Here is a 111,287-nt window from a genome sequence, read left to right as displayed (position 1 = left end):
TCAGAATCCTTCCTGCTTAAAAGAGATCAAGCACTTAAAGCGGCAGACGACATAACTGCACTGTGCTTATAATAACCAGGGGTGCGTTTCCCAAAAGCTTCGCTGACCAACTATAATCACAATTTCCATTGAACTCTATTGGTAACGATGGAACTTGCGACCATAGTTGGCTTTGGGAAACGCACCCCTGAATGATATTGTGCGTTGGATGCTGATATAGTTATTGTTATAGTGATCTTTATAGTTTTTGTTTCTGGTGTGAACGAGCCTTGAAAACTATATTTGTTATTAAATATTAAGATTTGGTGAGTCTCCACCCTTTTAGACCATTGACTGACATGTTCATTATAAACAGTTATTCTACAAAAAGATTCTACAAAAATACTCCACTGAATTCCACTGAAATAAAATTATAGCAAACTGACTTAAAATGATATGAGGATGAGTAAAAAAAATTGTGAACTGTTTCTTTAAGCGACTGCGTTGAAAAACAACAACTGCAAGCCAACAGAATTTCACCACCCGCATTAGTCAAACAGCAACATGCTTTTTCAGAAACATATCTCAGACTGGTAAAAATAGCCCACCAAATCCACTTTACACTGAATGATGACACCACAGGGGCAGTTTGGTGTGCTGGCCATCAAATCCCTCTCTGTGTTGATACTCTGGCATTCAAAACAATAGGTCACACAGTTGTTCAGGCTATATGCCAGAAGAAATGGTAAAGGTAATCCAGTTACTACATATTTCTGTATTACTTTGAAGAATGAATGTTTCTTTGCATGTTGTGTGTGTGTGTGTGTGTGTGTGTGTGTGTGTGTGTGTGTGTGTGAGTATGTGTGTGTGCGCGCGCATGCAGAGGACAAGAATATAATCAGAGTGTAAATCCATATAGGACTGAGCTTAGGCATTAAATTCTATTCTGCTCTGGGATATTTAAAGATCTGATCAACAAAATCCACAAACAGATAAATAATGTAGATCACCAAGCAGATTTTTCTATTTTGAATTCATACATTTTTTTTAGGTTTGCTTTAGCTAGATGATTGCTTCAGGCTTCTCCGAAAGTACACTGCAGTATTTGGTCAGTTACATGATTAAATAACACAAAACATCGGTGTAAACTAAACATCAACTGTCAGGGTTCTGTTTTGTTTTGCCTTTGTGTTTTGGGATTTTTGGATTTTTGTCTTCTGTGTTATGCTGGGGCCACACCACAAGATATTCAAGCTGATTTCTCCCCTTCCAACAATCCTAAGTAAAGTCCCGATTATCTTGATGGACCTACAGATTATTAGATGTGTTAAGAGTGACTGAACCTGCAGAAAGTTGGAGCCGCTCCGGTCATGAATTGTAAATATTCAATCAGAAATCCTGATGTGTGGGGGGAACCCTGAGGACAAATGCGCACATACTCTGTTGATTGTCAGGTGGAACGAAACGATACCCAATCAGAAAGCGAGCTGACACACGACGGAAGCATAACAACTGCAGTCATGGGGCAGCACAGAACGAAATGGATATGGACATCAAAGATGGAGGATCAACTTGTCGATTTTTGGCAACAGCACGAGTGTTTATACTACATGTCCTATAAAACATACCACAAGAGAGTTGACAATTTCATAGCAATTTCTTCCTGCCTATCGTCCGCCATGTTTATTATGAAGTCTCGAGAGATTTTGCAAGATTTTCCATGTTCACAGTCGGGACTCTGGTTGAAAATCTGTTCGTGTGTGGTGTGTTGTCTTCTTCACATAGCGGCAAACCACACACTATTATAGCAAAACTGTTAAATCTAGGATTTTTTGTCCTCATGTTTGTGTTCTCCCACATTTTGAAAATATTTTAAGATTTTAAATATCTTTAGGTGTGGCCCCAGCATTAGTTTCCCTTTGACCCAGTTTTCCCCATGAGTTTCATTCATTCATCCCATTCACCTGTGCCCTGTTAATCACCTCATTAATTATCTTGTTTGCTCCTTTGTTTGCCTGTTTACCTACTGTGACAGAATACAGGACCAAAAAAAAGAAGGAGAGAAAAGTATCTGGCTGGGGCAAGAAAACGGGCAAAAAATCATCCCCTACTCACACTCTGCCAAGACGGTTGGCCACTCGAGCAGTATGTAGAAGAATTTTACCACCTGGTGAGCTGGAGCACACATGCCCTCAAGGCCTGTTTTCAGATGGGACTGGATGATGAATTATATAGATTCCTGTCTCCAGGTAAATGCAGTGTATCCTTGGTTTTTATATCAACTATGACCTCTGGCTAAACGGTTCTGACTTCATTGTTGAAGTGAATGAGGATTTCTCCCAGGATCATCCAGTACCATCCTGAATACGTCTGGGCACTCCAGCAAACCTCGAATCCGCTCCAGCGAGTGAAATCCCAGAATCCGCTCCAGTGAGTATTCTTCCTGAGTCCGTTCCGGTGAGTAATGTTCCTGAGTGCATTCCAGTGAGTAATGTCTCTGAGTCCGTACCAGTGATAGAAATTCCCGCTCCAAGGATTACAGCATTGCCAATTCCAATGGTCACAATGCTTCCAGTTAGTGATCTTCCTGAGTCCGCTCCAGTGAGTAATGTTCCCGAGTCTGTTCCAGTGAAAGAAGTTTCTCCTTGGATTTATTATCAAAGACTGTTTATTTCTCTGAATCTCCTGCATCTGACTGAACCACAAGATAATATTTTTTCGCTGTGTTTATAATAATGGACTTATCAGCAGTCATTCTGCTCTGCTTAGAGCAGGAAGAGCAAACACTTGATGGCTACACAAGGACATTTTTAGACATACCGTGATTCACCCACTACCCAGATCCAAGGCATGTCTGCTGGTCCTCAGGGGAATTTCCCCGCTTTTGTGAAGTGGGTGCTGGTGAACAACGCATCACAGTTCACCATCTACAGTACCCCGCTGAAGAGGACATCACCAGCCCCACTCTGGATCCAGAGCCCAGCCAGCCGCCTCCCACACCCTGCACAGAGCCAATTGCCAGAGCCATAGACAACAGCTGAACTGATCATCGGCCCGGGGCCCAAGCCAGATGAAAAGTCTGACCAGGTATGTAAGCCGACAACACCGTGTCGTGCTCGTGGAGTTCGAGGTAATGTAATGAGCTCCACCCACACTCCCACCGCTGCAGCTGCAGTTGGCCTCTGTAATATATGATGAGGATTTGGAAGAGGATTATCTCCGTAGTCTCCCATGTCCGCTGGTCCTGCCCAGCTCCAAGTCTCCTGCATCTCTGCTGGTCCCGCCTCTGCTGGCTCCCATTCAGTTCTTTGGCTCCTCTGTCTACTTCACTCTGCTGTGCGGATCCATCTCTGGCCTTCCGGTCTCCAGCTCTGCCTTGGTAAGTCGGGCTGCCGAGCCCCTCACTCCACGTCGGCCTGTCAACCAGTTGGCGACACCTTGGCTCCTCGCTCCCTCAGCTCCACATGGGGCCGGGGCTCCCTCGTCCCTCGGCCTACGCCTTAGACAGTTGTCGCTCTGCCTGTGCCACAGACTTCAGGGCCTTCAGCTGCGCTTCGTCCCTCCACCCCTTCGGCTCCGTCGGGCTCTGCCTTGGTCCTCAGTCCCACCGGCTACGCCTTAGTACTCTGCCATTCTGGCTTCACTGTGGCTCCGCCTTGGCCTCCACAATTTTTAGAAAAAAGTATCAAGTGCAGTATGAAGTACATCTCAAAACAAAACAATCATTGGGGCGTCAGATGTACAAAATGTACATATGATATTGTACGAATTAATAAAATTAGCCACCAATTCAGCAAAACGTAAAATAGTTACGAAATGAGATTGACGTTGTTATATCAGAGACTTGAGGTACATAGCACAATGGTAGCACAAAGAAAATGTTTGCAGTAATCATTAGTGAACTCTACAGTGTCCTACAGTAACACAAGTTAAATCAGCTTTTATGGCAAATCCTGTCACCTTGTCCCACCCATCCTGCCTGGGCATCGCTGAGAGAGCGTCTCAAAATCCCTGAAGGGGTTTACAGTTCTGCAAGATCATAGGGTTTGCGATTTTTGCCTCTTTGTCTCTTTGTCCACCAAGCCTATCCTGTTTCCAACTGAGAGCTCTGCCGAGGCTTGCCTGTTCGGAGCAGCTGGGAAAGGCAATCGTCAACTCAGAGAAACTGAATGGTGTGAGACCACTTATTGCTGTAAAGGCCACCTGATCTCAACCCAATGACTCCACTTATGCTGTCAACACTTTGTTAAGCATCTTAGTCCTGAGTAAAATGTGTGAGAATGAAGTAGCCGAAGAGATGCCTTCTTATAATCAGTGTCAGATCAGCAGATTTTACAGCAGATCTGTCACAACAGATTAAATAGACTGTTGGTAAGTATACAATTGTAAAATGGGCTTATCGATTCAGTAACAGGGAAAAAAAGGTTTGTTAAATTTATCACATGTTCTCTAGATGCACTAAGGCCAGAGAATGAATATTAGTCCAACACATTGCAAATGCATTGTTCTGTTGTACATGCAACGGGGTTCACAAGTGTGAGACGTCTGGTGAAATTGCTAAATAAAATAATAAAATAAAATAATAGAAAGCACTGATGCATTAAAAGCTAAAAATGCTTACTTTCAGGTACTTAAATATTTTTCTGGCTGCAGCTAATCATTTGCTAAAAAATATAAGTGAATTGTCACATTACAAACACTAGCAAAATGTTACGTGGTTGAAATTCCAATTACTTCCTTTAAAAGATTCCAGATATTCATATCAAAGTTTAAAGAGATTTTTTCCTTGCCAACATTTTCTACATTTAATCTTTGAAATCACACAATTATGTATAAACATACACACATTTTAATCTGGACTTGTTTGTCTAGTTTCAGACAAACGTGCTGCATGCTCTGGGATGCCTAGCAACCAAAAGTCTGTGCATGTTTGTTTATTCTGAGATGAGCTGCTAACTGCCCAGTTGGAGGTTAATCCAGTGGTCACAACAGCCAGTATCTGAGCTTTAAAACCCCTGGTGACGGATGTTCATCAATTCAAACATCTAGCAGGTCATGTTGACACCTGGTACAGAGAACGAAAAGACAGACATGAACACTTGGGAAAGATAATGAGACCCAAAATACTGCTGTCAAGAGTTACGTAATTGTGGCATGCAGTTCTTCAAACTGTCGTTTTTGGCATCCAGGACACTTTATTTTAAAAGACACTTTTGCAAAGAAGAATCCTATGAACTGAATGTCATAACACTGAATAAATCACCAAGAAATGAAGGCAGTGTTTTCTGTTCATTCACCAGGATTTGAAACGAATGATGTGAGCCAGAAACTGCAGAAAAACTAAGGTAGCATTGATCACTGCTTTCTCGAAAAGACTAACCTCCCAATTTGCATGCATGATGGATTAAGTTCTTTAACCGGTGATCTTCTGAGCTATTTTTGCACCGAGATCATTTCTCTCACTCTCTTGATAAATGATATGACTACAAACTCAGCTAATTAGCTGGATGTAGCTCAAGTGTCAAGTGCAAAATACTGCAAACAAAATGGATCTGTTCATTATGATTCTTTACATGTAATGTATATATCAGATTACAGCAAACTTTCCACAAGCATCACAGCAAAAAAAGAAAGAAAGGACGAAAATAGAAAAAACATCTTTGGATGTTAAAACGGTCTTAAAACCAGGCTTGTCTTAAAGTATAAAATAAGTTATATATAAGCTTAATAAAGTTATATAAGCCTTAAACAGCCTGATGCCATCTGAGAACCTACAAAGAACAAAGAATATTGCAGAAAATAATCTGACGAACAAAAGTTTGATTATGGGTGTAACCATACCCTCATGTCCCGATTCGATACATATCACGATACTCAACTTACAATACGATATTATTGCGATACTCCAAGACATATGATAAAAGGTTAACAAAAAATGCACTGTTTTTAAAATGCTAAATTTGGTATTACATTGGGGGTGGAAATGAATAGGCGCTGGTCACCCAATGCACTGCACAATGGTGACACCAGAATAAAAATATTCATTCTGAAGCTGAAAATACAGAATTATTTTAGACGAATATACTTGTACTCTGTCACTGACTAGATATGTCACTGACACTAAAACTCTGTAAACTTGAATTTTTTCTCACACAGTAATTTTTTTATGTTGGGTGAATACAGATTGTCACTATGCACGACACATATTGTTGCATTTTTGCGACATATTGCGACATGATATATTGTGACACCTCATTTATGATTCTTGCTTTGTTCATCACAATAATTTTCAAAAAATAACTGCAGCTTTTATGAATTTTGAAACTTAATTACAATCGCTTAGGCAATTAACCTTAAAACTACAAACAAACTACACCATAGTTGCATGACTTCAACTTTATTTAAAAAAAAAATCCCTAAGAATTTGAATACTTAAGAGTTAGAATAGTTGGCGTTTTTGTAAACACTATAATGATGTTTAATGTTACAGATGACCTCTGTAGTCCCATTTAGCCACTTGTTAGCAACCACTTTTGTAAAAGCTTAAAAAAATATAGAGGGCATGTATTTTATGTAGAATAAAATGTGCAAATATCGTGTGCTTGTGTTAACCACAGACCATTTAACCAAAAACCTATTTAAAAAACACATTGAGTTTAGAATGATGGAACATATCCATGTATACCCCAACTCAAGAACCAACTCTAGATGAAATTGTACGGCATTTAACAGAAACAGAAACCCCCTGTGTGAAACCTGTTAAGTTGTGGAAATTGCTTCATATTTCTTGTAAACAGAGGCCCAATCAACCCAAAGCAATTTTAGTGGTCGCAGAGAAGCTTGGCAACCACTGCAACATTTACTTTCAACTCTCTTTAAGCCTTCAGCAGTTGCTTGAGGGCTCAGATGTGGATACAGTAAGATATCAAGTATCTGAGGTCAGAGCCATCGCTAATTTCACTGATATGTGAGACACAAAGTATTGTAACTGTGTAAAAGATTAATTTGCCACAAATTCATTTGGCTAAAATGATGATTCGATCTTACAGGATATGTAAAGAAAAGTACTTGTCCAAAGGTCTCAGAGTCCAATCACTGATTTAAGAGTACACAAAGGGAATAGCATTTCACTGGCACCATTCACTTATCATCTTGACCATAAGGCATGTGTTAGGATTGGACTCCCATAAAAGGTGCAGAGATAAGCAACTGGACCAATCTCCCCAGGGATTTCAACTAATAAGAGCAATCGTATTTATAGAGGGTCATTTTAATGCATCCTCTCAATCACTGGCCGTCTCTCCCTGCAGCCCCTCAGAAGCTCATTGAGTAACTGAAGGTGAGTTTTACTCACTATTACAAACGGCAGTCTGCTCTTCTGATATCTTCAGGGTGGTCTAAGAAGGAACCTAGTTTGCAGAGGCCATCATTTTAGCGTGTTGCGTCTATTTTAAGTGGCGTTCGTATTTTGTGGATGACAACTCTCTGATTCCTTTAGCCTGGTATGTTGTAAAAAAATGTATGGTTCTGTTTACTGCTTTTAAGACATAAACAACGATGTCTACAGAACGATTTGACTGCCATTACTGCAAGGACACTTTGCTGGGAAAGAAATACATCCTTAAGGAGGACACACAATATTGCACAAAATGCTATGAGAATCTGTTTTCCAACTGCTGTGAGGTGTGTTCTTTGCCGATTGGGTGCAACTGTAAGGTAGGCATTAGAAAACAATTACCGCCATCACGATTCACACATTTACAGTATTGAAAATTTAATTAATTACATTAAACTAATTATTTTGAATGCAACTGAACCAAAAGTTTGTGAGAGCAATTAATAAAGACTTAAAATGAGTGACAGAAAGTCAGAACAGATTTGCAAGCTTCTAACCAGACTTTCTCTGCATGCATAATGAAGGACCTTTCCTACAAGGACCGGCACTGGCATGAAAACTGCTTCAAGTGCGCCAAATGCAGTCGATCATTGGTGGAAAAACCATTTTCTGCTAAAGATGACCTTATGCTTTGCACCGAGTGCTATTCTCATGAGTATTCTTCCAAGTGCAGCACCTGCAAGAAGACTATCATGCCAGGTAAAACGCTTTGTATCTTTATCTGTTTTGAAAAATAGAATTGTAACTATATTTATTTCATAAAAATATCTCATAAAATGTTAAGGATCTCAGTGTAAAAAGGTGGCCTTCTGCTCATGTGTTAGGATCACGAAAAATGGAGTACAAAGGGAACAGCTGGCATGAGACATGCCTTCTGTGTCAACGCTGTCAGCAGCCAATAGGAACCAAGTCTTTCATCCCTAAAGATAACAATTACTTCTGTGTCCCTTGTTTTGAGAAGCAATTCGCCTACCAATGCTGTGCTTGTAAAAAAGTAAGTCACACATGCTTGCATGCTTGAAAAGCAATATTACAGTTCTTTAAAGTTATAGTTTAGCCAAAAATGACACATCATGCTGTTCTAAACCAGTATGGCTGTATTTCTGGAATACAAAAAGAAAAGAAAAATGCACTGGTAATTTTTAATGCATCTGGGGATTTTGCAAAAGCACCACAAACATAGCCAAATTTTCACACAAAGCTCTCATTTCACACCAAAAGATGTGGCATATAGTGCATGAATTGTATGGACTGTACTTCCATAATACTTTATATAGTGCTTTTGCATTTTTCTTCAACCATGAAAGCTTTGTCCCCATTTATTGCAATTGCATTGAAATGAGCAAGCAGTTCAAATAGGTTCAACATGAGGATGAGTAAAAAATTGCTATGTTTCCATCCACTTATTTTTATCGCATTTACAAAAAAGTCTAGATGGAAATGCTAAAATGTGCATAAATTCTAAAAATGTGCATAAAAACATACACACTCAATTGAATTGTAGAAAGGGGTTTGTTCCTGTGATCTCCTGAGTTTTTGGAGGTTTAATAAAGCCTGTTATTTGAATCGTCTTCGTGAGTGCTACCTGCAAACGTGACACATCAACCCATTTTACTCTATTTTACGTTTTAACGAATTGATGGTTAAAGTTGTGTTTTCTCATGAGATCGGGTTAGAATTTTCATTTTTGAGTGAATTATTCCTTTAAATGTGCAATATTGTCCAACACTTGTGCTATACTGAAATCCACACTTTCAATTCTGTAGTCCATTACAACTGGCGGTGTCACGTATCTCGATAAGCCCTGGCACCGCGAGTGTTTCACTTGCATTGGATGCAAGAGACAACTGGCAGGGCAGCGCTTTACCTCGAGAGAAAACTACCCATACTGCCTGGATTGCTTCAGTAATCTGTATGCCAAGAAGTGCGTGGGCTGCACTAAGCCAATTACTAGTATGTTTTCATTCTTTACATCTGGTGGCTATTTTTATACGCCTCTAAATTAAAATTACAAATTTCATCAGCATCGTACTTGACTGTAAAACAACTGTGTGTGTGTGTGTGTCCAGGCTTGGCAGGTGCTAAGTACATCTCGTTCGAAGAGCGGCAGTGGCATAGTGAGTGTTTCACGTGTATGCAGTGCTCTGTGTCTCTCGTGGGCCGTGGATTCCTCACCCAGCGGGATGACATCCTGTGCACCGACTGTGGAAGGGAGAAGTGAGCTGTGAGCTCCAGGGTCAGACAACCACAACAGCAGCACAGTCGTCCAACTGTTGCAGGAAAGCTATTGAGGGCAAAATAGATTTAGATTTGGATTTCTGCTCACATAAACGGAATGATGAATAAACATGAACAATGAATAGATGAATTATCTGTGTCGCCTGCTGATTAGGATGCTTAATGTTTTGTTTAATAAGTTTACAGTATTGAAAATTTGGAAACAATTGTCCTCATAAAGCATGGAATAATATTGAAAATGTTTGAAAAGTTCAAGTGCACACAAAGTGCGCTTTTAGTCAATAAACGTATGTTTTCTTCTTGTCTACTGCCTGTTTTTTAAAGTCTAAAGATACATAAACACACTTCCCCATTCCACAACTACAATGCATTAATGGCCACTATGAATGAGGTGAAAGGTGGGAATGATTCTCAGCGTCCGCTTGTATAGTGGGGATCTAAGCTTAGCTAAACTTATACATCTCTGGGAACAATATCAGCCATTGATATTTTTGGTTTATTTTCCTTGGATAATAATAATAATAATAATAATTCATTACATTTATATAGCGCTTTTCTCGGCACTCAAAGCGCTTTACATGGAAGGGGGGAATCTCCTCAACCACCACCAATGTGCAGCATCCACTTGGATGATGCGACGGCAGCCATATTGCACCAGAACGCCCACCACACACCAGCTTACTGGTGGAGAGGAGACAGTGATGAAGCCAATCAGTATATGGGGATGATTAGGAGGCCATGATGGACAGAGGCCACTGGGCAAATTTGGCCAGGATGCCGGGGTTACACCCCTACTCTTTCGAAAGACATCCTGGGATTTTTAATGACCACAGAGAGTCAGGACCTCGGTTTAACGTCTCTTCCGAAGGACGACTGTACATTTTACATGCACAATTTTGTTGTGGCATATACAGTGGGTACGGAAAGTATTCATACCCCCGGTAAATATGATCAAAAATGGCTGTAAAAAATAAATCTTTCATTCAAAAAATTTGATCTTTCGTTCAAAAAATTGGCAAAATTCTAACCTTTCATTGAAGTAAAAGAATTCAAATTGGGGGGGAAATCACATTATGAAATAAATGTTTTTCTCCAAAACACGTTGGCCACAATTATTCATACCCTTTAAGTAAATACCTTTTTGCAATCTCCTTTTGCCAAGATAACAGCTCTGAGTTTTCTCCTATAATGCCTGATGAGTTTGGAGAACACCTGACAAGAGATCAGCGATCATTCCTTCATACAGAATCTCTCCAGATCCTTCAGATTCCCAGATCCATGTTGGTGCTTCTTCTCTTCAGTTCACTCCACTCATCAGGTCAGGGGACTGGGACGCTCATGGCAGATGCTTTTTGTGCTCCGAAACACATTTTTGTGTTGATTTTGATGTTTGTTTTGGATCATTGTCCTGATGGAAGATCCAACCACGGCCCATTATAAGATTTCTAGCAGAAGAAGATTGGATTTTTTTATCCATTGATATTTGATAGAATCCACGATGCCATGTATCTGAATAAGAAGTCCAGGACCTCCAGCAGAAAAATAGGCCCACAACATTAAAGATCCAGTGTTATATTAAATTGTACACATGGGGCACTTTTTATCCTTGTGCGCACCAAACCCATCTAGCGTGTTTGCTGCCAAAAAGCTATCTTTTTAGTTTCATCTGACCACAGAACCCTGGCTGTGTTGTTTGAAGTTCCAGTCGTGTCTGACCACTGAATATGCTGGAGTTTGTTTTTGGAGGAGCGAGGAGCATTTTTCTTGAAACCCTCCCAAACAACATGTGGTGATGTAGGGGTTGTTTGATTTTTTTTTTATTGGCTTTCTGACCCCAAGACTCAACTAATCTCTGCAATTCTCCATCTGTGATCCTTGGATAGTCTTTGGCCACTCAAACCATCCTCCTCACCGTGCATTAAGATAATATAGACACACGTCCTCTTCCTGGCAGATTTGTAACATTTTTACTTGATTATAACTTCTTAATTATTGCCCTGATGGTCAAAATGGGTATTTTCAATTATTTAGCTATTTTCTTACAGCCACTTTCTATTTTGTGACGCTCAACAATCTTTTGATGCACATCAGAACTGTATTATTTGGTTTTACTCATTGTGATGGATGATTAAGGGAATTTGGCCTTTGTGTTTCCTCATATTTAAAATCCTGTGAAACAAGAAGTCATGGCTGGACAATTTCATGTTCCTAGTCCCCCTGGTGTGCTAAAAAAAAGGTAAATATTAATGGGAATATACTTCAGAGATATTTTATTCATAAAACATTCTAGGGGTTTGAATAATTGTGGCCAACGTGTTTTGGAGAAAAACATTTATTTCATAATGTGATTTCCCCCCCAATTTGAATTCTTTTACTTCAATGAAAGGTTAGATTTTTGCCAATTTTTTGAATGAAAGATCACATTTTTTGAATGAAAGATTTATTTTTTACAGCCATTTTTGATCATATTTATCGGGGGTATGAATACTTTCCGTACCCACTGTATACTAGCAAAAACGCTAAAGGACACAAAAGGACACAAAATACCCATTCTGCAATGTTTAAATAAGATAAGTCAACTTAAAAGGCATTTGCACACTGACTAATATTGTGGATTTAGTCCAACAGCTCTAAGTAGTAATTATGGTAATCATGACATGGTGTGAACGCACCTCTAATCTCATGTAAGTGTAGAAGACATATTTAAACATATTTTTCAAAAATTAATGATTTATTTATTTATATTGCTGAGTGCACCTTTAACTATAATCCACTTTTAGACTATTCACTCTAGGAAAACTTGTTTCTAGGGTATACAAGGAATTTTTAACCAAAGGGTTTATATCTTTGTGTCACTTTCTTGGATATTTGGCATTGTGCAACCAGCCTATTCAGAGCCATCAGAGTAAAAGCAGTAAAACTGCTGACTCCAACTTCCTTCCAGGATGAGAGTCACATGGTAAGGTCAAAATACACTTGAGCAAAAAAGAAACGTCCCTAACACTGACAGCTTCTACGCTAATGAGGTGAGACCATTCTTAACTCGTTTCATTTAGCATTGTGGCTAACAAACACTTTATATATGGGACATATTATTTGAATTGGTTGTATTTTTATCATGTAACGTAATGTGTTTGCTTTGTTTGCAGCATAGATTTCTGAGCTAATGAAGGCTGTTTTCTTTCTCTACCCAGTGTACTAGGTTTCTCATTTATTTTTAAGTGCCACTGAGAGCTAAATTAAGAGTAAATAACCATGAAAGTCTTTACTCCTGTGCTAGTCTTCCAAAAAATACCCTCAGGGAGAGGCAGAGACAAATCCAGCATTCAATGTTTGGAGTGTTTTGGTAAAAACCTCTATATTGGGTCCAAAGAGGGACTCATCGAGTACATCACTCTAAATAGCGTGAGCGGTGAAGAAAGCCTTTCAGTGCGGGAGGTGGGGAAGAGACAGATGGGCCGGAGCGGAGCAATCGGCCAGCTGACGGCGGTCCCTTTTCTGAACCATCTCTTAGTTCTCTGGGATGGTTCAGTCACGGCGCTTAACATGTTCTCCCTGGAACCCATTCCTGCCCTGAAGAAAATCCAGAACGTGTCACTCTTCTGTGTCACTGAGTCAGTGATTCAGACTGATTCAGTGGAACTCATTGCAGCTTCGGCCAAGAGGAAAATAGTGAGCATTTATAATGTGTGTGTGGACAGATGGGAGTGTGTGAGACAGGTGGCTCTGCCGCAGGAGCCTGTGGTTCTGGCTGCGCATGGGACGTGTCTGTGTGTGGCCACTTGTGACAGATATTTGCTCCATGATTATCAGAGCCAAACCACCTTAGATCTTTTTCAACATAACCTGGGAAAACAAAATATCATTGCCAACAAATCTGGAAAAGGAGAATTCATTTTAAATGGGCCTGGAAGTTTGGGTAAGAATTTTTATACCCTTATCTCATATGAGTCAAACGAGTTATAAGAATTAAAAAAATATGAACTCAAGCATTTATCAATTCAATTTTTAATCTTAACTGACTGTTATGTACCTTAGCAATTATAGCTGTATTTAAATTATTGGCTAATTTATTACTATTTTTATTACTATTTTTAGTTCTCTTTTATTTTCAATGATTTAATTCAAAGGAATTGTAGAATAAATAAATATATATATGATTTAATAAATTAAAAATATTCAACTGAAACTCTTGACACACTGAGAGCTAGTTATTGTGCAAATTAATTATTTGCTTTAAAAAGTAGCAAAGTAAAAGCGGCCTATATGTTATGCAGGCATGTTTGTGATGAAGAATGGTACTTCCCAGCATCCTCCTGTACAGTGGCCTGATGGAGTGGTGGACGCTGCAGTGCATTTCCCATATGTGCTGGCTCTACAAAATCAGACAGTTCATATCTACAGCATTCTGGACCAACAGCTGAAGCAAACTGTCCTTTTACAAAGTGCCAAATCTCTCGTCTCAACAGAAGGTTCGTTTTACAATCCAACATTAATCTTTCAAAAATCATTCATCAGTCAGTTCAGAGGCGCCATAATTGTTCTCCATTGCTCGTATATTTAAGTTCTGCTTGGATCTGGGAAAACGACTAAAAATGCTATATTAATCATGCCAGGCCAGTAGCTGGTGATGTCACATGCGCATTACCTCACTGTTTTCACAAATTCGCATTTTTGTAGTTTACACGATTGCAATATCGTTTTTAAAAAATTGCACACTGTTTTCAAAAGTTTTCAGGCCCCCAAAACTCTGTTGTCGTGTAAATGAACGGCCAAAACGCATAAAGAGTTTTCAGGTTTTAGTTGATAACGGTATTGTGTAAACTACTCAAATGGAAAAAAAACGTCTTCGCGTTTTTCGGGTACAGAGGGCAACGTTGTCAAAATGATCCCCGTTCACACAGATCCGTGAAAACGACTAAATACGCTGTATTATTCTGTCAGGCCAGTAGTTGGCGATGTCACTTAGTAATGAAACTACGCGCTTATAGAATGAACGCGTAATATGCATGTGCATGATGTCACCGTTTTCACACATATGTGCTTTTGTAGTTCACACTGAGACGATAAAGGCATCGTATTCAAAAACTTGCACTCTGAAACCTGTTTTCAAAAGGTTGGGTTTTCAGGACCCCAAAACACCGTTGTCGTGTAAATGAACGACCAAAACACATAAAAAGTTTTCAGTTTTTAGTTGAAAACGGTGTCAACGGCCCCTAATAATAATTTATCTTGTCATACTTTTGATTATACAGTCATTTAATGGGACACTTTTAATTATTTTAATTACTTTACTTCTCTTTCACTTTATAAGAAAGTGTTTTCGTTGTTGCTGACAAAGAGATTCACCGGCTGTCACCAGTTCCGCTGGAGGATCAGATTCAAGAGCTGGTTAAGAGACAGAGAGTTGATGAAGCCCTGACACTGCTGGACAGGGTTCAAGATCTCTTGCCAAGAGATTCGTATAAGGTAAGACTGATGATAAAGTACTAAACAGAGTGGATTTATGTCTTATCTTCCTTTAATACACTAGACAGATGTAATCCATAAGCCAGCGTAAATCAAGGAAGTCTACAATACCCCCCATTCAATGGCACTAAATAATGAGAGACAGACACATAGACAGAAGGACAGATAGATAGATAGATATACATACTGTCAGCATACACTGCTACTTTTGAATGGTCATCAATAAAGAAACAACACAGATTAATGCTGTAGTTACAGCATCTACCAGTAGGGGGTAATGGACCGTGCTCTTTGACCCATTGGTGTCAATAATACCTCATTAATTCATCATAATGCTAACTCATGGATTATGTTTAATGAGTAGGTACATTTTGCTGAAAAGAGTAAATGCTTAAAGCATACAAACCACACATAATACCTTTAATGGTGCCAGGGGGTCAGTGAAAATAAGTAGGTCTGTGACTGAGCTTCTTAGACACACTGAGCAAAGGTAATTCATATGAGCACTTGAACTAGATGCACAGATGTCATTCCATTAGGATTGAAAATCATCTTACAACGGTATTAAGCAAAGGTCAAAAATGCATTAGTTCACAGACTGAATGTATGAGCTCACATCAAATGTACTGCAAGATTTTAGAATTAAATCTGCTCTAAGTTTAATATTTTATATATATACATATTTATTTTAAGATTATTTTAAGATTATTTTACACACACACACACACACACACACACATATATATATTTATATATATGGGAGAGGAAGCTGATATGGTTATGACAAAACAACAGCTCAGCTCAATCCTTCATGTCATTCATCACTTTACTTTTAGGATCTACATAAAAATGTCATCTGTACATCTGGAATGATAAAGTTCTACAGAGAGGCTTTTGTGGAGGCAAAGGAGCTTTTTATGTAAGTAATGCTTTAACATTTAATTGTATTTGGGAAAACAATTTGACAGCTTTTGCTTTAAAAATAAATGAATACTGCAAATGACCACACAGCTGTAGCAAATTGTGACAGATTATTGGAGTACATTCACAAGAAAATACTATTTCAGTCATTCACATTTCACATATAAATCAATGTGTTGCTGTTTCTTTTTCATTATTTGTGAAATTTACTAGCAATTTCTAAGTGAAAACTCTAAGCACTGTAAATCCCAAACCAATTTTTGTTCACTGTGTAATCTTTTATTTTCCAGTAAAGGTGAACTAGACCCAAGGGAAATCATTAGCCTTTATCCAGCTATGCCTGTTGTGAATGAAGACTTTACACCTCAGACAACAGCAGTCAGCAATGCCAAGGACCTGTGGACGTTAAGTCGAGACGACTGGCCGACATTTCAGCAATACCTAAGCTTTTTGGATGACTTCTTGAGAGAAGTCAGGCCAACAGGACAGGGCCAAATATGTCCTCAGGACATTGACTCTGCGCTCTTTAAGCTGTATTTGGAACAAGCAGAATATGAAAAACTGGACCAGCTCGTGTCTTCGCAGAATGACTGTAACCTCCAAATGTGTGTGCCTGACTTGGAGCAACACAAAAGGTTTGCGCTCGTCATTTGAGGCTACTTCAGCGTTTACAGGTTATTTTCTAGTGCGCTTAAGAGCCAAACTAATTTCCTGCCATTTCAGGTTTTTCACACTTGGATTGCTCTATCAAAGCCAAGGCCAGCACTTCAATGCAATTCAGGTATCTTTGAATCATACTGAAAGATCAAGAGCGATGAGTATAGATGAATCAGGAAGGAAAGTAACCTAGTTCTTTTTCTTTTTTTCAGACCTGGGTTAAAATTGTGGAGGACCAGAGCGAAGACCCCTTACACATCAGTGTCTTCCAGCATATAGTTAATACTCTCTCAAATCTGAAACATAAACCCATCATCTGGAAGTTTGTAGATTGGGTTCTTCAGAGAGACCAAGAGGCAAGTATATACTGTGTATCAACAGCAGAGGGCAGAGTAATACAGATTTCATTTAGTTTAGTTTACTCTTTGGCCCCTGGCATGGCAATATAAAAGAAACAACATTATGTTCCTAGAATTTGAACAAACAAGCTGTAGAACAGCAATTTATCTAAAAAAAAAAAAAAAATTGTAACAATGTAAAAGTCTTTACTATCACTTTTGATCAATTGAGTGTGTCCTTGCTTAATGAAAGTATTGATTTTTTCAAAGAAAAAAAAATATTCCTGACCATTTTGAACAGTATTTGATTTACTGCATTGCCAGCAATGTGTTTGAAATGCTTCTAAATCATGCTCTTTATTTTAATATAGGCTGGAATACGGATCTTTACAAAGATGCATGCAAGCAGTCACATTATGTTTGCACCGGAGGAAGTCCTTACCATTCTCAACAACTACGCAGCTGCCATGATTCTTTACTTGGAATTTTTAGTCAATGAATTACACAGCAAGGTACTATTCTGCTTGCAGCCTGATGAGGATTTGTAGGATCATGAGGAATCAGATTTACATTGAATTACAAAAAGCTTATATATATGAAACAGTGTTTCTATATAGTGTTATTTTTTATCTATTAATATCTAAAATTAGATTTTATTACTTAATTATTTTTTCAGTTTTCGTTTTAATTTTAGTTACATTTTTAGTAACTTCGCTTTGCTTTTATTTCAGTTTGTAATTTTAGAACTTTAACTTAGAAATGTTGCAATGGCAACTTACTAAAATAAGTTTTTCATATAATATTTTTATTTTATTTAAGCTTTATTTCACTTAACAGAAATGTGTATAATAGTTTTAGGTTTAGTTAATGAAAAAAATAATTAACATTCATAACAAAACGCTTCCTCCTCAGTCCAAAAAGAGATTTATTGAAATTAAGTTGCAAAAAAACTTATTCTGAACTTCTGCAATTCTGTGGCATCGCATAAACACATGACCGTCCACGTTTTACACATCAGCACTGGGCGATCAGACACATCACCAGGTCGTTCACTTTGACGTAATAAGAAGAAAGCAGGATAAATGCTATTATTTCTCAGTCTCAGGAACGTATTACAGAAAGTTAAGTCTTAAATTAAAGACTAACAAGTTTCAAACAGAAATCACCATGGTTACTAAACAGATGGAACTCTAGAATTTGGATGAACCAACGATAAAGGCCCATTCACACCAGGGACCATAACTACAACAATAAAAATATAGGTTTAAAAGTCCACATCACAACGAACAAAACCGGCACAGAGAAACGACATTGCTTGAATCACTTTCACAACTTTTTTCAAGCTGATGAATAAAAAACATTGACAGCCAATCAGAATGTATCCTACGTTAAAGAGCTTGAGCATTTAAAGCAGTAGACGACAGAACCGAAGAGTGTGCTTATAATAAACAGAGTGATGTCGTGCGTTGGTGTGGACGCTAATACATTTATCATTATAGCTATCTTTATAGTTATTGTTCTTGGTGGATTTAAGAGTTAAATGTCTGAAAAAGTGTAAAACTTCTTCTCATTAAATAACACGTGACGTTTTCTTAAAGGCACAGCAGCAAAATGTAGACGTGTGTAAGGCTAAGGAGATGCGCTTCCCCTTTAAAAACACATTTAAATAGATTTCCTTGAAATAGTTTCAAGTTACGTTTCGCCTATAGCAACAACCTATCCCAGCATAAACTCTCCAGATAAATTGTTATTTGTTCACAAATCACTGTTCATTTTAACAGAAAAGCAAGCAGACTGATCCCTAAAAAGCTGTCACTCATCTTAGTTCATCGCGATCTCACAAAGTTCTGTTATAATCAATGAAGCTGGCTCCACAATGAATCTCTTATTTACATAATTGTTGATTATAAAGAGAGGATTTGTGAGCGTGCAGAACTCAGAATCCACTCACCGCTCAAAACACCAGAGGTCTGGTTTAGTGCTAAACTTAACGTAGCCTATGTCTGATTGGCCATTGCGTTCAAGAAATCGACAGATATGTTTGTGATTGCACAACGCTGCAAAATCTCGTTGTAAATAGAAACCTTTGACGTTCTCCAGAGCGCAAACACAGATACACACTGGATTGTTTGCCAAATATGTTTAGCCAATTTGCTATTATTATGAAGAAAACTGATCCTAGACCAGCAGTTATTGGCAGCTTTTACCTTGAAAAGCATTCAGAAGCAACAGCAGGCAATGTTTTGAGTGAAATAATTCCACTCTAGTCTCAAGTCCAAGGCCAGGGGAATGCTAAGAGTCCACAAAACTATGTCCCATTTTTCATTTTGGGTTTCAGAAGTGTGCTCGTGTGTTTAAGCTCCGCGTATGTCAGTAAGAGAGTGAGAAATAATTGTGAAAAATTATAATGCAAAAGACATAAGTGGATCTCAGTGACAAAATGTATGTAACAATGAATGACATGACTCCTTTAATGTCAGTTTAAATTCCATTTAAGAAGCACATTTTCAATTCGCAGGAGGAAAAGCATCATGCCATGCTCATCTCATCATACATCAAATGGATACTGCAGTCAACCGAGGTTGACTACAGTAATGAAACCGGCAGGGAAGAGATGAGACATAAACTACAGATGTTACTCTGGCAATCTTCTTTATATAATGCTGATACTATATATGGTGAGCACAAAACATGCGGATTAAGACCTTTGATACACTGTCAGGAAAAATGTCGAAAAGCGGTCACTGGGGCAGTACCCTTTAGGAGTAAATAAGGTAAAAAGGTGTAATTTTTGTAAGTGACTGCTTTTGTAACTTTTTTTTCTGAGAGTGCACTTCAAATTATGTTCTCAGTTCCTTATGCAAAGAGTCCATGGATAAAATAAACTGCTGTACCCTTTATTGTCACAGAGCAAATAACATCCTCGTCTCTTCATGTGGAGAAAGCAATTTTGCTTGGGAAATCTGGTAAACACAAAAAGGCCCTGCAGGTTTTGGTCTATGAAGAAAAAGACCAGCAGGCTGCCGTAAGCTACTGTTGGAGGACCTCTGCTGGACGAGACGGGAAGTTCACACAGGGAATGTTCCTCACCCTGCTTCAGATCTACCTCGAGTCCACTCATCATGTGATCGCAGCCGTGGACCTGCTGAACCAAAATGCAGCGTCTTTTGATTTAGTCAGTGTGTTGAGGGTGCTGCCGGGCTCCTGGTCTCTCAAACTGGTCCTGCGGTTCCTGTGTGAATCAATGAGAGGAGCGGTGCATGACAAAAGAATGAGAGGTCTGGAGATGAGCCTAGCCAAGGTGGAAACTCTAAGACACAAGCATGCCCTGGTGAGACGCCCTCTAAATGAAGCCATTTAACATGTAAAAAGAGCATCTCGAATATTCACTATTAACCCAAACAGCAATGCTAATGTTATTCTTTATGCTCCCAGATGGAAGCAACGCATGAAAAAATCAGAGTTGACAAAGGATGCGTTTGCCATTCATGCCAGAAACGTCTAACGGGGCCCGAGTTTCTGCACAGGCCGACAGGAGAGCTGACACACATTTCCTGTCATAGTGGTGAAAGCGGTCACTGAACAACAGACTATTATTCACACCTATTCCCATTTGCACTGCATTTATTCTCCCAGCAGATGCTTCCTTACTAGGTTGCTTACAATAAAGACTGTAATTACTGGACAGCAAGGCAATTACTAGGACAAATTGCTGAGAATATATGGCGCAAGCTAAGCTAGCCACAAACACCAACAGGAAACCACAACAACTGTACATAGGCCTACAATGCACTTCTACTACACCACAATTTACAGTAGCTGGGATGATACTGTAAAATTGAATATATACCTGTAGGACTCAATATATAATGTAACAAATTCAAATCTTTTAAATTTAAAAGTTTTCTATTTCAATATATTTTATAATAAAAAACAAAGAACTCCCGCACACTATCCGTACTTGCAAAAAAAGTATCAAAAATTCTTTATTATTCTTTATTCTTTACTTTTTTCAAGTACGGATAGTGTGCGGGAGTTCTTTGTTTTTTATTTTACTTGACCTATACATGGTCTTTTTTTCCCACGCACCATCACCTGTGCGATGGTGTTTGCGCTCTAATATATTTTATAATGTAATTTATTCCTGTGATGGCAAAGCTGAATTTTCAGCATCATTACTCCAGTCTTCAGTGTCACATGATCCTTCAGAAATCATTCTAATATGATGATTTGCTGCTCAAGAAACATTTCTTAGTATCCTCAATGATAAAAACAGTTGTGCTGCTTAACATTTTTTAGGAAACCATGGTAATTTGATGAATATGAAGTTCAAAAGAACAGCATTTATATATAAAAAAAAAATCTTTTGTAACATTAGGAATGGCTTTGCTCTCACTTTTGATGATTTTAATTGCTGAATCAAAGTCTTAATCATTTTGGCATTAATGTTTTTTTTGTTTGGTTTTTGAAATATGTTGTACTTTTTCAGTACAAGCCAAAGCCTAGGCATGCCAGTATCAATAAAAATAAACTATTCTTTTCAACCATGTTCATTCATGCTTCATATGGATTCATTGAGGCTGTATGTCTTATGACTCGGCTGAAATGAGCTTTGCATACTATAGTCCTCGACATGGGTGCCAGAGAACAAACTATATAATAAACAAGTCGACATGTCTTTTACACCCACTGGACTGGGTTGGCTCAGCTCTGTCTGCTTCTAGCCCAAGCATGGTGTGGAACTGGCAGCCTGACAAACCCAGGCTACACACCACTTCAGGACATGATGGTGCTCTCCAGACAAGCCACCTTATGTGGACAAATTCTTAGACCAGACTGTTTAGTTTGTGGACATGAAAAAATAAATGAGAAAAACACCTCAAATATTATACGTTAATCATAATATATACCGAACAGACTGCGATATGTCAAAGTGAATCACTGTTGCGTGAAGTCTTCTGCTTCCATTCCTTTTGAATAAATGTCTTGCTACTCTCTTCCTAGCTGGCTTTAAGTGGAGTTTAAACAAAGATTAAAAATAGATTAATGTGACAAACTATCTATTTGTATCTAAATATATATCTAGTGTCTATATAGAGAGTGTTCATAAGCATTATTCATAGGCCAAATTAGCCAAAGGCATACCCACACACACACACGCCGCATTTCATATATATATATATATATATATACTGAGTATAACATTATTTCTCAAATTGACATGACCTTTATGAATTCGCACATTTCACATTTGCCTTGTTTTGAGATATAAATAGTGATTCTAATGGTGTTCTTTTAATTCTAATCAGCAAAAATGAAAGGCAATAGAACAAATATATACCACTATGACATAAATATTTCACAATCCAGTAATGAAAATGAGATTTATTTTTGCATGGTAATGAGAATTGTTGCGAAATGTGCTAAATTGTTACTAAAATAATGTCACAATGAAACAAACACAAAAATTCTTAATGGTACCTAATAGGCATCACTTTCATTAAGTAAAATATACAACAATGTAACAAAATGAGGAACTAACCCAGACAGGATGTGTGACATACAATACAAACAGTGTGTGCACATGCTTTAATGTGCAATTGTGCATTAGGGCAAACAAAGTGATTATGCATAAAGTATGTGCATATGTGCGCAACAAAGAGTGTATAATATTCAATATGCACTGTATTTATGTGTTGACCACACTGACTGTGACTCATTCTGCCCCCGGTTAAAGCTGTCCATTTGTGTACAGGGCCGGGCCGATGGTCATTTGGGTGGACTCTGGGTTTACTTTAGGATCCCTCCCTTCTTTGATAGCTGCCTCTTGGGGCATTCAATGTTTTGACATTTCATGGCTAAGCAGACTACAAACCCACAAGCTTGCAGTTTTGCAGGAGTTTTAGGTTTGATTTAAACTAGCTTCATTTGACCTTTCAGATGTTATTTATGCTCACCAATACTCAAATAATAAAGCAATCTGGTGCAGATACTTGCTTATATGGCCGGTCAGCACGTCCCCTGGAGAGGAGCCCGGGATCTTTAAAGGCTTCTGCACAGATGGCCGTTTTACACTTGAGGAAACAGGATGGATGCAAAAATCAACAGTTACAGAACAAATTGTGGTAGAGAACCAGGCATTGGTCCCTCTTTATAAATATCTTCACCACAGACAGAGGAAAGGAGGAAAAAACAAAGACATGTTCCTTTCATGCTTCTAAATATAAAAGCAGACATCTAAAATGCTGGTGTTTACTTCAAAACATTCAGTAGATATTTCGAAATGCATTGGAAACGTGCCCTGCATTTCAAAACAGTTTTATACTTTGTGTTTATTCATGGCTGAATTTAATGGGAAAATACATTAAGTGGTGCCATTTTATGATTTATGACCAAGTGTGTCATGACAGAAAAGAAAACACGTTGGTTAAATGATGATATGTGCTAACTATACATTATGTGTGTGTATATATATATATAGTAAAACTTGTGTCATTAACCTGCACAATAAAAAATACAAAATTATATAATAATATATGTTAATTATAGTATGTTTATTGTCAATGACTTTAATAAAATGCTATTTTTTTTTAAATTTTATTCTAGACATGGACACAAGCTAGACCCAAGTTTTGGAAAGGTAAAAAATAATCCATTTTGAATTTCTAAATGTCAGTATTTGGCTTCAGAAGACAAGTCAGCTACTTGTTTTTCTTTCCTTTTTTGGAGCTTGACAGCTCTTCAACACCATGAACTCTTGTGCTTGCGTTCCTCTGGAAAAAATACCAACATACAGGTTTTGAAATGCATGAGTGTGAGTTAATAATGACAGAATTTTTATTTTGGGTGAACTACCTCTTTAAGACAAACACAGAAATGCTCAGTCAGCTGTTGGTGCCAGCGATGCCAACATGCAATAATCCTGTGACATCTGTTGGGCATCTGAACAAAAACGCATCACACTGTGAGCGCATACTGGTAGCATCAGGTAGCTGCTTAAATACAACCATGGGAAGCGGTACCGTATAAGAGGAAGTGCTTCTCGGACACTTTTAGCAAATACGCCACAAATGATTGCAACATATTCTTTATGACACATTTTTATGGCCTCGGTGGTTGCTGAGACACAAGGGGAATCTTAATTTGCAACCTTTGGATAGCAATAATGGTGAGGTACCAAAAAAAGCATAAAGATAGAACCATCTCTAATTTGCAGTTTCCATGAAGAAACTAACGCTAAAGGGAGTAAATCCGAGAATAAATAGCTCAAAGGATGATCAAAACATATCTATTTTTCAACCTCTATAAGCAACGCTGTCATTTCCATAGCTTTCTTTACCTTTGGTTTTGGAGCCAGGCCACCAGGGGATAGTCACAGCATAGACCACTGGAGACACCGGCGGAGAGGCGAAGACCACAGGCTCCTACCATGCATCCTGGCTCCCAGACATGGCCTGTAGTGTGGCGTGTAGATTAATCCCACAGCAGGGCATATGGGATTTGTTCATTCCCAGCACACTCTGCTTTGTCTAGCCGTCGTGCCCTCACACAATCGACTGAACGCTCATTGTTAGCATGTTTGACGGCCATGCAATTAGCCTAATTAACATGTAACAATGGATGTCAAACTTTAGCTGCCTCCCAATTTGTCATCAGAGTGCTATTTAAAGGCTAAAACTAAATGTGTTTAGTATGCAGAAGAGCTATCCAAGCTGGCAAGGTGAGCTGGCTTTAATCTTGCACTAAATGGGGCCTTTTGAATGCAGATGTTTTTGAGAAGTAAATATAGATTCATGAACACACCATACTCCTGTACTCAAATGGAAACCTGCTTATCTTCTACTTACGGGTTATTAACATAATGAGTGGGACTATAAGGACTAATGACTCCATGAGATTGGTCGCTGTCCATAGAAAACTCTTAGCTCAAGTGTATTAATTAAGGGAAAATTAAGATATTGAGTTTAAATATGATATAATAGGTCAGGAAATGTACAGATCTTGGAATCGTAAAACAATATTGCCATGCTGGCACTAAACCGAGTGTATTCTCAAGGGTGGTTCCCTTGGCTGGCGTTTGAACTTGAGGACCCGAGTGTAATATACATTTAAAGTAGTTTTCCTAACCCTACTGCATCCCAGCTTCTGGGAAGGAAAGCAATTGCTTTTGCTGACTCATGAAAGTCCACATTGTGGCATTGTTATCCTTGGTTATAGTTGGTGTGTTATGATCCTCCACTTCAGTTAAAGGTTTAATTTTTAACCATTCAGGGTGGTTAAAACCACCATCATTTACCCATACATATAATTCCATGCGATTCTCCACTTTATATGTCATTGTTGCAAAAGATGTACATTGCCACAAGTAAATGTCTAGTCAGTATTTGGGTGTCTAATGTCTAATTTGGAATGATCACATTGTCTGTGAATACGAAAAAGTGGGACAGCATATATGCTTTTGCAATTAAGATCCGCACCAGCAAACAAGTGCTTATTCTAAAGAGCAAAATCCGGTGCAAAACAAATTTATGATAGTTCAGACAATAAATTACCATTATGATTATGATAATCAATACGACTTTAAAAAAAAAAAAGTTCTCTTCGTGAGCAAAAACGAGATAAACAATGACCTTGAAAATTTACTCTAAAACACTTTTACAGCAACTCTGCGGATTCATCCGAAATATATCGCTGTTGATTAAAGGCTGAACATTCCTTGACATACACTTTAGAACCTACAAACAGCATCAGCCATGCAGTAATTAGAAATTCAGAAACACACCCAAACAAAACGCAGCGGGGTGGGATAGGAACTACGCACAAGCAATTCCCAGTGGCACATGCAGAGATATTATGAGGCCCCAAACACAGTACCACACAGTGATGTTCACACATGTCATTTTCATAAAGTTCCCATGAACACACATCTAACCCTGGCAAAATGAAAAGTTTGCAACACCCTAGCTGTTAATCGAAATTTTAAAAATGAGCATTTATTTTATGATATGAATACGAGTGAATATCTCTGTTTTACCTAAGATTTGTGGAAACCCTGTGTGTGTGTGTGTGTGTGTGTGTGTGTTTATGCCGAAGCAGTTGTATCAGTATCAGTACAGCTGTTTAACTATTCATATTAACATAATAATAATTTTCAGCCTTATCTCATATACATTAAGATAATTTTAATACTGCACAGTGGGCGAGTGTGTTTTAATTGAACTGCGCTACTGGAGAGTTTGTTGGCTAAGAAAAGATGGGACCTTATAAAAAGCAAGGAACAGTGAGAGTCAGAGACACAATCATTGTTTAGTAGCATAAAAACTGTGCTCCTCTTTATCCAAGTCTATGATTGTTGGATTATGTCTTTTTATTTGCAAGTATGCAAAGGTTTCAACCTAAGTAACCTGTCACAGTTTAGAAATTTCAGAAATAGTTATTGTGTATATTCACAATAACGAGCACTTGGCATGAAGTTGACTGTCAGACGCTTATCTCACATTAAGATAGATGGAGATTGAGTAGGCGCTGATTTAAAAAGCACACGGCTCATAATGTCAGGCTCTGGCGCATTTCTGTCCTTTAATTTAGAAAGGGCGTTTCAGAAATGTCACGGAACTTAGAAAAGATAATGGAGGGTAAATGTATAGATTACAGTGGATTTCCAAGGTCCAACGATATAATTTGGCTAATTTCAATGGAACAAACCCACAGCCGGAAGCCTGTAAATGTAGTTTAACACTGATAAAAATCTTCAATTGACCTTAAATGTTTAAATCGTTTGAAAAAAACAAAGTGCATTTATTTTCTGCCAAAAAAGAAGATAATTTCTGAATTCCACCAAAAGCATCATATTATACAACATTATTCATAGGTAGTTTATGCAATGCTGCCATGTTTAGAAACCAAGCAAAGGAGTTTATTTCCAAGCAAAATTGCATTTTAAGTGGTGATGAAGGATAAAGAAAACCTGTCCAGATGAAAATGTTTGGATCTTGGCCACTTGCTCTGGATTATGGATGAATGAGCGTAACATTTTAAGGAAAAGCAAATCAAACCGAATAAGAAAATCTTCTGAAGGTAATTTGTCTGCAGTTGTCAGTTCTAAGTTGGAACATCTGTAGAAGAGGAAATTTGAAGTTTTATTTCTACCACTAATAGCTGAATTTCGACCAAACACAACTTACCAAAGGCTCTAAACCCACGTTACTGGCAAGTTTAGCCCTGTGGTTTCAGCTGTTCTATTTGTACACCATAAAACCACAAACTGCCCTCTCTGAATTTATTCATATATCACTACAAATAGCTTAGGTGTCCCTTTAAATCAACATAAACACCTTAAAAGTGACTCTTTTAAAAATGCATCACTCCTTATATTTTAAAGCTACCAAAAACAAACTACCTTAAATTTATTTAATTCTCAAGAATGTCTTATCACACAACACAGGGCTACAGCATACGGGAAAAATTTAACAAAAAGGAATTTAGCTCGTTCTGGAACACTAAACTTCATAGTGTTGTTCACTTCTGTTTTGAGGCCAGAATGAAACCTCAGAAGAGATCATTATGTGGGGCAGAGGAGACCATCTTACATGTGGTTCTTAAAAGTCAACAGGTCATCAGTTGTGGTTCCTATAGAGCAAGTTTGGCACATGCTGAAAATACAGAGATCACTGCAGCTCTCACAGTCAAATGCTCTTGAGGTTGTCTTATAGTTTTGTGCCAAGCTCCTATATTAGCCCAGATTTTCCGCTGAGGACCTGTCTACTCAGCCGGACTCCAACTGTTTATGACTGGCATCATTTATAAATGCATTAGCCCACAAATAAATGTTTTTTTTTTTGTCCCGCAATGTAGGTCTTGCTTCAGTATGGTTAATTAAATGGCATCTAACTGTTTATTAAAAGAGGAAACGCAAGTTGTAACACTTACACATTATTAAAGCATATGGACCATTTCAAAAAGAATATTGCACCATATCAAACGTTAGAATAACTACAGCCTCCATTAACCAGTGAATAATAATGATTGATATTTTCATATCTCAATCTTTTTAAAGTGTGTATGTTTGCCTATCTTTAAGGTCTGCAGAGGAAATGTAAAATCAGCACCAAATACCTGCATCTCTCCCTCTTCACATTATCTATCCAGACAAATGCAAGCATTAGTTTAGTCTGTATTACATCCTATTACTTTCAAATGCAAAGTACAACTATGAACATTTAATCATTTAAAGGGGTCATGATGTTTTTATTTATTTTAATGTTCCTTGAGGTTCACTTAAGGGTAACTTAACTTAACTCTCGCCAAAATTGAACCTAGGCTCTTTTTGTTAATCTAACGTTACCCGAGTCAAACCTTCGTGTAAAAGCATTTTTAAGATTGACCGCATTTTCGTTTTAGTTGACCTAAAACGAAAATACGGTCAATCTTAAAAGTGCCGTTTCCATTCTAATTATGCTTTTACACGAAGTTTTGACTCGGGTAACGTTAGATTAACAAAAAGAGCCTAGGTTCAATTTTGGTGAGAGTTACCAGAGCCCGTCTACGGAGAGCCTGCCTACTCCCTATTAAGTCCTATTGTACCGAATTTTGGTTGTAGTTCCACCAGAGTTCCACTGGGGGCGATCGCCCATGAGTGCAGAATGAATGGGTGTCTATGGGGCTAGACGGCTAAATTTGTCTCTTTCACCCGATTGCCGTTGAGAAATCTCAGATTCGATAGTAGGTTTTGCAAGTTCAACATGGGTTATAGGTCGAAAGTTGAATGAACGAGTACTTATGTCCTTTCGATTTCTTACAGGTTGAGTTGTTGTTGCCCATAACACGCTAGCATTCTGCTAATGAACACTGATTGGTCAGTGAAGGACTTATTACGACCAGAGATACCGCTTGATGGCATCGTGGCATCCGAAGCGGGACCAGAAACAAACAAAACAAAAACTCGTCTAGCACGTGTATTTACCTGTGTCAGCTGTGTTGTCGATGCCTCGAGAGAAAAGAAAGTGCAGAGCGCGAAAGCACCAAAGTGACTGAAGGATTGCCGTAAAGCAGTATCTCTGGTCGTACGATGTGTATGACGTCATTGACACTTTAAAAGACTTTTTAAAGCAAATAAGTGACTCTAAAAAATCTAACACCCAGCAATGTGTAATTTCTTTGCATCTCCTTTCGAATACAATATTCAAATTACTAGACAAAAAATTATATCCTGAGAAAAGTGGATTTTGAGGGGTATACTGCCATAGACCTCCATTCATTCTGCACTCGTCCTGTGAGCGCCCTCATATGGAATCAAAGTGGAACTGCAACCATTTCGGAAGCCGGAAGTGTACTGAGAGTGAAACTTCTCGCCTTATTAGACATTCTCTGGAGTTACCCTTTAAGTGAACCTCAAGGAACATTAAAATAAATAAAAACATCATGACCCCTTTAAATGATTAAATGTTCATAGTTGTACTTTGCATTGGAAAGTAGCCTACGCATTCAAAAATGCCTTTTGAATGCGAGTGCTTGAGGCACTTCTATGATAGCATCAAAATCGCTATTTTTAAAACACAAAGAAGGCTCGACACAACATAAACTGTGCTCGAAGTATCACCAGGGGCTCTACACATGAACTTGAGCATTGACTGCATTGTTTGTGTACACAAAGTTTACTAAAAAGAAAGGTTTTGTACGACTCACTTTATCAGTTAGTGTTTCCGGTGGCTGGAATTTTGTCAGTCAAAAGTAGTCGATCTCCGAATGCAACATAACATGAGGAGAGTAAAAATGGAAAGCTCCTAAAGCTTGTTTCCATATAATTTCACGGATAATTTTTTATCCAAGTTATCATGCTTTTCATTGAAATTACAAGTCCTCATATGGAGTCAGTTCATTACATTGCATTCGGAGATCGACTACTTTTGACTGACAATCATGACGGTAGATGTAGAAGCCACAGCTACGTCAATGATATGTGAATAATTTTACTGACACATTCTGGGCACAACATAGATTTATATTACATCTTGTGAAAAGGGGCATAATACGTCACCTTTAAAGTGTCACAAAATTCTGAAAGTATATGGGATTTTTTTCATTATTGATCGTACAGAGGTCATAATTATCATACAAATACGATTATTACCGTACTTCTGGCTCTAGAGAGGCAGTCATAAGCAAATAGTTCTGCATTAGGGCATATGAGTGGTATAATGAAGTCGACGCTGATCTACAGGTGTGTGTAGTGAATCAGTGGCTGTATCCGAAATCGCATACTTTCAAGTTATTATTTTGAGTAAGTATGCTAACACTGAAAAGAATGTTCGATAGGCTATAGTATGAATTTGTGTCTTTCTTGTCCAAAAAACCGAGACACATAAATTCGCATCCCCTTTCATATCCATCACAATCATTTTAATTTAGGTTTAAATTGGTTTGCAGTTGCAGTTTAAATAAACCATAGGCTACATCTCAGATATTTCAACAGGGCATCTTGCTTTATAATTATTTATTATGGATTTCTTAAATAACCAAAATTTAACAACATAAGGGCAGATCCCTTGAGTGCAGCTGATGACAATTTGAAGTGATACTCAAGTGAATATTAAATTATACAAATAAGATTACCTTTGATTAATTTGTCCTCATTTTTTACCTTGCATCCCAAGAGGGGTGGAGCTGAGACGCAAGGAAATGAAATGAGGATGCACAAATAAAAAATGAGAAGCAGTGTGCATCGTACATGCACACTTCAGAATCTTGCCAGAAGTAGTAGATCATTTGGGTAGTTTGCCTACTCTTTTATGAGTACAGTGAATTCGGACATACTTGTCACATACTATATATATTTATCACCTACCCAAATTTGGGCACTGGTAAGGACCCTGGCTCACTACATGATGGGCCTGTCCCAATACCCACACTTGCATCTCCACACGTATTTATGGAGTTTGGCCAAAGTGTTCAAGTGGGCGTGAATACAGCAAGTGTTTTAACAAGTTTACTCAATGGGACACACTTGCGTGATTGCGTGACTTGTGGTGCTTGTAACGTTTTACAAAACACATATAAATGTCTGCAGTCACTGCACCAATAAAATGTGCAACACTTTACGTTTTACTACCAAATTATATGTAACATCTAATTAATTTAACTTACACTGGAAAGTTTTCATGTCATGAAATTTGGGGGAGGGGCACATAAGTTTGTGAGGAATGATGGGATACGCTTAGCCTCAAATAACACTCTGAAGCGTTATTAGATATAGTGTGGATTTAGTGTGCGTTAAGCATACTGCGCTTCAGCATTTTTCAGACCTTCAGTCTTGCGTGCTCTCAAGTGGCCAAGACTGCAAGTTTCCTTAATTGTTACATATCCCTTAAACATTTCAGCTGTAAATTAATTACAAATGGTATTCACCATCTGTCTATCAATGTAGCCTATGTTTATGCTGAAATATAATTAAATAGCGGTTTGTTTTTTAAAACATCTATCACATGATGTGTATTATGTTGGCTCGCACGATATATACTGTATGTTTCATGCTTCAGAATTTGAACATAGTGAGCATCGATTCTCCCTGGTTTACACTATGCATTGTGGGACTTTTTAGGCCTTGTCCTCATCTTTTTCTCTACGTTTTGGCCTTCCATCCACACTGAGACGGCATTTTTATTATTGGAAATTAAGCTTTTTGAAAACGCTCTCCAAATTGCATACATTTGAAAACGGCATTTTCGCGTTGTAGTGTGGACTGTCAAAACGGAGGTATTTAAAAACGATGATGTAAATTTTGTCATGTGACGCATATTGTACCAATAGAAATTCATGGTTAAAGGGATAGTTCACTTTGAAATTAATTTTTGATATGTTTTAGCTTACCTCAAGGGCATCCAAGATGTAGGTGTCTTTGTTTCCGCAGTAGTTTCAATTTTGATATTTTTAGGTCAAACCGTTCTTGTCTGTCAGTCATATAATGCAGGTCTATGGTCACTGGCTCAAAACACAAGCACAGAGTCCAAATTAAAACAATTCCCCATCGTCCAAATGAAACAATTCCCCATCATAAGTACACATTGATGGCCTAAGACACGAAACGAGCGGTTTGTGTGAGAAAACGAACAGTATTTATATAGTTTTTAGCTCTTGAAAGCAGCACACGTCCAAATGGTCTGACGGCGCGGGCGAGTATAGATGTATACATAGATGTCGCCTTTGTACAAATTGTACTCAAGTAAATGTACTCCGTTACTGTCCGGCTCTGTGGCTAACACCCTGATCAGTGCCCTGACTACTGAACTTTGGAGCTGATTGAGACACACCAATAGTAGCCTAATGTTTATTCAAACTCCATATTCTGGTGAAATCTCTCTGATGACGTATGTCGGACTTCTGCAATCATTTATTCGGCTTAAACCCCACCCCTTCACCTTGACTGCAAACTGGCATATATTTTTGAGAGGATCTCAAAATCCACGTCTCAAAATCCAATCAGGAACCAATGTATGAATAAAACCAAGGCCCCATCGCCTATCCTACATTTATTTTTATTTTTTAGTAGTCCGTTAGACCTACACTGTACACTGTACGTCACAATATAGAAGAGAAGATCTGTTGCAACTTTAATGTAGATTGTATTCATTCACATTAATACTTAAGATTACATCTGATTATAACTGTACAGCATAGCACAGCCTCTGTACTTTTTTTTTTTTTTTTTGCTTTCACTATTGCATTGCAGAACACTTCCCTAAACTCCAAAGTGTTCTTTAGGTCTTTTAGATGTTTGTCGTGTTTTATTCTAAAACCTCTTAAATTGTTTCTTGCAGACAGAAAACCTTCAATTATCTTTGGAAGACACTCTTGGATCAGTTATTATCTTTAAATACAGGACTAAACCACCAAAATTGATGTTCTGAAAAACCCATTGGGTAGCTTTATTTAACCAATTCCTTTAATGGATTCTGATTCCCTGAAGCGAGGGATATATTTTTCCTCCCATTCTTTCATAAAAGAGTGAAAGGCGAGACATGTCTGAAAGGTAGAGGATCAGACATACCAACTCCAAAGAAAGAGTCTCTTTGTTGCTGACGCTTTTAGAAGACCCACCTATAGGTGGAGATGAAAAGCAAGTGAAGCCAATAATGCGTTTAACTCAGAGCTCAGCACACCTTTCTCTTTCACGTTTTTGTACCTGTGATCTTTATACTGCCACTTGGGACAAAAAACAATGATGTATCAGCATTCGTTTGACGTTTCATGCTTGATGAAGAACGACCCAGAGACCAGTTTCAGAGTGTCTATTTCCGAGACCCTATAATTTCACCGACAATCTACTAGTTCCCATCCACCCTTCCATTCATAAAACTCAAAGTAGCTTTTAGTGGTACAGTTAGTTTATTGAAATCTTAAATTTGTGTCCCAGTCTAGATGGGGTATCTTTAGCTCTCACTCAAAGGCAGATCCCTGTTGCATGAACCAATAATTATTATATAGCATGTTTTCCTTCTGGGTGAGGAAGTGCTCTGGTCACTGGGAGTATCTTCAAATAACAGATCAGTAAAGCTAATGAAGGTTGGAGGTTCAAACCTGTACTCCCACCATTGTGGCCCTCAGTAAAACACGTGACCCCAGGTTGCTCCGAGGCAATTTTCCAAAGCGTAGGTTGTGATGTTTATGGTCCAGGCAGTGTATTTGTCTTTTAAATGACAAAATGTACTGTAATTTAACAAAATATTTGCAATTTCTTTGTTGCTGGCTATTTGATTTCCATCTGAATAGACAGCTACATTTGAATGGCAAAACATCTATAATGAATTTCATCACATTATAGATGATTTTCTATTCAGAAGTGCATTCAATGAATTTCATTACACATCTACTTTTAATACTTTTTCATAACATCATAGATGTTTTGCCATTTAAAAATAGCTGTTATAAAATTAATTACACCATAGATATTTTGCCATTCAAAAGTAGCTGTGTATTTTGGTGGAATCATTAAATGGATAGTTCACCCAAAAATGAAAATTCTGTCATTATTTACTTGCCCTCATGTCGAACCAAACCTGTCAGACTTTTGTTCATCTTCGTACCATTAATGAAGATCTTTTTTACCCTTTCTGATCCTCTGTGGACAGCTACGCAACTGACACTTTGACGCTTCAAAAAGTTCATAAAGAGATCATAAAACTAATCCATATGATTTGAGCGGTGTAGTCCAAAATTTTCTGAAGAGACACGATCATTTTATATGATGAACAGATTGAATTTAGGCTTTTATTCACATATAAACATTCATCAACTCACACATCAGTTGTGGTGAGCAAAAGCTCAAGCATGTTCGCTTGACGTGTGAGAACCATTGAGGTTCTCATGTTACGCAGCATATTTGAGCTTCAGCAAGAACCAATGAGGTTCATTCTCGTGTTACACAGCACGTTTGAGCTTCTGCAAGAACCAATGAGGTTTATCCTCCTGTGTTACGCAGCACGTTTGAGCTTCAGCAAGAACCAATGAAGTTCATTCTCGTGTTACGCAGCACGTTTGAGCTTCAGCAAGAACCAATGAGGTTCATTCTCATGTTACGCAGCACGTTTGAGCTTCTGCAAGAACCAATGAGGTTCATTCTCGTGTTACGCAGCACGTTTGAGCTTCAGCAAGAACCAATGAGGTTCATTCTCATGTTACGCAGCACGTTTGAGCTTCTGCAAGAACCAATGAGGTTCATTCTCATGTTACGCAGCACGTTTGAGCTTCAGCAAGAACCAATGAAGTTCATTCTCGTGTTACACAGCACGTTTGAGCTTCAGCAAGAACCAATGAGGTTCATTCTCATGTTACGCAGCACGTTTGAGCTTCTGCAAGAACCAATGAGGTTCATTCTCGTGTTACGCAGCACGTTTGAGCTTCAGCAAGAACCAATGAGGTTCATTCTCATGTTACGCAGCACGTTTGAGCTTCTGCAAGAACCAATGAGGTTCATTCTCGTGTTACGCAGCACGTTTGAGCTTCAGCAAGAACCAATGAGGTTCATTCTCATGTTACGCAGCACGTTTGAGCTTCAGCAAGAACCAATGAAGTTCATTCTCGTGTTACACAGCACGTTTGAGCTTCAGCAAGAACCAATGAGGTTCATTCTCGTGTTACGCAGCACGTTTGAGCTTCTGCAAGAACCAATGAGGTTTATCCTCCTGTGTTACGCAGCACGTTTGAGCTTCAGCAAGAACCAATGAAGTTCATTCTCGTGTTACACAGCACGTTTGAGCTTCAGCAAGAACCAATGAAGTTCATTCTCATGTTACGCAGCACGTTTGAGCTTCAGCAAGAACCAATGAGGTTCATTCTCATGTTACGCAGCACATTTGAGCTTCTACAAGAACCAATGAGGTTTATCCTCCTGTGTTACGCAGCACGTTTGAGCTTCAGCAAGAACCAATGAGGTTCATTCTCATGTTATACAGCACTCAAGAGTTTTTTTCTTGCGCGTCAAGCAGGTTCGGTTGAGCTTCTGTTTATATTCGCTGATCAATGTATGTGAATAAAAGCCTAAATTAAATCTGTTCATCATATAAAGCGAACGAGTCTCTTCCGAAAATGGCTCAATTCATATGGATTAGTTTTACGATCTCTTCTTAAACTTTTTTTGAAGCGTCAAAGTGGTAGTTGCGTAGCTGTCAACGGAGGGACAGAAATCTCTTGGGTTACATAAAAAAAGATTTTCATTTGTGTTCTGAAGATGAACGAAAGTCTTACGGGATGAGGGTCATGAGGGTGAGTAATTAATGACAGAATTTAAATTCTTTGGGTGAACTATCCCTTTAATTTAAATATTTGTGATTTATGTATTGGTGTCACAAATATTTTTGAATGACGAAACATCTGCAATGCAATGAAATATTGCAATTTCTATGCTGCTGTCATGATCCCGGTGTTGAAAGTGTTTTAAGTTGAAATGTCCTTTACCATTGTTTCTATGTTCAATTCCTGTATTCAGTTACTGTTTCCCTTGTTTTGTCTGCCTTGTTTGTTACCATAGCCACCATCGTTAATTTCCATGACAACTTATCACCAACACCTGTCCCTAGTCAGTCACCTTAAGCTTGTCTGCCCCATGTGTAAATACATAGCCCTTGTGTTTCACTTGTTCCCTTTCAGTCGTTGAATGCATGTTCTCTGGTTTATCGTGTGTCCACGCGTTTTCATTGTTTACGCCAGTTATCTTGACCTTGTGGATTATTTTAATAAACTTAAACCTGCACGTGGATCCGCATTCCAGCCTCCTCCTTTGCCCACCTGAATGTCTCATCCATAACAGTTGCTGCCATTTTTTTTTTTTTTTCTGTTTTTTTTTTTTTTTTTTTTAATGGTCATTAATACAGAAAAATGCTTTTTTTCTTTTTTCTTTATCCACCAGCATGGATTTAATCAGAGATTTTTTCATACTTCACCCAAAAATAAAATTAAAAAGTCTTCTTTGGAACACAAAATAATTGCTTTTTTTTTTTTTCACCATAATGAAAGCTGACGGCGTCCAATGTTTCTTATGTTCCACAAGAGAAAGAAACCCATACTGGTTTGGAACAACATGAGGGTGATAAAATTGTGACAGAATAAAAATTTTTAGGTGAGCTGCCCCTTTAAGAGCATTAGAATGTTAGTGTCTGCAATGACAATTAATTCACTTTTTTTTAACAATAGTTCTGTAGGTAAACGCTTAATTCAGATGTATAGTATCTTGTTAATTTTATAAATGCCTAATGCAGGCCATAATGGTTATTATTAAAGTAAGATGGTAACCACAACAAGAGTATCAGAGAGGGTAATGAGTTTAACAGAGGCCTACATGGCTGAAAGACAATGTATTTCTTTCATTTGCTATTTTTTTCCTCTGTTACTGCAAAGTGAAGTCACCATAACCTAAGTGCTGTGTCATTTTATGGTCCTATGACACAGCTCATAAAAAGAAAACTAAATCACTTACATGACAGTATAGCCTTTTAATGACCTAGCAAACAGAAGCACGTTTTAATCAGATGGACACATCTTGTGATCTCAGGTTGTGAGTTGAGTGATGAAAAACCCTCTATGCTGCTCGTTTTGACAGTTTTCAAAAGAACTTTTAAATGAACAGAACCTGAAAATGTTACAAAACGACAGACTCCACCCATACTTGCTCTGTCATTAAACTAAATGTCAGTAGCATTTTGAGTCACTCGCCTCCTTAGTGGGTTGTAAACACAAACATAGTTTGCAAAAATGAATGTTTGCTTGAGACTTCACTGCAGGAGGTGCAATGACACATTTAGAAAGAACCGTTGTCAGCAGAGGAAAGTGTTCATGGAGTTAGCACACGCTTAAAGGGATAGCTCACCCAAAAATGTAAAGTTTGTCACTATTTACTCATCCTCATGCCATTCCTAACCCATACGATGTTATTCTTTGTTATCTGCGGAACACAGAAGGAAAAATTCCAGACGTTCTTCACTAATAATCTTGTCTTCTAGAGAGAAACTCAAGAACCAGATCAGTTCAATAATGATGAATTCTTTTACATTTGCATTTGTTCATTTAGCTGATGCTTTTATCCGTGACTTACAAATCTCATAGAGCCAAAAATATTCATATAATGCCAAGTTTGCAATATGTTTTTGGAATGATTCTTTTCAGTGAACCAGTTCATCCAATTAAATTCAGTTAAACTAATTCAATTCAGTTAGTTAATTACATTTTAGTTTGTTCAAAACACAAAGCTATCAAGCTATTTAGCGTGACAAAAGACAGTTCGATTATTTGAAAGAAGTTAATACTTTTATTCAGCAAGGATGCATTAAATTGATCAAAGGTGAAAGTAAAGACTTACATTGTTACACAAATAATGTCAATAAAATGTTCAAATAAATGGTGTTGCTTTATAACTTTATAATCATCAAAGAATCCTAAAAAATGTATTGAGCAGCACAAACTGTTTTCAACATTGATAATGTCAATACATGTTTCTTGAGCCACAAATCAGCATATAAGAATGATTTCTGAAGGATCATGTGACACTGAAGACTGGAGTAATGATGCTGAAAATTCAGCTATATTAAAACAGTTATTTTAAATTGTAATAATAGGCCATATAACAATATTTTACTGTTTTTATTGTATTTTTGATTTGAGCATGAGCCTTGGTTTGGAGCATGAGCCTCAGATTTTAAAAAAAAATCTTTCTGACCCTAAACTTTGAATGGTAGTGTACATGGTCACAAATGTCCTTGTAAAAAACCTTTCACCTTTTGTGTTATACATAAAAATCACAAACAGGTTTAAAGTGACATAAGAGTGACTAAATGATCACACAATCTTCCTTTTAGGTGAACTATCCCTTTAAATACAACACTGTTGATCGCATCAGGAAAGATCCTGTCTTTGGAAAAAATGAAGTGTCTGAGTGTAGGTTGTAATCAAACACGTGCTGCAGACAGCTGATAATGTGATCTTTCTTTTAGATGTCATGCCATGTCTATAAAACAGCATGTCTTCATATTCTCAGCAATGCAGTATTTTACCAAGTCTAAGAAGTTGGTTTTTCAGGAGCAGAACATGTTAAAACAATGCTTGTCAACTGCAATTATTGTTCAAAACTATTTAGTAAGCTATTTTAAGGCACCACTTTGGAAAATTATACTTGATTGAGACTAATTCGGAAAATTGGAGATGTTGAAACAAACTTCATGTTCAGGGAACACTTAATGATACACTACTGTATGTGGCATAAATCTTCCATCATGTGTGCAAAAGGGATCTTCCATTCAGGCCTACATCATATGGAATCGTATGGGCAGAACCATGCAGTATATGTTATTATGTAAAGATTTAGGAGCTGTTGCCTGCCGCACACAGCTGATCATGATCATACCTCGAGACCACTCTTGTGTTGTAGAGGGTATGATTAATTGGGTGTGCACGTTTCCCATGCGCCCAAAAATAAAATCCAGCAGCAGCCTCAGAACGTGAGGCAGAGCTGTGTGAGAAAACCTAATTTAAGGAAAAAAACATGATGAAAGGAGCATAATGGCAAGAAATGCCTAGTGATGAAGATGCTGACAAATCCGAAAACATTCAAAAAGACATGCACTTAAAGAGTACTGTACAAAATGTGCGCCCCCTTCTGGACGCTTTGTTGAATTCTCGTCGTCGCCCCCCTCACAAGAGGGTAAAAGAGTCAAAGTCAGATGTATTTTCCAGAGCGTCTTTTTATATATTCTTTATTAGCTGTTTCTGGGTGAAGCACTTACAAAAATACACACGTAAAGAACCATAAACTTGTTTGGCCCGAAATAGTAAATTTTATGAAAGCCTCACACACTCTCCGAAACAGACTCGCTTAACAAACAAGAGTCAAAGTGGCTCCTGTATGAGCATTTCTCAAGGAAAAGAGTTAAATGTGTTCAGACACATTTGTATCCTTCGTGTTTGTTGTTATGGACAGCGGGAGGTTTTTCAGTTCCCACACCAACCTGCTGAATCTCTCTTCCCCCTTATGTTTTTGTATATGTTTTTCTGGGAGAAATTCAAATGCACCAGACAGTCCCAAAAATAGCGAGGAATTTGTAAAAACAAACAGCCAGACAAGGCTCAACTTTTCAGACAAGTCCATTTTCAATAGCATTTATATTTATTTAATTATTACAGACACTTTTTATCTGTTTAAAAATTGCAAGTGTCTATAATTGGAAATGTCTAAATGCATAGATAGATAGATAGATATTTACAAATGTACATTTGTGTATAATATACTACAATATTATATAATATAATATATGTGTGTATATTTCCAACAAATTACACAAAACACAATTGCAATAAAAAAACTAAAAAAAAACTCCACACTGTTAGAAAGTCACTCAATTCAATGTCAATTATTGTTTACATCATGTTTCTAAAGATAACAGCATTACATATAGGGAAGTACACATCATACAGACCATCCATACCCTAAATTTGACATTTTCAACCCAAATTTAGGACTAAAATGTGTATTTTGCAGCTTTGAGGGGAGCTTAACAAGATCTAATCATGGGTCTAAACACTCAAAGCAAAAGCCATCCTGAAGTGACATGCCAACAGTGGGCAAATCTGCTTGGTAATTACAGCCTTGCGATGAGAGGGGAGGTACTAGTGTGGTAGGTGCTTTTTTAATGATGCAAAGGCCAGATATGGTATAAAAACCCTCATCATTGTGCTAGGCAGCAGCAGATCCTGTCTGGCTCTTACCACAAGGATATTCAGAAGTGGGAGCCGTGGCTGTGTTCAACTTTTTATTTATTTGGAACCCAAGTATGCCGGTAGGTGTCCATTTTATTTCTTCTACTTAGTTTTTTTAGGCCTTGATACTGAGGGACATCTATCAGCAGGTGCAAATGGGAGGGTGTTCTTATACTACTTTGAGTTATGGGTTAAACAAAGTTATTAATAATGGAATGGAAGTTGAAATCATAGTTTACAATTGTCAGCTGTTGTTTACTTTAAAAATGGACTAATGAACTAATTGTTCCATTTGAATGTTTCAGTGTTCTTTACATCATCACATCTAACTCTTTCAATTCCATTGCAGATTTGACCTCAGAGAATGGAACTACGAGTAGCAAGCATTCTTCTTCTCCTGGTGGCCTTGACGGCTGCCCATGGTGAGAGATATGTTGTCAAGAAGGTGATGAAGGCCCCCCAGTACCAGCCTTACTCAGTGAAAAGCCAAGGTACGTGTTTAAAATTGAAAAATGCTTTTCTTTGCTTTCTGCAGTGTACTGTTTCCGAGTAAGATGTTTGATCTAAAGACGTATTAGATTAACACATTCAGTTTAAGTGTAGGCAATACAAAACAATTAGGTATGCGCATGAAAAAGCTCCACGGGTAGTCCGGCACACTGATTGGGTACTGATACACAGTGCTTCCTCCAATAGTATAATGCAACCTGTCTAAGCTTTTGAATATTCAAATTGCAGATTCATGTCATGCCTCTACAGATGCATCATGTCTGTTCTACCGTCTCTGATTACATACCGGAAGTCGTTTCTTTTAGTTTAGGTGGTAAAAATGCATTTTACATCCAACGGATCCTTTAGTGCATCTTTGTATACTTTCTCCACACATCCTTCAACAAATTCCAGTTTGGAGTATTGCACAATAAGTTGAAGGATGTACGAAATATTCAAAATGTTAAATCTTGTAACATTTTCTTATATAATGCTTAACTGCATTGTTTGATAAAATATTCCAAGTTCAAATATAATCATTTAATTGGTGATATTGTACAACAAAATACTGCACAGATTTATACAATTTGTTTGAGCAGAAGTGATTCAGTGTTGTTTTAGATTTCAAAGGATATGCATGTTAAAATCAACAAACTTTTGAAGGTTATGAACAGCTTTTTAGAATTAGTCTCTAGAGACATGTTGAAAAGTGATTTGTCTGGGTGTGTCATGGCAAAATCTAGACACATCTGTTTCATTAAAGCTGTGCCTCCAAGAATGACCTTTGGTGTGATGTAGTTTACAAACCAATAGATTTGACCACATGAAGGCAATTATAAAACTGGAGTCCTAGCTGCATATATATTACATATACATTCTTTTTGTGCATTTTATAATTCCACTGGGGATATTTTCATTTTATTTTGGTTGAGGTCTTCCATCACTGAGTATCTCTACCATATATATATATATATATATATATATATATACTAGATTTGTATATACATATATACTCCACTAGAGATTAGATTCTCTAGTGGAATAATAAAATGCACAAAAATAATATGTATTGTAATTCAATCCTGAAAAATATAATATATTCTTGGAGGCCTTTGTCAAGTCAAGTGTATTTATGAACAATACAGCAAAAACTGTAATTACAGGAATGAAAAGTTTCTGAAGGCTTCAGAGAAAAGAATAATAAAAGATATAAAAATTTAAGTTAAAACCAAAACATTTGAGGCAAGCACTTTTTCACAAAAATTACAAAAAGATAAGAAAAAGCATTTCACTTGACACAAATACATGTATATGTATTGATATGCATCAGTGATAATCAAGGCTTGAAGTTTAAAATGTATTATTTCTGATGTCTGAACTCTGAACTCTGTGTTTTGATAAAAAGTGACTTGAATTTAAAAAAAGACTTAATACATATCAACATTCTCGAAGATACTGACTTCCTGCTGTTTTAGAAGACAGCTCTATTGGAAAAATCCTGTAGTTATATATGTATATGAACTGTTGTTCAATAATAAAAATTTTAACAATGTGGAAATGGTTAAAAAGGCACCATTTGTTCATTGGAACACATTTTAGTCACACATTTTTGTAGTCTGTCTAATTTGTATCTGATATGGTCCTCTAGGTCCTTTTCTCAATTTTTTGTTTAAACTGGTATATTGTACTTATATTATATATTGTAGTATATTATACTTTTTAAATAATTTATATAAACAGTCAATATAATTTACATACACTATAGAATTGCATGAAAAACTTTCAATTACATAGTCAGTTCCAAAATGACAAGTCCACCTATGACTGATTATTGAATGAATACAGTTATTGCCACTGCCATACAAACTGATTATGAGTATTGCCACTGATCAACTTCTTGTTTTATTCCAGTGGTATCAGTAGCAGGAGAACCAGGCATCCCCGGTGAGCCCGGCCAACCTGGACCTCCTGGCCCCCCTGGACCCGCAGGAGAAGATGGTGAAGGACTGCCAGGGCCACAGGGACCTCCTGGACCACCTGGTCCTACTGGTTACTCAGCACCTGGAAAACCTGGTTCTCCAGGTGGACCCGGCAAACCCGGAGCCACAGGTGCACCTGGACTTAAAGGAGACACTGGTGCAACTGGTCCTCAAGGCCCCAGAGGCATGCCTGGTTCTGTTGGTAGCCCTGGACCTGCAGGCATTTCTGCAACAGGCAAATCTGGACCAGCAGGTCTTCCAGGAGCAATGGGACCACGTGGAGAGCCGGGTCTTAAAGGACATCCAGGTATTCCTGGTCTGCCAGGACAAAAAGGAGAAAGAGGCTACGGGGTTCAGGGGCCACCAGGTGAGAGAGGTCCAGCAGGAGTAGTGGGTCCTTCAGGGAAGCCTGGTGAGCCTGGTGTTGGAAGACCTGGCAAAGCTGGACATCCTGGTGAACCTGGTAAATCAGGCTCACCTGGCCGTGATGGAGAATCTGGACCAATGGGTGCAACAGGTCCAAAAGGTCAAACGGGTGCTCCTGGAATTGGAATGCCTGGCAAGCCAGGTGAAAATGGTGCTCCAGGTATTCCTGGATCTACTGGCCCCAAAGGTTCACAAGGTGCAGCTGGTGCTCCTGGTGCTCCTGGTGTCCCAGGTTATGGTAAACCAGGTGAACCTGGTGTAAAAGGTGAGAGAGGAGTAGCTGGTAGCCCAGGTACAACAGGTCAGAAAGGTGAGCCAGGTGCTAAAGGGCACACTGGATATCCAGGTGCTACTGGTCCTGTGGGTCCAGCTGGTTCTCAAGGTTCAAGAGGTTTCCCGGGTGAGAGGGGGGCAACAGGTGATAAGGGTGATCAAGGTCCAGTGGGACCTCCAGGGCTGAAGGGGCACAAGGGAGAACAGGGAGCCCAAGGTGTTGAAGGCAAGCAGGGATATACAGGGGCAACAGGACAACCTGGTCCAAGAGGAGCTACAGGTGCTCCTGGTAACAAAGGAGATACTGGTCACACAGGTGCTCCTGGTACCCCAGGAACACCAGGACCTGTTGGACCAAAGGGTCTTTCAGGATATCCTGGAGCAGCAGGTGAAAAAGGAGAGGAAGGAGCCCCTGGAGCTAGAGGCCCCGTTGGCCCAGCAGGTCCTGCAGGCCTACCTGGGCTTAAAGGCCACCCGGGTCTTCCTGGATCACCTGGCCCAGCCGGTTTGGCTGCCAAGGGAATTCCTGGACCTCAGGGTCCACCTGGACTTCCTGGATCTGATGGGTCTCCTGGACTTCCAGGTCCTGCTGGACCTCCCGGCCCTCCTGGACCTCCTGGAGAGGTCATGTTTGAGAAGGCCCAAGGTGAGACTACATACCCAGTTCTTGTCAAAAGTCCTGTGTCTGCATTCACTGTTGCAACTGTGACACCTTATCCCCCATCTGGTACCCCAATTAAGTTTGATCAGATTGTGTATAATGCAGAGCAGCATTATGATCCTGAGACAGGTCTGTTCACCTGCCAGATTCCAGGAATTTATTACTTCTCCTATAGCGTGCATGTGAACGGAGCTAATGCTTTAGTGGCACTTTATAAAAATAGTGATCCAGTCATGTTTACCTATGATGAGTACAACAAGGGATTTGTGGACCAGATGTCTGGTAGTTCTGTCCTTCAGCTCAATGAGCAGGACACTGTTTATATTCAGATCCCTGATGATGAGGCCAATGGTGTTTTTGCTGCCGATAATGTCCATTGCTCTTTCTCTGGGTTCCTGATTGCCTCCACGTGATAAGGTGATCAAACCACATCATTTCTAAAACATCACTATTTCTCAAACATAATATCCTGTTCTGCAAACCTCAATGCACAACAGACTGTGCAATTGTTCTGAGAAATACAAGCATCTCAACTTGAAAATTCCAAGCAGTGGTGCCAATAAGAAGGAAGTAATTTATGTAATATGTTATCAGGGATAGCAAGACGGTTAAAACCTTAACAATTTCATTTTATGTGTGGAGAGAGCATGTGAAGAAGTGTTCTGATCATTTCTCGCCTTTTCCTCAAATTTTTTTTTTTTTTTGTCTTTTTTGTTACTGATCACAGTGGCTAGTTCAATCTGTGTGTCTTATTTTTATTGTTACTGTTGTTCTTATACCCTTACTGATTAAACCGAGAGAATGCTCTTCCTGACATCCTTATTTCTGACTTGAATATTGTGAGATGGTGAAAATGATGAAAAACATTTTGAAAAACATCTACAAATGTTATCCCAAATTATAAATTTTTCTCTGTAAACCATAATAGCTGAAATAAAATATTTCCTAAAGAGTTTTTTTGTCTGTGTTTGTGTTTTAGTGTGCTGAATAAGTTCATTTGAGTCACGAGTCACTTTTTTTCCTTTCAAACAAGGGCAACTACAAAGTGGAGACAGAATTACAGAATTGGAGACAAACAGAATTACAACAGTACACATATTTAAAATGCTATATTTCTATTTTGTTTTGGTGGTTGAAAAAAATTATAATAAATCAAAAACCCGTACTTGCCAAGAGTAGTGTGTTTAAAAACAGGATTGGGAAGTAAAGGAGTATGCTTTGATAACTGTGTTAAGTTACCAGTCAACCAAATAGATGTGGGTTAGGTGGAGAGACAAGTCAAACAGAAGCCGCTGGGCGGAGGCAATCAGAAGCTAGGAACCACAAGCCACAGGCAGGCACTGCATTTGGAGGAGTTGAGGGATGTGGTTGAATAAAAAAAAGAAGACGACAAGAGCACCTGGAGGGTAAAGTTGTTACCATCTGTGAGTGCAGAGGTAGGAGCCACAAGTTTAACATTGGCGTATAAGATGCATATCCAGCATCTAAACTAGGAACAGGAATATTGGGTGAAAACACACCCATCTTGTGGTTCCTAGATTAGTGGTGGGGTTCATCTTGGAGTGCAGAAAATGCATGGTTCTAAATTATATTTAGCTTCTGTGGTAGGCTAAAAACATCTGAGTAGTGTCTGTTAACATTTATTTTATACTTGTAAAGTATTTGGCTTTTCTTCAGATTTAGAAGAACGGCATTTACAAGTGCTGAGGGTAAATACAAAAAACATAATGAAAAGTTCCTCATACCTCAAGGTCTATGTGATATGAGAAAGCGGTGGTGTAAAACCTACAAACCCTTATATAATTGCTTAATTAGGTGTTTTACCATGGCACTGTTCAGTATGAGCTGGCAAATGGATTTGAGGGTAGAGATACTCAGTGATGGAAGACCTCCACCAAAATAACATGAAAATAAAGTTAGAAATGTTTTCTAAAAATGTCTTCTCTTGTAAAAATGTGTATCACAAATTATTCAAGGCAAAGACATTCATATTATAAAGAATGTTGCACAATCAATACTCAAACAAAACCACTCATATATTGTCTGTCTAAATCCTTTATTTGTTTTGAGTGCCCCTAAAATGGAAGGGGTAAAAGAAGCATTGTGAACGATTTGCACGCAGTTACATTCCATTTAAAAATCAAGTAGAGATGGTGTTGAAGTATTTACAGGAAAGAAAAAAAAGAAAAAAAAAAGAAAAAAAAAAGAAAAAAAAAATCTACTTGACGATTGCACCGGCAATTTTTCAAACATTTGTGGAACTCTGCTGGAATAAAAAAAAAAAAACACTGACTGCATTACACATGACAGGCCAAATGTTTTGATCTTAAACATTTCAGAACATTATTCTCAATGAAACAGGGTTTTTTTCCAGAAAGAGAAAAAAAAAAAACTTCAATTGATACCACTGATATAAAGAAGAAAAAAAACAACAAGATAAAGCCAACATCATAAAATCCAGCAATGACAAAAGCCAATACCAATACATAATGCTGCAGTTTTGCACAATGCAGCTGCTGAGGTTTTAAGCACCTGTTTTGATGATTGATGTAACGGCAGTAAAAAAAAAACAAAAACAAAAAAAACAAGAAAGTGACCAATAACATCTGTAAATTGTTCAATGATGTTGTTTCTAATAGCTCCTTTTTCCACACGCTTGATTTACCCAAATAGAATGGCACCAGTACCTTCAACTAACATTTCAACTCAATGTCCTTACAACAACTAATGTAAGTTCATCTACAAAAGAAAACAAAAACAAAGAAAAAAACCAAACAATTGAAACAAGCAATGCTCTATTAATCTCACTCATGCACGCACACACACCCACCCACACAACTTACACAACTGCTACAAAAAATTATGAAAAACATGGGAAAAATGTGCCTTTCACTTCCAATCATTCCATCCAACTTCCTTCCTTCAAAATGCCATATACAATGTAGTGGATGGAACAGGAATGGATGAAAGTATGGGAGAAAACAGAAGGTTTGAAATGTCATTGGTTTTGTACAAATTTTCCATGTTTGTGCTCCTCGGACTTCATCTAAAATGGGCTTTTCACCTCCATCTTACTCTGTGGCAGCGGCTGGGGCATCTGAGCTCTCTGCGGCTGCCGGTTCCTGAGGAGCAGCTTCTGCTGGCTTCTCCTCAGCGGGCTTTTCTTCGGCTACCTCATTGGATGGTTTTTCCTCATTGCTTTCGGCTGGTTCGTCAGCTTTGGGTTCCTCAGTTGGAGCCTCCGTCTTGGCCTCTTCGCTGGAGGCCTCAGGCTTGGCCTCCTCAGCCTCAGGTTCAGCATCCTTCTTCTGCTCTCCATTCTCCACAGCTGCCGCCGCCGCCTCTCCACCTTCAGCATCTTTTTTGGCGCTCTTCTTAAAAGAGAAGCCGCTGAGTTTGAATGGTTTCTTAAAGGAGAAGCGCTTTTTGGTTTTGGCAGGCTCAGCGCTCGCAGGGGCAGAACCGTTTTCTTCTGTCTTGGCCGAGTCTTCACCATTTGCAACGGCGGAACTTTCTGCATCCCCCTCTGGAGCGGCCTTCTCTGCGCCTTCTTCCTCTGCCTTTCCTTCCTCTGCTTTTACCTCTCCATCAGCAGAGTGCTTTCCATTGGCCTGCACGTCCTCCGTGGCTGCTTCTGCAGTTGGAGAGGCATTCCCATTGGTTTTGGCATGTCCATTCTCCTGAGGGAATAAGAAAATGCTTCATATTAGCTGTTTTTGCACTGCGTAATTTTTTTTTTTTAAATACAACTGTTTGCATTTATTTCGCAAATTTGCAATCTATAAAAAAGCAAAGGCTATATGAAAACACTGTTTGGAGTCTATAGGTTCGCCACGTGGGTGAAGTCTCATGCACTTTGTCTGGCAGATGCTGTTGCCATTTAAGTGAAAGCGTTGCAAGATGGACGAGTAGATCCACCAGCGCTGATCAAACCGAGGAGATCATCGTGTTGAGTACATAAGCAGCATTGCAAGGCTACTTCTAATATCAAAACCATTTCTCATATTAAATCTATGGGTTTTGTCTCGTGGCTTATTTGTACATCCATTTTATCAACAAGATGCAATAAAGGCGTGGTGATTTTACCGAAATGGCTTTGCACGAAGGAAAAGCTTGATAAAGATACGAAGATAATCCCATTTGAATAATACACACACACAAAAAAAAATTCGGAATGGAATCACCGAATTTCAACGTAATCGTAATTTTATGATTTAAAAAGAAAAAAATAACTCGGTTTAAACGCACTTATTACATTGGGGGTCTATAAGAATCAACGTGCAAATGAGGAAAATGCAATTTACACCAAATATAACCCATTTGTGCTGATCTTTTCAACATTTAAACAATAAAATCATCGATATTTAATACAAAGTGTTGATTTTCAGAGAAAAGTGGAGAGTCCCTTTGTTGATCGGCTCATTGTTCATTTGAACCGACTTGATTTTTGGTACTGCACACCCCCTCAAAACACCACACGCCTGTACAAAGATAATAATTAAAGTTATTACCTGTCCATTTGATTTATTCGCAGTCTCGACTGGTTTTTCGGCAGCAGTCTCCTCTTTTGCTCCGTTTTTGGAGATTTGCGCTCCCATGCTTTCACACGCAACAAAGAATCGCAGATCAAATGAATGAACAAAGAGCGCGAGCTTCTCCCTCAGACGCGTCGCGTGCTCGCTCTCAAGAGCGTCTGTTTTCAAATAAAACCGCGGAAAGGAGATAACGAGAGGTAAAGCTGTGATCAACTGATCAGAGAAAATTTATAAATATAGCACCCTCTCAAATAAAATATATTATTTTGGGATACGAGGTGGGGATAATGAAATTGTTCTCTTTTGATAATGAGATGCGAGATACAACGCCCAAATACCCCTGACGTCACAGAAGAGCTATGTGAGCCAATCAGGCGCCTCCGTGAAGCCGGGGGGAGGGGTTACACTCACACACTGGAGGGGGAGGAAGCGCGCGCAACCAGCAACTGGTGATTCGGTACAAGCGAATCCAGTCACAAAGGGGTTTTTTTCATGCTATTTTTATTTCTTTTTTTGGGCATTCCTTTTATTTTTCTCCCCCGTAAACCTGTCTTTAAAAAAATCTTTATTTTGGTTTCTCAAAACTGAAGGGAGATAGCAAACATCATAGATTTAAATGGCTGAGTAGGCTATTCATTTGGTATTCGCTTATCTAAATAGACACTTGGCCAACACATAGATTTGTGATCATTCCCAACGCTCCAACCATGGATTCCAGTTTTCCAATATAAACATCCAGTCACACATTGCATGCATGATGAATTCATTCTGAGGAATCCTGGTGACCTAGATTCAGTCACAGTTTATTGTCAGCCCAGACGGAGCTGTTTTGAATGCACTGAAATAGTCTAAAGCGCACTTTCACATCACCATACTAACTCACGTCACCATGGCAACTGCTCGACATCACAGCAGATTGCTCATAAACAATAATAATATTGTCACTGTTCAATGTTGATATATATTTGTTTACGTCTGAACGAGTGAATGATATGTCTGAGCAATCCAGGAGAGAGTAAAGAGAGATTAAGATTGCAAACCAAGCCCTAAACATTCAAATCTATTAACTAACTCGACATTTATCTTTAAAAAACTATAATGTATAATACAATTAATGTAACAGGACATAATGAACAGTAGCCTAGGCTATAAAACAAATTATGTACTTTAGGGCCCTATAATGCTAATTATGGAATTTGATCAACAACAATCTTTCAGATGTAAAAAAACATGACCATATTTATTATCATTTATAATTTAACCAGTGAAGCATCACGAAAACATTTTGAAAAGTCAGCTCTCTGCATGAAGTGACTCAACAAAATCTTGATGATTATAAAATGTAGGCTATTCAAATATTTCAAAATCTCACTACGGCTGGCCGACGCTGTAGCAACAGATGTTGATTTAGGGCGAGAGTCCTCTGGCAGAGTTTCATTTTCTAAGATTAAAACTAATAATATTGAAAATCAGCCCAAACCTTGATCTGTTTTTGCTGATTACTGATATTGAATACCTCTGTAACACTGCAAGTCATATGCACACATTGCCATTTTTTGGGACATGGTATAGAGCTTTTTTGAGGCATGGCAGTATAGGCCTGCGCCTGCCATTGTTTTTTTTACATGTACCAAATATATGCTCATTCAGTACGATGTGAGACCGGGACTAGAAGTCAAGTCAGTCCATTTTAGAACAATCACATACCATAAAATAATATGTTCCAATGTTCAAAATTAAAAAATTTGAATTCAAATTCAAACACAAAAGATGATGTTGGGGAGAAATCTAAGAGAATTTAGAACGACAGAGGCTGTCATTCAGTCAAACATCTCCTTTTGTTTTCCATGGAAGAAAGAACGCCATACAGGTTTCAAAACAACATGTAAATGTGCACATCATTTAAATTTACAGGCAAACAATCCTTTTTAAGTGATCTGAACATTTCCAACATTATTGCCCAAGAAAAAAAGAAAAAGATAGCATTGAAAGAACACACATTTATGATGGTGTGTAAACATAATGGAATGTGATATGTAAAAAAAAAAAAAAATCCTGTTGTTTTTATAAAAACATCCTGTGGTTGCCAGAATAATTCTGTAAAAAATACAGTAAAAATGTAAACATATTTACAGAACAACCTGTACATTTTACAGTATAAAACTGTAATTTAGAAACAAGAAAATTGCAATTTAAACCGGTAAATCCAACAACGCACACTGCTACTAAATCTGTTTTGTACCTTTAACATATACTGACAACCACCATAAAAGTGCCTTTCCACATGCTGAATTATATATAGTATACAGAATGTGCACAGAGTCATTCATGCAAACGCAAAACACTCATGACACTAAAATAATGCAATAAAAATTCATTACACAACAGAAGATGTAACCTAAAACCCAAATGTGCATAACTGATAAAAACTATTAAGAAACATAATTATTTAAACGAAATGCTAGTCACACCGGGAATTGAATGTCAGTTTACAGTTTTCACTGTAAATAATAATTTAATGTCTTTTTTACTTCTAAAAACTGTACACTTAAAAGCATTTTACTGTTTAAATAGATCTTTTACAGTTTTATTACGGGAACATAGCCTACTGTTAACCTATTAACAATTTTTTTCCATAGCGGTTTTACAATATTTTACGGTTAAAATTACGCAAATTGGTTTACAGTTCATTTTTAATATGCCAATTTTGGGCTTTTCAGTTAAACAATTCATGAAACAACAAAAAGGTAAAACGTCAAACCAACACAGATAATTATAACTCATAAAGTGTGATGACTTGCCCCAACCTGACATTTATGAAAATGGCATTTAGGCTACTAGGATAATCACTTTTGGCAGGCGATAAACTGAAAAGTTTCACACCTATACCATTTCTAATTTAAAGATGAAAATTTTGTCATTACTATATATCTCACCCTCAACTTGTTCCAAACCTGTAGCCTGTGAGTTTCTTTCTTCTGCTGAACACAAAAGAAGATATTTTGAAGAATGTTGGTAGCTAACCAGAAAGTTGACGGCACCCACTGACTTCCATGTTTTTTTTGTTTTTTTTTTGTTTTTTGTTTTTTTGAGGGGGGTAAACTAACCCTGTAACGAAGAGTGTCTAGAAAAGCAGGTGTAGCTCACATACATGCATGGATTAGAAAAAAAAGGTTTTTTTGAGTTAAATTATTGGTGTCTCACAGGTTGTCGACGATTACAGAGAGATTTGTGGAGCATTACCAGACAGCTCTTGTTTTCCTATAGTTACCACCACAGCTGTGCCCACGCTGCATAGTAGGAGCAAGAAAGGACCATCGAGGAGGCAAAATATGCGCGCGCACGCACGCAGGCGTCTTCTGCGCCAACGGATTGGCTGAAGGTCCTGTCAATCACACCCTCGGTTCCCCAGAGAATCCGCCTCAGCAACGCCATCATCTGTTACACTCGGCGACAGGAGCAGCCTGAGCCGTCAGGGCCAATGTTGTTATTTTCATAATTCACCGAGATTTAATTAATAGAAAAAGCTGTCTGCAAATGACCTATTTCCGATTCTCTCTTTGCGGTGAAATACAAAACACTTCAGGCGACCCCTCTCTTGGTAAGCATTTTTGATGGTCTTGCGTTTTTGATACACGATTTGTATCCAATGGATATTGTGGTTAATGGAAATGATGGGAGATGGAGGCATTGTAACGCCAGTGCGAGCGGACTAACCATAATGCGTTCGCTTTATCGGCCGCATGGTATTTAGGGATGGTTAAGATCGAGCGTGAACCGTTTTGTGTAGGGATGGTGTGATGCTTTTGCTCCGAAGCGCTCGTCTCTGGCAGTGGGATTGATGCGCAGCAGAAAAAGCCTTACGTGCACAATTGAATGGAAGAATAAGGCCTCTGTCACTAGACAGTAGTCATCTTATGTTAGAATGAAATCATACAGTAACCCTTATCAGGGTTTACAATCTCCACACACACATATTTGTGTGACTTAACGGATTTTATTTTTTAGTACAATCTGTCTATTGATGTTTTGATGGTTTTATGTCTATTTGAATGTATATGCAGTGGATCTCAGGCACAAAAAGACATTTTCCCCTCTTACTGCTTGGCTTATGCATCCAGAATTATAAATACAGGGTTATCATGGTCATGGAAAACCTGGAAAAATCTGGGTATTTTAAAATAGTCTGGAAAAGTAATAAACAGTCAAAAGTCATGGAATTGTTTCTAGTGTACATTTGTTTCTCAGGTTTTGCTATGAGTGCCAGAAAGCCAAATCCTTCATTTAGCCGCATTCAAATATTTTTGAGACTTATACAACTATAGTTTGAATTTCTTAATTTAAAGGATTGGTACCTGAAATCCTCACAGCAACCTCTGTAAAAAAATATTTGCGCAAGATAAATTCATACAGGTTTGGAACAACTTGAGGGTGAGTAAATAATGATAGAATTGTTATTTTTGGGTGAACTATCCCTTTAAGATATGTTCTACGGTTTCATGAAATGTTTATGTTGTGATGAAAGTATGTAACTTTATGTTTTTTAAGGGATGTAGATAAAACAATAGCCTAGTTCTTTGAATATATTTGCTGTAAGGTCTGTGGTTGAGACTTGTTCAACAAAAGCATAAATGGCTCTTACTCCCGATTTCTGTTTTCTCGAGATTAAAGGGTGTTAAAGGATAAAATGTGCAATTTATACAAAAATAAGTCCTTAAAGGGATAGTTCACCCAAAAATCATAATTTACTCACCCTCAGATTATTCCAAACTTGTATGAGTTTCTTTCTTCTGTTGAACTAAAAATATATAGGCCTATATATATATTGAAGAATGTCTGTTTTGGTAACCAGACAGTTGACGGCACCCATTGACTATTTTATAGTATTTTATTTCCATATACTATGGAAATCAATGGCTACCATAAACTGACTGGTTACCAAAACCAACATTCTTCAAAATATATATATTTTTAGTTCAACAGAAGAAAGAAACTCATACAGGTTTGGAACAACATAAGTGTAAGTAAATTATGACAAACTTTTCATTGTTGGGTGAACTATCCCTTTAAGTATTCTGTGTAGTTCCTCGGAAGTTGTTTGCAAATAAACCGATGTCTCTGGCTTTTGTTTTGCCCACTCAGGCACGGGAGCAAATCGTAGATGTTTTCACCCCATCTTTAATTGAATGGAATGCGAATACTCCACTGTGGTAGCCCAGTGCTCGCCTTGGTATGTTTCTTGAATGTATGTTTTCATTTACTTTCTGCATGTGTTACATTTCAAATCTTCGGTCAAAACAAGCTACTCATATTAACATTTGTTAATCATAACAATAGCTTTGGTAGCATACTAGAAGTTAATAGTAAATGTGAATGTGACAAATTATTATGCTATTTGATGCAAATAAGATGAAATTAATCTCAAATTCAGTGAATGGCTCATTTATTTGTTTTCACTGTAATTATACAGATTTTTTTGTTTTGTTGCTAAATCCCAAGATGCTTGTCGAATGCATTATTTTTTTTATATTCCTTTCAAGTAATTACTTAGGAGTATTTGTTTACTTCCAGTCAGTTGTTCTGAATATGAACCTGAACCTCGTCTTTAATATGGCTCACTTGATTAGATTCAGACCAATAAAATGTCAAACAGAGGTGAATATGCCATTGTGTCTGTTAATGAATGTTCATTTATGCTCTTTCTTCAACACAAAGAATATAGATAATGGGCTGTGTGCAATGTAAGGACAAAGAGGCAACCAAACTCACGGACGACAGAGAAACTAGTGTCTCACAGCATGCTGGATATCGATATGGGGCTGATCCGACACCTCAGCATTACCCTAGCTTTGGAGTCACCACAATACCCAACTACAACAACTTCCATGCGCCTGTCAGTCAAGGAGTGACTGTGTTTGGTGGAGTGAACTCTTCCTCACACTCAGGAACGTTGCGATCCCGGGGTGGAACAGGTAAAATGAGGCGCTTTACTGTTCTGGCACTCGGCACAGAAAGTGAAATATCTTCAGCATGACATAAAAATCATCTTATTTATTACACATTCTTAGTTTTGTTGTGCCCGTTAGATTGGTCCATATCATTCCAAAAAAATAATAAAGTTAGTCTTCCTGGTTAAGTTTCTGAAACAACTTTTCTTTTTGGCTGACATCACCAAGGCCTCTTAATAAAATATTCTGGTATCAAGCATGCACATTTTTTGTGATCCAATCAAATTTGATGGATAAAAGTCCATCAAGTCCTGGCCCTCTGTTTTATTTGGAAATATCTAACAGAAGTAAAATGAGTTTTGAATACCGCATAATGTTTACTGTTTAAATTTTTTTCCTCAATCTTTTAAAAAATATCCCAACTATTTCTACTTTGGAGCACATTGTTGAGACATTGTAATATTTCTATAAAACTATGTATTGTTTTAGTCTTTGTCAGTATGCTGATATTATTTGTCACTTACTTTGCAGGAGTAACACTCTTTGTAGCACTTTATGATTATGAGGCAAGGTCAGAGGATGACCTCAGCTTCAGGAAAGGGGAAAAGTTCCAGATTCTAAATAGCACGTGAGTTTATAGAACATTTTATTTATAAAAAAATAAAAACTTTTCATTAGGAATACTACGGAACCCCGCAGATGACAAGCGGTGAAAACAAAAATGTATATCGTGGCCACGAATGAACAATTCATTCCCATGACTTACTGATAACGTCAGGACGTTTTACTAATAAATTGTGCGCACAATATAATAATTTGTTAATTTGGTTTAGTTAAATCAAAACGAGGGAACGAATAAGTACAACGTGGCCACGATTTACTAAAATGAGAAAACAAATCTTAATTTGACAAAAAAGCAGTAAAACTCAAATTTTGAAATCATTAAAAGCAGTCAAACTGTTTTCTACTTTAATTTATTCTAAAATGTCATTTATTCCTGTGATGAGAATTATGCTGATTTGATGCTCAAGAAATATTTCTTATTAGCATCAAACAGTTTTTTGCTGCTTAATATTTTTGTTGAAACCGTGATGGATTCTTTGATCAATAGAAAGTTAAAAAGAACAGCATTTATGTGAAATATAAATATTTTGTTACGTTATAAATGTCTGTCAAAAACAGTAGTGTTTCTGCACATTACCTCTTGGGAACACAAAAATGGGATTTTATATGTGCATTATAGAACAGCCAGTTTCCTTCTAAATAATTGAAACTTTACCCAGTGGAAATGTATTCATTGTTTATTTGTTCTCTTGCACCTGTTGCCATATATCAGGGAAGGAGACTGGTGGGAGGCCCGCTCTCTCACTACAGGTGGAACAGGATACATACCCAGTAATTATGTGGCTCCAGTGGACTCCATACAGGCAGAAGAGTAAGTTCCATTTTAGTACCAAAATAGGCAAAATGAAATATAAATAGGAGGACTGTCTAGAAGAACAAAGTCTGTTTTTTGCATTACTCTAAGAAGTATTTTCATTGGGGCAAGCACAATAACATAACTTTGTCATGTGGTCATACTGTTAACTAAACTAAACACTATGTATCCCTTTGTAGTTGGTATTTTGGAAAACTAGGCCGTAAAGATGCAGAAAGGCAACTGTTGTCGAATGGAAATCCCAGAGGCACATTCCTTATAAGGGAGAGTGAGACCACGAAAGGTAATTTGCCTTTGCCCAAACCCATTCACAGATACACTACCATTACAAAGTTTATGTGAAAAGAAGTCTCTTATGTTCACCAAGGCTGCATTTATTTAATTAAAAAACACAGTAAAAACAGTAATATTGTAAAATATTGTTACAATTTCAAATAACTGTTATATTTTAATATATTTTAAAATGTTGAAAACAGTTGTGCTACTTAATTCTTTGAAGAATAACAAATTCAAAAGATCAGATCTTTTATAACTTTATAAATGTCTTTGCAGTGACACTTTTGATCAATTTTATGCATCCTTGCTGAACAAAAGCATTCATTTCTTTCAGAAAAAAACTTTCTGACTCCAAATATTTGAACAGAAGTGTACTTTAGTTTTGCAAACTTTACATGTTCTTCTCTGAGTTATTAACTGATATTTGAGACTCCTGTACTATCCTAATTTCCTGTTCACTCATGTTTATTCCAGGAGCGTATTCCTTGTCCATACAGGATTGGGATGAAACTAAGGGCGATCACGTGAAGCATTACAAGATACGCAAGTTAGACAATGGAGGATATTACATCACCACTAGAGCTCAATTTGAAACTCTGCAGCAGCTTGTGCATCATTATTCTGGTAAGTCTGTATTAAATTCTGAATCTGAAAATGAGTTGATCATAAATGATAACAAGACTGCACAAATACATGCTATTAATATCTCTGCGTTCAGCCCGGGCCGCAGGACTCTGTTGCCGTTTAATAGTCCCGTGCCATAAAGGCATGCCCCGCCTCGCCGACCTGTCCGTCAAAACCAAAGATGTATGGGAGATCCCACGGGAGTCACTTCAGCTCATCAAACGATTGGGGAATGGACAGTTCGGAGAGGTCTGGATGGGTAAGAGATTAGCTTAACCTCATGCCCAATAAAAGAGTTTGATATTCATGCATTACTTATAATTCCAGGGGTATAAATCTAGGCCTGTCAGGGAGGCAGAGAACATTTCATCTTGTCAAAAGAAAGCCAGCTGTCTTGGAAGGATTTATGTGTGGTTCCTTTCAAGGGCTGTGTGACTCACTATGAAATCTCGTCTCTGAATGGCAGGCACTTGGAATGGCAATACTAAAGTGGCAGTGAAGACCTTGAAACCAGGCACAATGTCCCCAGAATCGTTCCTGGAGGAGGCTCAGATAATGAAGAAACTGAGGCATGACAAGCTAGTGCAGCTGTATGCGGTCGTCTCTGAAGAACCCATCTACATTGTGACAGAATATATGAGCAAAGGTAGGATCTTGCAAACAGAAGTGCCAAATAAAGGAAGTTCTTTTGAACTTTCTATTCTTCAAAGAATCCTTAAAAATCATCACAGTTTCCACAAATATATTAAGCGGCAACTGTTTTAAACATTGACCATAGTGAGATATGTTTCTTGAGAACCAAATCAGCATGATTTCTGAAGTGACACTGAAGACTGAAGTAATGGTTACATTACATTTTAAAATATATTCAAATAGAAATTATATATATTATATATATATATATGAAGACTTCAGGTGCAAAAGCCGATATTAAGCGAATGCTCTCCACACATAGTATACATTCATTAAATACTTTCACTCCAAACCCACAAAAAATTTAGAAATTAGAAATTCTGGTTCGTTAGCAGAAACCTCTAAACGCCACTTCCCTTTGCCAGCAAAATCCTCTAAGTTTTCAGAACTCAGAAGACGCGAATCAAATCATATGATTTCAAAATGAATGATGACAGCGCGTCGCGACTTTTTTAGTAAAAAATTAACTAATAGATATGAGCATGAAACTTCCCCAGTTGATTACTGATATTAAGACAAATATCTTTTGTATTACAAGTTTTTAGAATATTTATGTTTAAATATGCAAATGAGGTATTATCTCATTAAATATGCGCTAATTTGCATATATTTCTAGAAGAGAAATCTGAACATTGGATAAAGCCAGATTCAAAATTCTTGTTTCATTTTGTTGACATATTAGAGTCAAAGGATTTTTAATACTTTTTGGATATCTCTTTTTACCACTCCATTAATCAGAAAAAAACTGTCAACAGCCATGAAAAATCAAATTTCGCCCCGTTTTTAGGAATAAAATGTTGTATAAATCAGAATCTGAATGATATATGAACAAACCCCTCTGTAAAAACCTTAGGAATATAGATTCCTATATAGATGATCCTATATAGAATATAGATGGAGATTTCTGGCTCAGAGTATGAGAAAAAAAACATTTTGAGAAAACGGCCTTTAAAGATTTGTATTGTAAAAATTCATATTTTTTTGTGGAAAAAACTATTTACAGAAACAATATCTTATCAAATCATTAGCAACACCAATACAAACCATCTAAAACACTAAAACTTATAACACAGCATTTATGGCCTTCAACTGAACAGAACCCTAGTCAAAAACACACACAAACGGAATCACGTTGTCAGAAATTTACATCAGCCAATGAGATTTAGCTCTTAGAGTTAAATGCCCCATTGTACTTTCACGATTGGTTGCTGATAAAAAAGGAAATGACCATATTTGGATCTGACTGACAACATTGTACAAGAGAGAGAGAGAGCTTTCCAACTTTATATGTGATGACAGGGTGCAGACAGCGATCGTGGAGCGGCATGTTGATTTAGAACGCCAACTTTTGTTGAATTTAGGAGAAATCTACAGACGTAAATAGACAAATTGTAGTAAAATAAAGACCGAAATGTGTATTTTGGACTTTTTTTCACCACAAGTCTGAAAGAAGACATGTTATTGAAGACAAAAAGCCCAAAATCTCAAAATTGACCAGTGAAAAAAAAACAACGATGTTTTCAATCGTGTCTCCCCTTAAAGGACAAGTTCGGTATTTTACACTTAAAGCCCTGTTTACAGATCGTTTCTGATGAAATAGAACGGTTAAGATTAAAATTTGGACACATGCTGCTGTCCCGAGAATTTTAGGTTTATTTCGCTTTCCCCCCCACCTACAGAATGGGTGTATAGGTGCACTCGAACATATCCTTCCTAAAACGCATTAAACTTTCGTTTACAAAGAGATGAAACTCACCGAGTGGTCAGGGGTGTTCACTGATATGCTCATACAAAAATCGCTGCAAAATATGCTTTCCAACAGGTGTTTTACCATTCGTTGTAAAACTGTGGATCTATTTTTCCAAACGTCTCACACCCGTAGATTCTTATGTTGAGAGCTTGAATAATAGACACTCCAGCGCAGTTGGTGGCGATAATGCACCTTTGCCAATTGCAAGCAAACCACTGGCATTTCATTGAATACACAGAAGAAGCAGAAGAAGAAGCGGCGGAGTAATACCGTACCTCACACAGCTCTTTCAATACAAGTCAATGGAGTTGGACAAAAACTACGATAAAACCTGTTGGAAAGCATATTTTGCAGCGATTTTTGTATGAGCATATCAGTGAACACCCCTGACCACTCGGTGAGTTTCATCTCTTTGTAAACGAAAGTTTAATGCGTTTTAGGAAGGATTGTTCCAGTGCACCTATACACCCATTCTGGAGGTTTTGGGGAAAGCGAAATAAACCTAAAATTCTCGGGACAGCAGCATGTGTCAACATTTTAATCTTAACCGTTCTATTTCATCAGAAACGATCTGTAAACAGGGCTTTAAGTGTAAAATACCGAACTTGTCCTTTAACAGTATAATTTTTTATAGTTATTAATTTATTCTTTTTTATTTATTTTAATGCATCATCATTTTATATTTATTTTTTCATATAGATTATTATATTTTAAATATAATATTAGATATTTTTTATTTTTAGCATAGTGTATGTGGTGTAGTTATTGTATAAAGTCTTCTGTTTGTCTTCTGTTTTTTTTTTTTTTTTTTGTCATTATGGTTATACTGTGTGAATTATTATTTTTTTGACTATATTTTTTAGCCTTTTACCTTTATTCAGAAAGGACAGTGAAGAGGGACTGGAGAGAGATAGGGTGGGATCGGGAAACGACCGCGGGTCACATTCGAACCTGGGTCCCCTGTGAGCACTTGGACCTGAATAGGATACGGACGTGGCAGTAGTGATTTTGCAACTCTTTACTATGTCTCGTCCAAAGAGGTGGACTTAGAGGTTTTTGCAACAAAAGCACACATGGACTTGCTGGTTTGCAGCAAAAGACAATCAAATTTGTTAAATATCAATGAATAAGTGTTTTTTTAAATAAGGCATTTTAGTAGCGGACTAATAACCTTTCATTGCCATTAAAGTGAAATTACTGAATAAAAAGCCTGATAAAAATGCTCATTTAAAAGAAAAATGTCAGATGGACTTAGAGGTTTTTGCATCTGAAGTCTTCATATATATATATATATATATATATATATATATATATATATATATATATATATATATAAGAAGTTTTGTTTTGTTTGAAGTTGGAGGTTTGTTCACACATATTTTGATGGACTTTCAGGAAGCCTGCTGGATTTCTTGAAGGATGGTGAAGGACGTGGGCTTAAATTGCCAAATTTAGTTGACATGGCTGCTCAGGTTTGTAAAATGTTTTGATACCCATAATCATTAAAGGTATCTGGTATCAGAAAGCACTTACCTAACCCCAGGACATTTAAATATTCCATTGCTTGCACACTCCTCTTTTAGGTTGCTGCAGGCATGGCTTACATTGAAAGGATGAACTACATCCACAGAGATCTGCGGTCTGCCAATATACTTGTTGGTGATAGCTTAGTGTGCAAGATTGCAGATTTTGGACTGGCCAGACTAATAGAGGACAATGAATACACAGCACGACAAGGTGAGGTATACGATTCCAAATCAGGCTTAGCTACTCTGTCTTTGTAGACTTAGTTAACCCTCTATGGTTTCCTTCACTTTACACTTCACACTGACCGTTCAGAAAAAAGTACAACAAACTGCATTTTTGGACTTAAAAGATCAGAGTTTATAAAAAACATTAATATGCTGTTTTTAAGTCATACGGTACTCAGTTTTCTCTGCAAGATGCAAGTTTTTCCTTCTTCACTTGGATTTTTTGGTTCACAGATCACAGTCTAACATAGTTTTACAACATAGTTTTACAGTAAACTGAAAAAATATTAATGTTACCATATGGCAAATTTTTAAATAATCCAATTACTCACTGGGCGTTTTAATATATATATATTTTTTATAAATATTGGCGTCACTTGTATTACTGTGGTTGTTATTTATTTATTCATTGAAAGTGTTTATTACAATACAATAGTTTTTATGCATAGAAACACAAGTATTCATTAAATGTGTTTATTAAAAAATATAATTTGTTTGTAGGCAGTTCCAAATTAATAATTATATTAATTCATAAGAGTTTAATTTTTTTACCATGGTTTGTTCCCATGTGGGAACATTTTCAGCATGGCAACATCTCAAAAGTAATTGAGATGACGTGGCCATTTAAGTCATATAATATATGACTGAGCAGTGTTTTATCTACTAATGTTTGTTTCCTTATGCACATATTCAACAGAGTTAAATCTGCAATTTCCCTGGGAACATTGCCCAGTTCACAAGTAGGCCACATTTCGAGATCAGATCCGTAAATCCAGTGTTCCGTTTTAGGTGCCAAGTTCCCAATCAAGTGGACGGCTCCAGAGGCAGCGCTCTATGGAAGGTTTACTATCAAGTCAGATGTGTGGTCGTTTGGAATACTACTCACAGAGCTGGTCACCAAAGGACGCGTACCCTATCCAGGTGAGATCTGATGGTGGAAGGAACATTCTTAAATCATTAACACTGACAGCAACTGACAAAAATGACCGGAATTCATTCATTTTAATTGAAAGTTTGTAATTTGATGCAAGACAAATTCTTAAAGGGATAATTTACTAAAAAGTTTGAATTCTGTCGTCATTTACTATTTTTAAAATGTTACTATATTTTTAAAAATGTCTCAATGTCTCCTTAGTTATTACTAGGGGTGTCCCCGACTATGGATTTTCATAGTCCAATCAGAATCGTCAAGTCTTGCCTATAGTCGACTAATAGTCGAATCATGTGTATGGGGGCGGGGCTTTAACATTTCAAAGCCGTGATGTACAGAAAATCACACAAAGATATAGAAGAAAATGTATAAAAACATTTTGGATCAATAAAGCTATGAAATAACATAAATAACTCCAGAAAGGCCACACTGCAGACAGGATTTATATTTCACATGCAAATCAAATTAAATCGGCTAAATTACCTGTGCGAGCAGGCTCTAAGTACAGCAATAAATCAGAATCAAGTCACAAGATGAGGAGCAAATGTGTGCAAAATGCCTAAAGTGCAGGGGAAAATATATTCAAAACACAAGCCACAAATAGTTAGATTAGATAACCCTGACAGATCAATAAATAAAATTAAAATAAAGAAATTATTAAAATAACGATAGTAGCCAGAATTTTCAACTTTGTCTTTTTAATAACAAAAAAACGAATTAGAACCGGCTGAAAAGTTTTGAAATCACTTGTACCCTACCTGATCGAGAGAACAAATCCAGTCTTTCACTCTGTCTGTGTCCGTTGGAGTCTTTTCAAATTGTGCGCGCGGATAAAATACATTCTAAAACACTTAACGTGAAAAACGTTTAACGACTTAATCTCCTAAAATAGTTAAATTAAAATATGAAAACGCTTCACTATGAACGCATTGCGTTCATATTCTGGGTTCATCTGCTTATCTGCACATAGTATGGTTTCTTAATAAAGTGTGTACTGTGTACATACATTAAGCCACGTTAAAGTGCCTTTTAAGCGTTTTAAAAGCTTTTTTCACGTTAAGCATTTTAGAATGTCCCGTGGAAAACCAACTTGTTAACGTTGGCCGGCATAAGTGCGATCATGGTTTTCCTGATGCTAAATCCAGTCTTGGAGAATATCCTTTCTGATGGTGTACATCCACACTTTAGATTTTCTTATCCCAGACATTGTTAAAGATTTAAATTCTTGCCGCCAAGACGCTCCTCTGTCGGTCACGGATTGAAAGTGAAACTTAAATCTGTCACGGGGTGTTTGGATTTATTCACGCACGTTTAAAAATATTATATACAGCATTATCATAATAGGCTGAATATTAACGTATTGACAGAAAACCGGTAGTTCTATGTGAAATCAGACATTGAGCACCCTCAAATAGCCAAAGTGGCATGATCCTCGTTTCACGACCGTGAGATCGGTAGTCGAATAAGGCTCCTCCTATCGAAGCATCGAATCTTCGACTATTCGGGGTCACCCCTAGTTATTACCTAACTTTTCTCAATCCAAATGAATCCAATCTGATTCTGAATGAAATATATGAACCCTAAATTCTGCAGTCGTATTCATATGTTCGTTTGCATGTATTCTGAATAAAACTTCAGCGCATGCGCACTGCCCATCGCTGCGTTCAGAACGATAAACCCGCAGCGATAATGTCACTAATCTACCATGAGTATGTATTTTTGTGTCATTTTTGCCTTGATGACATATCTAAAAAGAATGCTGACATATATATCAGAAGAGGATGTTTTTAATCAAATATTTAGTCTCCTCCACTGACCAGTTCACAAGACCTAAATAAACGTTCATGCACGTTCATAAGATGTAAAAACGTTTGTAAACCTCAGAGATCTTATTATAAAAGGGCTATGGTAAACATACGCAGCACTGCGCAAAGTATTTTTGAATCTGATTGAGAGAATATTTTAATTCAAGCGTTTACGTGCTTATTTTTGAGCAAATTATTTAAGGTCTACACCACTCTTTTACACCCGATTGAAATTTTATTCAGATAAAGCTCATTCGGATCGATGGAGGTGTTTACCGAAGCCAAAATATCCCAATAACGGTAGTTGAGGTGGAGCCGCGGTATAAAGGTCCCTCTCCAGCAGACTCAATCGCAAAATCATGACGTGACATCCCGTTTTTATAGCGTGATAAGAACTACCTAAAAGGACAGAAACCAACTTTGGAAACAAAATGATTTGAAGTGTAATTGAATTTTTTTCTGCATCCCATTCAATTACATGGAGAGGGCGGGTTTATGACCTATACTGCAGCCAGCCACCAGGGGGCGATTGAAATGCTTTGGCTTCACTTTTCAGGACGTGTGCGGCACACTTGTTTTACATGAAGCCTTTTTAATCTGATCATTCTGATTACTAAAGGATTATTTGGGTGCATGCAAACGTTGGACCCCATAGGCTTGCATTGTATGGACAAAAACAGTTATCTTCTTTTGTGTTCCACATAAGTTAGAACGTTTTTGGGTGAACTATCTATCTTTAAAAGAATGAATAAATGAATGAAGTACAACACAGCATCATACAGGAATTTAAGGGCCCCACAACTTCTTTTCCCACTTAAAGAGCACATGCTTTGAATTTGTCCCTCAGGCATGAACAACCGGGAAGTCTTGGAGCAAGTAGAGCGTGGTTACAGGATGCCCTGCCCCCAGGACTGTCCCAGCTCCCTGCATGAGCTCATGCTCCAATGCTGGAAGAGGGACCCCGAGGAGCGGCCCACCTTTGAGTATCTGCAAGCCTTCCTGGAGGATTACTTCACTGCCACTGAACCACAGTACCAACCCGGGGACAACCTCTAAACGCATTGCTCCAGAGTACAGAGAGTGCCACAAAAGACTGCCCTTCAAAAGACTGATCGAAAGAGCGTTTGAAAAGAAAAGCTTCCAGGTTTTGTGCCATCTCAATGACCCAATGTCTGACACAATCCATCTTCCATCGAACAAAGGACATGCAATCGCATTATATCTGTCAGTAAAGCCAAAAATAGTGTTCTGTGGAGAGACATCAGTCATGAATAATGATAAGAACGGCTTGTTTGTATGTAGTGTAAATAGTGTGTTTAGTTTTCCCTTGTATTTGGCTTGTTTTATTACTTTTTATAATGCTGTTTTGCGTTCGTATCCAGGCCGAGAAAGAATCGACGCTGTGAGGAAAAGCATGAACAACAGAGGCGGCATCAAACATTTGAAAATGTACAATGATTCTGGAAATCATTCTTAGACACTTCCAGTGGGATGTTGAACAGCCTCTTTTAAATATTAAAGGAAATCTGTCAATTGTATATTAAATTAACTGTACGTGTCAAAACACTCCCGTTTTGCATAGGTAGCATTTCTGACACGGAGCGACTTTCACAGAGGGTAATGATGTCCGCACTGGTTTTAGTGAGTTTGCTGGGCCTAATTATTTTGCACCTGCTTTTAGCAAGCGCTCAGTGTCTCTCTTTTGTTTTCTGCTTCTTAGAATGAGTGCATTTTCTATTTAGTCACTTTGGATTAACAATAGAGCAATGTATGTATCAGAATAGTATGAGACCAAGTGGGCATTATGCTTGACCATACTGGCATCTTTCCTGCAAATAAGATAAAATGACTGCTAACATCCTTACTGTTGTGAGAGAAAATAAAAGGAGTCCATTAAATGTATCTCACAATATCATGCATTATAAAATAACACGACTAAATACGTAGAGAAATATTATAAAATGGTAGAATTCCACTCGAGATAACTCATTGCTGGTCTGCCTTGTTTTTGCCCCTCATTTTGTCCTTCATGATAAAATGATACGTGTGTCTGAATATTCATTATTGGGTCATTCTTTCATTTTTTGTCACATTTAAGAAGGGACCGACCTCTCAGTAAACATACTTACTGTAAGTCAACGGTACTTTCACATATTCTCATTGCGGCAATATCGGCATGAGCCATTTTCCAAGGGCAGTTATTCACCTACTGTTGATTTCAGACAAAATTTTGGAAAGAATAATGTGTTCAAATGAGGGCTGCTTTTATCTGGGCCTATGATTAAAATTATGTACTGCATTTGTGTTCAAATCCAACCTTATAATTTTCACATTTATTTTTGTACCATCTATATTTGGATTAATTCATAAATATTGTGTTTATTTAATTTCTTTGTTTCATTTATGCACAAACATTCTTAGAATAAAGTGTCAATCAAATCCATTTCTCCTTTCCTTTTTTTTTTTTTTTTTCACCTGACATCCAATTTTATTTGAATATCTTTTTTGTTAAGATTGGGAGGTACTCCAAGATTCTCTAGATTTAAAACATTTTATCACATAAAAATGGTCATATTGATATTCTTAATTCATATTTATGCATTAACACATTTTAGATGATAAAACAGTAAATACAATGTTAATGTATATGGACTGTCAAACGTGTGGCCACTTTGCTTGACATTTTATTATTTAATATTATAAGTTTGTGTTAATTACATAAACTCTTGTCATTCAAAAGTTGAGGGTTGCTAAGATTTTGTATTGTTTTTGAAAGAATTATCATATGCTCAACAACGCTGCATTTACTTGATCAAAAACGCAGTAAAAACAGTAATACTGTAAAATATTATGATGCCTTTACACGTACTGCATGTCGGAATTATCGTCAATACTAGTTTCCTAGTTACAAATTTGGACATGAACACCCTCTCAAGTCAAAAATGGAATGCGATGATCTCGTAATCACGACATCAGAAGTGGGAAGTAGGAAATTTCCAATAATTTTCAACACGTGAAGGCAGCATTAGTCTTTAGTGTCACATGATCCTTCAGAAACCATTTAGCTGATTAAGTGCTCAAGAAACATTAATTATAAGTGTTGGAAACAGTTGTACTTCTCAATATTTTTGTGGAAACTGTTATTAAGCTCAAAAGAATCACATTTACTTTTATTTTTGTCATTTGTTTTGAAAAGTCACTTTTGATCAATTAGGCCTAAATGCATCCTTGCTGAATATAATTTTAGTTTTTTATAAAACTTACCCCAAACTGTCAAACAGTAAAGTACATTTTAAAATGTGTGTATCATTTTAATCAACTAAACAATTGTATGTTTGCAAGCAGGCAGCAACATGTCCGTGCTCATCTCTATTGCTGCCACCTTCAGCAATTGCAATTCTGTAATTCCCTTCATGTCCAGCGGAGGGCCACTGCATTCCAGCCAAAACATGTCGATCCGTGCCACAGATCCACACCTCAGCTAGTTTGTTGTTCCCTAGTTAAAAATAGGAGTAATGCCTCTATATTTCAGATCTGTTCTACGAAATCACCAGTGAAACCATATGTAGTGAGATTTAAATAAAGAGTGCTAATTGGAACCATTAATAATTTTAAATATAATGTAATAGATCCCAATACCATTTAGTCTAAATTAAATAAACACTTCAGTTTGGAAACAAATTATTGGGTAAATTACTGTAGAGATGCAATATTACATACTATGCAGCAATGTCATTGATGGCACATGCATTAAATGAATGACATGATGTGAAATACCAAAAAGCAATGACTTTACAGTCTGTGAACATGCAACTGTCAACTTTTCTTTTGCTCCCAGTAGTTCACACCCCCTACCGCCTAAAAAGGCAAGAGAGAGTGCAGCTGGTAAACCCTACACTGCCTAAGAATAAACCAGGCTTGCAATGGATAAGGTTACCCTGAAGCACCCCAGCACTTTTCCCGTCCCACAGCCATGTGAGGCACCAATAACATGGGCTAAATTACCAGCACCTATTTGCTGCGCCCCCTGCCTGAGCCTGAACTCCCCTGTTTACGTCCCTGACCTAATATCCCATTCTCCCACAGCCATGATCCCAAATCCGGCACTTTGAAAACCCTCATCCCACTTTTCTCACAAGATTGTGAGGTTTCACCCCTGGATTGGATGGGACAACAAAGAGGAACATCATTTAATGAGTTGGATTTAACATCAACTGGGTGAAACCCGCAAAATAAGATTACACAAGCAAAATCAAAGGACATTCAGCCGAAGAACCACCAGAACTACACCATGGCTCAGGCAACTAAAGGTACTGCAGGTTTTGTACTCATGATCTCTTGCATTAGTACGACAGACAGAGTTTAACAAATAAAAATACACAAAAATACATATTATAATATTTCAGAAATCAGAATAATAAAACATGGAATAATAAAACACTGAACCACAATAAATGCTGTTTCGATGCTGTATAAAACTGAACAACAGCTCAGTTGTGATCTTAATGTTTTGATTTTAATCTGTTGAAGCAAATATGCTGTACTCATGGCATTTATGTAGCTCAGAACATTTTCAAGACTAATACAGAGAAGTCTATAATTAACTCAGATTTATTCATATAATTTGAAGTGTGTAGATTTATTTAGATTTATGAACTTTATTGGTCATTTAAAAAATAGGTTTTGTGCAGAGCAATGCTTAAATGAACACACATTCACCAACGTTCAAAGGTTTTATATTTATAGATATCTTTTTTTAAAGAAAATAATAAAATTTATTCAACAAGGATGCTTTAAATTGATCAAAAGTGACAGTAAGGATATATTTAATACCATAATATATATATATATATATATATATATACATATATATATATTTCAAATAAATGCTGTTCTTTCAAACTTTCTATTTATCAAATAAATCCAAAAAAAAAAAAAAAAAACATTCAAAACATGATTCCTCAAAAATATTAAGCAGCACAACTGTTTGCAACATTGATAATAATAAGAAATGTTTCTTGAGTAGAAAATCAGCATATTAGTATGATTTCTGAAGGATCATGTGACACTGAGGTCTGGATCATGATGCTGAAAAAACAGTAATTTAATAATATTTCACAATATTACTGATTTTATTGTATTTTTGATCAAATTAATACAGCCTTGGTGAGCGTCAAGACTTCTTTCAAAAATCATACTGACCCCAAACGTTTGAACTTAGTGTGTCATATTTTGATGAATCTAGCAAACATGGTTGATATTTGCAATGACAATTACAATATTAAGACTTTTGGTTAGATAGTTTCTTTGTTTAGTTCATGATGTCATTAAACTCAAGCAGCAGGGAGAAAATAACACAAGATGGAGAAGTGTCTAGACTGCACTTAACGTAAGAGAACAGCTGCAACAAATATGAGTTCGACATTATGGTTCTTTATAGAAATGAAAAAATATGTAGACATGTCAGTAGAATAGATTAATACCATAGGCATTTAGCAAGCAACCAATGGGTAGCCTAACATTTTCTCCTGTGTGACATTCAGGAGCAAGTATTTCCAACGTTTGCTATAGACCATGGTATATGTGTAAAATTCATGCATGTGACTCCAGGTCCAGTGAAGTCCATCCCTCCCACTGCTGTAGATGCTCCGGCTAGGGCAGTGCATCCAGCCTCTCTTACGGCCCGGAGCCATGGAGTTTTACGAATCATGAATCGCCCGGCACAATGGGTTGTCATCCTCACACTTCTGATCTCTTGGTCAATAGCAGGTGTTGTCATGTTCGACTTTGTCAGTGACGATCAGATTGCAAGTGAGTTTTAAATCATTTTCACAGTTCCTATTTTATTTACTTGTGCTGGTATTTGATTTGTTGGCTTCACTCTAAACTGTTTTCCTCTAGGCATCCAGGATTTTGGTTCTGACCCAGTGTTAGCAGTGAACAAGGCCATTGAAGGCATTGAAAACAAGATTAACCACATGAATGATGTGTTTAATGATGCTCATGGTATGATTTCATAGTACACAACTAGTTTCTTTTAGTAGCCTAGCTATAATTTTCAGATTTTTAAATTCGGTAATTTGTTACTGAGCCTATTCCTTTCAGTGCAATTACAATGGCTAAAGCTTTCAGTCCTCAAAAAAGAGTGCAAAACAATTAAAGCTCATCATACAAGTAGTCTAAAGGACTAGCGTGCTATATTTAAAGTCTTCTAAAGGTATACAGTTGCTTTGTGTGGAAAACAGACCGTTATTATTCGCACATAGTTTAATCTTAAACACGAGCATCAGATCAATCTGATTCGCGAACGATTCAGACCGTTTCAACCGATTCGCTAAAAAATATTCAACTCAAAAGAATGATTCATTCATGAAGCGGCCTTGGGCCTTGTCACGTGAACGCGCCAATGAATGAGAGCGAAATGAGGCGGAAGCCAGAGAATAATGACTTTGATTTTGATCTCTTCCTCACACAAAAATATAATTTGGCTTGAAATATAGCGCGGGAGTCATATTCACTACTTTTTTGATGCTTGTTTGAAAGCCAATTTCATTGTAATTGCATGCAAACGAGTAAACTTGTTTTGTGGAAGAATAAAATCTGGTTTTGAAGACATGAGGTGAGTAAATAATGACAGGAAATAATTTTCCTTTTTGACTAAGCCAATCCTTTGATAAATATTATATATATATATATATATATATATATAGTTGTTGATGTTTTTAAAAATGTATTTTTTTTATCCCATTATCTCCTCTTTTATTTGGAATACAGAGTCCATCACAGAAATAATATTCAATCCGAAGAAAGCTATTAATTTAGCTGCTGATTCATCTGTTTCTTATCTGACAGGAATATTTAGTGCCGATGGTATGTAAATATATTCATTTATGGCCTTTAAAAATGATTCATAAGCAGTTTAAAACAATATTTAGCATAGGCTTATGTTATATTTAATATGTTGTTTTCCTTACAGGAGATACAGTAATCACTGAAACAGTGAAATATAGTGGCACTGTATTGGATGAGCTTACAGAATGGATCAAATCGCCAGTGGGCTACTTATTCCACTTATTTGAAGGTACTTGCATTACTGATCGTGCTGAAATATGTGGCCGTTGTTGTTTTTGAAGCTGACATGCAATCAGAGACTTGTGTACAATAACTCAAGAACATGGTAAAAATAAATTATTAGTTATATTTGAGCATGCCAAATGCACCATTCATTGTCTGTTTAATGCTTTCCATTCTTAGACATCCTGAATATATTGCTTGCTCCAGTGGATATGGTCAGTCGAGCTGTTGTGCAAATTTTAAGTGGGATCAAGACCATTACACAGTATCTTTCAACCATGTTCGGGGGCACTGAAGGTACCGCAAAGCACCAACATTGATTCTTCTCATTATTCTATATAGCCTATACACTCATAATATCTAAATCATCTGTAGGCTAAGGTGCATCTTGTCAATATTCCAGTGTGAATTCCTAAAATAAGCACTGATCCTCAGCGATTGGTTGGATTGTTCAATAAAACAATTTATTTTTTAAATCAGGGGATACAGGCATCACTGAAACAGTGAAACTTGGTGGCACTGTATTGGATGAGGTTACAGAATGGATCAGATCCACAGTGGGCTACATATTCCACTTTTTTGAAGGTACCTACATTGTTGTTGTTGTTCTGAGGGCTGACATGCAATCAAAACCTCATGATGTGCTCTAACTCAGTACATGTTTCAATCAACATTTAAAATTGCCACTGATTCCATTCATAAAGAAATAATTAGTCATATTGGAGCGTTTCAATGAACCATGATTTCAGCTGCTCATGCCAGTCACTGATTTCTGTTTAATGCTTTCCACGCTTTATAGACGTCCTGGATGTAGTGATCATTTATCCAACAGACATGGCGAGTGAAGCAGTTCTGCAAGTTTTAAGTTGGATCAGGACCATTTTTTCAACCATATTCGGAAACCTTGAAGGTATTCTCACATTATTTTAGACATTAAGTGATATAATCTACTCTACTGTTCGAAAATTTTGGGTCAGTAAGATATTTTTTTATATGCATAAGCTGCACAAATGTTTTCAACTGTGATAAGTAATGTTTCTTGAGCACCAAATCAGCATATTAGAATGTGCTTTCTGAAGGATCGTGTGACACTGAAGACTAGAGTAATGATGCTGAAAATTCACAGAAATAAATAACATAAAAAAAAAAAAAAAGTAATTTTTAAAATTGTAATAATATTTCGCAGTATTACAGTTTTTACTGTATTTTATTTAAATAAATGCAGTCTTGGTGAGCATAAGAGACTTCTTTAAAAACTCTTTCTGATCCCAAACTTTTGAATGGTAGTGTATGTATATATCTATATATATAATGTATAAAGATCAAATAAATGCACCTTTTCAATATTTCAGCGTGGTTTCCCAAAATGAGCACTGATCCCACGGAACTGGCTGAAATTGTTGTCGAGGAGGCCACAGACGTAAAGAACACTCTCTCTAATTACCTCTCCAGTCTCTTTGCAGGGGACGAAGGTATTGTTCATTTATCAGCTCAAAACATTTGATCTGTGTTTTTTGCCAACACAATTTTAATTCGTGTTATATTATGTCTTTTCCCCAGGTGGTATTTCTGACATTAGCTTTGATCCCATGAAAGTTGTCACAGACACTGTTGAGGAGTTTACTGACAGGAGGGATATGTTGCTGGCCTACCTCTCAAACATGCTCATGGAAGACAAAGGTATCCATATTATTAAGTATATCACAATTATATGCTTGTATCTAAAAAATGCATTTCTCTTTAAATATCCCTATTGTTCTCTGTTTCAGATGAAACGCCACAAGTAATAAGACGAAAAGGTTTGTGTCAGTATTTATTTACTTGTTGCTGCACTATGAAACTTCGGCCTCTCTATTGCCATCTGTTCTGTTGAAACATAAAGTTGCATGTTGCATTACAAGGTTTCTTTGCTTTGACAATGGGTGAGTTCCCAGATGTCAACAAGATTTACTGTAAAAAAAAAAAAAAAAAATATATATATATATATATATATATATGTTTTTTTACAAACAATATTCCTAAATCTTCTCCAGGAGAATTTCTGCCACCTATGGAAAAAGGTTAGTAACTGCACATTATTTAATTTACATAAAAGCTATAGATTAACATCAAAACTAACTTTAGTACTCAAACCTGATCAATACTAAAACAGCATTGAAAAACTTAATAAACAGGACTTTTAATTTGGAAAGGAACGAGAGCATGTGAAAAGGTGTTTTTTATGTAACATATGCAAGATCTTGAATTGACTAAAATGATATAGTTTCCTGACTCGTCGTCATCCCATATACATTCATCTTTATGCAGAGTTTTGTTGTGTCTTACCATGTTTCCGTCCATTAATTGGAGCGTTTTAGAAAACAGTGTTATAGGTTATGTAATATGGCGCATGAAAAGGTCCTGCATGACTGCATACAGGGATGATTGTCATTTATATTTTCTGTCTGTACTATAGTGTGAATGTTAATGTCCTGCACTCTCTCTCACACAGTACTTCATATTATGTACTTTATATTATGTAAAAGTGCTTGCATTTACTTTCTCGAGAATGTTTTAAAAGGAGGTGCATGACATATTTACCAAATACAAAAATAAAAAGTTTTATGTCAAATGCATTTCTTGCTGTTTGATTTCCTGCCCCCTTCTTGCGGTGTAGTGCGACGTCTAACCTTCTGTGATACATTCGTCAGTTGATATTCACAAACATAAAGCATGTAGGAGTTCTTACCACCACAGGTATGGCACATGTTGCAAGAATATTGTGACACTCACAATATTAATGCCCTGAGATTTTAAGCTGAGGTTGTGGAAAGAAAGAATTTTCATTTGGAGTCGCTGCGCTGAACTCCTGAACTGAAAAAAAAATTATACCTTAAATGCAATGCAAGTCACGTTCGATAAAAGCGTCTAAAAAATGCATACATCTAAATGTTAAAAAGAGTCACAAAATATAAGTATTGAGTTTTGGAGAAAGGGCTAAAAATGGTTCAACTGAAGTTTTTTGTCAGGGTGCAACATGTGCATACTATCACAGTCATCAATGTGATGTAATGAGTGTAACCAAATTTCCAATCAGAACAACCTGTAATGTCTCGTACGTAAATTGCTAAATGTGTTTTTATCTGCAAATTGAGCTCAATTCTGTCATAAACCTGAATTGAAAAATGACTTCATGAAACAGTTGCAGAAATACTAGGCAAAAAACAGGACCCTACCTATGCTGCCTACACTGCTATGAGATCCACAGTGAAGGAGACAGACAGCACTAAACAGGAAATGAAAGAGGTTGAGGAGGAACATGGTGAGGTGGAAGCTGCTGAAGATAAAACTGAAAAAGCTCAAGCTATCTTGGACGTTAGCGAGGAGGAAGAAACGGCTGAGGACCGCACTGATATCACAGTTGAAGACGCTGAAATGTCTTCCGATGTCACGGAGGAGGGAAAAACTACTGGAACAGTTGAAGATATTGCAGATGTTACAGACGAGAAACCTTCTGATATGCCAGATGTCATAGATGAGGAAACAGCAACTGAAAAGATTGAAGATATCTCTGATTTTGCAGCGGATGAATCAACCGAAATCACCTCTGATGCTTTAGATGTGAAGGACAGTGACGATATTTCAGATGTTGTTACAGAGGAGGAAGAAGTTACTGAAATGGTTGAAGATATTGCAGATGTTACAGAGGTGGAACCTTCTGATATGCCAGATGTCATAGATGAGGAAACATCAACTGAAAAGATAGAAGATATCTCTGATTTTGCAGAGGATGAATCAACTGAAATTACCTCTGATGCTACAAATGTAAAAGACCTTAACGATGCCTCAGATGCTACAGATGTGAAAGACCTTGATGATACCTCAGATGTTGTTACAGTGGAGGAAGAATTTACTGAAACAATTGAAGATATTGGAGATGTTACAGAGGTGGAACCTTCTGATATGCCAGATGTCATAGATGAGGAAACAGCAACTCAAAAGATTGAAGATCTTTCTGATTTTGCAGCCGATGAATCAACCAAAATGACCTCTGATGCTTTAGATGTGAAGGACAGTGATGATATTTCAGATGTTGTTACAGAGGAGGAAACATCAACTGAAAAGATTGAAGATATCTCTGATTTTGCAGAGGATGAATCAACTGAAATAACCTCTGATGCTACAAATGTGACAGAAGACATTGGTTCCTCAGATAATGCAGTTACAGAGGAGAAAGAAACAACTAAAGAACCAGCAATCAAAACAGCAGAAGATCGTTCTGATGTTACAAACAAAATTGAATCAGATAATACAGATGTAAAGGAAGTTTATGATGTCCCCAGTGTTCATTCCCAGGAGGATGAAGAATCTGAAATGGTTAAAGACACTTCTGATGTCATAGATGAGGAAGAAGAACCTGAAACAGATGAAAAAGAGGCACAAGAAGATCAGCCACCTGAACTGGCTGAAGCTACTCCAGATACCATAAGTTTGAAGGAAAAGGAGGAAATGGCAGAACTTGATGATCATGACAAAGTCAACGGTAAGGTTGGTTTAGAAGTGGAAGCCAAGGAGGATGATGCTGAAAAGAGGACAAAGGACCTGGAGAATGAGGTAGATGAAGATGAGGTTGAGGTTTTAAAGGAGGAGATTGAAGAGTCTGATCAAGCTATCACTGCTGGTGAAGATGACCATGATGACGTAGAGGAGCTTGTCCTTCTTACTGTCCAACACAACGTCACCGACAGAGATGATGAAAATAACAATAACAATGACAGGAAGAGAGATGTCACAACAAGAGGCCTGAGCAGGAGAAAAAAATCGGAAAGTCATTCCATTGCATCAGACGACCAAGAAGCACACAAGGATCTTCATGAAGAGTCTGACAAAGGTATCGAACAATTTTATATAATTAACAAATAGGAAAAAGTGATAGTTGATAGGTGGAAACCAATATCTCAATAGATGACCTTAAAAACTAATTTTAAATCACTTACCAATGGAAAATTAATCACTAAAATAAACAGGATGGTCATTATTATTATTTTGTTTGTTTAAAAATCATTGTTAGCTGATATCCTAACTTATTTATAAATATGCTTTCCTATTCCTCTTATAACTGCACCCTAAAATAATGTATTAACTGCAGTTGTATAAATAACGTGATATTTAAAGGGAAAGGCTAGGTCACCTAGAAATTAAAATTTTGTCATCATATACTGACCCTCAAGTTTTTCCAAACCTGTATGAATTTATTTATTCTGCTGAACACAAAGGAAGATATTTTAAAGAATGTCGGTAACCAAACAGTTGGCGGTAGCAATTGACTTACATAGTATTTTATTCCTCATAAAGTCAGTGGGACCCATCTACTGTTTGGTTACCCATATTCTTCAAAATACCTTCCTTTGTGTTCAGTAGAAGAAAGAAACTAATGGAAGATGAGTAAATGATGACAGAATTTTCAGTTTTGTGTGAATATCCTTTTAAGATAATTGAAAAGTCATCAAAAGCACCAAATTTACAATAGTTCTGGTCCAATAATTTGACTGGCCAAGCAGTGTTTAAAGTAATGTTTGAATTCTATGGTTCACATCATTGTAACTAAACTGTTTTTGTTGGCATAGGTTTCCATAATGCATCTAAAAATATCAATTACTGTACTCTATATTAACTTATTTTTTTCTTGAACACAACAGTTGCAAGCTATATGTCTGTATTTTGCAGTGATATTCAGTGCAATAGCGCTCTCTTGACTGTTTGATATTGCATATATTCTGAAAAACACTGTGTTATCTCTAGTATCTTACAATTTTGACTGAGAAGAACTACAAATTGATGGATGAAGATGAAGTTTCATTCACTGTTGCTTTTAGTTCACCTCTGTTTCTGGAAAGATACTTAAAAGAGGAGCAAAGCTGCTGGAGGATTCACTAACAGGCTCCGTTGTTGTACATGGTTGATAGATAGATAGATCAAATCATTAGGAAAAATACAGTCTTGTTTATTAAGTATTGTGTAGAATATATTTTTGTATTAAAGTTGATTAAAGCACACAAATGCAACTATAACTAAAAAATAACTGCATATAATAATTACAAAGCCGTTTATTTTGCTTACCTAAATGGTTCCATTAAGAGAATTAATTATTTAACTCATCCATTATACATTATTCATTTCATTTAGCCATCTAATGCAATAACATGGCTGACAACCACTTTGCTGCTTACAAGTACTATTAATGTTGGCACACTTACAGTGCACTAATTCATGCACTAATTCTCATTGTTCATTAATCATATGAATGTTAAAAACATGTAACTCTCATTTAACATTTACTCGTGATTTCAGTTCTTGAACAAGTGAAAGAAGCCAAAGAGAAAAAAGCTAGAGAGGAGATATACAAAATCATTCAAGGTGAATGGTTTGTTGTTTTCTTCAGTGCTTGCACTCCGTAAAATATAGTGCTTGTGCAGAATGAAAATGGCAATTTATGAGAAAAATGTGACGCATGATCTTTTCTCTTTTATTCCAGATTTGAGGGAAAAGAAGGGTGAAGGTGAAGAGGAAGAGGAAGAGATAACACTACAACAAATAAACATAACAGTAGAAAAAGTCAGGAAAAAAGAACAAGAACATGACAAAAAGGAGATAGAAAAGGTTAAAAGAAAACAAAAATCCAAAGTGGACAAGACTCAAGAACCAACAGGTAAGACCATCCATTTCACTTTTCATATGTAAAAAGCTCAACATCCACAACTAGATTGTACACAAAGTCTAGATTCTGCTACGATCAAGATGTACTCCAATAGAGTTGCTTTTTATAGATTAGATGTAAAACCCTGCATTTGTTCAAAAGATGATGTACTTGTACTATGTATATTATGTGTTCTAGAAAAGGACATCAAGAAAAAACTTGACAAAAAGGTCAAGGTGACTAAAGTGGATGAGGAACCCCCTCTAAAAAAGAAAAAATCGGGTACATAAATGATGTACTAACACCAGTAGAATAGATAAATAAAGCTCTCTTTCTTCATTACACTGTCTGAGGGTTAATGTAACGTTGAAAAAAACTAAAAAAAAACACTATGGGCCCTATCTTGCACCCAGTGCAATTGACTTTGTACACCGACGCATGTATCATTCCTATTTTGCACCCACGCACAGCGGACTTTTCCCTCCACAGACGCACGTCGGTTAACTAAGAAATACACTTGCGCTCCCCGGGGCGGTTCAGCGCAAAGAGGAGGCGTGTTCCGGCGCAAACATTCCCTCATGCTATTTTACAGGTTTAGAAAACAATTGCGCCACTGACCGAAAAAAAAACAGTTTAAAGTCAGTGGCGCGTTGCGCATGTTATTCATATGCTATTTTAAGGGCGCATGCTTGGCCTTAATCAATGTAGCGTGTGCACAACGCGCATACACTTTGATTCTCTCATCTACACACAGACGCAGCAGTTATTTTTGCAAATCATACATTATTACGATAGATAGATAGATAGATAGATAGATAGATAGATAGATAGACATTTTATTATAAAAGCATACATCTAGCTTACACATTTACCCAAATTATCATACGCCTGTTTAACCGAAGTTAATTTGGGTGTGTTTCTCCATCCCCAAAGTCCCTGACGAGAACGTCGGTCTCCTTGGCTGTGAACCGCTGCTGGCGCGCGCCTGCCTGGCAAATCCGCCGTTATAATAGGAATCCGCTATAGAACAAGCGCGCCTGCTCTTAAAGGGAATGTGAGATGTCGCTCTGATTGGTTTATTTCACGTTACGCCCAAACCACACCTATGAATAATGAAGCTACTTCAGACCAACCTCTTTTAGATTTACGCCAGGCGCTAGAGTCATTTATCCCGCCGGAAAAATAGCAACAGCGCCAAGACCCGCCCACAAAGTTACTTGCGCTTTGCGCTTTGACACTTGCGTTTCAGATCGTTAAAATAGGGCCCTATATATTGCAGCTATAGCCCTTTAGGATATTTTCAATATTTGACCTTTTTTTATAATTATATAGGATTGCTGCAGTAGTTTTTATATGGAGTGTCATGATCATTTAATGTCACATTTAAGGCCAATTCACACTGCACAGACAAATGCTGACTAACACGGACAATCAGCAAATTACAGTTTGTCACTTCTCAGAAGTTCCAAGACCCAACAAATGCTGATTCAACATGTTCAATCAGCAATCGACCGACCATCGGCAACAGATGGCGATAGGGGTAAACACACTGGTCTGAAAAAACCCAACGAAGTGTCTGTTGCCGTTGGTTAGCATCTGCTGGTTTAGTGTGAATTGCCCTTTACAAAGCCGTCTGATTCTAAAGACACCAAAAATGTTTACAAAATGTAATATTACAAAATTCTATATAATGTGTACAATTTCATCTGCACAGGACCTGAGAAAAAGGTTAAACCAGCTAAGAAAGGTATTCAACGCATTCTGTGATTATTTTCAACACAATCAATCCACTGTTTCTCTCATACCCTCAATCCCTATGTTGTCTTTCAGATGATGTTACAAAGAAGATGGCCAAAACCAAAGGTAAAAAAGATTCAAAGCATCAGATATAGTATTTGCATACCAGCTACTAACAGACAGTAAACAGGGGGTGACCTGAAAGCTCAGTTCTAGTGGTTGAGAGATCTTTGCAGATCTGGGATGTGTTTTATGTGTATATCTATAACAGCCAGTTCATCCACAACTGCATTAATATCTATTGTATTATAGATGTTGAGATTGCCAAGGACAAAACCAAAGCAGTCACTGTAAAGAAAGGTATGTAACTTATGTGGTAAGTGATTTTCTGTTTGGTTAAATTTAAATTAACAGGAAATCAATGTAAATGTTTATTTACAGAAGCTAAAGTGGCCAAAAAAGAGACCAAACCAGCACCATCTAAGAAAGGTATTGTGTTGTGTGTTCTTGCTTTACTAAACACACATAAAGCAAATTCATAATTGAAGTACATTATGCACAGCACAGTAACATTGTACAGTTTGGGTTCAGTAAGTTAAAAAAAAGAAAAGAGATTAATACTTTTAATTCAGCAAGGATGCAATAAATTGATCAAAAGTAAGTAAAGAATTTTACCCAAAAATCTATTTCAAATTAATTCTGTTCTTTTGAACTTTCTATTCATCAGAGAATCCTGATCAAATGTATCTCAGTTCCTGTCTATATATATATCTATAATACTGTCTAATACAACACCATTTACAGTCATGTGTAAACACCCTTTTGAATTCTATGGTTTTATGTTTTAGGACATAATAAAAAATCATCTGGTCTTTAGCAGGTCTTAAAATTAGGTAAATACAACCTTAGATGAACAACAACACATGACATGTTACACCGTGTCATGGTTTATTTAACAAAAACTTGACCAAAATGGAGAAGCCATGGGTGACAAACTAAGTACACCCTTACGGCTTCCATAGGAATAAAAAGGGTAAGTAGCAGTCAGGCGCTGCTAATCAAATGTCTTTGATTAATTGATCATCAGCAAGCATGACCAACTCTATAAAAGCAGACGTTTTGGCGGTTGGCTGATCTGGAGCATTCAGGTGTGTGTTAACACAATGCCAAGGAGGAAAGACATCAGCAAGGATCTTAGAGAAGCAAATGTTGCTGCCATCAATCTGAGAAGGGTTATACGGCCATTTCCAAACAATTTGAAGTCCATCATTCTACAGTAGGGAAGATTATTCACAAGTGGAAAACACTGAAGACAGTTGCCAGTCTTCCCAGGAGTGGACGTCCCAGCAAATTCACCCCAAGGTCAGACCGTGCAATGCTCAGAACTGCAAAAAAAAAACCCCAAGAGCTACATCTCAGACTCTACAGATCTCAGTTAACATGTTAAATGTTTAAGTTCATGGCAGTACAATTACAAAAGATGGGACAAGTATTGCATGTTTGGAAGGGTTGCCAGGAGAACGCTGCTTCTCTCTAAAAAGAACATGGCAGCACGTCTTAGGTTTGCAAAGTTGCATCTGAACAAACCTCAAGACTTCTGGAAAAATGTCCTTTGGACAGACGAGACCAAAGTGGAGATGTTTGGTCATAATGCACAGCGCCAAGTTAGGTGAAAACTAAACCCAGTAGATAAGCACAAGCACCTCATACCAACTGTCCATCACGCTGATGGAGGGGTGATGATTTTGGTCTTGTTTTGCAGCCACAGGACTAGGATACCTTACAGTCATTGGGTCGACCATAAACTTCTCTGTATACCAAAGTATTCTGAAGTCAAATGTGAAGCTATCTGTCCTAGAGCTATCATAGCTAAATCATAGGGTGTACTTAGTTTGTCACACATGGCTTCTTCATTTTGGCTTTATTTTTGTTAAATAAACCATGACACGGTGTAATAAGTCATGTGTTGTTGTTCATCTGAGGTTTTATTTGCCTAATTTTAAGACCTGCTAAAGACCAGATAATTATTTTGTAATGTCCTGCATGATACATAAAACCATAGAATTTAAAAGGGTGTACTTTCTTTTTCACATGACTGTACTTCCAATTAGCAAGTCACTTAATTGCATTTTAAAAAAAAATATTTTGTCTCCATTTCAGAGGTTGTTGTTTCTAAAGAAAAGGATGAAGCAGCCCCTGTAAAGAAAGGTATGATTCACATCCATATTCTATTTTTCATATTTGCTATAATTTAAGTTCTCTTAATTGTTCTTCATTCATTTGCAGAGACTAAAGTCACAAAAGAAAAGGCCAAAACAGCTCCTTCAAAGAAAGGTATCACAATGCATATCTAATGTCTCTCGTATGAAAACAGCTATTACAATTTTGTATACTTTCTTTTGTTCAGAAAACTGACTGTTTTTTTAGCTGTAAGCTTAATAACGTAATTATTTGCCACTCTTGTTTTTGTCTTTTGAAGAGGCTAAAGTTGTGAAGGAGAAACCTAAACCACATCCTGGAAAGAAAGGTATTTTCCAGTCTAGTATTCACGTATTTTAGATTATAGTGACAAACTCTATTAGTGATAAACTATTACAAATGGACTTCATGCAATCATTAACCCAGAATGAGTTGTCTGGTATACATTTATGATTCTTTTATGGTATTTTTTTTTTGCAATTGTCAGAAAGATTAGCTTTGGCATTCTGCATAACATCATTTTGTGTTTCAACGAATAAAGCTAATAATATACTGTAGGTTTGAATGATGATTAAATGTTCATTTTTAGGGGAACTATTGCTTTGCAATCACTGTTATTGATGGTGTGCATGTTGATGATTCTTTGCTCAGACATCAGTATAAAATTTCATTTTTTCTTTAAAAAAAACTAAAGATATCAAGGAAAAGGCAAAAGCAGCTCCTAAAGAAAAAGGTATGCCTGCCTTGTAAAAATCAAACAGTTTATCATTTATAGTTAAAAATATTTTTTTGAATTAGAGATAACATATTTTGTCTGTTTAGTTGCTGATGCTGTCAAGGAAAAAGCTAAGCCAGTAAAGAAAGGTAGTTTTTTGTATGCATACGTATTTGTATGTTACCATATATAATGTTTTGCTTAAATGAACAGTTTGTTTTAAATGCTTCCCAGAACCTAAGGTTACTAAAGAAAAGGTCAAGCCTACACCTTCAAAGAAAGGTACCAGGCTTGCATGTTCTTTTGTAAACATATTTTGGGCTGAAATGTGTCCTTTAAGGGTTAGAGATCCTTTTCTGTATAACTTTGGGGTTGTTAAGCACGCTGTAACTTTCCTTATTCAATTTTAAAATCCATACGGGCTACATGGATGATACAAGCCAAAAAAAAAAGTACATTTCTCTGGTAATGCAATTGAAGATTCATTGAGACATATTGTCTTATTTCATATTACAGCTAAAGTTCCTAAGGAAAAAGCTAAACCTGTGAAGAAAGGTCTGTTTCTAAATCAACATTTTTTTTTCTGTTTCTCATTGAGTATTTTCTTGAGATCAGTTTTATTGTATGATATAACATATGTCATGCAGTACTGCAACCTGAATTCACAAAAACAAAACTGTTAAAGCAAAAAGTGTGGTTATTTTTATTAAGCAAGTACATTTTTCACTTCTTTCATAAGCTGACCTCAAAGAATCTTTTTTTTATTCGCTTCTAGAAGCTGACGGTGCTGTAGAAAAAGTAAAACCAGCTCCCAAAAAGAAAGGTATGACATTCCACAGACAATAGATGGCATTCAAAACTAAATGCAGTGTTTTTTAATGTGGCATAAACTGCTGTTGTTGATGAAATTACAGAGCCAGAGTTTTCCAAAGAGAAGGTCAAACCAGAGCCCTCGAAGAAAGGTAACAAGACTAAAGCAAGGCCAGTTCTTGTGGAAAAGTGTTTTTCTATCATTCTCATTTATACATCACACACCTCTTTCTTCACACTGTAGAGCCTGAGCTTCCAAAACCAGAACCATCAAAGAAAGGTAGTGCTTTTGCAATGTGTAGTAAAATTGCAGTAATTATTTTTTTCATTTATTTAGTTTCATATGTATTTCATTCAGATACTGCAGAAGTGAAAGAAAAAGCAATACCAGCTCAGGTTAAAAAAGGTATTCATGCTCTTATGTAATTAATTACTGTATTATCTACTATTTCAACTAATGTTTGATTTTGAAGAGAACAAGAACTTAATGTATTGATAACCTTTAGCAGCTGAAGAGAAAGAAAAACCTGTCCTTAAGAAAAAAGGTATGACTCCTGCTTTTAAATGTCTTATATTAATAATATTTAAGATACGCATGTGCATGTGGTATAAAGTTGTTCCAGCCCTGCTCTTACGTATATTGCTTCACACAAAAATATTATGTCTTTTGTTGAAATGTCGCTGTACATATATTTAAAAATTATGGATTCACAAAGATCGAAAAGCATTGTTTCTGAATGCATGTTGAAGTTAAAGCTGAGACAATTGGTTTACAGTTACTTTGTTGCAGTCTTTGCTTCTCAGAAAAGTGTATTTTTTATTGTAATATTTTCTGGTGTTTCTTGCAGGTGCTGAAAAAATTAAAGACAAAGCAAAACCAGCACCAGAAAAGAAAGGTGCTTGATTTTAGATAACTGTGAATTAAAGCTGTGGGTCTACTGAATTAAAATCTTAACAAAACTTTAGTTTCAGAGGAACAGTACACATCAGCAAGTTTAAATGCTTTTCTCTTTCGTTATTTGAATAATTTAGAGGCAAAAGCTCCCAAGGACAAAACTAGACCGGCCCTTTTGAAGAAAGGTATGATGCACTTACAGTAACACAGCATTTCATTTAAAAGTCTTTTTTGTGTGTGTGTGACTGAGCCTGCGGACTCATTTTCAGAGCCTGTTGTTTCTAAGGAGAAAGAAAAACCACCAACTGCCAAGAAAGGTAAAGACGGAAAGATTTAATCTCATATATTGTATATCAAATACACCTGCATCTTGTTCAGAAGAGAAGCCAACAACCATTCCTGTGAAAAAATTACTTTTGTAATTTTCCTTTTTTAAATTTAAGAATGCTTAACCCTTAGTTTTCCTTGAATTGTAGAGCCTGCAGTTGTAGATGAGAAAGTCAAACCGGTACCTTCAAAGAAAGGTAAAAACACTTACATATTGCTCAGAGGCTAAATATCCTGAAGATAGGACATCAATACCTATCAAATAGTTAGGTTTTTTAATGTTACTTTACTTTCTAAGGCATGCAATTATGATAATTTCAGATACTGAAGCTACTAAGGAGAAAATGAAACCAGCCCCAGTTAAGAAAGGTGCAGTTTGATTTAGTTGAAATTGTACTTTTTTCCCCCAATGTTTATATGATGCTAACTGCTAACATCCACTGATATACAGAGCCTGCGGTTTCCAAAGAAAAATCTATGCCAGAGCCTTCAAAGAAAGGTAAAATGAATGCAATTAGCAATATGCAGTTAAACATGCATATTATAAAATGGTTGTCACATCAGAAAAATGATTAAATCTTGCAGAGGTTGAAGCTGTTGAAGAGAAGGTAAAACCAACACCTGCTAAAAAAGGTACAGTACTCTGTATTTAAAAACCTAAAAATTTAAAAACATTATAAAATATATATAATGCATTATAAAAGTATTTTAATGCATTAATTATTCCTTGTAATGCACATTGTAATGCATTGAATGATGATGATGATGAATAATTGTAACCACAGTTATAATACATTATAATACTTATGTTACGCCTTTAGAAAGTATAATACATTCACACACATGGCAAACAAACAATTTCAGATGTAACAAGGAATCTGCAAATATTATAATGCATTTTAACTTTGGTTTAATTATGAAAAGGTATAATGCATTATAACGTACATTATGAATACCTTTATAATGAATTATACATAAAGGCGTTAAGTAAAGTTTTAAATTTTTTCCTTCCTAAAATGTGAGAGATAAGATTTGGATGTACAATCTCAACTGATACACTTATAGAGGAAGAAGTTACCAAGGAGCCAGAAAAACTTGTGACTGTTGAGAAATATAGGCTTGTCGTTCAACAAGATATTATTTCCAGATTTCTTTAATAAGTTAATTAGAAAGATGCAACAGCCAGATTTAGTTTACATATAATATTCGGTGAAGTTTTATTTGTTGGATTTACTTTATCTTTTATCTCGTTCAGAAGTTGTCAAAGAGAAGGAAAAAGCAGCTCCTGTAAAGAAAGGTACCACACTGTGTCCAGTTTAAACATGGCCCTTACTGTATGTTTTTCACATATCATACTGCGTTTTACTATATAGAAATAAATTCTCTCCTTGATATGTTTAGCGGCTGAAGAAATTAAAAAGGCAAAACCAGCTCCTCCAAAGAAAGGTACATTCCTTAAGTATTTGATATTCCTTAAAATATAATTTAAAAAAATATATATATATAATATAAGTTATATTTATATCATAATAATAATAATGTAATATAATAATAATAATAATATGTTTAAATGTACAATTTTGCCAAATAATATGGAGGGTAATAGTAATAAATCCTGATAGTGTGATAAATTTCATAACATTGATTTTCTGAAATATTATCCTGTAAATCCTAATCCATTAAGATGAAGGTTCCTATAAAGAAAACTTTCTGAATATTTTATATTACTTAAGCATGTGCATTAGCTCTGCATAAATATTTTATCATGCGATTTGACTTGATTTTCAGAGCCTGAAATTATTAAAGAGAAGAAGAAACCTCCAAAGAAAGGTAATTAAATGCAAATGTGCAAATTTGTTATGTTACTTTGATTTGACATTTTTAAAAGCTATTAAAGAAAGACCCAAACCTGTAAAGAAAGGTGTTTATACTAGATAACAAGTGTTTGTTTCTTGCTAGTCACAAGTTAAAACTTTATCTGTTGATATCAAGAGAAAGAAGTGGTCTTTAATTATTAGTTTTATCTGAATATGAACACTTATTGTACATGAAACATCACACTGAATATGCTGTTGATTTTTCCATACATTCACAGAATCTAAAATTCCAAAAGAGAAAGCAAAACCTGAACCTTCCAAAAAAGGTTAATTGTCTGCATAGTTTTTTGAAGTGTTTTGTTTTAAGTGTAATGTTTTTTTAATATTCTAAATAATATATTCCATATATTTCAGAGGCAGAAGTTGCCAAGGACAAACGTAAACCTGTCACTGTGAAGAAAGGTATGAATGAGTCTTTCATTACATTATGATTGCTAAACAAGATTAAAAGACAACAGGAAATGTTAAACCGAACCTGGGAAATTCTTTTGAAAAATTATTAAAATAATAATTTTTACAATGTAAAATAACAGTAACCATTAGATATTGAAGCAAATATAATCTTAGGATATTATATCTCGACATTTTGCAGAACCTGCTGTTGCAGTTAAAAAGGCAAAAGCAAAACCTGCACCAAAGAAAGGTAGACATATAAGGGTCTTATGACACATTTTAAGGCAACTGCAAAGTTGTAACAATTTATTTCTAATCACAGTTTCCGAGCCTGAAGCTGCTATAAAGACATCTATGTATTTGCTCAACTGTTTGACAAGATTAAAACTGAAATATAATTCTGTTTTTTAGAGACTGAAATTACCAAAAAGAAAGCTAAACCAGAACCTCCAAAGAAAGGTATTACATTAATATGCAGTATATGCTATGTTACATTTTGCAAACATTTAAAAATAAATACTAGACAACACTCATGCATGTCATATTCCAAGATTTTTATGTTTAATAAATCCCATATTTACCAGAACTTAAGATAACAAAAGAAAAACCCAAGCCAACAAAGAAAGGTACACAAATTTATTTGTGAGAATAAAAACGTATTACAGTAAAGTAAACTATAACAATTTTAGGTGCTGTTCAAGGCAAGCAAATGTCTTCTACCCAGTTTTAAAATGATGCTAATATGTTGTGCTTTCTTGATGTTTTCATCATCACAATGTAGTGGATAAAGTCACCAAGGAGAAAGCTAAACCAGCCCCTGAGAAAAAAGGTTTGATTTACAGCATTAGCAATCAATAACGCTACTGTAAACCATTGACTGTATTAAAAATATTTCTCATTATTGCCATTTCAGAGTCTAAAGTCATCAAGGAGAAAGCTAAACCAGTTCCTGAGAAAAAAGGTTTGATTAACAGCATTAGCAATCAAAAACGCTACTGTAAACCATTTACAGTATTACAAATATTTCTCATCATTGCCATTTCAGAGTCTAAAGTCATCAAGGAGAAAGCTAAACCAGTTCCTGTAAAGAAAGGTATGTGTATTAATCAACATTTTCCCCATGCAAAATATAAGAAAATGAATGCTAAAAGAAGAAAATATATCCACTTCACTTTTATATTATCATCATTGCAGAGGCTGAAGTCATCAAAGAGGTTAAACCAGCCCCTGAGAAGAAAGGTTTTCATTATTTTTATCATTATTTTAGCTTGATATATGTGCATTTATGCTTTTATAAAAATTAGCCAAGGACATTGAAACACAATGCTAAAGCATCATTGCCATTTCAGAGACTGAAGTCATCAAGGAGAAAACAACTCCTGTAAAGAAAGGTATGGATGACAATGAAATCATCCTGCAAATGTTGTCGCTTTCCGCTGTACAATAATCCTTCATGACATAAATTTAAACTCTTTTATAGAGACTGAAGTTACTAAAGAAAAGGCACCTGAAACAAAACCCAAAAGAGGTGAGTTCTTAAATGTTTAAAATCATTTACCAAACACTTTACATATTTAATCAGCAGTTTGTTTAAGTATTCCATAGAGAGAGACTTTATCCTTCTATTTCACAAGTTGAAGCTGTATTGAAGTTGAATTGCTTGACATTATTGAAAGTGAAATATCTGTTTTGTAGAGCCTGATGTTTTCAAAGAGAAACCAGCACCTCCAAAGAAAGGTAGTGAGATACAGTATTTTCTTTATCAACTTTTGCAACAGTGAATACTAGATTAGACCGAATCTCATGCAGATATTTTTACATTACAAGTTTTTCTTAAAAAACATTATTTACCTTGTAACCCTTACAGTCGAGGTTCTGAAGGAAACGGCAAAACCAGTTCCTGAGAAGGAAGGTATAGCTTTAAATAGAAAAGCACTTTTATTTACTATGATACACTGTATCAATTATAAAATAACATATCTGCAAAGGCTGTTATGACTGACCTTTCAATTACTGCTCTGTTTTCCAGCACCTGAAATAACTAAAGAAAAAACAAAGCCTACACCAAAGAAAGGTTTGTTAATTTGTAATGTTAATGCGAAACATTTTCCCCAGCCAGCTTTAAGACAAAAACTAATGCTTAAATTATTTTGTTATAATAATTGTAGAGGCTGAAGCCATCAAGGAGAAAGCTAAACCAGCCCCTGAGAAGAAAGGTTTGATTTACTTTAACAATTCAAATATTATTATCATTATCCTGTGCAAAAATGATAATGCTAAATTGACCTTTTCTATATATTTTGATCATTTTAGAGGCTGAAGTCATTCAGAAGAAAACTAAACCAGCCCCTGAGAAGAAAGGTAAGAGTTACTATTTTTATTAACGTTTTATATTTTATCCATTTTATGCATGCTTCTTTCAGTTTCTGCTAATCCCATTTACTTATTTACAATCTCTAAATGTTATTATTTTCAGAGGCTGAAGTCATCAAGGAGAAGGTTAAAGCAGCTCCTGTAAAGAAAGGTATAGATGTGAATGAGATGATCATATATTTTTGATTTATATTATACTGCATGATGATCATTCATCACGTGATACTGTCTCATAGAGCCTGAAGCTGCTAAAGAAAAGGCTCCTGAACCAAAACCAGAACCCACTAAGAAAGGTGTTTATATGCAATTTTGAATGCTTGCCTTACAAATATTTTCATATAAGCTTTTAGAAACCAATATCAATCTAACTTGTGATATCTTTCCAGTTGAGGTTCTAAAGGAAAAGGAAAAAACAGTCCCTGAAAAGAAAGGTACATATCGAGTTTATCTGTTAATTCAAAATCACTTTTACTAATTTTGTAATGCAGTGCCTTGATTTTATCTGTACATCTGCAAATTGTAAAGTTAAACCTTCGTGTTTTGCAGCAGCACCGGAAATAACCAAAGAAAAACTCAAGCCTGTACCAAAGAAGGGTAACCTATTTCAATATTAGTGTGAATAATGCTTAAAACGGCTTTACCACTGGCCTTTTGTAAGGTAATGCTAATTGTTTGCATTTTATTTGATTATTTTTTACATTTTAGAGGCTGAAGTCATTAAAGAGAAAGCTAAACCAGCCCCTGTGAAGAAAGGTTTGACTCACTGTATTAAGAATTAAATGACTATTTTTCTTTAACAACATGATACAACTAAACAAAACAAAAAATCTAAATATGTTTTGCATTATCATGATCTTAGAGGCTGAAGTCATTAAGGAAAAAGTTAAACCAACCCCTGAGAAAAAAGGTGAGTTCATGTTAATATTTTTATCTAGACAATAATATTTCAAATATCTTTTACAATCACCAAATTGCCTTTCCAGAGGTTGAAGTCAAGGAGAAAGCAAAACCAGCTCCTGCAAAGAAAGGTATGGATGTCAATAAATGCTTTTGTCTAATAATTATTCATTAAAATGACTTTCTTGTGGAACTTATGTTTCATGACTTTTTTTTCTATACATATTTTATATTTTCACATATTTCAGAAGCTGAAGTCATTAAAGAAAAATCCAAACCAGCCCCTGAGAAGAAAGGTTTGGATATGAATGATTATTCATCACATGACACAATAATGTATCCTAAAATTGTAGTAGTAGTACTAAAGTACTTTAGTATATTTACATCTTTTACCAGCCAGCCAGTGTATTCATATAAAAAATTGTAACTAAAATTTCATTTTTATGATTTTTTAATACTCTATTTTGTGTTTTAATGTAAAATTATAAAGTTAATACATCTTTTAAAACCTCTAAATATTTTTTACATCATTTCCATTTCAGAGGCTGAAGTCATCAAGGAGAAAACAGCTCCTGTAAAGAAAGGTATAGATATCAATGAAAGTTAATGTTTTCTTTTAGCTAGTTTTTAAGAGAACACTGATCTTTTGTTTTTTAATGCAAAATAGAATAGAATCATATTTTATATCATCATCATTGCAGAGGCTGAAGTCGTCAAAGAGAAAGCTAAACCAGCCCCTGAGAAGAAAGGTTTGACTTACTATGATAATATTTAAAACGTTTCCTCCAAGCCAAATTTAATATTATGCAAAATGGCTTCCTCTAAGTATTTTTATATAATGGTCATCATTTCAGAGGCTGAAGTCATCAAGGAGAAAGCTAAACCAGCTCCTGAGAAGAAAGGTAAGAGTTACCATTAACTTAGCATCATGAGTGATTTCACTTTTTGGTATCATAAATGTTACGATAATGCAAAGAAGACATTTGCAATCTCTAAAGATTTTAAACCATTCTCATTTCAGAGGCTGAAGTCATCAAGGAGAAAGTTAAACCAGCTCCTGTGAAGAAAGGTGAATGAAATGAAATCATATCCTGCATGCTGTCGCTTTCCGCTGTATGATCAATCACATCAGATCAATTTTAAACTGTTTTTATAGAGCCTGAAGTTGCAAAAGAAAAGGCTCCTGAACCAAAACCCCTAAAAGGTGAGATGTCTCCCCACATATGTGCATTTAACTGAATTATTTGACATGATTGAAATTCCTTCCTTTTTGTTTTGTTTTGTAGAGCCTGAAGTTCCTAAAGAGAGAGCTAAACCAGTCCCTGAGAAGAAAGGTTTGACTGACTTGTGTTGATTGATGATTTGTCATTATCAAAATGTTATTCTTTCTCTAAACATATTTGTAATGTTATCATTTCAGAGGCTGAAGTCATCAAGGAGAAAGTTAAACCAGCTCCTGTAAAGAAAGGTATGGATGTCAAACAAAACATCTTGCGTATACTGTTGTTTTCCACTGTATGATGTTTATTCATAACACAATGCTGTTTTATAGAGCCTGAAATTTCTGAAGAAAAGGCACCTGAAACAACAAAGAAAGGTATTCATATACTGTACAGTTTTTGTCTGTATATTCCATATGATAGAAACAAATCATATTTTTTTTTTGTCATCCCTTTTAGTCGAGGTTGCAAAAGAAAAGGCGAAACCAGTCCTTGAAATAAAAGGTTAAGCATCTAGTTCAAAATTCACGTTTGTATCTTATATGACCTCTTGATTTGACTTGATGCATATCGCAAGTTGAGAGAAGATGCAACAAATGTTTTATTTATTTTTTACTTTTTTTACATTAAACTCTTCTTTTCTTTGCAGAACCTGAGATAATTAAAGAAAAACCCAAGCCAACACCAAAGAAAGGTATGCTTACTTGCATTAATTTGTGAAAATATTGACAATTTCTGTTGTAAGATAATGTTAACCTTTTGCTTTCACTTCATATGTTATGCCATAAAAATGTAGAGGCTGAAGTCATCAAGGAGAAAGCTAAACCAGCCCCTGAGAAGAAAGGTTTGATTTACTGTGTTACCTATGAAATTAATACAGTTCCTAAGCAAAATAAAATGTGATGTTAAAATGTTTTATATTATCAACATTTTTAGAGGCTGAAGTCAAGGAGAAAGCTAAACCAGCCACTGAGAAGAAAGGTAAAAGTTATAATTTCATGTGTGCTTTCACCTAAACTAAAAAATCCCGTTGATATTTTGCCAAAAAAATTATATATACAGTATACACTACCATTCAAATGTTTAGTTAGATCAGTAGGATTTTTAAAAGTCTTTTCTGCTTACTAAAGCAGCATTTATTTGACCTAAATTACAGCAAAAACAGTAATATTTTTACAAACATTTTTACAATTTGAAATAACTTTTCTATTTGAATATATTTTAAAATGCAATTTATTCCTGTAATGTCAAAGCTGAATTTTTAGCATCATTACTCCAGTCTTCAGTGTCACATGATCCGTCCGAAATCATTCTGATTTGCTGATTTAGTGCTTCAGAAACATTTATTATTATGATCAATGTTGAAAACAGGTGTGTACACTTTAAACTTTTTTTAGGATTTAAAACTTTTAAACGATAAATATATATATATATATATATATATATATATGTTTTCTAAATATTTGTACATGATTACCTTTTTCAGAGGCTGCAGTCATCAAGGAGAAAGTTAAACCAGCTCCTATAAAGAAAGGTATGGATGGAATTATTGATTTTGACATTATTATGATCATTTATCACATGCAAAAAAAAGAAAAAAATGTTTTATATACTCTGAAGTTTCTAAAGAAAAAGCTCCTGAACCAAAACCCAAAAGAGGTTAGTTTTTCCTACAGGGCTTCTAGAACATTGTAAATCTAATCATAGCAACAACAAAACATTTTTATGCAGAAAAGCTTAATTGTTTGACACTATGAAACTGAAATATTCTTATTTTTGATGTTTTGTAGAGCCTGAAGCTGTCAAAGAAAAAGCTAAACCAGCCCCTAAGTTGAAAGGTTTGGTTTCCTGTATTAACAATCAAGATGACAATATGCATAAATGTTAGATTACACTACTATAATGTTTAAATATTTTTATTTTATCAACATTTTAGAGGTTGAAGTCATCAAGGAAAAAGCCAAACCAACCCCTAAGAAAAAAGGTAGAAGCCATAATTTCATGTGTGCTTAAACCCCTAAGTTAAAGATCAAATTCATGTTTTCTCACAAAAAAGATAAGATATAATTTTTCTAAATATTCTCACATAATTTCCTTTCAGAGGCTAAAGTCATCAAGGAGAAAGTTAAACCAGCTCCTGTAAAAAAAGGTATACATTGAATTAAATAATCTGCTTATATTGTTGTTTTAATAATGTTATTCATCATGTGATCATTTATCGCACCAAACCGTACGATTTTATAGAGCCGAAGGTTCCTAAAGAAAAGGCACCTGAACCTGCAAAGAGAGGTATTATATGTGTGTGCAGTTTTGAATACTTGAATGTCATATATATGTTTTCATTTAGTAAGTTTTGCTCTGAAACATCATTATTTAACTTCTATTCCCTTTCAGTTGAAGTTCCAAAGGAAAAGACAAAACTAGTCTCTAAAGAAAAAGGTACACATCTAGTATATGACCTAACATTGCTGATTTATCAGCACCGTAGCAAATGTTGACGTTTGTGACTTGTTTCTTTGCTTGCTTTGCTAAAATGACCAATATGTTTATTACAGGATATTTGAAAACTTACATGTTAACTTCTAAAGTTAAACTCTCATGTTTTTCAGTACCTGATAAAACTAAGGACAAACCAAAGCCAGCACCAAAGAAAGGTACTCCAATTTATCAATAAGAATAAGGCCCAAAAAGTCCCTGGTCAGTTTTAAGATCATGCTAATGCTTTTATATAATCATTTCATTTTAGAAGCTGAAGACGTCAAAGAAAAAGTAAAACCAGCCCCTGTGAAAAAAGGTTTGATTTACTGTTTTATCTGTTAATTTTACTTTATTTGTAAGAAAAAGACTAAAATTATGCAAAAGAAATTATTTTCCCCACAAAATAACTGTACATTATTTTCTTTTCAGAGGCTGAAGTTACAGAGAAAGTTAAACCAGCCTCTGAGAAGAAAGGTAAGAGTTGGGGGTTTTTTTTTCTGTGTTAAAGATGAAGTTAAGATTCATAAATGTAAGATTTTTTACAGTCTCTAAATATTATCATTGCTATTTCAGAGGCTGAAGTCATCAAGATGAAAGTTAAACCAGCTCCTGTAAAGAAAGGTACCGTATGGATGAATCACAGTGTATACTGTTGCTTTCCCACTGTATAGTAATTCAAGTATCACATGGAATAAAATACTGTTTTATAGAGCCTGAAGTTTCCAAAGGAAAGGCTCCTGAACCAAAACCAAAAAGAGGTGAGTTATTTTAATCCCAACACAAGCAGATAATATGTACTTTAAAGAAAACAAAAAATTTCACAGTAAACTAAATGATCTTTTCAGAGCCTGAAGTCAAGGAGAAAGCTAAACCAGCTCCTGAGAAGAAAGGTAAAAACAAATTTGTTTTTTTTTTTTTTTTTACATTGTGTGCTTTTATTCAGTGTTAAGGATAAATCTAAGATTATATTCTTATGAATTGAAGATATTTTACAATCTCTATATAATATCATTGCCATATCAGAGGCTGAAGTCGTCAAGGAGAAAGCTAAACCAGCTCCTGAGAAGAAAGGTAAAAAAAAAAAAAAAAAAAGTTGTTGTTGCTGTTTTTTTTTACATTGTGTGCTTTTATTCGGTGTTAAGGAAAAATCTAAGATTCTATTCTTATGAATTGAAGATATTTTACAATCTCTATATAATATCATTGCCATATCAGAAGCTGAAGTCATCAAAGAAAAAGTAAAACCAGCCCCCGTGAAAAAAGGTTTGATTTACTGTTTTATCTGTTAATTTTACTTTATTTGTAAGAAAAAGACAACAATTATGCTAAAGAAATGCTTTTCCTCACAAAATAATTGTACATTATTTTATTTTCAGAGCCGGAAGTCAAGGAGAAAGCTAAACCAGCCCCTGAGAAGAAAGGTAAAAACAAATTTGTTGTTGTTGGTTTTTTTTTTTACTTTGTGTGCTTTTATTCGGTGTTAATGATAAATCTAAGATTCTATTCTTGTGAATTGAAGATATTTTACAATCTCTATATAATATCATTGCCATTTCAGAGGCTGAAGTCATCAAGGAGAAAGCTAAACCAGCTCCTGTAAAGAAAGGTATGTATGACAATGAAATCACAATATATACTGTTGCTTTCCCACTGTATAGTAATTCAAGTATCACATGGAATAAAATACTGTTTTATAGAGTCTGAAGTTTCCAAAGGAAAGGCTCCTGAACCAAAACCAAAAAGAGGTGAGTTATTTTAATCCCAACACAAGCAGATAATATGTACTTTAAAGAAAACAAAAAAATTCACAGTAAACTAAATGATCTTTTCAGAGCCTGAAGTCAAGGAGAAAACTAAACCAGCCCCTGAGAAGAAAGGTAAAAACAAATTTGTTGTTGTTGGGTTTTTTTTTTACATTGTGTGCTTTTATTCAGTGTTAAGGATAAATCTAAGATTCTATTCCTGTGAATTGAAGATATTTTACAATCTCTATATAATATCATTGCCATATCAGAGGCTGAAGTCGTCAAGGAGAAAGCTAAACCAGCTCCTGAGAAGAAAGGTAAAAAATAAATAAAAAAAAGTTGTTGTTGCTGTTTTTTTTTCATTGTGTGCTTTTATTCAGTGTTAAGAATAAATCTAAGATTCTATTCTTGTGAATTGAAGATATTTTTCAATCTCTATATAATATCATTGCCATATCAGAAGCTGAAGTCATCAAAGAAAAAGTAAAACCAGCCCCCGTGAAAAAAGGTTTGATTTACTGTTTTATCTGTTAATTTTACTTTATTTGTAAGAAAAAGACAACAATTATGCTAAAGAAATGCTTTTCCTCACAAAATAATTGTACATTATTTTATTTTCAGAGCCGGAAGTCAAGGAGAAAGCTAAACCAGCCCCTGAGAAGAAAGGTAAAAACAAATTTGTTGTTGTTGGTTTTTTTTTTTACTTTGTGTGCTTTTATTCGGTGTTAATGATAAATCTAAGATTCTATTCTTGTGAATTGAAGATATTTTACAATCTCTATATAATATCATTGCCATTTCAGAGGCTGAAGTCATCAAGGAGAAAGCTAAACCAGCTCCTGTAAAGAAAGGTATGTATGACAATGAAATCACAATATATACTGTTGCTTTCCCACTGTATAGTAATTCAAGTATCACATGGAATAAAATACTGTTTTATAGAGTCTGAAGTTTCCAAAGGAAAGGCTCCTGAACCAAAACCAAAAAGAGGTGAGTTATTTTAATCCCAACACAAGCAGATAATATGTACTTTAAAGAAAACAAAAAAATTCACAGTAAACTAAATGATCTTTTCAGAGCCTGAAGTCAAGGAGAAAACTAAACCAGCCCCTGAGAAGAAAGGTAAAAACAAATTTGTTGTTGTTGGGTTTTTTTTTTACATTGTGTGCTTTTATTCAGTGTTAAGGATAAATCTAAGATTCTATTCCTGTGAATTGAAGATATTTTACAATCTCTATATAATATCATTGCCATATCAGAGGCTGAAGTCGTCAAGGAGAAAGCTAAACCAGCTCCTGAGAAGAAAGGTAAAAAAAAAAAAAAAAAAGTTGTTGTTGCTGTTTTTTTTTCATTGTGTGCTTTTATTCAGTGTTAAGAATAAATCTAAGATTCTATTCTTGTGAATTGAAGATATTTTTCAATCTCTATATAATATCATTGCCATATCAGAAGCTGAAGTCATCAAAGAAAAAGTAAAACCAGCCCCCGTGAAAAAAGGTTTGATTTACTGTTTTATCTGTTAATTTTACTTTATTTGTAAGAAAAAGACAAAAATTATGCTAAAGAAATGCTTTTCCTCACAAAATAATTGTACATTATTTTCTTTTCAGAGGCTGAAGTTACAGAGAAAGTTAAACCAGCCCCTGAGAAGAAAGGTAAGAGTTGCCTTTTTTTTTTCTTTTTTTTTTAAAGATGAAGTTAAGATTCATAAATGTAAGATTTTTACAGTCTCTAATATTATCATTGCCATTTCAGAGGCTGAAGTCATCAAGATGAAAGTTAAACCAGCTCCTGTAAAGAAAGGTACCGTATGGATGAATCACAATGTGTACTGTTGCTTTCCCACTATATAGTAATTCAAGTATCACATGGAATAAAATACTGTTTTATAGAGTCTGAAGTTTCCAAAGGAAAGGCTCCTGAACCAAAACCAAAAAGAGGTGAGTTATTTTTAATCCCAACACAAGCAGATAATATGTACTTTAAAGAAAACAAAAAATTTCACAGTAAACTAAATGATCTTTTCAGAGCCTGAAGTCAAGGAGAAAGCTAAACCAGCCCCTGAGAAGAAAGGTAAAAACAAATTTTTTTTTTTTTTTTTTTTTTACATTGTGTGCTTTTATTCAGTGTTAAGGATAAATCTAAGATTCTATTCTTATGAATTGAAGATATTTTACAATCTCTATATAATATCATTGCCATATCAGAGGCTGAAGTCATCAAGGAGAAAGCTAAACCAGCTCCTGAGAAGAAAGGTAAAAAATAAAATTTGTTGTGTTTTTTTTTTTTACATCGTTTGATTTTATTCAGTGTTAAGGATAAATCTAAGATTCTATTCTTATGAATTGAAGATATTTTACAATCTCTATATAATATCATTGCCATATCAGAGGCTGAAGTCATCAAGGAGAAAGTTAAACCAGCTCCTGTAAAGAAAGGTATGGATGTCAATGAAATCACTGTGTGTAATGTTGCCTTCCCGCTGTATAGTGATTCAAGTATGACATGAAAAAATACTGTTTTATAGAGCCTGAGGTTTCTAAAGAAAAGACTCCTGAACCAAAACCCAAAAGAGGTGAGATTTTTTTCTAAACACAAGCAGATAATATGCGTTTTAATGTAACAGTGTAAAATACTGTGTATTTAGTTACCTCTAAATATGTAAACATTTTCACAATTTCAGAAGCTGGAGTCGCCAAAGAGAAAGTAAAACCAGCCCCTGAGAAGAAAGGTTTGATTTACTTTAAAATGTAATAAAAAAAAATTCTTTAGGAAAATATAAGATCATGCAAAAAAAAACGTTTTATTTAATATTATCAACATTTTAGAAGCTGAAATCATCAAGAGACCTAAGCCGGCTCCTGAGAAGAAAGGTAAGAGTTACGGTTACAAAACTCAAATTTACTCAAATTCAATGATGATGATTATTTTTTTCTCTAAATATTTTCACTATTTCTGAAGTAATCAAAAAGAAAATGAAACAAGCTTGTGTAAAGAAAGGTATATATATCAATGAAATTGTCCTGTGTATGTTGTTTTCCGCTGTGTGATAATTATTATTATATTAATGAATTAAAACTTTTATAGAGCCTGAAGTTGTGAAAGAAAAGGCACCTGAACTGGCCCCAATTTTCTTTTGAGATTTCCAGAGATTACATAGCAAAAATGAGAAAAAAACGATTTAACTCAACATTTCAAAGGCTAATGAGGTTAAGAAGGTGTTAGACTTCATTGTTAGGCATGCTTGAAACTGAAATATCTACCTGATACTCTAAAATGTATCAAAGTTAAGCCCTCATGTCTTGCAGCTCCTGAGTCAATCAAAGAAAAGCCAAAGCCTGCACCAAAGAAAGGTAGTGCAATTTATTTTTGAAAAACAATGTCAAAAAATATTTCTGTTTTGGATAGTTTTAAGATAATGCTAATGCTTTAAATATTTTATATTATCATAATTTTAGAGGCTGAAGTCATCAAAGAGAAAGCTAAACCAGCACCTGAGAAGAAAGGTTTGATTTACTTTGAAATGTAATGAAAATTTTCTTTTTTTTTGAAAAGAAAATTTAAGATCATGCTAATAATCTTTTTATCTAATATTATCAACACTTCAGAGGCCGAAATCATCAAGAAGAAACCTAAGCCAGCTCTTGAGAAGAAAGGTAAGGGTTACTTAACATAGCTTGATGTGTGATTTCAAGTTAAAGACCAAGCTCAAATTTATTAAGGTATTAATATCAATGAAATCCTGCATGTGCTGTTGTTTTTATGATGATTACTCATTACTTGAATTAAAACTGTTTTATAGAGCCTGAAGTTGCTAAAGAAAAGGCTCCTGAACCGGCACCAAAAAAAGGTGAGATCTCCCCATGGTAAAAATTAGGGTAATGTGCATGCTTGAAACTGAAATATCTGCCTGATGTTCAAAAATATCAGTTAAACCCCCATATTTTGCAGCACCTGAGATAACTAAAGAAAAGCCAAAGCCAGCAACAAAGAAAGGTAAGCAGTTTATATTTGAAAAATGTCTAGGCTACGTATGTAACCCTGGTTCCCTGAGAAGGGGAATGAGATGGCACGTCTGATATTGGCACTAATTATAAAAGGGTGCCTGTAATACACGTCATCAAATCTTTTGTCTGATGGAGATGTGCAGGCAAGCCATAGACATGGCAACGAGATACTATAAAAAAGTGACTCAGCTATGTCAGCTTCTTTTACCTTGACAAAGCCCTTAGGGAGTAGCCGACCAAAGGGAGACCAAAGGACCTTCGATATTCCCACTACTTCCAGGGGGAGAATGCAACACTCAACTTCATCAGAACAGATGCGAATACGAGAGCGGCATAATATAATTGCCAAAGACACTCGCCATGAAAACTCAACCCCTAGGGAAACTGCAAGGGAGCTCCAGGTCTACTTAAATACCCTAGAGCAATTAGGAGAGAGTGCTCACGCCATGCTTGTACTTCTCGTACTCAGGAAAGGGAGGAAAATGAGAGCAGGGTATAACGCAGTGTGCAGTAACTCTCATTACTCCGACTCTAAACCCCAAGTGAGCCACAGGGGAGTTTAGGCCCTAATTAAAGCCCCCAGAACACTGGGGGAGAGCATACCCTGCCTAGAGAAAAGGCACTCTACCTAAGACCTGCTATAGCTAGTGCGTCATCTTTTTCTTTGAGCTCTAGACCATAGTATGTGACAGATAACAAGGAGGGAAGCACCGTTGACAAACTTCCTCTGCTTGTTAGCATTGCCTACATAACTCTATTAATGTAGCATCGACCCTTAGGGCCATCCATAGGGGAGATATGTCCCAGACAAGAGAAAGGCAGTCTGCTGCTTCTTTATTTTGCCAATAACTCTCATTCAGCATGCACCAACCCCAAGGAGGCCGTAGGGGAGTTTATATAAAAACCCAAGTACACTGTAGGAGAGCAGCTCAACCCTGACTTACATATAGGCACTTCTCCAGTGCATGCTATAGCTAGCATTTTACTCCAGTGCAAACTATAGCATGCAGTAGATAACCAGGAGGGATGCCCCTTAGGCAGTCTACCTCTACTTGTCAGGTTCTTGAACCTGGGTCATACTAGAGAGGCCTATAAATCACCCATTCATAGGGGACCATACATCCTAATTCAAGACCCAACAGTAGTTGGGGAGGGAGATGAACGAAGTAGAGGGAATCTAACTGTTCACAGAAAAAAAAATGGAAAAAAGATAGATTCGTGGGTTTTGAGAATCGATCTTGAATCGACCACATTTTGTAAAAACGATTGCCCAGCCCTATTTTTGAGAGCCAAGCACGCTCGCTTCATTGGCAAGGCGGGAGCCTCCAGAAGGATGCAGCACCAGGGGAGAGATGGCTTGCAAGCAGCTCTCCAACAAATTCCTCCATTATCTCGACACCTCAATATGGAGACCAACTTATATGTGGGACAGCGGAGGAGTCAAGCATAGGTGGAGCTTTCCACAGCAAACGCATCACAAAAAATGCATTCAACTCCCTTAAGAGCCGAATGCACTCCGTACAAACACTATAATCTTATCACTCTATCGAGAATCAACCGAGAATGCATTGCCATGAGTGCCTCTTCCCTCTCCCTTGTGCAGACTCTAGATTCCTATCCATCAGGAGAGAATCAAACAAGAACAGAGCTTCTTACCGTGAATGCATCATAATGAGCGCATCCAGTTCCCTCAGGAGTCAAACACACTCCAAAAGAGTGTTATCTAAAGGCCAATTCACACCACACCGACAAGACGGCAACAGACACTTCATAGAGTTTTGTAAGATCAGTGTTACCCTTATCGTAGATTGTTGGCATCTGTCGGAGCTTGCTTTCGCCAATTGAACATACTTACTCGGGATTAGAATGTCTGATAAGTTACGCACTGCAGTGACGGCATTGGTCTGCGACTGTCGATGCAGTGAGAATTGGTCTTTACACGCACATACAAACAAGCGGCTCATGAAAACAAAAAAGCTGATGTTGTGTATTACAAGCGGTCTTTTATACTTACGGCGCTCTGCTTGTGATGTCATGGACTCTCGCCAGCCAAAAAATGTACGTGTTTGTCACACATGCTTCAGACACCGGTCACGCTGATGGCGTTCCCCATAGCATCAATATCAGACGCGGCATCAAAGTTCCACTTTGAAAGGGAACAATGTTTTAAGATAATGCTAATATTTTAAATATTTTATATTATCATTATTTTAGAGGCTGAAGTCGTCAAAGATAAAGCTAAACCAGCCCCTGAGAAGAAAGGTTTGAGTTACTGTTATGTTATTAAATTATCATTATCCCTAAGCCAAAATGTGTTCTTCATCTAAATATTTTTATATTGTCATCACTGTAGAGGCTGAAATCATCAAGGAGAAAGTTAAACCAGCTCCTGTAAAGAAAGGTATAGATGGCAATGAAATCATCCTGTAATGATGTTGCTTCCCACTGTACGATCATTCATCACATGAATCAATGCTGTTTTACAGAGCCTGAAGTTCGTAAGGAAAAGGCACCTGAACCAGTGCCAGAACCTACAAAGAAAAGTATTTATATATAGTATAATCTATGTTTATCTTTTAACATTTGCAAATTTGAATACATTACTGAACACCATATGCATGGTTACATATTTCAAGGTTTTCTCAGAAACAAATCCTTATTTCAAATCTCTTTTTCAGTCAAGGTTCCCAAGGAAGAGGCAAAGCCAGTCCCTGAAGAAAAGGGTACCTACAGTTGACGTTTTAATTACATTTTTCCATTTATTTAATTTGCTATCATAAAATTCTACTGCCATGTTTCACAGAACCCGAAATAACCAAAGAAAAGCCAAAGCCAGCACCAAAGAAAGGTATTTTTTGTGTGCTCGATTAATGCCATTTGAATGTTAGAATGAACGGTAAATTAAACTACAGCTATTTAATAAGCTGTAACAATAACAATTTTCCTTAGTTCTGTGTTTTACATTTCTAAATATGTTTTTCATCATCACTAATTCAGAAGCTGTAGTCATTAAAGAAAAAGCTAAACCAGCCCTCGTGAAGGAAGGTATGAGTTTATATGCTTCTATTTTTTGTGTGATATCCTCCTGTATACTGTGATTATTCTAGCAAATCAGGTTTCAGCCTCCTGAAATAATAAGGTTATTTCAGTCATCAATTTTTTTTGCCAAGCCATAAGGCAATTATGACTATAAACTTTATTCTGTTTTCATTATTATTATTATTATTATTATTATTATTTCTGTTTTAGAGGCTGAAGTCATCAAAGAGAAAGTAAAACCAGCCCCCGAGAAGAAAGGTTTGATTTACTGTAACAATCAAATTAACACCAAGCAGAATTTTATATTATGCTATACTAAGTTTTTTATTTATTCTGTATGTTTTTATTTTATCAACATTGTAGAGGCTGAAGTCATCAAGGAGAAAGCTAAACCAGTCCCTGAGAAGAAAGGTAAGAGTTCTGAACTCTTGTTCAGATGACATTTTCCGGTGAAAATTCTTATGTTGGTCATACTTCCAAAAAGTAGAATCTGTGATTGCGAATGCCAGTATCCACACCGGCGTGGTGACTAACAGCCACACATTCTCCTCAAAACACTGGATTCATCCGCGCTGTGCCATGCCGAGACACAACCCACATAAAGTTGATAATTCCGCGAATAACTGCAATTGCAGATTTCGAACAGAGATGGCGACAAAGAGGAAAAACTACGGACTGCAGCTTTAAAGATAATGTATATTTTACATGAATTTTTGCATCATTTCCTTTTCAGAGGCTGAAGTCATCAAGGAGAAAGTTAAGCGAGCTCCTGTAAAGAGAGGTATGAATGCAAATGAAATCATCCTGCATATACGTAGTGTTGCTTTCTGTAATATGATTTTTGTATAAAATTATTATCACATGAAACAATACTCTTGTATAGAGCCTACAGTCGCTAAAGAAAAGGCACCAGCACCAGAACCAAAAAAAGGTAAGTCTTTTTTGGAAATGTTGTAATTATACTGTTTTTGTAATTATATGTTCAAGTATAATTAAAGCTTTTTTCACAATTTATTCTCATGTTACCCTCTTATTAATTACACAAAAGTTACATTGCGATCGCCCACTTTAGACTATAAATAACTTTGCAACTACATTTCAACTATTAGCCATTAGAGTATTGTGTTTAAAGGAGTAGTTCACTTTCAAATGAAAATAAGCCCATGATTTACTCACCCTCAAGCCATCCTAGGTGTATATGACTTTCTTCTTTCAGACGAATACAATCGGAGTTATATTAAAAAATATATTGGCTCTTCCAAGTTTTATAATGGCAGTGAATTGCAACCAACAGATTGAAGCTCAAAAACGTGCATCCATCCATCGTAAACGAACTCCAAATGGCTCCAGATGGTTAATAAAGGCCTTCTGAAGCAAAATGATGAGTTTGTGTAAGAAAAATATGAATATTTAAAACTTTAAGTATTAATAAAGTAAGTAAAATAACTAGCTTCCGGCCAAACGAACATACGGATTCCACTTAAATCTAAGGCGCAACTTATGTGAGTAATGCAACTATTCTATAATACTATAGAATATTCAATCTGTTGGTTGCAATCCACTGCCATTATAAAACTTGGAAGAGCCAGGATATTTTTTTATATAACTGCGATTGTATTCGTCATGGCTTGAGGGTGAGTAAATCATGGGCTAATTTTCATTTTAAAGTGAACTAATCCTTTAATATCTGCTAAAACTTTATTTTGATGGTCACTCAACAGACATTCTACTGACTATAAGCAAAGTTCCTTTAAGGCAAGTCATTTCACTCGGCGACCATCTTTGAAACGCCTCTCGGGCTGCTATTTCAGTCAAGCAAGTACAGCTGCTATCACTTTAAATGGGGAAACATCAAATTCTCCAAAGCTGTTCATCAAGCGTACGATTCAATTTCATATTTGAATGCGCCAATAAAATCTGACAACAACTGTCTCATAAATTTTGTTTCGAAACGCTCAAGTCATGACAAAAAAAAAAGCATTTTTCAGGCCGGACCAGCCATATTGCACGTTCCTCTTTCTCCTTTAGTGCAGCGTCTTTGTATGTCTAAAGTCTTTATGATAAGTAACTTTGCACGTCAACGTATTCTACTAACCCTAACCTAACAGTCTACTAATACTCTAATGAGAGTTAGTTGACATGTAGTTGCATAGTTAGAAAAATGTCTGAAGTGGTCTATCGAAATAAAGTGTAACTGATAATGTCTGAATGGCCACAGATCATTGCACAAATGATTTCAAAACACTTGTGAACACACAGATGATGTTGGTCTTATCGGTCTGGATCTGGAGCTCCTGAACTCCATCAACCAAAAACTGTCTCTTCTGGATTTAATGAGGAAGGACATTGGTGAAATGAAAAGTGATCTGGAGTCCACTCAAAATCAAATTACACTTTTACGGATGGACAACAGAACAATGAAAGGTATTTCATCCATGCTAGAAATATTTTGAATTTTGACATTAACAGGCTGCAAATAAACTTGTATTTCCCTCAATTATAATTCAAAGTAAAGCTGACATTACAATAATTTCTTGATTTACGTGCTGCTTGTATCTTTTACAGAGCTGGAGAACGTCAGTGTGAAAGTAAAACCAACGGTCTCCAAGGAAAAAGCAAAAAAAGGTATCAAAATTTCTTAATTTCACAAGCTAGTCATGAATTATAGTCATCGAACTACAACTAAACAGGAACCAGACTGGACATACAAGTCTTAAGCCTTGTCCCAGACTAAAGTGCATATTTGAGCGGTTTCAACTGAAAGCAACTTCAAATATGTCAGTGCCATTGTTTTGTCTCAAGATGCACACCAGTAATGTTTTTTTTCTAAGGCGCGTTTATAAAAGTCACTTAAATGTCCTAATTGAACTGAAAAGGCCTAATCCTGGCTTAATCTAAGCTCTTTCTGTGAAACCAGGTTTACAAGTTTTTATGTAAAGTGTGATTCCCTCTGCAATGTTCACATGCTGCGAGTGAGTGAAACATTTTCTTTTATAGATCGTGATGCTCTGGTGAACGTTACTAAGGCAGCACATTTAAAAAAAGGTAATGGGCAATCATTCTATAATCCAACCTATTATTTTACTTGTTTATTCTCAGGAATATTCTTTTTCTTTTGGGAGTTGACAGAGACAATTTGTTAATGAAATCGAAGCTTCGTAAGAGCAATATTAGAATATTCTACATTTTGCACTTCTACTTTTTATGTACAGTCTTTTTATGTACTTTTTATCCATGTTGTCTTTTCGTCAGCTCTGTATTTTGCATATACAGTACAAGATGAGTGTAAATTATATCCGGCTCTCTTAGATCAGTTATGAAATGGAAGCTTAGCAAAGTTTTTCTTCTCCTCAACACAGAACGTGAAGCATTGAAAAACGTCACTAAACCAGCACTTGCAAAGAAAGGTATGTCAGAAAACTTCAGCAGATCACTAGGTATGATATATAAATATATCGTTTTTTTACGCAGTTTTATGAATGCTTTGATTTCGTGGGCAATTAAGACCATACAAACCAAAATCAGAAGTGCATTTTTATAAAAATGTTAGTTTATATACAGTATATTAATATTAATGCTTTTATTCTCATTTCTTTGTAAAGTACTTGAACTGTTATTTAGATGAAAGGTTATCAAAACTATTTATATCCACATTAAAAATGAGTAACTTTTCTATCCTAGACAAAGAGGCTCCAAAAGCGAAGATCAGACCAGAGCCCAAAAAGAAAGGTAAAATGTATTTTTACTCCTAAAAATGTATGTATATTGTAAAAACTCATCTAACACATTGGCTTTCTCCTAGTTTCGTAAGGGATAAAGTAAAAAGATACATTGTTGTTTTTGTGTCAGCGTTTGTTAAATAAAAATATTTCCTGATGCTAGAAATCACCTTTAAGGAAGTTAAGGAACCTTTACAGAATGGTACTATGGCTGATTGCATAGAAATATTATTTACTAACAGACTTTTAACAATGTTATTCTTCATTTCATCAATAGTTCTATATTTTTACACTCCAATAATAATAATTATTTCATATATTCATTCACTGACTTAACATTAATAGTTGATCATATGATATCTGGCTAGTATATAATAGTTAATTCAGGAGTATAGAAATCTTTTCATCTACATACTTGCTAAAAATACATTTGTAGACATGAATTGTTATCAAATATTGCTTGAGAAGAAATATTGAAAGTATTAATCCCATCGAGCAATCCAGCACATAATGAACAGGAATCCGCTTCCCAGTAAAAATGAATGCATGAAGTATGCTTTAGAACATGTCAACATAGGATACTTTTAATACAGCTATTTTCCTTCTTTCTTTCTTTTTATTAGAACCTGAGCCTGTCAAAGAAAAAGGTATGCTTTTTTAGTTACGAGAGAATAAAGGCTTGTTTGGTTTTAATGAATTATTTTTTTTTTTTTTATAGTTAAGCAGTTAGGGTATAATGTGAAGTCGACGTATTCTGATTATGGGCAACATATTTATTATTTACAACCCCTCCCATGTACATTTTACCTGATATTTTGAATGTTCTGTAATCAGTAGTCCAGCCAACTGAGAAGGAAGCTGTCATAGACAAGGAAGTAAAAGGTAAGATTTGTGTGTGTGTGTGTGTGTGTGTGTGTGTGTGTGTGTGTGTGTGTAGTCCAGGTAAACCCTACACTATGAGGACAAAAATAATAAAAAATTGGTCCCGATGAGGAAAACAGCTTATAAATCAGACTAAATTATGTTTTTTGAAAATGTAAAAATGCAGAAAGTTTTCTGTGATTGGTAAGTTTGGGGGTTATGGTTAGGGGATAGAATATACAGTTTGGACAGTATAAAAATGATGTCTGTGGAAGATCTCCATAAAACATGAAAACCCAACATGTGTGTGTGTGTGTGTGTGTGTGTGTGTGTGTGTGGGTGGTGTAAAATAAGTTACAAATGTAAAAAATGTTTTTTTGTTGTTTTGTTTTTACTGTAGGAGTAGAACCTGATGTCACCAAAGATATTCCAGAGATAGAGGAGGGTACGTTTTTGTCACTATATCAAGTTTGTACTCAAGAACATGGTGAAGCTTTATATGCATTATGATCAAACCATATATACCATACATACAGTATGTGCTTGTTTTTTTTAAAGCAATATCATTTTAAATTATAAACCATCTTGACAAAAGAAATATTTCAAAGTCAGAGACAAAAGTCTGTTCACTGTACTTTTCTTTTTTTTTTCCTTTGTATGTGCTCTTCCCAAAAAAAATAATCCTAAAAACAGCCTCTAATTTTATTTCCTCTACAGAGGACATTCCCTACTTCCAGTGTTTCTTTGTGGATGAGGATGATACTCAGTATCCGTTCTTCCCCTTTTCACCGCCGCTGTGGTGAGTCCAGCCGAACCTCTGCGTCTGACGTTAAACAACATGTCAAGGCCAGTGGAGGACAGACCTCTGAAGACTGAGGAACCTGCTGATGGGATGCAGCATAGAGGTTCACAGTAGGTCCTACAGCATTACACCAACAACGACCTAGAAATGTGAAAGAGATTTGAGTTACTTCCTGGATTTCGAAGGAAAACTTCTTTCTCAAATTTTTAAAGTCAAGTCACCTTTATTTATATAGCGCTTTTTACAATACTGATTGTTTCAAAGCAGCTTTACAGTGATAACAGGAAAATAATGCAACAAAGTTTGTTTCTAGAAGAACAGAGGTTGCAAACATTGCATTAAACATTATCTTAAGGATATTCATTTCTTAATTGATACCATGGATTTGAGTATAGTTTGTCCAGACAGCACTGACAGGAAGTAATGAACCAACTTTCTTTCTTTCTGAACTCTACAGTGGGGTTCAGGGTACTAAGATCATACAATCTTTTATATATAAGGTACATTACCTCATTTTGATGGGGTGCTAATTCAAAGCATTCCACTGTTTTCTGTCAGAAGGAATAGATCAAGATATAATAGATCAAGAAATATGTAAACAAATATTTCATGTATATTTTCTTAGTAACAACGTTTACTAAACCGTTTACAGACGTAACAACTGCACTGAGAAATAAGGGCTTTGGACAGTAAGCTCAGTTCCTCTGAATGTATAGATAATTTTTATTTTTTATATTTTTTATTTTTCCATACATTTTATTTAAGATAATTTGCCAATAAATCATATATGTTTATAGATCTATACTTCAGGCTCTATGAAACAAATGTTTTGCTCAGTGCTCTGTATGAAGGAACACACTGGATTTTGCATAAAGAAATGAAACTAAACAGTGGTGCTAAATCCAGGAAAACGCATTAAACATCAAGGAAACCGCACTGTTTTAATCCAAGCGAATGTATTTCTTTTTACATTGCAAACACTACCGCGTTTTTCCACAGAACATTAATAGTTTATGTAGGTGAAAATGTGGGTGTTTCGCGATATTACATGGATAGACCTACCTAATTAAATGGAATTCTGATTGTGTTGTATTGCACATTATACTCGTACAGAAGATTTTTTTTCAGTATGGGATAAAATGATGTGCCAGATGAAATGTATTGCATGTGTTTCTCAGCACTGGCTTTGGTGGATCCCTGGCACTGCACCTGATTCTCATCAGCTCATTAGTAGAGCTCTCCTTTACTTGATTTAATGATGTTAGTGAGTGTTTAATAGTGTGTACTAATGAGACTCCTAAAATGTGCTGCGCCAGTGGGCCACCCCGGAGCCGTTTCTTTTACTGCAAATGTCTTTTCTGCAGGAGTTCAGCATGTGGCTCCATAGAGGATAAACTCATGTCTGTACAAAGATCTTCAAAAGTATGTGATATTATTTTTTTTCCTCTGCATATGCATACTATAATTGTTACATACTCGATTGTTACGGAAATAGGTCGTTTTTTGACTTACTTTAACCATGGTAGATTTTGGGCCTGTTGGCGTGTTTTCATACAAACTGTGCAGCAATGAATAACTTTTTCAAACTAGTTCTTTGCATAGTGTTGCTTTTAAATATAATTCACAATTTATATATGTTCCTCAAAGATAATAGTTTTGCATGACGTTTGCATGAATTTTATTTGATCTAATCCAGACCATATTTAGTTTGTTTTTGGAATTGGAATTATATCATTTCTCATGTAATATTGTGGGGTGGGGGTTGTCTTTTGCATGGTTTTGCGGTCATATATTCAATATGTACATTCTCTGTAAAAGTTATAGCCATAAACTGAAATCAGATTTATAAATCTTTCAAGAGAATCAACAATATGGCCACCGATCAAAAAAGAGCCCTGTATGCAACTGTAAATGTCAATGGAACTGCAATGCAACTCTAACTGTAATAGACTCAAATTCTGCTGAAGGTCTGATTTAAGACTTAGAAGAAATAAATGTTTGCAATTATCAAACCAATTGTTTGAATTTTTTTTTGTACAAAGCTATAGAATTATTTGTTATTTACAGAATTACTTTTATGCTATTCACGTTTGTTTTTTATTAACAGCATTTCTGTCTTTTCTTTTCTTTGACTATTTCAATATCACCCAGGCCATTATGGCAACATCCACCATCACCAGTAGGTGGCGTTACTGCAATAGGCTCTCATGTTTCCTTTCTGGTCCTTTTGTGATTTTCCTATAAAGGCAAGTAAAAATGTAAACCTAAAATCAATTGCTCATTAATAACATATTAATAAGTGTTATTCACGTTAAACTATTTTTAACAATATTAAGTGATGCAAACTGCATTTAAATAACTGAAATGTAATGTAGAGTGAAATAGCTACATTTAAATAGCTTTTTTAAATAATTTTCTTAAAGATTAAGGATTCAGAAACATGCACATTGTTGTAATCTATCCTACAAAAAGCTGCCAAAAGTTCAGTGTGTTAACTGCATTGGTATGCACAACCCTGATTTGTGCTATTCAAGGTTTCTGCCAGACTGCTATTCAAGCATCCAAAAAAAAAACCCTTAAACATCTCCATGCCAACAGAGACCATTCCTAACTCAGCCTATCCTCAAATTCCCTTTGCATGGTAAGCTATATATTTTATTATATACACACAGTCATGTTAAAAAGAAAGTAGACCCTTTTGAATTCTATGGTTTTACATATGGAGACAATAAAAAAAATATCTGGTTTGAACAACAAAATAAAAGTATTACGCTGTGTTATTATTTATTTAACAAAAACCTTTTTTAGGTTTGCTAGTACCGGGTTGGACCCCCTTTTGCCTTCAGAACTGTCTTAGTTCTTTGTGGCACAGATTCAACAAGGTTCTGGAAACATTCCTCAGGGATTTTGGTCCATATTGATTGACATGATAGCATCACTCAGTTGCTGCAGATTTGTCGGCTGGACATCCATGATGAGAATCTCAAGTTCCAGCACATCCCGAAGCTGCTCTATTGAATTGAGATCTGATGACTGTGGAGGCCATTTGAGTTTAGTGAACACATTGTCATGTTCAAGAAGCCCAGTTTGAGCTTTGTGACATGGTGCATTGTCCTGCTGGAAGAAGCTATCAGAAGATGGGTACACTGTGGGCATAAAGGGATGGACATGGTGAAACAACAATACTCAGGTAGGCTGTGATGCTCTTCTGCAGACCTTGGTTGTAACTAGTGGTTATTTGATTAACTGTTGCTTTTCTATCAGCTCGAACCAGTCTGGCCATTCTCCTCTGACCTCTGGCATCAACAAGACATTTTCACCCACAGAATTCTGGATATTTTCTCTTTTTTGGACCATTCTCTGTAAACCCTAGAGATGATTGTGCGTGAAAATCCCAGACCAGCCCGTCTGGCACCAACAACCATGCCATGTTCAAAGTCACTTAAATAAACTTTCTTCCCCATTCTTATGCTCAGATTGTCTTGACCATGTCTACAGTGCATGCATGTGTTGAGTTGCTGCCATGTGATTGGCTGATTAGATAGTTGTGTTAAAGAGCAGTTAATGGTGAGTGTGTGTGTGTTTCAAAATGGATTGCAGCTAATACTAAGCATTACTATTTTTATTTGTT

The 111,287-nt window shown here is 36.2% G+C and overlaps 6 protein-coding genes across 59 annotated transcripts; 5 read left to right on the top strand and 1 right to left on the bottom strand.

Annotated features, from left to right (window-relative positions):
- The first annotated feature begins 2,015 nt into the window (after positions 1-2,015).
- Positions 2,016-9,917, top strand: fhl5 (four and a half LIM domains 5). Of its 4 annotated transcripts, none has more exons than XM_084392760.1 (7): positions 2,016-2,228; positions 2,303-2,409; positions 7,525-7,695; positions 7,900-8,074; positions 8,200-8,369; positions 9,142-9,328; positions 9,445-9,917. In XM_084392760.1, the coding sequence occupies exons 3-7, from the start codon at positions 7,537-7,539 to the stop codon at positions 9,594-9,596; spliced, it is 843 nt and encodes a 280-aa protein (XP_084248886.1). In that variant the 5' UTR covers positions 2,016-2,228; positions 2,303-2,409; positions 7,525-7,536; the 3' UTR covers positions 9,597-9,917. The 4 variants fall into 4 exon arrangements, with proteins under 4 accessions (XP_084248886.1, XP_084248885.1, XP_084248884.1 ...); XM_084392759.1 differs by having other exon boundaries at positions 2,303-2,436; XM_084392758.1 differs by lacking the exons at positions 2,016-2,228; positions 2,303-2,409 and adding an exon at positions 7,063-7,318.
- A 2,665-nt stretch (positions 9,918-12,582) lies between these two features.
- On the top strand, positions 12,583-21,537 carry LOC311280355 (transforming growth factor-beta receptor-associated protein 1). Of its 2 annotated transcripts, none has more exons than XM_084392460.1 (11): positions 12,583-13,532; positions 13,891-14,085; positions 14,955-15,082; positions 15,919-16,001; positions 16,294-16,638; positions 16,727-16,784; positions 16,873-17,016; positions 17,370-17,510; positions 19,517-19,676; positions 19,908-20,329; positions 20,434-21,537. In XM_084392460.1, exons 1-11 carry the CDS (start codon positions 12,869-12,871, stop codon positions 20,578-20,580), a joined length of 2,487 nt encoding a protein of 828 aa, XP_084248586.1. In that variant the 5' UTR covers positions 12,583-12,868; the 3' UTR covers positions 20,581-21,537. The 2 variants fall into 2 exon arrangements, with proteins under 2 accessions (XP_084248586.1, XP_084248585.1); XM_084392459.1 differs by having other exon boundaries at positions 14,928-15,082.
- An 18,680-nt stretch (positions 21,538-40,217) lies between these two features.
- col10a1a (collagen, type X, alpha 1a) lies at positions 40,218-45,016 on the top strand. Its single transcript, XM_084393116.1, has 3 exons — positions 40,218-40,313; positions 40,583-40,724; positions 42,634-45,016. The coding sequence occupies exons 2-3, from the start codon at positions 40,598-40,600 to the stop codon at positions 44,472-44,474; spliced, it is 1,968 nt and encodes a 655-aa protein (XP_084249242.1). The 5' UTR covers positions 40,218-40,313; positions 40,583-40,597; the 3' UTR covers positions 44,475-45,016.
- Positions 45,017-46,102: 1,086 nt separating this feature from the next.
- Positions 46,103-48,927, bottom strand: marcksb (myristoylated alanine-rich protein kinase C substrate b). Its single transcript, XM_084392930.1, has 2 exons — positions 48,573-48,927; positions 46,103-47,741 (listed from the first exon to the last, which is right to left on the bottom strand). The coding sequence occupies exons 1-2, from the start codon at positions 48,657-48,659 to the stop codon at positions 47,133-47,135; spliced, it is 696 nt and encodes a 231-aa protein (XP_084249056.1). The 5' UTR covers positions 48,660-48,927; the 3' UTR covers positions 46,103-47,132.
- Positions 48,928-51,998: 3,071 nt separating this feature from the next.
- fyna (FYN proto-oncogene, Src family tyrosine kinase a) lies at positions 51,999-65,873 on the top strand. The gene is made up of 13 exons (XM_084392517.1): positions 51,999-52,197; positions 53,739-53,826; positions 54,312-54,568; positions 55,076-55,172; positions 55,881-55,979; positions 56,162-56,265; positions 56,733-56,882; positions 56,977-57,141; positions 57,349-57,528; positions 60,721-60,797; positions 60,909-61,062; positions 61,866-61,997; positions 64,660-65,873. The coding sequence occupies exons 3-13, from the start codon at positions 54,322-54,324 to the stop codon at positions 64,866-64,868; spliced, it is 1,614 nt and encodes a 537-aa protein (XP_084248643.1). The 5' UTR covers positions 51,999-52,197; positions 53,739-53,826; positions 54,312-54,321; the 3' UTR covers positions 64,869-65,873.
- A 1,892-nt stretch (positions 65,874-67,765) lies between these two features.
- LOC311281397 (uncharacterized protein) lies at positions 67,766-107,792 on the top strand. Of its 50 annotated transcripts, none has more exons than XM_084394294.1 (138): positions 67,766-68,122; positions 69,423-69,623; positions 69,714-69,818; positions 70,587-70,682; positions 70,789-70,893; positions 71,067-71,183; positions 71,367-71,471; positions 71,686-71,796; positions 72,239-72,358; positions 72,447-72,566; positions 72,656-72,685; positions 72,920-72,946; positions 74,068-75,756; positions 77,217-77,282; positions 77,401-77,574; positions 77,761-77,844; positions 79,277-79,309; positions 79,393-79,425; positions 79,612-79,659; positions 79,741-79,788; positions 81,460-81,507; positions 81,586-81,633; positions 81,779-81,826; positions 82,193-82,231; positions 82,321-82,362; positions 82,448-82,495; positions 82,730-82,768; positions 82,989-83,036; positions 83,128-83,175; positions 83,268-83,303; positions 83,382-83,429; positions 83,533-83,568; positions 83,872-83,919; positions 84,056-84,103; positions 84,188-84,235; positions 84,395-84,442; positions 84,567-84,614; positions 84,697-84,744; positions 84,831-84,878; positions 85,501-85,542; positions 85,647-85,691; positions 86,034-86,075; positions 86,341-86,388; positions 86,477-86,524; positions 86,715-86,765; positions 86,927-86,974; positions 87,100-87,141; positions 87,297-87,344; positions 87,429-87,476; positions 87,561-87,608; positions 87,710-87,754; positions 87,865-87,906; positions 87,996-88,043; positions 88,211-88,252; positions 88,383-88,427; positions 88,545-88,589; positions 88,684-88,731; positions 88,829-88,876; positions 88,992-89,039; positions 89,125-89,181; positions 89,275-89,319; positions 89,435-89,482; positions 89,594-89,641; positions 89,748-89,795; positions 89,872-89,916; positions 90,034-90,081; positions 90,328-90,369; positions 90,487-90,534; positions 90,640-90,687; positions 90,807-90,854; positions 90,942-90,989; positions 91,072-91,119; positions 91,206-91,253; positions 91,338-91,382; positions 91,465-91,509; positions 91,655-91,699; positions 91,802-91,849; positions 91,942-91,986; positions 92,492-92,539; positions 92,626-92,664; positions 92,796-92,843; positions 92,942-92,989; positions 93,107-93,154; positions 93,250-93,294; positions 93,400-93,444; positions 93,615-93,659; positions 93,752-93,799; positions 93,913-93,957; positions 94,057-94,104; positions 94,194-94,241; positions 94,329-94,373; positions 94,507-94,554; positions 94,699-94,746; positions 94,860-94,904; positions 95,042-95,089; positions 95,181-95,228; positions 95,316-95,360; positions 95,498-95,545; positions 95,689-95,736; positions 95,850-95,894; positions 96,032-96,079; positions 96,171-96,218; positions 96,306-96,350; positions 96,488-96,535; positions 96,678-96,725; positions 96,839-96,883; positions 96,984-97,031; positions 97,121-97,168; positions 97,257-97,301; positions 97,436-97,483; positions 97,619-97,666; positions 97,756-97,803; positions 97,912-97,959; positions 98,057-98,113; positions 98,537-98,581; positions 98,687-98,734; positions 98,837-98,884; positions 99,031-99,078; positions 99,180-99,224; positions 101,450-101,497; positions 101,589-101,636; positions 101,722-101,778; positions 101,914-101,958; positions 102,039-102,083; positions 102,233-102,280; positions 102,485-102,532; positions 102,638-102,685; positions 103,008-103,055; positions 103,158-103,205; positions 104,534-104,698; positions 104,840-104,899; positions 105,272-105,319; positions 105,634-105,711; positions 105,956-106,003; positions 106,617-106,640; positions 106,828-106,875; positions 107,255-107,299; positions 107,572-107,792. In XM_084394294.1, exons 1-138 carry the CDS (start codon positions 68,104-68,106, stop codon positions 107,655-107,657), a joined length of 9,027 nt encoding a protein of 3,008 aa, XP_084250420.1. In that variant the 5' UTR covers positions 67,766-68,103; the 3' UTR covers positions 107,658-107,792. The 50 variants fall into 50 exon arrangements, with proteins under 50 accessions (XP_084250420.1, XP_084250418.1, XP_084250385.1 ...); XM_084394292.1 differs by having other exon boundaries at positions 83,530-83,568; XM_084394259.1 differs by having other exon boundaries at positions 83,361-83,429.
- Positions 107,793-111,287: the final 3,495 nt, after the last annotated feature.

Source organism: Rutilus rutilus (assembly GCF_951802725.1).
Source record: "Rutilus rutilus genome assembly, chromosome: 21".
In the NCBI taxonomy this organism is placed as follows: Eukaryota; Metazoa; Chordata; class Actinopteri; order Cypriniformes; family Leuciscidae; genus Rutilus; species Rutilus rutilus.
Note: the sequence above shows the minus strand (reverse complement) of the source record. Positions and strands in the feature narration are given on the sequence as shown.

What these genes read in the sequence shown, in the direction of transcription:
- marcksb (XM_084392930.1), bottom strand. Translation starts at nt 48,659, where the DNA reads ATGGGAGCGCAAATCTCCAAAAACGGAGCAAAAGAGGAGACTGCTGCC. An exon ending in CGAATAAATCAAATGGACAG is followed by an intron (nt 47,742 to 48,572) that starts GTAATAACTTTA and finishes TTATTCCCTCAG; the next exon opens with GAGAATGGACATGCCAAAAC.
- col10a1a (XM_084393116.1), top strand. Translation starts at nt 40,598, where the DNA reads ATGGAACTACGAGTAGCAAGCATTCTTCTTCTCCTGGTGGCCTTGACG. An exon ending in TTACTCAGTGAAAAGCCAAG is followed by an intron (nt 40,725 to 42,633) that starts GTACGTGTTTAA and finishes GTTTTATTCCAG; the next exon opens with TGGTATCAGTAGCAGGAGAA.
- LOC311281397 (XM_084394248.1), top strand. An exon ending in TCTAAAAAAGAAAAAATCGG is followed by an intron (nt 77,845 to 79,276) that starts GTACATAAATGA and finishes TCATCTGCACAG; the next exon opens with GACCTGAGAAAAAGGTTAAA. An exon ending in ACCAGCACCATCTAAGAAAG is followed by an intron (nt 79,789 to 81,459) that starts GTATTGTGTTGT and finishes TCTCCATTTCAG; the next exon opens with AGGTTGTTGTTTCTAAAGAA.
- fyna (XM_084392517.1), top strand. Translation starts at nt 54,322, where the DNA reads ATGGGCTGTGTGCAATGTAAGGACAAAGAGGCAACCAAACTCACGGAC. An exon ending in TTCCAGATTCTAAATAGCAC is followed by an intron (nt 55,173 to 55,880) that starts GTGAGTTTATAG and finishes GCCATATATCAG; the next exon opens with GGAAGGAGACTGGTGGGAGG. An exon ending in TAGTTGACATGGCTGCTCAG is followed by an intron (nt 60,798 to 60,908) that starts GTTTGTAAAATG and finishes CTCCTCTTTTAG; the next exon opens with GTTGCTGCAGGCATGGCTTA.
- fhl5 (XM_084392760.1), top strand. Translation starts at nt 7,537, where the DNA reads ATGTCTACAGAACGATTTGACTGCCATTACTGCAAGGACACTTTGCTG. An exon ending in CAAGAAGACTATCATGCCAG is followed by an intron (nt 8,075 to 8,199) that starts GTAAAACGCTTT and finishes CTCATGTGTTAG; the next exon opens with GATCACGAAAAATGGAGTAC. An exon ending in AATGCTGTGCTTGTAAAAAA is followed by an intron (nt 8,370 to 9,141) that starts GTAAGTCACACA and finishes TCAATTCTGTAG; the next exon opens with TCCATTACAACTGGCGGTGT.
- LOC311280355 (XM_084392459.1), top strand. Translation starts at nt 12,869, where the DNA reads ATGAAAGTCTTTACTCCTGTGCTAGTCTTCCAAAAAATACCCTCAGGG. An exon ending in AAATGGGCCTGGAAGTTTGG is followed by an intron (nt 13,533 to 13,890) that starts GTAAGAATTTTT and finishes TATGTTATGCAG; the next exon opens with GCATGTTTGTGATGAAGAAT. An exon ending in TCAATGAATTACACAGCAAG is followed by an intron (nt 17,511 to 19,516) that starts GTACTATTCTGC and finishes TTCAATTCGCAG; the next exon opens with GAGGAAAAGCATCATGCCAT.